Raw genomic sequence first — 114,529 nt, 5'->3', positions numbered from 1 at the left:
GAAAAAGAATGAAAGGAATTGAGGACAGTCTCAGAGACCTCTGGGACAACATTAAATGCACCAACATTCGAAGTATAGGGGTCCCAGAAGAAGAAGAGAAAAAGAAAGGGTCTGTGAAAATATTTGAAGAGATTATAGTAGAAAAATTCCCTAACATGGGAATGGAAATAATCAAGTCCAGGAAGCACAGAGAATACAATACAGGATAAACCCAAAGAGAAACACACAGAGACACATGTTAATCAAACTATCAAAAATTAAATACAAAGAAGAAATATTGAAAGCAGCAAGGGAAAAGCAACAAATAACATACAAGGGAATCCCCATAGGTTAACAGAAAAATTTTCAGCAGACTCTACAAGCCAGAAGGCAGTGGCAGGACATATTTAAAGTGGTGAAAGGGGAAAACCTACAACCAGGAATACTCTATCAGCAAGGATCTCATTCAGATTCGAAGGACAAATTAAAACCTTTACAGATAAGCAAAAGTTAAGAGAATTCAGCACCACCAAACCAGCTTTACAATAAATGCTAAAGGAACTCCTCTAGGCAAGAAACACAATAGAAGGAAAATACCTACAATAACAAACCCAAAACAATTAAGAAAATGGTAATAGGAATATACATATTGATGACTACCTTAAATGTAAATGGATTAAATGCTCCAACCAAAAGACACAGACTGGCTGAATGGATACAAAAACAAGACCCGTACATATGCTGTCTACAAGAGACACACCTCAGACCTAGGGACACATACAGACTGAAAGTGAAGTGATGCAAAAAGATATTCCATGCAAATGGAAATCAAAAGAAAGCTGGAGTAGCAATTCTCATATCAGACAAAATAGACTTTAAAATAAAGACTATTACAAGAGACAAAGAAGGACACTACGTGATGATCAAGGGTTCAATCCAAGAAGAAGATATAACAATTGTAAATATTTATGCACCCAACATAGGAGCACCTCAATACATCAGGCAAATGCTAACGGCCATAAAAGGGGAAATCGACAGTAACACAATCATAGTAGGGGACCCTAACACCCCACTTTCACCAATGGACAGATCATCCAAAATGAAAATAAATAAGGAAACACAAGCTTTAAATGACACATTAAACAAGATGGACTTAAGTGATATTTATAGGACATTCCATCCAAAAACAACAGAATACACTTTCTTCTCAAATGCTCATGGAACATTCTCTAGCATAGACCATATCTTGGGTCGCAAATCAAGCCTTGGTAAATTTAAGAAAATTGAAATTGTATCAAGCATCTTTTCCAACCACACGCTATGAGACTAGATATCAATTATAGGAAAAAAGCTGTAAAAAATACAAACACATGGAGGCTAAACAATATGCTACCACATAACCAAGAGGTCACTGAAGAAATCAAAGAGGAAATAAAAAAAATACCTAGAAACAAATAACAATGAAAACAAAATGACCCAAAACCTATGGGATGCAGCAAAAGCAGTTCTAAGAGGGAAGGTTATAGCAATACAATCCTACCTCAAGAATCAAGAAAAATCTCAAATAAACAACCTAACCTTACACCTAAAGCAATTAGAGAAAGAAGAACAAAAAACTCCCAAAGTAAAAAAAAAAAAAAAAAAAACTCCCAAAGTTAGCAGAAGGAAAGAAATAATAAGGATCAGATCAGAAATAAATAAAAAAGAAATGAAGGAAACAATAGCAAAGATCAATAAAACTAAAAGCTGGTTCTTTGAGAAGATAAACAACATTGATAAACCATTACCCAGACTCATCAAGAAAAAAGGACGAAGACTCAAATCCACAGAATTAGAAACGGAAAAGGAGAAGTAACAACTGATACTGCAGAAATACAAAGGATCATGAGAGATTACTACAAGCCACTATATGCCAATAAAATGGACAACCTGGAAGAAATGGACAAATTCTTAGAAAGGCACAACCATCTGCGACTGAACCAGGAAAAAAGAGAAAATATAAACAGACCAATTACAAGCACTGAAATTGAAACTGTGATTAAAGATCTTCCAAGAGGGGCTTCCCTGGTGGCACAGTGGTTGAGAGTCTGCCTGCCGATGCAGGGGACACAGGTTCGTGCCCTGGTCCAGGAAGATCCCACATGCCACGGAGCGGCTGGGCCCGTGAGCCATGGCCGCTGAGCCTGCGCGTCCGGAGCCTGTGCTCGGCAACAGGAGAGGCCACCACAGTGAGAGGCCCACGTACCACCAAAAAAAAAAAAAAAAAAAAATGTGCAAAGGACCTGAGAATATTTTGGCAGTTCCTCAAAAAGTTAAACATTGAGTTACCATATGACTCAGCAATTTCATTCCTAGGTATATACTCAAGGGAATTGAAAACATGTACAATTGACCCTTCAACATGTGTTTGAATTGCACAGGTCCACTTATATGTCAGTTTTTTCCAATAGTAACTTACTACAGTAGTACACAGTCCATGGTTGGTTGAACCCATGGATGCTGAGGAACTGAGGGTAGGGATGGCTGACTATAAGTTATACTTGGATTAACCCCCACTTTGTTCAAGGGGCAGCTGTAATCCTACAGAAACTTGTTCATGAATGTTCACAGCATCATTATTTGTAATAGCCCAAGTGTGGAAATAATCCAATGTCTGTCAATTGATGAATGGATAAACCATGATGGAATTTATTTTAGCCATGAAAAGGAAGTAGTGATACATGCTACAGTATGTGAACCTCAAGACATTATGTGAAAGAGCCAGTCACAAAGACCACATATTGCATTATGCCATTTACATTGGCAGCCTATGGATACAGAAAGTAGATTACTGGTTGCCCAGGGTTGAGGAGAGAGGGTGAAAAAAGGGGAGTGACTACTAATGGGTACAAGGTTTCTTTGGGGGAGGAAGAAAATGTTTTAAAATTAGATTATGGTGATGGTAGCACAACTCTGTACATACAATTAATAGCCATCTAACTGTATACCTTAAAAGGGTACACTTTATTATACATAAATTATAGCTCTAATAAAGCTATTTTCAAATATAAAGCCATTTTTTAAAAAAATATGTATACTTGTCATTTTACCATTCTTTGAACTTTTCTGGAGGTTTGAAATATTCTAAAGATAAAAGTTGGAAAACAAACCATAAAAGTATACTTTTATCCAAATATAGATCAAAAGATGTTAAGTAAAAGTACATGAGGAATGTGTACTCTTACTTCCTCATGAGGATGTAGTAAAATTGCTCTCTTATTTATGCTAATTGTATTCACTGTTTATGATTCCATTCTATCATACAGCTTTAAATACTATCCATACACCCATGCCTTTCATATTTTCTCTCCAGCCTGTACTCATTTGAAAAACCAGAAACATAAATCCAAACAGCTCATTAACTTTTATATTTGGATGTCTAACAATCACCTCAAACCTAGCATGTCCAAAACCAAACTCTTAATTTAACCTTATCTTTAAGTTAACTCAATTCTTCAACTAGTCAAGCCAGAAAACTTGGAGTCATTCTCAACTCTTTCTCTTACAACCAACAACCAAAGTATCAGCAAAATCAGCAAATTTCTGGCTCTACTATCCAACCACTTTTCATCACTTAAATTGTTAATACATTGCTCACCTGGACGCTGATTCTTTGGCCTCCCTGCTTCCACCTTGCACCTCTAATATTTTCATTACCTAGCAGGTAGGGTAATCCTTTTAAAGTATGAGTCAGTAATTAAGACCTTTTATATATGTCACATTTTAGTCACAGTAAGAACATCATCATGATTCAAAAGCCATTGCATAATCTGACCCATTCTAAAATCCACAGCTCTGATCACATTTCATATACTTTTTCCCTTCCCTCTCTGAGCCATACTGGCCGCCTTGCTGTTCCTCACACATAGTAATTCTGTTCCTGCTTCATGACGTTTGTACCTACTATGCCTTTTTTGCCTGAAATTCCCTCTTCCCAGATAACTACATGGCTTGCACTATGTAATACATGTTAGTTGAATGAAAGAACGCACCCGTCTGGTTCTCCTCCTTCACGCCAATCTCTCCCTGCCTACACATACCCTTTAACCCCAGTTCTCTATACAGAGGGGACTATAATCATCCCAATGCTGCAACCATTACACTTCTGTGGGCTACAATGGACTGAAATTTTGTGTCCCTCCAAAATATATATTTTGAAATTCTAACCCCTAAGGTGATAGTATTAGGAGGTGGGGCTTTCAGGAGGTGATCAGGTCATGAGGGCAGAGCCCTCATGAATGAGATTAGTGCCCTTATATAAAAGACCCCAGAGAGATTCCCCCTTCTTCCACGTGAGATTACAATGAGAATATGATAGAATATGAGGAAGTCTATCAGATACTGAACCTTCTGGTGCCTTGATCTTGAACTTCCCAGCCTCCAGAACTGAGAGAAATCAATTTTTGTTGTTTATAAGCCACCAAGTCTCTGGTATTTTGTTATAGCCGCCCGGATGGATTAAGACAGGGGCTTTCCACTCTTCCATCTTTAGCTCTTTCTTTTGGGTACCCTACTGAACTCCTCCTGTAGTTGATTCTACTTTAAAAAAAAAAATTTATGGACTTGTTCCTAGGTTCCCTAGTCTATAAATTTCTTTTTTTAATTTTAATTTTTTTATTTTTTGAGGATTTTCTTTTATAGTTGCTGTACAATATTATATAAGTTACAAGTGTACAATATGATGATTCATAATTTTTTAAAAATTTTATTTACTCTTGGCTGCATTGGGTCTTTGTTGCTGCATGCAGGCTTTCTCTAATTGCGGCGAGCAGGGGCTCTTTCTTGTTGTGATGCGTGGGCTTCTCATTGCAGTGGCTTCTCTTGTTGTGGAGCACAGGCTCTAGGCATGCGGGCTTCAGTAGTTGTGGCGCACAGGCTCAGTAGTTGTGGCTTACGGGCTTTGTTGCTCTGCGGCATGTGGGATCTTCCCAGACCAGGGCTCGAACCTGTGTCCCCTGCATTGGCAAGCGGATTCTTAACCACTGCACCACCAGGGAGGCCCCATAATTTTTAAAGGTTATACTCCATTTATATTTATTATAATATATTGGCTATATTCCCCATGCTGTACAATATATCCTTGTAGCTTATTTTATACCTACTAGTTATTCCATATAATTTTCTTTTTTTAATATAGATATATTTTATACCTACTAGTTTGCACCTCTTATTCCATATAAATTTATATATATATATATATTTATTTATTTATTTATTTATTTTGGGCTGCGTCAGGTCTTCGTTGCTGCTTGTGGACTTTCTCTAGTTGCGGTGAGCGGGGGCTGCTCTTCGTTGCAGTGCGTGGGCTTCTCATTGCAGTGGCTTCTCTTTGTTGTGGAGCGTGGGCTCTAGGCGCATGGGCTTCAGTAGTTGTGGTGCATGGGCTTAGTTACTCCACGGCATGTGGGATCTTCCCAGACAAGGGCTTGAACCCATGTCTCCTGCATTGGCAGGTGGATTCCTAACCACTGTACCAACAGCGAAGTCCTATAAATTTCTTAATAGCTTAAAAATCTTATAATCTTTTCATCACCTAGTAAATATCTTGTACCAATTATAAAATCAGTAATGGTTGGAAGAATAAATGAGTAAAATAATGAACAGGAAAACTGGTTCAGGGAAGAAACATCTCAGAAATTTTAAGAAAGTGACACACAAATCTAAATGCACAAGAAAAGTAACTGTGTAAGAATGGTCTTCACTGTAAAGGTAGAAATTTGTTACTGAAGAGGAACAAGGGTTGTACTTCCCACTTTGAAATGGGAAGGAAGCAAGAGAAGAGAAGTATGGACAGTGAGAGGTAGAGGTAGAGGTAAGGAAATTTGAGTTTGGTGTAGAGGTCTTACTTTTCTCTACAGGTTTTGACTATTAATGGAAACTTCCCAGAAAACATCTCAGGGTTGTTTCCTCCATAAGCAGCTAGGTTACATCCTTCAATGCCCTCTCCTTGCCTGACCATCCCTAACTTCCCTGGAAGCAAGTCCCTTGCCACCTCTCTGCCAACCATCCAGGGCTCTTCCCTGTGCTCCAATAAGGATACCACATCTGGCTTAGGAATGGAGAGTCCTCTCCCAAGAGAAATGGTACACAGTTTTCCTATGGGAGGCTTAGAATTCAAAATCAAAGAGAGGTCACTATTTAGAGAAGATGGAGCCTCAACCCCAACGGAGCTACACATTTTCAACTCTACAAAGCTCAAGCCTTTTCGTTGGGAACAGGGAAAAGAAATGTACAGGATATTTGAAAAGAGCAGAGAAATTCTCAATTGGAGAAGGAAATATTCCAGAGGGAAGACTGAATTTTTAGATAAAGGTATGCTTACCAACTGAGACCAGGTTGTTATAGTTTTCCAAAGTCACATTTCTGTACAAATCCCTCTGATCAGAATCCAGTCATTCCCACTCCTGAGAAAAGTCTACAGACACATCCTTGAATAACACCAACCCCTGAAACAATAGATCCATGTATGAAGGATATAATAAAAGCAAATGCTTTTAAGATGGGAGGAGAGAAGAAAAAGGTAAAATACAGGTGATAAAGAGAGTGTTTATAGGAAGTGACACATAGAACAAATAGGCTGGGTCTGGAGGCCTGGAAGTCAGTATGATTTAATTTATGTCCTCAAAAAAATCCCATTTCCTGAAGATAGATCAAACTATCTGTTCACAGTAGGATATTTCCAGTATCCAACCATGTTTGGGACGTACAAAGTCTAGCTAAGTGGAGTTTCTCTATTATGTGAAATAGTAAAGTTACCATCTAGTCTAGTAATGCCTGGTATATAATCAATTGTCAGTAAATGGTAGTTCCCTCCACCTACTCTTTACTCATTTAACCCTAAGGAGAAAAAGTGACCAACTCTACAAAATATCTAATAATAAAATTTGAGAATAAAAGTGATAAAGAGAAGATACTTAAAAAAAGTTAAGACAGAAAAAACAGGTCATATATAAAGTATCAGGAATCAGAAATGCAATGAACTTCTAAACATCACTGTTGGAATCAAGAAAACATAAAGATATGTCTAGAGGCGAGTTTCTCAACCTTGGCAATGTCGACATTTGGGGCTGGATAATTCTTTGTTGCAGGGTTGGGGCTGTTCTATGCATTGTTTGTTGATATACAGCACAAAATCTGACCTCTACTAGATGCCAGTGTTACTCCCCTCTCCCAGATATGACAACCAAAAATATCTCTAGACATTGCCAAATATCCACCCCTAGGCGGATGAGGTAGGGGCAAAATTGTCCCTGCTTGAGAACCAGTTTAGGGTCTAGACTAGCAAGGGCTCAAAATATTTACCTGCTATTTCTAGGCATCTTTGCTTAGAAGTAACTGGTTGTGCTTTATAAAAACTATAGAGTAAACCATGAAAGAGGTATATTAGGTATCCAGATATGGGTAAATAAGGGTCACAGGAGAAAGAGGACAGAAGGTTCCAATGTAGCTGTGAAAGAAAAGTACCAGGGTGACAGCTGTGTAGCAAGTCAGAACAACACGCAATTGAGACAGGAGCAGTCAAACAAAGGAAACCAGAAGAGGGTATTGAAGAAATAAATGACTGATGTTTATGACAATTTGGAAAATGTTATTGATAGTCATGTGATAGTGATGTTTGCACAGATTGTGGATTAGCAATACAAATGTGGAAAACTGAACAAAGAAGTTTATCAGATAACTAGTACAGGAAAAAATATAGTAGAAATAATAAGTCTGCTTAGTATACTATTTGGCTAGGCTATAATATTTACATATTAGTAACTATGTACACAATATAGAGTTAACTAAAAATCATAAACATTTTGGGGAAAGTGTTGGAAAACGCTGTTTCCATTCTAACACACGGGGAAGCCAAGGGATGACTACTAAACTTGATTATTCCACAAAGAGTAAAATAAGAATAACTGGAAACACTACAGGGATAAATACCAAAGGCAGTTAGCCAAGTCTTTGGACAGGAACTAGGTGATATGGCAAGACCATGCTACTTTAATTAGAAGCATATTTCTATTTGAATCATTAATACTTAAATTTTGCTATGAGTTCAAAAATCCCATTTTAAATAAATAGACTCTGCATATAAGTTAAGAATTTTTTCAAGATGCAGGTTCATTCTTATACCACGTGGTAACATAAAGGGATTTATTCTTTTTGTGAAAATTCTTTAATAAACACCATTTTTATTGGAAGCATTATTATCCAGCATACGGAATCAACTGACTTAATCTTTCTTCTCATTTCGATCTTTGGCATTAATAAGACCTTTAAGATCTGTCTGTCTGTATGGGCTCTAACAGTAAGGTTCTCAATAAACTTATGTTCTGGGATGATCCAACCTGTAGCCAGGCATCACTAAACTGTAATAAACGTTCCTGGTTCCTGAGTTGCTAAAATCTCCTGGAGGATGAAGATTCACAAAAAGACTTAGGTCAAATGAAGATTGGACTGTCAACACCACCCATTTTGCCTTACTAGGAAGCCCCAGTCTGTGGAGATGATCATGACCAGATGTGAGCTTCCACTCAAGTGCTCAGCTTGACCTCATCACATCACTGTCTGTGTAAAACAGGTCTATTTAGCAGAGAATGTCCACATTTTCCTCCCTGTGCACTTCTGCCCCACCAACATTCCTGACCCCAAAGGGAAAAAGGTAATGATTCACAGAAAAAATCGTGAATACGTGACAATCAGGGGCATCTAGGCAACAGAGCTGAATGGATGGAATGAAAGGAAATAGTTAGTAGGCCCTGGAAAAGATGCTCCTGCCCAGGAAAGGTCGGGATAAAGAAAGCAAATGCCCATGTGTTTCAGGAAGCAGAGAGGAAGCAGCACCTCACCTGGGTCGTGGCTTTCAGTCTTTCAGGAAATGCGCACACCTCAGGACTCCTCTTCTGAAAAAGGGCAGAGTCCTGGGAGACTGCAGGGCTGGCAGGGCCACGCCAGGCTCCCAGTTCTCAGAAAAACCCAGTTCAAAAGGCAGTCCTGGGCTTCCCTGGTGGCGCAGTGGTTGAGAGTCCGCCTGCCGATGCAGGGGACGCGGGTTCGTGCCCCGGTCCGGGAAGATCCCACATGCCGCTGAGCGGCTGGGCCCATGAGCCATGGCTGCTGAGCCTGCGCGTCCGGAGCCTGTGCTCCGCAACGGGAGAGGCCACAACAGTGAGAGGCCCACATACCGCAAAAAAAAAAAAAAAAAAAAGGCAGTCCTTTACCCTATTGTCCTACTGTCCACTCTCTCCACTTCACAGACATATTGATAGGAATGGGAGGGAGACTGGACATATCCTGCCCCTTCCCTAACCCGGAGGCTCCAGGCTTCAGCTGCAACAGAATAATCTCTGGACAGCTGGCCGTGTCTGGAGACACGAATGCAACGTCCTCTTCCCAGCGCCACCTTATTTCTGAGCAAACCAGTGTCTTCGCTACACCTGGGGAGCAGGACTCCGGCGTGACTAGACCTACAGCAGAAAGACTCGCCTCAGTCAAGACCCTGAGCCGGAGATGCGCCCAAATTCCGGCCCCAGATCAAAGTCTGGAGATGCGCCGCTGTCCTCAAGGAAGCCATCTCTCCTCGGAGCACAGGTGATCAGTCAGCTCTGGACGTCGCCACATGTAAATCACCCTCCAGATGTTAAAGGCGAGCCCCACTCGCTAAGGCCGCGGCGACAAATACACAGAAAGTTTACCGGGTATAAGGTCTCCCAGTCACAAGTCAGTGCTTACGCCCATTCGGGCTTGGCTGGAAGGCACTCCCGCACTGTGAGCCTTCCAGCCCTAAGAGAGCCGCTTCTCTGTGCGAAGTAGCCCTTGGAACCGGCCGACGCCTCAGGAAGCTATGCTAACTAGGCCATCTACAAAGGAGAGCCGACAAAATTGCGTCTGCGCCTGCGCACTTGAAGGTTTTTTGCGATGCAGGAACTACAATCCCCAGAATCCTTTGAGCCCATTCCTCACCAGCAGCACAGTCCTGTCTGTACCGCCTGTGCCGAAGTCACACTTGACCTCTTTAGTGGACCGGCACTGAGTGGTGGGCGGATATCCAGACTCCCCTGTTGCTACTCAACAGCTATTATTACTTAGTGCCTGTGTGGTAGAAGTCAGCCAATGCCCTTGGCTCACTCCATCCCATCTGGGAAGTCATTCCTCTATTCAAAAGACTTTGGAACCCAGGCTCAGAAAAGTTTAATGACAGCCAAAACTAGAAATGGATTACAACCCAAGACTGATTTTTTAATGATTTTAAATTTTTGTCCAGGGTATTGGTTGACTAATTTTTGCCTATGCTAAATAAAATAAAAAATGAAAAGCTATAGAAGGAGAAAAAATGAGCACCTTGCATCCTAGTCTCCAGACACTCAGTATTCTCCAAGCAACCAATGCATTCACCACTTTCTTACCACGACAATACGTGTGCGTCAGTTTGCTTATGTGCGTGTCAGTTTGTTTATATGCGTGTGCCTGAGATCATTTATACAGGTACATATGATACATTTTAAATATTAGATTGTTATACACACTTAAATATTAGAGTTTTCATATTAATATATAGATATCTCATTCATTTAATTTGCTATATATTTCCATTAAATAGATATATGATAAGTTAACCAATTTGTTACTGTAATTGACCGCCCCACTCCTCCAGTCTTTTGCTATTATATTGGTGCCATAAGTTATATTCTTGTGGATATGTCTAGTAACATCTGTTACACAAATTCCTCCACAAATTCTGGAGACATGGGTACCTGCGTTTCAAGTTTTGATAAGTATTTTGCTACTGCCCTTCTTTAGGTTATATCAATTCAGCTGTCCACCACCAACTTTATAGATTAGATATGTAATTTCCTTATTTTGTCAATCTGATGAGTGGAAATTGCATTTATAAATTTCACATATCTTATTGAGATAGGAGAAAAAATTTCCAAAGGAGTAAACATTTCTTTGCCGTTTCTCTGATATATTTTTTCATACTCACCCATTTTTTGTTAGGTCATTGTTTATATTTTCTCTTAATGATTTGTATAGCCTTTTTTTGTTATTAAGAATGTTTTCTGTTTAAAAAACTTCCAGTTTGGGATTTACATTTCGACTTTCAATAGTTTCAAATACTTTTTCATGTAAAAGTAAACAAATATATTTTTTCCTACAATGGCTTCATGGTTTTATGTTAATTTTACATTATTATTTTCTTCCATGTTTTTCTCTAAGATTTTATGGTTTAACCTTTAATCTTAACAATTCTTAATCTACATTTTTCATCCATTTGCATTTAATTTTGTTTTGAGTTTTGCATTAGGGATCCATTTTTTAAAATAAATTTATTTATATATTTATTTTTTTATGGCTGCATTGGGTCTTCGTTGTTGCACTCGGGCTTTCTCTAGTTGCGGCGAGCGGGGGCTACACTTCACTCTGGTGCATCGGCTTCTCATTGCGGTGGCTTCTCTTGAAGCAGAACACGGGCTCTTGGCACACGGGTCAGTAGTTGTGGCTGCTCACAAGCTCCAGAACGCAGTCTCAGTAGTTGTGGGGCAGGGGGTTAGTTGCTCTGGGGCATGTGGGATCTTCCCAGACCAGGGCCCGAACCTGCGTCTCCTGCATTGGCAGGCAGATTCTTAACCACTGCACCACCAGGGAAGTCCCCCTATTTGTTTTAAAATCTGTCCCATATGCCTGCCCAATTACATAAGGCCATTTAGTGAATGCTCTTTATTTTACAGACATGTTCATATTTTACACAGGTCCTATGAACTGATATTCTCTAATATAACCACAATAAATACTCAGGAAATTTAACAATCACACAATGTTATGATCTAATATATAGTACATATTCAAATTTATCCCAATTATCCCAACAGTTTTAAAGTTTCTTTTTTAATCCAAGTTACAAAGATCATGAACTATTTTAGTTGTTATATCTCATTAGTCTTCTTTGATTTAGAATAGTTCACAGCTTTCTTGTACTTCAGAATCATATTTTTGGTATCCAGACTGCTTTTCTCCCTCGAAATGTCCTTCTAAGAATTTTAAAAAATGTCCCCATGTCTAACTTCAGGCTAAATATTTTTGACCAGAATACTCCGTGGGTGATAGTGTCCTTAATGTGTCACATCAGGAGCCACATAATGTCACTTTCTCCTATTTCTTATGTTAATTTAGTTCCTTAAGCTTGTGGTCAACAGCGCTATCCACTGTAAAGCTATCTTTTCCCCTTTTTATTATTGCATAAACTATGGGGTGATGTTTTCAGACCTTTTGAATAAACCTGGATACAAATTTGTCTTATCTTTGTCATATGGCTACTTAAAACATTTGTTGAAAAATCTATATCTAACCTATGATATACATATGAAATAATACATCCAAATCCTCAAGATTTATAACAGTTCAAAAGGGTATTAAATGATCCAAAATGCCTCCATTATCACATACTACCTTTCCTATGTGTTTGGATCTATAGCTGGAGTTTTAGTTCTAGAAGAGCTACACTCTTAATTAGTGTAGAGTTGTAATATATCTTAATATCTGATAGTTCTAATTATCCAATTTTTATTATTATTTTTCTGAATTTTACTGGTTATTCTGGTCTATTTATTTTTCTATATAGACTTTAGAATTAGCTCATATGTTTAAGAAGAATTCTTGAGTGTTTTTAATTGAGTGCATCACTTTATAACCTAAGGATTTGTGAGATCTTAAGGATGTTAGTACTGCAATCATAGAACATGTTACACCCTTTCATTTTTTCATCTTCTGGTTGCTCTGGAAATTTTTAATTAATTTATTTTTCAGTAATGATCATAGGGCTTCCCTGGTGGCGCAGTGGTTAAGAATCCGCCTGCCAACGCAAGGAACACGGGTTCGATCCCTGGCTCAGGAAGATCCCACATGCCGCGGAGCAACTGAGCCTGTACGCCACAACTACTGAGCCTGCGTGCCTAGAGTCTGTACTCCACAAGAGAATCCAAGAGAAAGGACAATGAGAAGCCCATGCACCGCAACGAAGAGTAGCCCCTTTATACTCTGCTAAAGATGTTAAAAACAACCAAAAAGAATAGCCCCTGCTCGCGGCAACTAGAGAAAGCCCGCGCGCAGCAACGAAGACCCGATGTAGCCAAAAATAAAAAACAAAAAATATAATGATCATGGATTTTTTATTGAATTTTATTTCATGATAGCTCAAATTTTTCTTGTGACTACTAAAAAAGCTTTTTTTTTCTATTGGATCTTCTATTTCTTAAGAATATCTGTACATGAGTTAATTGATTTCTGTATGGTTTTTAAAATAAATTTATTTATTTTTGGCTGCGTTGGGTCTTTGCTGCTGCGCGCGGGCTTTTCTCTAATTGTGTTGAGTGGGAGCTACTCTTTGTTGCAGTGCACGGGCTTCTCATTGCAGTGGCTTCTCTTGTTGTGGGGCACAGGCTCTAGGCACGCTGGCTTCAGTAGTTGTGGCACGCGGGCTCAGTAGCTGTGGCTCTCAGGCTCTAGAGTGCAGGCTCCGTAGTTGTGGTGCACAGGCTTAGTTACTCTGCGGCATGTGGGATCTTCCCGGAGCAGGGTTCCAACCCGTGTCGCCTGCATTGGCAGGCGGATTCTTAACAATTGCGCGACCAGGGAAGTCCCAATTTCTGTATGTTAACTTTCTACCGAGGCAACTTCACACTGGTCTCATAATTTAAAAGGATAATAAAATATAACTTTTTTCTTTTAAGTGAAGCCACAAAGTAATGGTCTCATCTCTCCCTGATTTCCAAAATAAGTCTGTGAGTATCGGTGCAGGATATGTAACAGAGTCAAAGAAAACTAAGTTTTCTCTTATAATTCAATAACTCCAACAGATTGTTTACATTATAGGATTGTGGTGTAATTTTTTTGTTGGCTTCTTTGTAGTTCTTAAAAATTCAGAGAAAATTATTACAATAGAACCATTTTATTAAAAATATCAAAAAAAATATCAATTTATATATACAAATAAAGATGTAGTTTTACCAATATTAAAATATACATCTTAAAGTAATGATGTTTTTAATAAAATGGTACAGATGCAAAGATATGTAAAGGTAGAAGTGTACTTTAAAAAGATCAACTGAAGAGTCTCCAAATTGGATGTTGGGGTATAAAAAGGCTGTCATTAAATCCAAGCTTATAATAATAAGAATATAAAATGTCATCAAACTGCATATAAAAAGTATCAGGAAATAGTTACTCAATAAGTGGTATTGGTGAGAACAAAATAAATTTTAATATTTAATGCACAACTTAAAATGATATAGTATTTTAGCTATGCATAATTATATCATAATTATTACAATTCTATGCAATTGTAATTATATCTTATAATTTTACATAATTATAATAGCTATATTATAATGATAGCTAAATAAAAAATAAAGTGAATTTAAAGTATTTTAAAATAAGAAAAATGCAACAAAAAAGATTTTTCACTTTCTACACTAATGATTAGAAAGTTTTAGAAATTTAGACAGGAATGAATGGATAAAGGCCTTCCAATAATTATTCTTATGGTAGTACATTGTAAAACACATAAGACATTCTCATATTAATTATATATCTGTATTTTCTCACCAACGAAGTCCTTAGATTTCCCCTATTAATTATATTTCTAGGGTTTATCTCTCATGTCTGTTACCTGAAAGACATGCTTAAAAGTGTTACAGATCTACCTTTCATAATATGTTTTCATATTTATGAACTTTTTTTTTGACAATTTAGCTTAATTTTATTTATTTATTTATTTTTGCGGTACGTGGGCCTCTCAGTGTTGTGGCCTCTCCCGTTGCAGAGCACAGGCTCCGGACGCACAGGCTCAGCGGCCATGGCTCATGGGCCCAGCCGCTTCGCGGCATGTGGGATCTTCCCAGACCAGGGCACGAACCCGTGTCCCCTGCATCGGCAGGCAGATTCTCAACCACTGCGCCAACAGGGAAGCCCGCTTAATTTTAATAAAATGTTTCCCAAGCATTATTTTGACCAGGTACCCAGGTTTAAGTTATGAACATTGACAGTGTCCATTTATATAACCAACACTTGAAGTTGTTAAAGATTTAACCATTTTCTAATAATTAGCCTATTTTCTACACTGCTTATTCACGTATGTCCATTAACAAATGGAATGTTGTCTGTTACATTTATTGGTTTGTGAGTGTTTTCTGGAAAACTGCAGTGTCTGTGAAGACCGATTTTCATGCTGGCATTGCATGCATCCAAATATTAATGCACAGAGGCACTGAATTAGAGCAACGAGAGCATATTCAAACACTAGCACGCCCCACCCCACCTTTTATTGCTTGTTTTGCTTAGTACTTCTTTTTTTTTTTTTTTTTTTTTGTGGTACACGGGCCCTCCCACTGCTGCAGCCGCTCCCGTCGCGGAGCACAGACTCCGGACGCGCAGGCCCAGCGGCCATGGCTCACGGGACCAGCCGCTCCGCGGCATGTGGGATCTTCCCAGACCGGGGCACGAGCCTGCGTCCCCTGCATCGGCAGGCGGACCCTCAACCATTGCGCCACCAGGGAAGCCCTGCTTAAGTACTCCTTAAAACAAAAATAAGAATCTCAAATTTAACGTTCAACTACCGAAGAAATCATAACAGCAGGGCACATACTTAGGGCTTGAATGAAATTTTAAGCACTAGCTGGAGCAAAACAGTAGACATTGGTTTATATATATATATATAAAACCTTGTTATCTAAAACTCTTCTCAACCAGGGTCTTCCAAACAAATTGTAAACTCATACCAACATGATTTAGGTTCAAGCATACACATGGAAATAATAGTGTATTCTCTGGGATTTTAAGTGAATACAAACTCTGACTATCCGAATTTGAATTCCCGTCTTGAGGAAGTGAAAAGCTTGTTTGTACTAAGCAACTGTGCTACACTTCTACTGCAGTAATCACTTGGGATGATTATATCTAGACTGTCCTTGGTTTCATCCAGTAAAGTGCAGAGGGTACAAACAGGAAAGCATGCCAGCCAGTTAAGGGTTCAACAATGCATGATTTTTATTCTCTTGCTCTGAGAGCTTGTATCAAAAAATATATATTAAACCAAGGAAAATAACTGAAGATTTATGGGCCTCTTGTGCTTTAAAAAGGAAAAAAAAAGTAGCCACTAATTCACTCAGATAGAGCAGGCTTAGTGGTCCTGTATTTTGAAGATTTTAAGAATGTTTCTTGAGGTAAGAGGAAACAGAAAACATTCACCATCCCTTTCCAGAATTTAAACAGAGGGCACAAGACATTCTTTACACCCAAATAAAACTATGGCAGCAGTTCACATGTGACCAAGGTGAATGTAGAATGGAGATGTTCTAAACACAGCTAGGACTCTCAGCAAAGCTAATACACTAAAATCATATGATTACACTTTGAAAGGAAATGCACAAAAACCAAATAGGAATTTTGAGATTTTTCATTTGAAGTAAATCTTAATGCTATTAAATTCACAAATATGCTAATTTAAATACCCAATTCTATTATATAAAACACACATTGCAAACATACAAATAACTATTCTCTCCACATGTCAGAGCCCATTCATTTCATGGTTTGGAAATGGGGAGAATAGATCCCCTTAAACTGCAAGTCAGCAAGTGTTTCTTTACAGTTAACTTTAGCAAAATTCATACAGAATAGTAATTAACAATTATTTCTTTACTTGTTAACTCACAAGGAAACACCTTCAAAACTGCATTTTGTTAAAGTTTCTGTACTAAAATGTAGCAAAACTGAACTACACAAATATTGAAAAGTTTAAAATTCCTTAATTTTTTATTCCTGGTACCACTACCACAATTTACAGGGCAATATACCTGATGTAATGAAAAGAAAAAGAAAAAGAAAAAGCTACAACAGATAAAAGACCTCAGGAATGTACATCTAATTGACACTACATTGCATTAGTCAATAGCTGCACTTTTTGCAAACTGTGGTTATGACAGTCCTGAACAAGAAGGGTTTCCTGTTTAAGCTGCAGTATCTTTTCTGACTATGGATCATCGTTCCTTTGTGGCAGATTTTTACAGTTCCTCTAATGCATTTGGGACGACTGTCTCAAAGTAACCTGCAGCTTTCCTGACAATTCCTCGCTCTCTCTCCTGCTAAGAACTGTAGCCCTTTTCTTCTGAGTTTTTAGAACCTTCTGCTACCATCTCCACCACTTCCACCACCAGATCCATAACCACCACCATAGGGACTTCCCGAGCTTCTTCCACCAAAACTGCCCCCCTTCATGGGTCCATAATTTGATTGCTGTTGTCCACTATAATTTCCAAAATCATTATAGCTACCACCACCACCATAGTTACCTCCAAAATTTCCTCCTTCATTGTAACCATCATATCCTCCACCACCGCCACCATATCCACCACCTTGGTTTCCATATCCTGGTCCCCCATCACCATAGCCTCCTCTACTACTGTAACTAGGACCACCACCATAGTTACCACCGTCGCCTCCAAATCCATTATATCCACCATCACCTCCTCCATAACTACCTCTGCTGCCACCACCTCCACCACCATAGCCTCCTCTTCCACCAAAGTTTCCACCACGGCCAAAGTTACCTCCACCACCTCCAGAGTTTCCTCCACGACCCATAAAGTTGCCAGATCCACCTCCATGACCTCTTTGTGATCAGCAGATTGCACTTCTTAGAAAGGGCCTTTTTCACTTCACAATTATGCCCATTAATAGTGTGGTATTTCTGAACAATTTTATCAACTGTATCATGATCATCAAAAGTTACAAAAGCAAATCCTCTCTTTTTTCCACTCTGCCTGTCTTCCATAACTTCTATGGTTTCAATTTTGCCATACTTTTCAAAGTAGTCTTTCAAATTATATTCTTCTATATCTTCTTTAATACCACCAACAAAAATTTTCTTCACTGTTAGATGGGCACCAGGCTTTACAGAATCCTCTCTAGAAACAGCTGTCTTTGGTTCCACTACACGCCCATCAACCTTGTGTGGTCGAGCACACACTGCTGCATCCACCTCTTCAACACAGGAGTAAGTCACAAAACCAAAGCCCCTGGAACGTTTTGTTTGGGGGTCTCTCATCACCACACAATCTGTTAAGTGTGCCCCATCTCTCAAAATGTTATCTTAAGCTATCATCTGTAGTCTCAAAGCTCAGACCACCAATAAAGAGTTTTCTCAACTGTTCTGGTTCCTTTGGATCATGTCCCTCCTACCCCCGGCGGCGGCGGCGATGACGGCCGGAGTCGGGCTGGGGGCGACCGGGCGGCGGTATTACCTCCATTTTGAGACCGGACTCGCCTCTTCCAACTCGAGTTCAATATGGGACCGACCATTATGAACTTTTTGATGGCGATTAAGATTTGAACTTCTTTCAAAAGCCTTCCTACATTCCTTGCATTCATAAGGTTTCTCACCAGTATGAATTCTTTGATGCAGAATAAGGTCTGAAGAATGAAGAAAGGCTTTCCCACATTTGTTACAAGTATATGGTTTATCACCAGTATGAATTTACTGGTATATTACACAATTTAAAACTTTCCCACATTCATTACATTCCCAGCCCTTCTCACCAGTGTGAATTTTCTGATGTTGTGTAAGTATTGAATCTCTATGCAGGATTTTTCCACATTCCTTACATTCATACAATTTTTCATCAGCATGAATTAACTTATGTCGAGAAAGGTCTGATGAACAACGAAAGGCCCTTCCGCATTCCTTACATCTGTAGGGTTTCTCAGCAGTATGAATCCTCTGATGTTGAATAAGTTCTGAAGTCTGACATGAAGGCCTTCCCACATTCCCTACAAACATAGGGTTTCTCACCTGAATAAATTCTTTGATGTGCTGTAAGTATTGAGACAGTACTAAAGGCTCTTCCACATTCCTTACATTTGTTGGGTTTTTCACCAGTATAAATCCTCTGATGCCGAATAAAGGCAGAAACATTGCTAAAAGCCCTAACACAATACTTACATTCATAAGGTTTCTCACCAGTATGAATTCTTCGATGTTGACTAAGGTATGAGGAATGATGAAAGGCTTTTCCACATTCTTTACATTCATTGGGCTTCTCACCTGTGTGAATCCTTTGATGTACTCTAAATATTGAACTAGTACACTAAAGGCCTTTCCACATTCATTACATTCATAGGGTTTCTCAACAGTATGAGTTCTCTGATGACGAATAAGGGCTGTACCATTATTAAATTCTCTAACACAATAATTACCTTTAAAGGACTTCTCACTTGTATGAATGTTCTGATGTAGAAAAAAACGTGAGGCATTAGTAAAGACCTTCTGACTTTCCTTAAATTTATTATATTTCCCCCTAGTAAAAATTATCTGATGTTGTATAAAGTCTGGGCCACTATTCAAAGACTTTCTACGTTCCTCACATTCATAGGGTCTCATACAGATAGGCACTGTATAATATAAATTAAGTGCTGAAGTGCTACTAAGGGACTTCCTGTATTCTTTATAATCATAGAATTTTTTGTCAGTATGACTTTCTTGATTTGTAGTAAGTTGTGAGTCTTGTCCATAGGTATTTTTATGTTTTCTGTATTCATAAAATTTCTCTTTAGTATTAAATGTTTTATGTAGAGAAAGAGATGTATGCTGAAAGAAAGTGGCAATGTCTTCAGAGGTACATGACACTTGACTAAAATGTCTTTCCTGAGATTCCCGTTTAAGTCCATGCTTTGTAAACCCTTCCATTATAACCCGTTGGGATGAATCTATTTCATAGTTATCCTTTTTCAGAGATACTTTCTGGTTCTCAAACCTAGATTTATATTCTGAAAGAAAACACAAATAAAAACATTCACTTTTTTTTCTTGGAAGATACAAAACTTTGAATAAAGAAGGGAGATTTACAGTGACATTAATGTCTATAAATGTGAATAGAATGTGTAGTTTTGATATGGTGGTACAATTTGAAAAATAAAGAAAATGTAGAAATTGAAAAGTGATATAGGAAGGTAAGAGGGAAAGTGATTAGGAAAAGATAAATCGGTGATTGTCAAATTTTGGAACAAATTCAAATTATATTTTGGCAAAAAAAAAAGTTTGACAACATAGCCTTTCTCACACATTCAGTGTAGCAAATAAAAATGATACAATCAGCATACAGGGATATTTGCCAGTTTCTAGCAAAATTTCTCCTTTGACCCAGCAATCCCAGTTCTAGGAACCCAAACAGGTACTCTCGGGAAAAAATCTGAAAATATTTATGCAGAAGCATATCCACCTCAGAACTTGTTGTAAGAGCAAATGATTAGAACCAATCCAAATAGCCACTAGCTTGGTACTGCTCAAACTCATTATAGTATATGGACAAAATAGAGTTCTATGCGACTGCATAAAGAAATGAGAATCATATAGGTATTCCTATGGAGTGATCTCCATGATGTATCTTTTTAGAGTGAAATAGCAAGGTGGAATAAACTATCTAGTGTATGCTACCATTTGTATAAGAAAGGGAATGCATGAAGATATATACATATGTGTTCACATTAGAAAAAACAATGAAAGGATAAACCATAAAGTTTATAAAAGATTTCATAGGTTGGAGGGAATGAAAACAGTGGAAGGGGAGAAGAATGGAAGCTAGGCATCTATGAATTTATGCTGGTTTGTAGGTCTGACATTGGAAATGTAAATTTTAATAAATTTGTAAAACAAAATTAAATAATACAAAAATATAAAAACCAAAATTGAATAGATGAACCTTGTTAGGTTGTGCCATTGGGTTGTGCCAGAAGCAGAGACAGAAAGTAATTCTAATGGTGCTGAAATACAAGATTTGATTGTACATTACTAGTGGGTTACCAAACACTATTGAAAACATTGCATGGTAGTGATCTGAGTGTTCTTATTACTTAAAATGTACAGTATATTTTATGTACATTTCCCAAAAAGATATTGAAAAAAATAAGAGGAACAAAGGGGAATAGTCTCAATTCATCTGATGAGGCTGGGTATAAAATGAGACAAGAACAGTATTTGAAAAAAAATTATGATTCAATATAATTAATGGGTATAGATGGGTATAGATTCTAAACAAAATATTACCAAATTGGATCTAGTAATTTAATTAAAACCCCCAAATCATCATGACAAATTGAATTCATTCTAGGAGTATCAAGTTAAATCATAAGAAAATTTGTTAATGTAGGCATTAACAAAAAAATAAACAAAATTCAGCATCCGGTCATAAACTCTTATAAGTTACGAATACAATAGAATTTCTTTGTACTAATGAAGTGTATCCTCACAAAAATACAGCAAAAATACACATAACAATGAAAGTTTAAAATCAAGCCCCAATTCATCTTTGTGGTATTCTTTCCCAAAACCCCCAAATCCAATCTAATCATCAGAAAAATATCAGACCAATACAAATTGAGATATATTCTACAAAATACCTGACAAGCATTTTGTCATAACTGTCAAGGTCATAAAAAAACAAGAAAAAAACTAAAAAACTGTCATAGACCACGAGACATGACAGTAGAAAAAAGACATTAATGGAAAACGGTGAAATCTGAATACCTTCTACAGTTTAGTTAATAATAATGTACTGGACTCCCCTGGTGGCACAGTGGTTAAGAATCCACCTGCCAATGCAGGGGACACGGGTTTGATCCCTGGTCTGGGAAGATCCCACATGCTGTGGAGCAACTAAGCCCATGCGCCACAACTACTGAGCCTGCATTCTAGAGCCCACGAACCACAACTACTGAGCCCATGTGCCGCAACTACTGAAGCCCGCACACCTAGAGCCTGTGCTCTGCAACAAGAGAAGCCACTGCAATGAGAAGCACGCATACTGCAACAAAGCATAGCCCCCACTCGCCACAACTAGAGAAAGCCCGTGTGCAGCAATGAAGACCCAATGCAGCCAAAAATAAATAAATTCATTTAAAAAAAGAGAAGCCACTGCAATGAGAAGCCTGTGCACCATAACAAAGAGTGGACCCCGCTCGCCACAACTAGAGAAATCCTGCACACAGCAATGAAGACCCAACACAGCCATAAATAAATAAATAAATAAATAAATGTATAAATCTTGGGTTCTTAGTTTTGATTAGCTTTGACAAGTATACCACAACAATATAAGGGAAACTGATATTGGATGAGAGATATATAGGAACTCTTTACACTATTTTTGCAACTTTTTTGTAAATATAAAATTACTCCAAAATTTAAAACTTTTTTAAAAAGAAGAAAAATTATGACTATAAAAATCATGTAAAACGATGAAGACAGTAACACTTCTTTTTTTATATTAAACTTAAAAAAATTTTATTGGAATATAGTTGCTTTACAATATTGTTAGTTTCTACTGTACAGCAAAGTGAGTCAGCTATATGTATACTTATGTCGCCTCTTTTTTGGATTTCCTTCCCATTTAGGTCACCACAGAGTACTGAGTAGAGTTCCCCATGCTATATAGTAGGTTCTCATTAGTTATCTATTTTATACACAGTATGAATAGTGTATCTATGGCAATCCCAATCTCCCAATTCATCCCACTCCCCTTCCCCTCTTGGTATCCATACGTTTGTTCTCTACATCTGTGTCTCTATTTCTGCTTTGTAAATCAGATTGTCTATACCATTTTTTTCAGATTCCACATGTATGCATTAATATACAATATTTGTTTTTCTCTTTCTGACTTACTTCACTCTGTATGACAGTCTCTAGGTCCATCCACATCTCTACCAATGACCCAATTTCGTTCCTTTTTATGGCTGAGTAATATTCCATTGTATATATGTACTACATCTTCTTTATCCATTCCTCTGTTGATGGACATCTAGGTTGTTTCCATGTCCTGGCTATTGTAAATAGTGCTGCAATGAACATTGGGATGCTTGTGTCTTTTGGGATTATGGTTTTCTCTAGGTATATGCCCAGTCGTGGGATTGCTGGATCACATGGTAGTTCTATTTTTAGTTTTTTAAGGAACCTCCATACTGTTCTCCATAGTGGCTGTATCAATTTACATTCCCACCAAGAGTGCAAGAGCATTCCCTTTTCTCCACACCCTCTCCAGGATTTATTATTTGTAGATTTTGTGATGATGGCCATTCTGACCAGTGTGAGGTGATATCTCATTCCAGTTTTGGTTTGCTCTTCTCTAATAATCGATGCTGTTGAGCATGTTTTCATGTGTTTGTTGGGCATCTGTATGTCTTCTCTGGAGAAATGTCTATTTAGGTCTCCCACCCATTTTTTGATTGGGTTGTTTGGGGTTGTTTTGATATTGAGCTGCTTACATATTTTGGAGATTAATCCTTTGTTAGTTGCTTCGTTTGCAAATATTTTCTCCCATTCTGAGGGTTGTCTTTTCATCTTGTTTATGGTTTTCCTTGCTGTGCAAAAGATTTTGAGTTTAATTATGTTCCATTTGTTTATTTTTGTTTTTATTTTCATTAGTCTAGGAGGTGGGTCAAAAAAGACCTTGCTGCGATTTATGTCATAGAGTGTTCTGCCTATGTTTTCCTCTAAGAGTTTAATAGCGTCTGGCCTTACATTTAGGCCTTTAATCCATTTTGAGTTTATTTTTGTGTATGGTGTTTGGGAGTGTTCTAATTTCATTCTTTTACATGTAGCTGTCCAGTTTTACCAGCACCACTTATTGAAGAGGATGACTTTGCTGCATTGTATATTCTGGCCTCCTTTGTCATAGATTAGGTGACCATATGTGCGTGGGTTTATCTCTGGGCTTTCTATCCTGTTCCACTGATATATATTTGTTTTTGTGCCAGTACCATTATGCCTTGATTACTGTAGCCCTATAGTATAGTCTGAAGTCAGGGAGCCTGATTCCTCCAGCTCTGTTGTTTTTTGTTTTTTGTTTCCTCAAGATTGCTTTTGCTATTCGAGGTCTTTTGTGTTTCCATACGAATTGTAAAATTTGTTTATCTCGTTCTGTGAAAAATGCCATTGGTAATTTGATAGGGATTGCATTGAATCTGTAGATTGCTTTGGGTATATAGTCATTTTCACAATATTGATTATTCCAATCCAAGAACATGGTGTATCTCTCCGTTTGTGTTGTCTTTTATTTCTTTCATCAGTATCTTATAGTTTTCTGCATACAGGTCTTTTGTCTCCTTAGATAGGCTTATTCCTAGGTATTTTGTTCTTTTTGTTGCAGTGGTAAATGGGACTGTTTCCTTAATTTCTCTTTCTGACCTTTTGTGGTTAGTGTATAGGAATGCAAGATATTTCTGGGTAACACTATTTCTGTTGAACATTTCCTGGAAGGTGTTACCACTGCAGTAAGACTAGAAAGAAGTATCCAAGTTAGAAGCATAGGAAAACAAGAAAAGAACTGAAAATATTTGCAAATTTCACGATTAGTGAAAACTCTACTAATTATTATTCTACTAATTAATGAGTTATGGCAAAAATCAACACATATAATGCCAAGAAAGAAAAGTCAATTTTATACCTTTTTAAAAATTGCCACTGAATATATATGGAATGATTTCTACACATCTTATTATTAATAATAATAGTAAAAAGAAAACCAGCAGAGTAAAAAAGGATGCAGAAAGAATAATATCCCATGTAAAAGAGGAAAGAAGAATTGAGATATAAATGTGAGCGTGCTTTAACAAAATAAAACCGATAAATCTGACTAGACATACAACAAAAGGTTAACTAGAGTGGGGATGGCGATGGATGAAGCAGTTAAGTATTCAAGCATGACTCCTCTAAGTATAATTTTTATATAGTTTTGACTTTTTTTTATGGCCATAACAGCAGCATTTTCCTGTCAGGCCTGATTTTTTTATTTTTTATTTTTTTGGCTGCGTTGGGTCTTCGTTGTGGTGCATGGGCTTCTCATTGCAGTGGCTTCTCTTATTGCAGAGCACGGGCTTCAGTAGTTGTGGCACGCAGGCTGAGTAGTTGTGGCTCACGGGCTCTAGAGCACAGGCTCAGTTAGTTGTGGCGCACAGGCTTAGTTGCTCCATGGCATGTGGGATCTTCCCGGACCAGGGCTCAAACCTGTGTCCCCTGCATTGGCAGGCGGATTCTTAACCATTGTGCCACCGGGGCAGCCCTAGTTTTCACTTTTGAACCATATATATGTTTTATATATTCCAAATATAAACTAAAAAACATCTAAACTCAGCAATTAAACTGTATATTAAATTGAAAATGCAGAGAAAAGTATTAAAGTAATAAGTTTTCAAACTGTACTCTGGAAATCCTTAGTGTGTAACATATTCTAAGCAAGAAACAAAAGAAAAAAAAGAAAAAAAAAACAAAAGAGCAAGAAATCTTGAACGTGACTTAAATTTTTTGGTCAGTAGTTGTGTTGGTATTCTAATTCTGAAAGTATTCTGTGGCACTTAGGAGAGAAGATTTGAGCAAATATATTCATGTTGTGGGAAATAGGAGTTTTTCCCTGTTCAAGGGAAAGTTATAAAATTGAAATGCAGGAAAGTGAGACAGAACCTTGTCTTTTGGATCTGAATTAGAGTTATTAGAATGATTCAATGACAAAAATATCTTTCCTGATTCTTTCCACTGAATGGGTATAGAAGCAATGACAACTCAGTAGTAGTGATACTCAGATATTGGTTGATGAACACCATTCCCTATTAAAAGAAACTAAAGCTTCTTAATGAACTGGCTAATTCCAAGCACAGAGATTATTCAGTAGTGATAAGGGGGAAAATGTATCTTCCAATGCAAAGATCTGACAGTCATTTCCATAACTACTTGATCAAAATTACCACCAGTGCAATGAGAACACTTCACTTTGCCTCCTAATAAGATGAATTAAGAAGTACACAACCCTACCTGAGTATCAGATCAGACCCAAAATTTTTTAATGGGAATTTAATCATTGGTGGCAATTAGATAAATCCTGAATGCAAAACACTCTAAGACAGTTTGGCCTTCACTTTAAAATGTTCTTCTTTTGGGGACTTCACTGGTGGTCCAGTGGTTAAGACTCCATGCTCCCAATGCAGGGGGCCTGGGTTCAATCTGTGGTCAGGGAACTAGATCCTGCATGCCAAAACGAAGATCCCAAATGCAGCAGACAAAGATCCTGCGTGATGCAACTAAGAACCAGTACAGCCAAATAAATAAATATTAAAATAAAATGTTCTTATTTTGAAAAACATAGAATTGATTTATTTTTTTTAAGGTACACATTACAGAAGATGATGTAATAAAATTGAACACAGGCATTATATGCATTGCTGGGGAAAAGCTTTAGAAATTTCCTGCAAAAGGGAATTCCCTGGCAAGTCCAGTGGTTAGGACTCAGCGCTTTCACTTCCGGGGCCTGGGCTTGATCCCTAGTCTGGGAACTGAGATCCTACAAGCCGCACCGTGTGGCCAAAAAAAAAAAAAAAAGCGGGGGGGCTTCCCTGGTGGCGCAGTGGTTGAGAGTCTGCCTGCCAATGCAGGGGACACGGGTTCGTGCCCCGGTCCAGGAAGATTCCACATGCCGCAGAGCGGCTGGGTCCGTGAGCCATAGCCGCTGAGCCTGTGCTTCCGGAGCCTGTGCTCCGCAATGGGAGAGGCCACAACAGTGAGAGGCCTGCATGCCGCAAAAAAAAAAAAAAAAAGAAAAGAAATTATGGGGGAAAATCCATTTGCAACAAAAGGTATAGAAAAATGGCAATTTTAATTAGAAATTGAAATTGGAAGGCAACCTAATTATTCATAAATTGCTATATTATAATGTATCTATATTATAATACTGATATAATATATAAAAGTTTATTGGGATAGGAAGGCATATGATGTAGTATTTTAGAGGAAATTCATGATGCATTTATATACATCTAATGTGTATATATACATATATATATAGAGAGAGAGACACACACACACATACATAAATGCATGTAATATGTGTGCTATAGCTAGCTATTTCTTTATGGACTGTAAAAACTCATTTTCAAATTAATTTTTTAAAGTTACCTTCTATCTGTTCACCTGTAATTCAGATAAAAACATGTCCATTATGTCTACACCCTTTTGATTTGGAGAGGAAACATGGCTTAGGAGCTTGGATCACGTACAGCTTGGGTTCAGACCTTCTCTCCAAAACTTACTAGCTGTTGACCTTGGACAAGTTACTTCAAGTCCTTGTGCCTCAGTTTCCTCTTCTGTAAGTGGGGCAAAAAAGTATTAAAAAATAAAAATCATGTCATAGCTCTGCTTAAAATCTTCTATTTATGTCCCATTTTGCTCAGAAAAAGTTCAACCACAATTTACAAGGTCACCATAAACTGACTCTTTCCAACATACACCTCTCTGATCACATCTCATACTCCTTTCCTTGTTTACTCTGTCTTAGACAGATTGGCCCTTGGTGCTTCTCATACACAATGAGCCTGCCTGCCTCAGGACTTTTGTAGTTACTGTGCCCTCTGCCTTAAATCATCCTTCACTCCCACCCTATTATGTTGATTGCATGCATTAATGCGATTGCTTGATCATCGACTTTTACCTCAATCTTTTCTCGTCTGCAGTCTTTGCCTTCCCATTACAAGCACATAACCTTTACACCCAAAACTCTCTACCAAGGTGACTGCAATCACTCCCAAGGCTCCAACTATTATAGCTCTGTGAGGCTTTTCCACCTTTCAATCTTAGCCATTTCTTCTGGTTGCAATACGTGAACTCCTCTTACAATTAATTGTAATTTTTGAATGATTTGAAAAGATACTTTCCCAATCCTCAAGCTATACATTTCTTTTTTTTTTTTTTTTTTTTTTTTTTCGGTATATGGGCCTCTCACTGTTGTGGCCTCTCCCGTTGCGGAGCACAGGCTCCGGACGCGCAGGCTCAGCGGCCATGGCTCATGGGCCCAGCCGCTCCGCGGCATGTGGGATCTTCCCGGACCGGGGCACGAACCCGCGTCCCCTGCATCGGCAGGCGGACTCTCAACCACTGCGCCACCAGGGAAGCCCTATACATTTCTTAATAGTTCATATTATTTTATAACCTCTATGTCTCCTAGAAAAATATCCTCCACACATAGAATATGAGGGAGTGTTGGCTGAAAGAATGAATACATAAATAATGAATCAAAAAACTAAATGTACTAAATACCAAAACGTTCCAAGGGAGTGACACATATATAAACCAAAAGATAAAAGAGAGTGAACCAATAAGCAGGAGTAAGATCCCAAATAAAGGTAGAAGCTTGTCATCAGAATCACCTGCTATGAATAGGAGGGAAAAATGAGAGAAAAGGAGCAGAGATAGGGTTATCTTGGAGGTGGAGGTGTGGGCATTTGGAAGCTCATAGTGAGGTTTACTTTTCTATATAGTTGTGTACCTCTGAGGGGATATTTCCCAAAATATCTCAAAGACGTGGTCTCCTCATTGAACAACTCAGTTACATCCTGCACTCCTCTCCTCTTGCATGACCATCAGTCGCTTACCTAGATACAGGCCCCTTGTCAGCTCACTGTCAAAAACACCCCAAGGCTCCTTCCCTTGCTCCAATAAAGAGATCACTTCTGGCTTGGGAATGGAAAGTCCTACTCATGAGAGAAGAAAGATTTTTATGTTGTAGATGTTCCAGCACTCAAATCCTGTCCTGTGATCAGCAAATAAAGGAGGATGTCACTATTGCAAGGGCCACAAAAAGCACAGAAGATGGAACTTTGGCCTTAGGCCCAACGATGCTTCCCAGACTCTGCAAAGCTCAAGGCATTTCTTTAAGGAATAGGGAGAAGAAATGCATAGGATATATGAAAAGCATTGAAAAATTCTTCTTGGGGGAAGCACATAATCCAGAGGGCAAACTAAGACTTTTTGGAGATAGTTGTGCTTACCGAATGAGACCAGGTTGCTATAATTCTCCAACATTACATATCTGTACAAATTCCTTTGAGTTGAGTCAAGGCATTCTCACTCCTCCTGAGAGAAGTTTATGGACACATCCTTGAATATCACAAATTCCTGAAATGAAAACTTGTGTAATGAAAATAAATGATTTCAAGATGGAAGGAAAGACAAAAAAAAGATAAAAGTAGAGGAAGTACAGGAGAATTTTACAGGAAAGAAGAGAAATAGAGAGCAAACAGGTTGGGGTCAATGCCTGTGATGTGAGTGAAGAAGAGTTAGTGTTAATCAGTGAGCAGGTCTCACACAACCCAGTTCTTTCAGACAAAAACTCCTGTGCACAGTGAGGATTCTGAGATCTTTTCTAATTTAAAAGTATACTAAATTCATTTAAGACAAATATCGCAATTAAAAAGCCAACAGGCATATAGTATATTCTCAATAAAGAGGAGTACCCTCCTGCTTCCTCCTGTCCCCTGAAAACTCAAGTTATAAATAACTGGTAGCCCCTTGGCAGGGTATCAAAGGATAAAATTTTACAATAATAGGAATATAAAGAAGACCCAAACATTTTCAACAATCAGAAAACAGGTCACATGAAGGCACCAGGAAACAGACACACAATGGCCTGCTCAATAGTACCCTGAAATGAAAAAAACAAGCGAGCAAAAGAAAATAAACCAAAAAAATGTGATGAATTTTTCAATAATAAGAAAGAAATGAGTTCTTGACTAGTTATTTATCCAGCCAAAATTCACACTAATGCGAGGGTTGTATAGGACATTTCTAGATAAGCAATGGCTCAAATATGTATCTCCTATGAACACTTTTTCTTTCTTTTTCCTCTTTTATTGTTTTTCCTTTTATTTAAAACAATTTTTTCAGCTTTAATGAGATATAATTGACAAATAAATTGTATATTTAAAATATACAAAGTGATGATTTGACATACGTATACTTTGTGAAATGATTACCACAACAAGGTTATTTAACATATCCATTGCCTCAAATACTTACCTCTCTTTTTTTGGGGGTGGGGGGGGGTGAGAATACTTAAGGTCTACTCTCTTAGAAAATTTCAAGTACAGTATAGTCACCACAATGTACATTAGATTCCCAGAGCATCTTATAAATGAAGGCTTGTACCCTTTGACCAGCATATCCCTATCTCCTCCACCCTCTAGCCCCTAATAACCACACCATTCTATTCTGCTTCCATGAGTTGGACCTTTTCTTTTTTTTTTAGATATACACATAAATTAAACCATATAGTATTTGTCTTTGGCCAATTTCACTTGGCATAATGTACTCTAGATACATCCATGTTGTTGCAAATGGCAGAATTTCCTTCCTTCTCATAGCTGAATAATATTCCATTATATGTATGTATATCTAACTATCTATCAATAGAAAAAGAAAAAAAATTAACACAGCAGAGTGGCAAGAGAAGGTCCCAGTGAGTGACGAATATCTCATATCCATTTTATCTGTTCATCCATCATTGGACACTTACGTTGTTTCCATGTCTTTCTGTGAATAATGCTGCAATAAAAATGAACATGGGAGTGCAGATAACTTTTCAAGATACTGATTTTGTTTCCTTTGTATATATGCCCAGAAACGGGACTGTTGGATTATATAATAGTTCTATTTTTAATTTTTTGAGGAATCTCCATACTGTATTATAAAGGCTTTACCAATTTTCATTCCAAATAACAGTGTACAAAGATTTCCTTTTCTCCACATTCTCGCCAACACTTAACTTTTGTCTTTTTAAAAAATATTTATTTATTTATTTTTTTTTTTAGGCTGCCCTAGGTCTTAGTTGTGGCACATGGGCTTCTTAATTTGCGGCATGTGGACTCTTAGTTGTGATACACATGCGGGATCTAGGTCCCCAACCAAGGATCGAACCCTGGTCCCCTGCATTGGGAGTGCAGAGTCTTACCCACTGGACCACAAGGTAAGTCCCTGTTGCATTTTTTTAAGCTAACTTTTATTGGAGTAGAGTTGATTTACAATGTTGTGTTAGTTCTTGCTGTACAGCTAAGTGAATCAGTTATACATATATCCACATTTTTTAGATTCTTTTCCCATATAGGTGATTACAGAGTATTGAGTAGAGTTCCTTGTGCTATGTTGTCTTTTTGATAGAAGCCATCCTAACAGGTATGAGGTGATATCTCAATGTGGTTTTGATTTGCTTTTCCCTAATGATTGGTGATGTTGAGCTCTTTTATGTACCAGATGGCCATTAATATATCTTCTTTGGAAAAATGTCTAATCAGGTCCTTTCCCCATTTTTTAATGAGATTATTGACTTATTGTTTGTTTTTGCTGTTGAGTTGTATAAATCTTTATATATCATGAATATTAATAGCTTTATCAGACATCTGGTTTGCAAATATCTTCTCTCATTCTGTATGTTGCCTTTTCATTTTGATGACTATTTCCATTGCTGTGCAAAAGCTTTTTAGTTAAGTGTAGTCCCACTTGTTTATTTTTGTTTTTGTTGTCTGTGCTTTTGGTGTCATATCCAAAAAATCATTGCCCAGACCAGTGTCAAGAAGCTATTCCCTATGATTTTTTCTAATAGTTTCTTCTAATAGTTTTATGGTTTCAGACCTTATATTTTCTTCACTTTTTTTCATTCTTTTTTCTTTGTTCCCCTCTGAGTTATTTCAAATGACCTATCTATGACCTCACAGATTCATTCTTCTGCTGGATTAAGTCTGTTGTTGATGCTCCCTATTGCATTTTTCATTTCATTCATTGCTTTCTTCAGCTCGAAAATTTGTTTGGTTCTTTTCTTTGATTTCTATCTCTTTGTTAAACTTTTTGTACATTGTTTTTTTATTTCATTGAATTGTGTTTCTGTGTTTTCTTTTTTCTCACCAAACTTCCTAAATATTTTGAATTCTTTATCAGGCAAATTGCAGATCTCCATTTCTTTGGGGATGGTTACTGGAAGATTATTGTATTCCTTTGGTGGTATCATGTTTCCTTGATTTTTTTTTTTCCTTGATTTTTTGTGTGTGTTCCTTGAAGTCTTACATCATGTTCACATTTGCAGGAGTCTCTTCCTCCAGTCTTTACTGAATGGCTTTGGGAGGGAAATACTTTCTTTCAGCCTTTTCTGTGGACTTCTTTTTTCTAAGAGAGTAGTAGAGGTTGTGTTATATTAAGATCAAGTACTAAAAGAGCAAAGAGTTACACAAGGAATCAGGGGGAAAAAAGCAACATGGCAGAGGGGCAAGAGAAGGTCTCAGTGTAAATATAAACCAGGAAAATTAGGACAACAGCTAGGTAACAGAGATAAAGAAAAATCTGTCCAGATGGAAGCACTGGGCACATGGAAGACCATGAGAGACTCTCCAGGAAATAATGTTTGACTATGTGAAAATTGCTATTAATATATATTACATATTAATAATATATAACATAGGGACTTCCCTAGTGGTGCAGTGGTTAAGAATCTGCCTGCCAATGCAGGGGACACGGGTTCAAGCCCTGGTCCAGGAAGATCTCACATGCTGTGGAGCAACTAAGCCTGTGCACCACAACTACTGAGCCTTGCACTCTAGAGCCTGCAAGCCACAACTACTGACCTGCGTGCCACAGCTACTGAAGCCCATGTGCCTAGAGCCCATGCTCTGCGACAAGAGGAGCCACCACAATGAGAAGCCCACACACTGCAACAAAGAGTAGCCCCTGCTCACTGCAACTAGAGAAAGCCCGCGCGCAGCAACAAAGACCCAACGCAGCCAAAAAAAGAAAAAGAAACTAACACAACATTGTAAATCAGCTATACTTCAATTAAAAATTTTTTAAAAATAATAATATATAACACATAATATATATTAACATAAATATAAAATGCTATTAATATATTATATATAAATATTAATAATATATTATATTAGGAACATTGTTACATTTTGAACAATACTTACTAGAAAGCTAGGCAAGAAATAAAAATTAAAAAATACACCCAGAAAATTAACTTCAGAAAAAAATGAAAATTTATACAAACATCTCACAAAATGACTATTTAGTAATGACTTTTTACTTCAAAAGCTTCCAAAAGTTAAAGCACTTTTTCTACAATGATGCTTTTCTTCTTTCAAAATAGTGACTTTTACTCCAAAACACACTAAATAAATACATTATAAGAACTGATATGAGAACATTGTATGGTTTTAGGCAAAGTCAAACACCAATTTATTCTATACAACCATTTTCAGTTAGAGAACATCATATGGAACACATTTACAATGTTGTGACATTTGGATGAACTTCAACTATTCTGTTGCATACTTTGGCAGGTGAGAAGAGTGAAGAGAGAGTGTTGTCCAGCACTCTTTGGAATGTTATGCATATGTGCTGTTTCAACACACTGTCATGGTTACCCTGTATTTTGCCTTAAGGCAGTTTGTATGTGTGCTATTTATTTTAAAGCTTATAAGATAACAAGGAGCCCCAATAAGCTTGAAAAATTGGTGATGAAAATGGTGCAGAAAGAAAAATATATATTCAAATATATATTCAATTGCTTCATAAGTTACAACGCGAAAATAATTGGAAATATGGGAGTAAATGCCATTAGTGGAGGGTAAGTGCCTTTTGGGAATAGGGCTGAAACTACATGACAATACTTGAAGTTTAAAGTTTGGTGGAGACTTTAGAGTTTTCTACATACCCAAAGTATGTCATCTGCAAATAGTGACAGTTTTACCTCTTCCCTTCCAATGTGAATGCCTTTTATTTTTTTTCCTTGTCTGACTGCTATGACTGGGACATCCAATACTATGTTAAATAGAAGTGATGAGAATATGCATCCTTGTCTTGTTCCTGAATTTAGAGGGAAATCTTCCAGCCTTTCACTGTTGAGTATGATGTTAGCTGTGGGCTTGTGCTAAATGGCCTTTATTGAGATAGGTTCTCTCTATACCAACTTTAATGAGTGTTTTTATCATGAGTGAATGTGAATTTTGTCTAACAGTTTCTCTGCATCTACTGACACAATCCTTTTGTTAATGTGGTGTATCATATTGATTGATTTGTGAATACTGAACCAGCCTTGCATTTCTGGAATAAATCCCACTTGATCATGGTGTTATGATCCTTTTTATATACTGTTGGATTCAGTTTGCTAATATTTTATTGAGGATTTTTGCATCTATATTCATCAAAGATATTGGCCTGTAATTTTCTTTTTCTGTAGTGTCTTTGTTTGATTTCAGTGTCAGGGTAATGATGGCCTCATAGAATGAATTTGAGAGTGTTCCATCCTCTTCAATTTTTTTGAATAGTTTGAGGATAGGTATATTAGCTCTTCTTTACATGTTTTGTAGCATTCCCCTGTGAAATTGTCTGGTCCTAGACTTCTGTTTACTGGGAGTTTTATTATTACAAATTCAATTTCACTACAAGTGATCAATTTGATCAAATTGTCTGTTTCTTCTTGATTCAGCCTTGGCAGGTTTGTGTTTTTAGAAATTTGTTGCTTCTATGTTGTCCAGTTTGTTGGCATATAATTCTTTGTAGTATTCTCTTATGATTTTTTGTTTCTTTGTGAGGTATCAGTTGCTATTTTTCTTCTTTCATGTCTTATTTAGGTCCTCTCTCTTCTTGGTGAGCCTTGCTAAAGGTTTATCAATTTTGTTTAGCTTGCTAAAAAGCCACCTCTTGGTTTCATTGATCTTTTCTATTATTTTTTTGTTGTGTTGTTGTTTCTATTTTATCTATTTCCCCTCTGGTCTTTATTATTTCCTTCTTTCTGCTCACTTTGGGGTTTGTTCCTTTTCTAATTCCTTTAGATAGTTGGTTAGGTTGATTATTTGAGATTTTTCTTGTTTCTTGAGGAAGACCTGTATCACTATAAACATCCCTCTTAGAACTGCTTTTGCTGCATCCCATAGATTTTGGAGACTTGTGTTTCCATTTTCATTTGTCTTGAGGTATTATCTGAATTCCTCTTTGATTTCTTCATTGATCCATTGGTTTTATGGTAGCATGTTGTTTAGTCTCTACATATTTGTTCTTTTCCCATTTTTCTGTTGATTTCTAGTTTTATACTGTTGTGGTCAAAGAAAATGCTTGATATAATTTCTATCCTCTTAAATTTATTGAGACTTGTTTTGTGGCTCATCATGAGATCTATCTTGGAGAATGTTACATGTGCACTTGAAAAGAATGTGTATTCTGTGGATTTTGGATGTAATGTCCTGTAGATATCTATTAAGTCCAACTGGTCTATTGTGTCATTTAAGACCACTGCTTCCCTATTGATTTTCTGTCTGGATGATCTGCCCATTGATGTAAGTGGGGTGTTAAAGTCCACTACTATTATATTATTACCAGTTTCTCCCTTTCTGTCTGTTAGTGTTCGCTTTATATATTTAGGTGCTCCTGTATTGGGGACATATATGTTAACGAGTGTAATATGCTCTTCTGATTGATCCCTTTATCATTATATAATGCCCTTATTTGTCTTTTGGTATAGACTTTGTTTTAAAGTGTTTTTTGTGTTATGAGAGTTGCTGCTCCCACTTTTTTGTCATTTCCGTTTGCATGAAATATCTTTTCCCAACCCCTCACTTTCAGTCTGTGTGTGTGTGTGTTTAGCTCTGAAATGAGTCTCTTGTAGGCAGCATATAGATGGGTCTTGTGTTTTATCCAATCATCCACCCTGTCTTTTGATTGGCACATTTAGTTCATTGACATTTAAGGTAATTATTGATACGTATGTACCTATTGCCATTTTATTACTTGTTTTCTGGTTGTTTTTGTAGTTCTCTGTTCATTTCTTCATTTTGTTTCTTCTCTTGTGATTTGATGATTTTATTTAGTAGTATGCTTGTGTTACTTTCTTTTTAGTTTTTGTGTATGTTGTAGGTTTTTGATTTGTGCTTACCATAGGGTTCATATATGTTGACCTATAACTACATCTACTTGTTTTAAACTGAGTCATTTAAATTCAAACACATTCTAAAAGATCTACACTTTTTACTCCCCTACCCACATTTTGTATTTTTAAAAAATATATATATATATATTTATTTATTTGGTTGCATTGGGTCTTAGTTATGGCTTGCAGGTTCCTTAGTTGTGGCTCACCAGCTCCTCAGTTGCAGCAGGTGGGCTCCTTAGTTGCAGCAGGTGGGGGTCCTTACTGGCGGCTTGCCAGCTCCTTAGTTGTGGCACATGAGTTCCTTAGTTGTGGCATGCGAGCTCTTAGTTGCAGCATGCATGTGGGACCTTGTTCCCTGACCAGGGATTGAACCTGGGCCCCCTGCATTGGGAGTGCAGAGCCTTATACACTGAGCCACCAGAGAAGTCCCCAATTTGTATTCTTTTTTTTTTTTTTTTGCAATACATGGGCCTCTCACTGCTGTGGCCTCTCCCGTTGCGGAGCATAGGCTCCGGACGCGCAGGGTCAGTGGCCATGGCTCACGGGCCCAGCTGCTCCACGGCATGTGGGATCTTCCCGGACCAGGGCACGAACCCATGTCCCCTGCATCAGCAGGTGGACTCTCAACCACTGTGCCACCAGGAAAGCCCCCCATTTTGTATTTTTAATGTCATATTTAACATCCCCAGGTTTATCTCTTAACTGTTTATTGTAGTTATATTTGCTTTAACAACTTTTTGTCTTTTAATCTTCATTTTGGCTTAGTTAAGTAGTTGATCCTCAGTCCTTACTATATATTTGCTCTTCCTAGTGGGATTTCCCCTTTCCTATAGATTCTTACTTCTTCTCCACTTACAGAAGACCTTCTAACATTTCTTTTATGGTAGATTTAGTATTGATGAACTCTCACTTTTTGCTTTTCTGAGAAGTTCTTTATCTCTCCTTCGATTCTAAATGATAATCTTGCTGGGTAGAGTATACTAGGTTGCAGGTTTTTCCCTTTCAGCACTTTGAATATGTTATGCCTCTCCCTTTAGATCTGCAAAGCTTCTGCAGAAAAATTGGCTGCTAGCCTTATGTGGATTCCCTTATACATGACCCTTGTTTTTCTCTTGCTCCCTTCAGAATCCTCTTTATCCTTTGTTTGTTTGTTTTTGGCCATGACCCAAGGCATTGTGGGATCTTAGTTCCCTGATCAGTGATCGAACCCATGCCCCCTGCAGTGGAAGCGCAGGGTCTTAACCACTGTATTGCCAGGGAAGTCCCTCTGTCTTTAACTTTTATCATTTTAATTTTATGCCTTTATGTGGGCCTGTTTGGGTTCATCTTGAGACCCTCTGTGTTTCCTTTACTTGGATATGTTTCTTCAAGTTTGGGAAATTTTCAGCCATAATTTCCTCAAATATATTTTCTTTCTTTTTAAAAAATTTTTATTTATTTTTTAAAAAGTTTATTTATTTTATTTATTTATTTTCAGCTGTGTTGGGTCTTTGTTGCCACATGTGGGCTTTCTCTAGCTGCAGCGAGCAGCGGCTACTCTTCATTGTGGTGCACGGGCTTCTCATTGCGGTGGCTTCTCTTGCTGCAGAGCACAGGCTCTAGACATGCGGGCTTCAGTACTTGTGGCACGTGGGCTCAGTAGTTGTGGCTCACGGGCTCTAGAGCACAGGCTCAGTAGTTGTGGTGCATGGGCCTAGCTGCTCTGTGGCATGTGGCATCTTCCTGGACAAGGGCTCAAACCCATGTCCCCTGCATTGGCAGGCAGATTCTTAACAACTGCGTGACCAGGGAAGCCCCTTAAATACATGTTCAATCCCCATCTCTCTCCCTTCTTCTGGGCCCTGTATAATTCAAATGTTGGTATGCTTAATGTTATCCCAAAAATCACATAAATGGGGACTTCCCTAGTGGCGTGGTGGTTAAGAATTCACCTGCCAATGCAGGGGACACAGGTTCGAGCCCTGGTCCGGGAAGATCCCACATGCCACGGAGCAACTAAGCCCGTGCACCACAACTACTGAGCCTGCGCTCTAGAGCCTGCGTGCCACAACTACTGAGTCCATGTGCCACAACTACTGAAGCCTGCACGCCACAACTACTGAAGCCTGCGTGCCTAGAGCCTGTGCTCCACAAGAGAAGCCACTGCGATGAGAAGCCTGCACACCATAGTAAAGAGTAGCCCCCTCTTGCTGCAACTAGAGAAGGCCTGTGCGCAGCAACAAAGACACAGTGCAGCCATAAATAAATATATATATATATTTTAAAAAGATCACATAAAGTTATCATTTTTTAATTTTTCTTTTTCTTTTGCTGTGTGTGTGTTTTTTTAAGCCTACAGCACCCAGTATTTCCAGGCAGTCTCTCATCCAAGTACTAACCAGGTTTGACCCTGCTTAGCTTCTGAGATCAGGCACATTCAGGGTGGTATGGCTGTAGACACTTTTGCTGTTCTGATTGGGTGATTTTCATTAGTCTATCTTCCAGATCCCTTATGCATTCTTCTTTGTCATTTAGTCGCTGTTTCTTCCTTCTAGTGTGTTTATTTCAGCTACTTAATTCTTCAATTCTGTTTTTTTAAAATATCTTCAGTTCCTTGTTAAAATTCTCACTGTGTTCATCTATTCTTTTCCCTAATTCAGTTAACATTCTTATTTCCAGTGCTTTGAATTCTTTATCTGGTTAATTATTTGTTTCATTATTTTTTCAGGAGCTTTCTTTTGCTCTTTCAGTTGAGACCAATCCCTCTGACTTTTTCTCTCTCTTTTTTTTTTTTGGCTGCGCCACATGGCATGTGGGATCTTAGTTCCCTGACCAGGGATCTAACCCATAACTCCTGCAGTGGAAGCATAGAGTCTTAACCACTGGACTGCCAGGGAAGTCCCTTTGACTTTTCATTTTGCTTAACTTTCTCTGCCTCTGTAAATTTAAATGAAAGTTATCTATTGCAGTCCTAAAGTGATGTTCTTATGTGGGAGTGTCCCTATACAGACTGCAGGTGCCCAGTGCCTTTGGTGGGAGAGCTGGATTTGTTGTGGACACAATCACATCTTTCCTCAGAGTGTGCTGGCAGCTATCACTTTGGTGGGAGGTGGGGCTGGAGATGGAGTGGCTAGAGCTGGAGCTAGAGTGAGGTGGGACTTCTCTGCTCAGTAGCTGTCACTGCCCTATTGGGGGCAGGGTCTGATTCCAAGTTGTTGGAGTGAAGTCCTGAGGGTCAGGCCCAAGCTGGCTCTGTTTTCTTTAGGTGTGTGCTTTCCCCTCTCCCAGCACCAGGCCCCTTGCCCCAGGTCGGGGGCGCTGAAGCAAGAGGGGTGGGGCCTGCATGGGCACTCAGCCCATGTCAGCTATAGACAGAGGTCTGAGCTGTCTCCAATGTGCTGCCCAGGCAGACACCAGCAGTTGCTTCCCTTGCTCTGTTCAGATGCAGCCCTGAGTGCTGGCAAAGTTCATCTTACTCTTTCCAATGCATTCAAACTTTCTTTTTACTGCTTCAGCAGAGTGCTGGAATCTCTCCTCAGGAAACCTGGACTTCTAAAAGGCTCTCTCATCTGTGCGTGTCTGCTCAAATCAGCAGTCTCCAGGTTTACCTTAATTGCAGCCAAGAGGGACTAGGGCTGGTTCACAGACTCCTGCTTGTTCAACAGCCCATACCAAGGACTGTCCCCTATTACTTGATACACAAGTGGTTGAGACTCCTCCCAGGTCCATTGGTATACAGTGTTGGATCCCACAACGCCCACAGAGGCAAGTTGTGGATGTATGCCAAGTTTTAGTTGTTAAAAGGGGATGTGTGTGCAAAATTGATGGTCATCTTATGCCACCATGAGGCTAATGTTATTCTTCAGTGTTCAGATTTTTATGAAGGATCTATTCTATTTTTTAAGTTTTAGAAGCATTAAGTTTCATGAGGTATTTTTCCTTCTTACAGTTTACAGTCTTTATTTTTCTTTAAGATGAATTATTTCTTGTTCAATAAGGAATAAATGTTAATCAAACTTTTCCTATATTCACTTGCATAGATGTCTTTTTTCCATGATAATGTCTTTGATGTTGAATCAGGTATAGATCACAGTTAAATGTTTTTCCATAAATAACAAAGACTGAGAAGATAACAATGGTGATGGCTAAACTAACCAAGTATTTATTATGTGATGGGCACAACTGTAGAATCCCCATAACCAACCTCTGAAGTACACTAATTAGGCCCACATTTCCATAAACACATCATATATGCATACAAAAGGATCTGGAAGAATAAGTAAGTTGGTTATGTTGGGGAAATAACTAAGGTCGGGATGTTAGTCAAAGGGAAGTACAATTTTACCTATAATGTATAAATCAGTAAAAGCAGAAGAGAGCCACATATTATCTCTAAAATGGACAACAAATAAATAAAGCAGACACATTCAAAAGGGGCCAACAAGGTAACTCTTTATAATGGCAAAAATTTCAGTATTTGACAAAATGGGGGTTTGATAAAAACAGGTAAATACTTTTAAGCCAATGGAATAGTAACAATATATTCACAGACAAAGAATATTAAAGGCTGGTTATAGCATAATCACACTTTCTCTCAAAAGCAATGCCAGATGTAATCTTACAGGATTTGCTCCAAAAATTTGACAGTGATTGTCTATGGTAAGATTACAGATAACTGTAGCTATTTTTTTTTTACTCATATCTACATTTTTATGGAGGAAAATTGTTCTGCAAAAAGAATAGTATACGTTTCTAAAAGGAAAATAAAACAATCTTCCAAAAGGTACATATCCATAAGATACTAAAGGATGTGTAAAAGTAACAGTAACTTAACACAAACAGAGTGACACACAGATACATAGACAGATATGCAAATTTTAAAAACAAAGACTGACCTGATATCGAAGCTTTACATGTATAAAAATAAACTTACCATCAAACATGCAATAAAAATATATAAAAATAGATATGGTTATTAAATAAATGGTGTTAGTATGAGAAATGGGGGAGGGGGAAAAAGGGTAAATTAGACCCTCAATAATTTAAAATAATTTTAAAATGCATCAGTAATTCTGTATACTTCACAAAAAATTAAGAACATTAAAAAGAAAGTAGCAGGGTTAGCCCCCAAATAAATTTCGATGCTTAAAATAAATGCAATATACAATAAAAAGGTTTTTCAACTTATAATATTCACAAGTATGAATTTTCTGAAAGTAATGAATTTAGATAAAAATATTCAAATATTTTATTCAGAGTGTTTATTTTCTGTATGAATTTTCTCAGACTGACTAACTGGTAAAGTATAAGTATATGTACCTTAATTACATTTGTAGGGACTCTCACTAGTATGAATTCTCTTTATTGTACAGTTCCTTAGTTATGTAGTTCCAATTTATAGAGTTTCTCATTCACAGAGCTTCTTACCAGCATGACTTTTCTTATGTTGCTGAATTTCTGAACCCCTCTCCAAAGCCTTCCCACAGCCCTTACATTCATAAAGTTTCTCACCAGTATGTATGCTCTGATGTTGAGTACGGCTCAAGCCAGTACCAAAAGTCTTCCCACATTCCTTACATTCATAAGGTTTCTGACCAGTGTGTATCCTCTGGTGCCGATTAAGGGCTGAACCAGTACTAAAGGACTTTCTACATTCTTTACATTCATAGGGTTTTTCACCTGTGTGAATTAGCTGGTGTTGAATAAGTTTTGAGCCACTAGCAAAAGCCTTCCCACATTCCTTACATTCATAGGGTTTCTCACCAGTATGAATTCTCTGATGTTGAGTGAGGTCTGAACCACTACTAAAGGCCTTCCCACAGTCCTTACACTCATAGGGTTTCTCACCAGTGTGCATTCTTTGATGTTGAATAAGTTTTGAACCACTTCTAAAGGCTTTCTCACATTCCTTACACTCATAGGGTTTCTCACCAGTGTGAATTCTCTGATGTTGAGTGAGATCCGAGCCACTATTGAAAGCCTTCCCACATTCCTTACACACATAAGGTTTCTCACCAGTATGAATTCTTTGATGTCGAGTAAGGGCTGATCCAAAACTAAAAGCCTTCCCACATTTGTTACATATATATGGTTTCTCACCAGTATGAATTCTTTGATGCCGCGTAAGAGCTGAACCACTACTAAAGGCCATTCCACATGCTTTACATTCATAAGGTTTCTCACCAGTATGAATTCTTCGATGCTGAGTAAGGTTTGAACCACTGCCAAAGGCTTTCCCACAATCCTTACATTCATAAGGTTTCTCACCTGTGTGAATTCTGTGATGCCGAGTAAGGGCTGATTCAAAACTAAAGGACTTCCCACATTCCTTACACTCATAAGGCTTTTCACCACTGTGAATTATCTGATGTCGAATAAGGCCTGATCCAAAACTAAAGGCTTTCCCGCATTCCTTACATTCATATGGTTTCTCACCAGTATGAATTCGCTGATGGTGAGTAAGGTTTGAGCCACTACCAAAGGCCTTCCCACATTCATTACATTCATAAGGTTTCTCACCCGTATGAATTCTTTGATGGTAAGCAAGGTTTGCACCACTACCAAAGGCCTTGCCGCATTCTTTACATTCATAAGGTTTCTCACCAGTATGAATTCGCTGATGTCGAATAAGGACTGATACAAAACTAAAATCCTTCCCACATTCCTTACATTCAAGGAGTTTCTCATCAGTATGAATTCTCTGATGCTGGATATTGAAAGTGGGTATGTCTTCAGGAGTAAATATCATTTGACTGAAATGTCCTTCCTGAGATTCCTGTTTTCTCTCAAACTGGCTTTTACATTCCCAATCACCTCTGAAACTTGAACACTCAATGCTGTTTTTTATAAGTCTTTCCATTATCTCCCATCAGGATGATTCTATTCCATAAATATCCTTTTTCAGAAATAATTCTTGGTCTCAACCTTGATTCACAGTCTGAAAGAAAATATAAAAACATTCACTTTTTTTTGTGTTCTGGGAGAAATGAAACTTTTATAATAGATAGGAAAAGACTTAACTGAAACTCATTTTCATATAGAGTGGCTTATACAGTTCTCATATATGATTGGGCATTTTGACAAACAGATAAGGAAACAGAATGAGAAGAAACACTAGAAGGTGAAGGAGTTATTTAGGAAAATAGATTAAGTCAATTGTTCCTAAATAGTGATTTAGATAAAAATACCCTAAAGACATGGGGAGCTCAATAAATATAAAGATGTCCAGGCCCCAACTCAATTTTGTTAACTAGTGTCATATACATTTAAATATGAGTATAATTATCATTTAACCCATTTCTTAGGGTTGCTTGGAGCTTTAAGTAACTACACCTGGAAGGAAACATCTAGGCTAGATGGTCATAAATTGCATATAATCTGATGGAGATAGAAGAGAAAGTTACTTCAGATGTAGCAGTATCTTGATGAAATATTAATGAGGGGCTTCCCTGGTGGCACAGTGGTTGAGAGTCCACCTGCCAATGCAGGGGACACAGGTTCGTGCCCCAGTCTGGGAAGATCCCACATGCTGCAGAGTGGCTAGGCCCATAAGCCATGGCCGCTGAGCCTGCGCGTCCGGAGCCTGTGCTCCACAACGGGAGAGGCCACAAGCGTGAGAGGCCCATATATATTATATATATATATATAAATGAACTGAGTAAGTCTGGAATGAGCAATAGAGAGTGAAGATTCTGTTGTGGTTAGAATATAGTTTGTTTATGCCATTTGGTAAAATCCAAAGTTTTGAGGCTAACCTTGGGAGAACCTTGGGAGAACAAAAAAGGGGACTTAGCAAAGGCCAAAAGCAGAGTAATTGAGAATGTAGTTTTAAAATCAGAGAAAAGGGACAAGAAGATAGGAGGTAATGTGATACTTCTGGAAAATTACAAGGAGGATGCAGATAGATGAGTACTCTGAACCCCAGCTCTGATGATTATTGAAATAATTCTGAAATCACATTAATGTATTGATATTTACACCATTGTATAAAGTAACGCCACAGTGTTTGGTAGCTAATATTTTGGAAGACTTATATGCCATAAAAGTGACCAGGAAAATAAAAGGATTCAGAGACATCAATTCAGACCCTGAACAAATAAATAACTCAAGTCACAAAAGGTGAAAACATTTCAGCTCTATTCTCTTCCTACAATACTCAAACAGCAAGCTTGTTTAGGCTCGGCCTAAAAATGTCTTGAAATTGTTCTTTCCATTCCCACTGTCAGTAGATAATTCTAGTCAAAATTATCTTTTACTTGGATATGAAAGCAGTATTTTATCTAGCTGCTTGCATTTCCAGTTTTGCACCCTTAACAGCCAGAGTGATATTCAGTCTGGCACTGTTCTGCTCAGAATGCTTCAATGGTTTCCCACTGTCCCTCGGATAAGACCCACACTCCTTAACTTGGTCTTTAAAATTCCTCAGAGACCTGCCTACTGCCTGCCTCTTCAAGATGATACCTCTCTCCTATCAGCAATAAGCCATAGTTACACTGGCCTTACTTCGCTCTTCAAATGCACTAAACTGTAACATGCCCCTCCCCCAACAATTTAATCTGCTTGAAATATTCTTCCATACCTCCCTTCCCACTGCCCCCACTCTTCACCTGCAAGTTCCTGGTCATTGTTCAGATCTCTGCTAACTAGCATACCCTAATAAAGATCTTTTCTGAATACTCAGTCTTAATTTTGCACATCTCGCCATTATTTCTCAAAGCACTTTTTTAACTTTTCTTCCTTTCTTTGTGTTTAGTGTTTGGTAATGAATGATTACACATTTATCCCCTACAATTGAAAATTTCCTATATTTTTTAAAGCCTTTATTGAATTTGTTACAATATTGCTTCTGTTTTAGTTTTGGTTTTTTGTCCCCAAGGCACGTGGGATCTTAACTCCCCGACCAGGGATCAAACCGCAACCCCTGCATGGGAAGGTGAAGTCTTAACCACTGGACCGCCATGAAGTCCCCAGCAAATTTCATATTTTTTTGAATGTTTGCTTAATGTCTGTCTGCTACCACAGAGCCAAGATTGAGGAAGTCAAGGGTAATGTCTGTTACTTTAGTCAGCTTGAATCCTGGCACACACAAAAAGATCAAAATACATTTACTGAATGGCTAATATAATAAATTAGTCTCAAAATTCATTACTCTTAAAAATAAACTAAAAACAATATTTCTCTAGAAAAGGATATACTTTCTCTCAAACAGTGAAAGTGAATCACATGTGGTTATTCCTGTCTTTTAAAAAAATCTCATTAAAAGGAATGAACTGGCTTTTTAACAAAAGGAACCCACAAAGTCAAAGAAAATTGAAGAGGAAATAGCAACAAAACTTTTGAAGCTGGAAAGCATGAAGAGAAATGACGAACAACTTAACAAAGAAAGATGAAACCTAACCCAAAAGTAAGGAAAACCCAGAAGGAGATGATTTATGCTGCAAACCCCAGAAAGGCTTAAGAAATGGGAGCATTATGTACTTAAGAAGGTCTACTAACTGGCATACAAAAAGTTAAATCAGCTTCTCAGTGTCCACTCTATAATACTGGTACTCTATAATACTGATACAAATATCATCATTTGAGGAAATCCTGTAACATAAAAGAGATTAAACAAGCCCAAAGGAACTTAGAAGAGAAACCACATAGGAAAACAAAATTCCAGAAGCCACCACTAATATCTTCAGAGGGATATGAGAAGCCATTTCACATGATAGAAGCATAGGATAACATAAAAGGAATGAGGCAAAAAAGAATACTTAGAAAATGAAAATATAAAGTGGGAATAAAAACATATCATTAGAAGAGTTAAAGGATAAATGAAAAATCTCTTTAAAAAGTACAAAAATATGGAAGTAGAAAATAGGAAATGTATAACACAGGGAACTATATTCCTATATAACCTATAATGGAAAATAATCTGAAATATGTACATATGTGTATATATATGTGTGTGTATATATATATATATATATATATATATATATAACTGAATCACTTTGCTGTACACCTGAAACTATCACAATATTGTAAATCAACTATACTTCAATTAAAAAAAATAACAGAAAATAGGAAAGACATTGGAAGGTCATGCAAGCCAGGTCAACATCTAATGGGAGATCATTCTTGAAAGTGTGCTAAGCATCTGCCAAGTATCAGGCAGGATGTTAGAAGGAATGAAGGAATCTGAAAATTGACATTTTGAAATCACCAATCTAATAATTGATTCAGGCAAGGATTCTCAATGGATTCTAAAATCAGAAAGTGAATGGTCAAGATAACGGATATTCACTTAGTCTCTTAGCATCAATCCACATATGATTTACTAATTAAAAAGGGAAACATGTACCTTTATACTGGAAAGGTTTGGTACACAGTACCATCATTTAACCTTAAATGATGAAACTTGGTATCATCAACAATGGAACAACCTGACACTCTGCCTTCTGATGTAATGCAATAGAATACACCGTACCACCTTTGTCAAAATAGGTAAGCTGAATCTAAGCCTCCTATTTCCACAAGAAAACCATCAGACAAATGGAGGTTGTGAGACATTCTATAAGGCAACTGTCTTGAATTCAGTGTCATATAAAACAAACAAAAATGAGAGGCTGTTCTATATTAAAAGAGACCAATGAAGCCCAACAACCAAAATAATACATGAATCCTGATTGGATCTGAGATCAAGCAAACAAACAACCAAGTAAATAAACAAAAACATACCATCAGCTAAAAAAAGATATTTGGGGGAACCACTGGAGAGATTTGAACACGAAATGTTTGAGGTGGTACTAGTGAGTTTATATTAATTTTCATAGATTTGATATGTCATTGTTATTGTTTGGAAAATGTCCTTATACTTAGGAGATGCACGCTAAAAGTATTAAGGGTAAAATGTCAGGATGTCCCCAACTTATTTTCAAATGATTCAGGGGAAAAGGACATGCATGCACACACACGCGTGTGTGTGTATTTAGAAAAATAAAGCAAATGTGGTAAGATGTTAACAATTGGTGATTTTAGCTGATGGCTATATGGGGCAAAGAACTGAATATTATTTCTAATTTTCTGTATGTTGGAAAACTTTCAAAGAAAACAGAAACCGGAAACAGATTGTTTTTAAAAGTAGCATTTAAGAAGATTTTCCAGAACTGAAGGACACAAATCTCCACATTAAATGGGCTCGCTTGGTACCTAGTATAAAGAATAAAAATTATTCACACTAAGATATAATTTCATTAGGTTCCAGGACAGTAGGAACAAAGAAAATACCCTAAAAGAATTCAAACAGTAAAAACACAGTGCATAAATAAAAGACCAGGAATGAAATTAGCTTTGGAGTTCCCAAAAATATTCTAAGCCAGAAGTCCTAAGTTCAAATTTCTGAGAGAAAATAATAATTAGAATCCCATGCCCTGCCAAAGAACCAATGCACTGGTTGAAACAGCCCTTTCAGATATGCTAGAACTCACAACAAATTTAACACATTTATCTCTTCTTACGTGCCATCTACATTGAAAACCCATTTTGATATCTGGAGTTTTCTTGGAGTAAACCAAGAAACAGGAAGGAAATAAATAGGAATTCATAGTCTTGCCATGATTTCCATGTGAAAGGTAGAGACTTGATTGGGAAAGAATGATATCCTTAAATATGGAACTGGGACATCTGGTTGGGACCCAGATGAAACTGACAATCTTGAACCCCCAACTTGCTTTGGGCCTCTCTTACCAGTGGAGGAAGCTTGCAATCCAGTGTCCGGGAGACTAGCTTTCCTCTGACTGAAAACCCTATAATAACATCACCTGGAGCAGTACCTGAAAAGGCATGCTAATTCTCCTCATGACCCACCAGAACCATTCTGTTGCCACTAGACCTGTAACAAGGGTCCAACCTCAGCATGTTCCAGAGGAACAAGTAGATACTATGAGCCAGGAGGAAATAACTAACTATTAGTTTGCAAGGGCTGCCAAACCAAAATACCACAGACTGGATGATATAAACAACAGAAACTTATTTGCTTACAGTTCTGGAGATTAGAAGTCCAAGATCAAGGTGTCAGCAGGTTTGTTTCCTTTTGAGGCCTCTCTCCTTGGCTTGCAGATGGTTACTTTCTCACTGTGTTCTCACATGGTCTTTCCTCTGTGTGAGCATCCCTGGTGTCTCTTTGTGTGTCTAAATTTCCTCTCATATAAGGATACCAGTCAGATTGGTTTAGGATCCACCCTAACAGCCTCGTTTTAATCATCTCTTTTAAAACCCTGTCTCCAAATATAGTCATATTGTAAAGTACTGGGGGGTTAGAGCTTCAACTTATGAATTTGGTGGGGGGACACAATTCAGTGCACAATATTCACTAAAACGAAGGTTATGGGAGCACAGTGACACTAACTGTATCTTTTTGTATAGTTTTAATGTTTGGAACCATGTTCATACAATCAAATAAACAAGAATGGATTAATATTGATTAAAAAATCAAACAGAATACAAAGGGAATAAATGAACCTAAAAGTATTTGAAATGAATAACGTAACCACAATAAGGAGCAGATTAAAAAATGAATCCAAGGGGCTTCCCTGGTGGTGCAGTGGTTAAGAATCCACCTGTCAATGCAGGGGATACGGGTTTGAGCCCTCGTCCCGGAAGATCCCACATGCTGCGGTGCAATTAAGCCCAAGTGCCACAACTACTGAGCCTGCAGCAACGAAGACCCAAGGTAGCCAAAAATAAATAAAATTAAATCTTTAAAAAAAAAAAGACTAAAAAGAGACATGATAACTAAATTCAGTGTGTGATCCTAGACTGTATCCTGGATAGCAAGTCAGGGAGAGAGGGTGTGGTGTAAGTAGGATGAATTGCTACAAAGAATATTATTGAGACTAGCAAAAAATTTTGTATATGGACTGTTACATAACAGTATTGCACTGTTGTTTAAATTTCTTATTTTAGTGACTGTACTGTGGTTATGTAAGAGAATACTCTTGTTCTTAGGAAATAACACACTGAAGTGTTTAAGGGTAAAGAGGCAAATGTCTGCAACTTATTCTTAAATGGTTCAGATAAAATGTGTGTATTGTGTATGTGTGTATGTCCTCACATGCATATATAGATACGCAGAACAATTTCAAATGCACACAGGAATGATAATACAAATGGGGCAAAATGTAAACAATTGGTGAATCTGAGCAAAGAGTACCCAAGAATACTTGGTACTATTCTTGTAACTTTCCTGCAAGTTTGAAACTTAATCAAAATTTAAAAGTTACCCAAAACAAGACATATTCCTAAGTAATTCTCATGTTAAATATGAAACTAAATAGAAATATAAAATACCTAGAAATGAAGTGAAAAGGAGATCAATACATGTAAAAAACCTGGACATAGGAAAGAAAATTACCCCCCCAAAAAGAAAATTTAATAACATTAAACTCCTTTTAAAAAATAAAACTGATTTGAATTCAATACTGCAACAAAAGAATCTCAAAAAAAAGAAAAAAATTAATGAAGATTTAAAATATGTAAGATTCACAAAAGTCAAACCTTGCTTTTGAAAAAAAATGAAGACTGCTGATTAAACATGTATGTATACCATCTCCTTTAGGTTTTATCCCAAAACACCACTAAAATGACCAAACGGTGATATTTTCCTATTGTTAATTGCTGATAAGGGCACAGGTATGACAGATACTACTGACTGCCCCCCTCAAAATCATCCCTCCTCTACTTCCTTGCTACAAGAATTTTTTTCCATAGCTTTTTTTCATCAGCTCCAGAAAATGAATCATGATTTGCCTAGGCCAGTGGTTCTGAATTGATTGCTATTAGAATCAATTAGGTAGCTTTTTAAAAAATTCTAAAGCTTGAACCCCACTCCAGACCAATTAACTCTTAATGTTTTTCTTGTCATCTTGTATGACTTTAAGTCATTAATTCTCAACTGTGGCAGCACACTAGAATTACCTGGTGATCTTTTAAAAATGATGATGTCCAGGTTATATCCCAGACCAATTAAATCAGAATCGCTGGGAGTGGGACCCAGACATCAGTAACCAAGGTTAAGAATAACCAGCTTAAATTAAATGAAATAATTAACTCTCTGTTCTATTTGTTGCAGTTGTGTTTTTCTGCCTTATGCAGCCAAAAGTAACCTAATGGCAGTGGAAACACAGGTTCTAGCAGAGAGAGCTGGGTGTACTGGAAGTGTTTACTGAAGTTTAGAATATGTGTACTCTATTATCTCCATGATTTCATATTATAAAATATGGCCTTACATGAAGCAATTAAAATGAGCTCTATACTTAAGTGAACAATTCTCCACACAGAATAAAAAGCACAAACAGTAACAATAACTAACTGACACTAAGTAAATGGGCAGGTCCTCTTTTAAGTGTTTTATGTGAACCAACTCAATCCTTGGACCCACTCTATAATTCATTTACTTTCCACATTTTGCAGGATACACTTATAATCCTTTTTATATAGAAATATTTTTAAGTGACAAAACAGTACCACATACACATTTACATGTGTATGCATGTAAAAGGATATTTAAAAAGGATAAATAATTAACTGATAACAGTGGCTACCTTTGGGTACTTTGAGTAGATACCTTGGATTGGGGATTGTAGTTACATCAGACCTGAACCCCTTCATAACATACAAATTATTTTTATAACAAAATTATGATTATTAACTAAATATAATTTAACTAAAAATAAAATTTAAAAAGGAAAGCACTAGCATTTGGTCTAAGGAGATGCTCATTGTTTATAATGGCAATAATTTGTAAGCAAACCATGTTCAAAAAAGGGGGCTTGGTAAAATGGTAACATGATAAGGCCATTACAACTCATGGTAAAGATAAATGTGTAAAGACATGGACAGTTGTTCACAATGTATTGATATTTTGGCATGATAAAGGCAGGTTACAGGTCAGTAGCCATAGTATGATCACATTTAGAAACAAATTCTCAGTATTGACAGCAGTTGTCTTTAACTGACAGGATTATAGATAACTTTTGTTACTTATTTGTGCTTCTCTGTGTTTTACAAATTTGTTGTAATAAATAATTTTTTTGTAATGAAAGAAATAAAGTATACAGCTATCTTCAGAAAAGTGACATATTTGACCAAGTATTCAAAGATTTTAAAAAAGAAATGATCTAAACATGGCACAGGTACAAGCACAGAGACATAAAATTTAAAAATTCAAATACATAATACAAACTATTCAAATAATATAACAACAGGTAGGCAATGCACAATGGAATACTAGTCAGCCATGAAAAATAATGAAATCTTGCCATTTGCAACCGTGTGGATGGACCATGAGGGTATTATGCTAAGTGAAGTAAGACAGACAAAGAAAAATACCCTATGATCTCACTTATATGTGGAATTTAAACAAATAAGCAAACAAAAACCAAGCTCATAGATACAGAGAACAGATTGTTGGTTGCCAGAGACAGGGGGTGAGGGGGTGGGGTTGGGTGAAATGGGTAAAGGGGGTCAAAAGGTACAAACTTCTGGTTATAAAATAAGTAAAGCTTGGGGATATAATGTACAGCATGGTGTAGACTTAATAATACTGTATTGCATTTGAAAGTTATGAAGAGAGTAAATCTTAAAATTCATAAGAAAAAAAATTGTAACTATGTATGGTGATGGATGTTAACTAGACTTACTGTGGTGATCATTTTGCAATACAGTTGACCCTTGAACAACATGGGTTTGAACTGAGTAGTTTTACTTATAAGCAGATTTATTTCAGTAGTAAATACTATAGTACTACAGGATCTGTGGTTGGTTAAATCCGAGAATGCAGATACAGAGGAACTATGGATATGGAGGACCGACTGTAAGTGATATGAAGATTTTTGATTGTGTAGTCAGCGCTCCTAACCTCCACATTAACGGTCAACTGTATGTACAAATATTGAATCATTACGTTGTACACCTGAAACAAATATAATGTTATATGTCGATTATACCTCAGCAATTAAAAAAAAAAAGATCTTTTGGGACCCACCAAAAGACTTTGGGACCCACCAAAAGACTTTTAGGCAACCACTTTATACCATAATTGATTTAGAGGTCCCAAGAATGGGAAATAAAGGAGAGGGGAGCTAACATTTATTGAATTTCTGATGTGTACCAAGTGTTCTACATATCTTATTTCATTCTCAACAACATTGAGAATGAGAACCTCTTGTTTACAGGTTAAACAGCTCGTAGGTGGTGTAGCTGAGATCAGATGTCACATTTGATACTAGAATCCCTAATTTTTATACCATGTTACAGAGACTAGTAGTGTAGGTAAAATAACCCGGGGGATGATTTGTTTCTTTTTTTTCTGAGGGAGCCAATATTTAAACTAAAGTGTTAGTGAGAATAGATGGCAAAGAGGTAGAGGCAGACACTGCCTGATGGAGGATAGTGTGGGGGAGGGGGTTGAGGGGGCTGGGGAAGAGAAGTGGAAAGAGTAGTTAAAAAAGAAATATAATATAGGGAGAACAGCAAAAGGTACCACACAAATCTGACTTGATTAGACAAGAATGTTATTAAAATAAAAATATTAGACAATAAATATCTACATCTGTATCTAAGTCTATATCTCGTTTTTATATCCCCCGCTTCCAAAAATGTATTTGAGGAGGCTAAGATTAAAGAAAAAATTTTAATCATACACAAAGGTCATACATCATAGGTATTCAATGTCAAAAACCCAGGCTAAGATTATTACTACAATTGATCATTTCTGAAGTGCTCAAATTCCTGGCAGTCAACGCAAAAGGGAAATACTATATACGATGGATTAAATTATTCCTATTTGCCAAGGACTATTTTTTTTTTTCTGGCAGCGCCTTGCGGTATGTGGGATCTTACTTCCCTGACCAGGGATCGAACCTGTGCCCCCTGCATCAGGAGCTCGGAGTCTTAACCACTGGACCGCCAGGGAAGTCCCTGCCAAAGACTATTTACAGGAGATAATCAAGACTTTGATGAGAAACATGCAGAAAATATAATATCAATTGAGAGATTCATGTTATTAGAAGATTCCCCAAATTTCTACTCACATAATTATAGACACAATGCAATTCGATCAAAATCCCAACAGATGTTTGAGTGGAACCAAACTATTTCAAAAATGTATATGGAATATGCAAAGAAACACAAACAGCCAAGACATTCTTGAGGAACAAGAAGGTAAGAGGACTTGTTCCAAATATTATAAAGTCACAGTGAATAAGATAGCAGAGTATTGCTGCAAGGGGAGACAAACAGAGCGATGGAACAAAACATAAAGTCCAGAAACAGATGTGGCCATAATGGTCACTTGATTTTTGGCTACAATGGCACTGCAGCTCAGTGTAGAAAAGATGAACTTTTCAATAAATGATACTGGAGCAACTGGATACTCACATGGGGGATAAAATGAAATTGAATCCCTACCCTACACAAATCAATTCCAGGTAGTGTAAAAACATACATGTTAAAGCTAAAAACGAGGAAGCTTTTAGAAGAGAACACAAAAAAATCTTCATTACCTTGAGGTAGCAGAAAATTTCTTAAACAAGCACTATTGAAAAAGATTTCATCACATTGAAATCCAAAACCTCCATTCACCCGAAGACACCAGAGTGAAAAACCAAGTCAGAGTAGAAGATAATATTTGTCACATGTGCAACTGACAGTAAACTAAAATATAGAAGATACATATTATGTATATATACAACTGCTATAAATCAGAGAAAAACAACCCAGTTAAAAATTGGCAAAATATTTGAACAAGCATTTCACAAAAGAGGATATCCAGGCGGGCAAGAATTAGTGTTCAATTTCATTGATAATACAGGCATATCAATTAAATGTGATAACACTAGGTATCTACCAAATTGGCAAAAATTTTAAAGTGTGACAACGCCAAGAGCTGGCATGACTGTGAAACAAAAGGAGCCTTTTTAAACTGCTGATTCAAGTAAAAACCTTGCATAGTATATTTAGAGAACAGTCTGGCACTGTCTAGTAAAATTGAAGATGCGCAAACCCAATCCCTCAACAATTTAATTACAATTTTAGTATATATATTAAAGAAATACAAGCACATGTGTACCAAAATATGTGCACAAAACATTTGTAGTCACATTGCTTATAGCAGCCAAAAACTAGAAGCAAGTCAAATGTCCATGAAGAGTAGAATAGATAAGTAGTAAACTGATACTATTATACAAGATAGTATATAGAGAGCAATGGAAAAAAATGAACTGTAGTTATAGGAAATATGAATGAAGCTCACAAACGTTTTTCATGAAAAAAGACACAAAAGAATGTCTATTCATACAAAGATAGAAAACAGACAAAAACTAAATCTATGTGGTTTTGGAATTCATATCAAAGCTCTAATGAAAGACAAAGAAATGATCACAGTGGTTATCACCAGAAGAGCATAATTGTTTGTGATTGTGGAGGGGTACATCAGAGGCTGCTTTAGAGATGGCTGTATTCTTTTTCTTGACCTGGGTATTCCTTACATCGGTCTTTATAATTATTTGCACAAATGGGTGTTAAATGCCATTTCTGTATCTAATTTGAAAGAAAAAAAAAGACAGACATTCAAATAATATGCACCTCTAAAAATGTTTCCAATATTAAATTATGTGGGGAAATACTTAAATATAATTTTGTGTGAAAGTGTAGGCTATAAAATGGTAAATGCTGAATAAAGTCAAATTTTAAATATCACATTTTATATATGTACATAAAACATACTGGGAAGAAATTATCAAAAAGTTAGCATTGGTTTTAACTGGGAATTAAAATTTTCTTCATTGGGAATTGTACTTTTGAAATTATTTAAGATAATTTCATTTTATAATAAAAAAGAAATATATTTTTTTAAGAGAGCATAAAGAAAAATTAAACCATTTGTCAAATTAGGAAGAGAAAGTCACGTGTGTGGGTTGGGTTTTGGAGCAAATCACATTTCTCGAAAAATTCCATAGATCAGGTCACCTGACAGGCAAGAATTTTCAAGAGAAGGAAACCAAGTCATATCCTGACATAGAAAAGAGGATTTCAGGAAACAAGGGGAAACGACAAGCTACCTTGCAGGTGCCTTGTGGATGTTCAACAGCCATTCTTTACTCCACTCTGGAAGACTCTGCAAGCAGAGAAGAGTTGGAGAGAGAGAAAGGAGTCAGGAAAAACCAGGCTCTCTGGGAGCCCAAGTCAACCTACCTACCACCCACCACCTACAGATATTAGGTCAGACAAGTCTTGGGCGTCCTGCTCAATACCAGCATTACAGACAAGCACGGTCATTTGCAGTTCTGGGCAGAATGTGTCCCTGAGCTCAGAGGTCTCCTGGTAAAAGAGCGCTGGAGTCACAAAGGCACAGACAAAGGCGCCCCACACCTACAGTGCTATATGGATACATAATCATAGGAACTCACACCACGGGCACACAGGCACCCCAAACCTCAAGAAAATGGGCTGCAGACGGCCACGCAATCATACACAGCCCGGGGACAGTCAGTCACAATCGCAGTCATAGGCACCCCCACGTACTCACATTCTCAGTGACATACATCATGGGGACACAATGACAAATTCACACGCACCCTACCACCAACAATATCACACACACACACACACACACACATCCCAAGGAGAAACAGACACAAATCTCACAGTTAAGCCATCCCACACCCACGGCTCAGCAAATGATCATAAATACACACACACACATCCCAAGTATATACACAGTTTTACAACCGCGGTCAAGGAACCTCACACTCGCAAACAGTGCCACACCCGGTCACACAGTTAAACCCCCAACACACCTGCACAATCAAATCCACAATCAAGCCCGTCTCCCGCCCTCACAGTTTGGTACAAGGTCACACAGACACAGAGACACAACCACAATCAGACACACACTCCTCACGATCGCCCCTTCCCAGCTGGCTCCCGTAGACGCCGGAGGTTCCAGACACTCCCGGCTCCAACCCCGGGCTCCAGGCCATCTCACCTACGACTCCTCCGGTCTGGTCAGCACCGCTCCACTCTACTTGAAACAAATAGAGTCCAGCACCTCGCACAGCACCCTGAGGCCGTTTGCCCCAACCCGTCAGAAAATCCCGTCCACTCCTCAGGAGAAGGTCTAGTTCTCGCGGGAAGGAGCACTAGGCCTAGAGGCCTCTGGGAGATGTAGTCCGGAAAGCGACAGGCTACCAAAAGCTATCTCCTCTTCATCCTGATTCCCCCTGGCCGCGGAAGCCTGGATCCGGCAGCGCACCTGAGGCTTCCGCGAGTCTCAGCTGACAAGAACTCCCTTGACCAAACTTTAGTCAAGTCGACCGCACTGACTCCATCACCCTGCCCAGTGGCTATAAATCCCCAGCTACTGTTACATACCCAGTTGAGTTCAATCTCTCTTCCCTATTGCGATAGTCTTTATAATAAGCCTTCCTTATCTGTTTACCTTGTCTGGTGCAACTTCTTTGACACATCCCAGCCTCAAGTTGCGGTTCTTTCAGGTTTTGGCGATCACCCTGCAACATCCTGGGCCTCACGGCCTGCTGGGAAATGTAGTCCAGGACTTTGCCAGCGGCGGAGTGGACCCGGCCAAGATAGACTGCGTTCCCTAGGCGCTGAGGCGGGACTTGGCCTCAGTTAAATGCCCAGGAGGCTGGTAGGAATTACGCTTTGCCCTGGGAGCGCGCAGATGCCTAGAGGCAAGCTGCTGCGGAAAGTGTCGGGGAGCCAGAAGAGCGAACCCAAATGCAGGACGTGAGTGTCTGGGACCAAAGCAGCCTAGGGAGTTTGAAGGGGAGAAATCCACAAGCCCAGTCACGTATGCGAGAGTGGGTGAAGGAGGGCCCGAGTGTGAGACCGTGATGAGATTGCGTGCGTGACTACATTTAGGGGTTAGTTGAATGGAAGAGAGACTGCATGCAGGTAAAATTGATGAGTGTGAGAGAGAGGTGGGATCAAGATTATAAGTGGCTTTGTGAGGATGGAGGGTCATATTGTGGGCTTGTGTGGTTGGGAGTAATTGTGTGTGTGTGCACGTGGTAGGGCAAGATTGTGTGTGTATGAAAATATGTGTGTCATCACGTGATTGTGGGCCACTGCATGGGTGGCTGAGATAGTGGAGGAATCTGAATCCTCTCAGCCTCATTTCCTCTTCAAACTGAGATAATAGGATATGTCTTCCTGTAGATTCAATTTTAAGGAGAAAAAGCTCCCTGTTGTTATAATAAATAACTTATACCATTTTAATATAAACACTTAAGATTCCAAACATTTTGTTCTGGAATAGAATACTGGATCAGTATGGCTTTTTAAACAGGGTGTATTTTATTATGGGGGTGCCTGTTTTGGGTTATGTCCACAAACTTATCCCCAGACGTTTTTCTCTTCTCTGTTCCTTGGGAGACATTGATGAGGTAAATATTCAGAGATGTGATTGTTCAGTTCAACCAGGCGCTCAGCCACAATTAAAAGATGTTTAGAGGAAGTTGTATAGGTATATGATGCTGGAGAACTAGAGCAACATAGCCACATTATGTATGGATAACTTCTCGGTATAATCCAACTTTTGAAAGTAAAGTGACATCTCTGATATATTTAGAATCTTTACATGGCATAATGGGTTCAGCTTTGAGATGTAGGCTTCAGATATTCTCAAGCCCTCTGTGACATGATTGTATATGCTCAACCTTTAAGGCAAAAGGTTATTTACTTCGTTCCTCTTTATATGGTAATTTCCTTAAAGGCCCAAGGTCAGTCTGAGTTTGGAGATGGTGCTTGAATTCAAGCCTTTTGTGATTTTCCTATATACAGGCTCTCACATCACCAAACTGCATGAAATCTTCAAGTTAGGACAAGAAAATAGGCCATAGGTGGTGAGTAGAAGAAATGAAAAGGAGTGGGAGCCTTTTCTGTATAAGTGAATGAGTGGGAACCAGGCAGATGTGCCTGGGACAAGGGAGAGCACAGATAGATGTTCAGTGAGGCAATTTACACCATAAAATGTTTTCCAGGTTTTGCTATATAGACCCTACTCTTCTTGAGTTTTAACTGATGTGAATCCTTCACTCATCATTCTTCCTCTATCAGTGCCCTCTTTATTTAAGCAGATCCTAGAGGACCATATTCTCTTCATTTTCATAGCCTACATATGCAGTCAGTCCTTCATACATCTGTAGTCTTTTAAAACTCTTATGTTTCATGCTGCTGTTTCTTCTTATTACATTCCATTTTCTATCTTTCCATTGCTAAAAGCTTCAGGGTTATAATTTACCATTGTCATTGACTTCCCACAGTCATATTTCAGCAATCTCCTTTACCACGAGAAGCTGCTAGCTTAGAAATCATTGCTACTTTCCTCTTAGCTCCCCTCTCTGCCAAGTGTTTTTACTTCATAATTGTTTTGAAAGGAATCATCTCATCGATTTTAAAAATTTAAATAAGGTTATAGTGAAAAAAGAAGTCTCCCTTTCAGTATTTCTCTTCTCCACATGTATCTACAGTGACTAGTTTCTTATGTTAACTACTTTGAGTTATTCTATGATTATACCAACATATCTGTATATATAACATCTTTATTTTTCACAAATGTTAGTATAGTATAAAGCACCTTGTTTTTTACTCACTATTATTTCTTAGAAGACATTCCATATTAATATATATTCCTTTTTCTTATGGTGGTATAATGCTTTATGGTTGGGGAAATGTCATACTTTAACTAATACTATGTTAGTGAATTTTTAGGATGTTTTCAGGTTTATGCAATTTTGGAATGAAATCCTTATATATTCAGCTTTGCACAGATGTGCATGTGCATCTTTCGATTTCTTCTAAGTGCTGGGTCAGAGGTTATGTATAAGTATTTGCAGTCCACAAAAGATGAATCACTTTCCATTTCCACCAAAAAATTTATGAAAGTGCCTATTTCCTGTTGCTGTCAAAATGTATTTCTTCATTCAGCAGATATTTATAGAGCCCTTTATCTGTGCCAGGTGCTGTTCTAAGCCCTAGGAAAGCATCAGTGAACAAAACGGTCCAAATTTCCTGTCCTCAAGGAGTTTACATTCTAGTCTGGGAAAGTGACCAGTGAACGTGTAAATGAAGTATATAGTGTTCCAGATAAAGGTAAGATCTGTAGAGAAAAATGAAGGTTGAAAATAAGATAGTGAGTGACAAAGGAGTTGTGATTTTAAATAGAATGGTTAGGAAAAGCCTTCCTAAGAAGAAAATATTTGATCAAAAACAAAAGGAAGAAGCAGTGACATTTGAAGATATTTGGATAAAGAGCATTATAAGCAGAGAAAACAGCTAAACATAAATGCCATAAGTTAGATACAAGCCTGGTGTATCCAAGGAGCAGTAAATAGGCCAGCATGACAAAGTAGAGAGTAGTAGATGAGGTGAAAGAGCTAATGAGAGGACAAATTATGTAAGGCCTTGGAGAATATTTTAAGAAGTTTGGTTAGTCTTAGCAAGATGTAAAAGCAATAGTGGGTTTTGAACAGAAGAGTGACATGATCTTATATTTAAAAGACATCATTTGGGGTGCTGAGTAGAGAGTAGGGTGTAGGGGGACAAAAAAGGAAGCAGGGAAACTAGCCAATGGGCTGTTGGAATAATCCAGGTAAGAGATAATGGTGACTCAGTCTAGGGTGACAGCAGTGGTAGTTAGGAGAAATAGTTGGATTCTAGATATATTTTGAAGATAGAGCTAAATGGATCTGGTAATAGATTTGATGTGGGATATGAGAGAAAGAGAGGAACCTAGGCCAACCCAAATATTGCAGCCCAAGAAACTAGAAGACCAGAATTGTCATTTACTAAGATAAAACTATAGAATGAGCAAGTTTTGGTGCGTAGATCAAGAGTTTGGTCTTTGCTCTGCTAAACCACTGAGATCAGTGACATAAGAGGAGAATTCTAAGGAAATCTATTAGGATAAAACTAAATATAGTAACAGGTTGTTTTGGGTTTAATGGTGACACCCCAGAGATATGTCCACATCCTAACCCCCAGGACCTGTGAATGTGACCTTATTTGGAAAAAAGGGTCTTTACAGATGTAATTAAGTTAAGGATCGCTAGCTGAGATTATCCCAATTATCTGGTTGTGACCTAAATCCACTTACAATAGACAGAAGATAGAAGAAGGCTGTGTGAGGGCAGAGGCAGAGACTGAAGTTATGCAGCAACAAGCTAAGAACACCTGAGTCTAGTTCTGATTGTTGCTTTGTGTTTTGGGAGTGTCTTGATTTTTCTTGCCTTTTCATATGCCTTGAAATTTGTTGTTGTTGTTGAAAGCCAGACATTTTGTTTAGGACAGTAGTGTGCAGAAAAGGATTAACGTAGCAGACCTGAGACTTCTTATCCTTAGAAAGACCTGCTTGAAGTTTGGCCCTTGGCTTGCAACTAGAACTTGGATTTTGAGAAGATTCCCATTATCCTCACTGATAAGAATGGCTTACTGTGCCTAAAGTGTTTGTGCAAACAATATAATTTATGCTAAATACCTGCTTTCCTTCTGAGAGTCTGAAATTCTGGTATGTGCCAGGCAGAGACTGCCTATGTGACCAGGCTCCAATAAAAACCCTAGGTACTGAATTTCTAATGAGCTTCCCTGGTTGGTGCTATTTCACATGTATTAATGGCCTGGGTAACTCTACTGGGAAAGGATCCTTGGAAGCATGTGGCTGGTTTTTCCTGGACTTTGCCCAATGCACCTTTTCTTTTATGCTGATTTTGCTTTGTATGTTTTGCTATGAGTTCTCCCAGTGAATCACTGAACCTCGGAGGGAGGGTTGATCTTGGGGTCCTGCAACACCATAGTAACTGAGGAAAATAGTTTTTATCCCTGAATGGGGGCATACATTTACTTCTGCAAAGCCTTTAGTGTGGAGTTTTGAGTTAATCCAGTTAGGAGTTTTAACAACTCAGCAAGGTAAGAGAGTCATACAATTTGATTGCATTTATGTAAATTTCAAAGATAGATAAGTGACAAACAAGATATTATTACATTAACAATCAGGATAGTGGTCAGCTGGGGTCTGAGGGGTCAGAAATGATCATATAGGGTGGGCGTTTCTTCTTGAGGTACCCACAGTTGTCATGGTACGAACGTGGGTTGGAAAAGAATTTCCAGACACAAGGCAGAATGAAAAGAAGATAGAATTTATTAGAGGGAAGGGTCGCTGCCAGAACAGCGGGCCGACTTCCTGATAGCCAGGGGGACCCTGAGCAAGGGTTACTGGTCTGTTTTTATAGCCAGGGAACAAAGGAACCTGCGAGTCATCTGCTGATTGGGCAAGGTATGTATACTTCCAGTGTGCAGAGCGTGAGAAGAACGGGACAAATATCTTTCCTTATATGGGACGGGAAAGGGACAGGGCATGCTGCTTGGGAGGGCTCTGGGACATTGTAATGGTCGCAATGTGACAGAGTGATAAGAGTCCTGTAACTCTTTGTTACGGCAACGTTGGCCCTTTGAGTTTATATTGTTCTTTGTCCTTGGAGCACCACAACAATGTACTGTTTCTTCAGTTGTATGGCGTTACACTGAACTTACACATTCTATGCAGTATTCTTCAGGTGTTTTCTATTTCACAATAAAAAAAATTAAAGAAAAAATATTTAAAGGTTACCTGATAATTTTGAAAATACTGAAAAACTTACTCCTCCATCAGAAAGTTTAGATATACATCTAAATGACAAGCACATGGGAAAGGACGCAAATGAGAAAAGCTGGCAAGTATTAACTTCAGCAAAAAGAATGGCTCAGACATGAATACCATTTACACAATACGAATGTAACCATGAACATTAATTTAAACCACTTTAAGGGGAATTGGAATAAGGTATTTGTCCGCTGATGTGAAGGATATTATACCTGGGTTCAAGGAGGAGCTCCAGTGGCTTCACAGACAGGGGACACCCCTCTCCCTCTCCCGAGGGGTGCCCCATAGATCCTCCCCTTTATCCTACCCTCAAGCCGGGGCTTGTGGGATAAGAGGTTTCCACCCGGCCAGGCCGAGGCGCAAGACCTTTCTGCCACATCATATGTGTCACATGCCCAGGCGGCGAGCTTGCAAAGAAAAGAATTACACGCTCCTTCCAGAGGTAGTTTCCACGGCTCTGGACTACATTTCCCAGGGGCCATCGCGTTCACGGCTACTTCCCGTCGAAAGACCGAGTTGGCTTATGGTCCAAGTTCTCAGAGAGGGCCATTTGTTTGCGGAGGAACAGCAGCGTGAACTCAGCAGTTGAGACTTGCGTTCTAAACGCGGCCTGGAATTCGTTGACGCTTGCCAAAGATAGAGAGGTGTGAGGACAATGGTCTTTGCCGAGCGAAGTGATAGGGTCCAATACCGAGGCCTGTGAATGGAGACCACTAGGCTCTGGGCTCTTAAAGGTTGTCCCGGCTCCAGTCATTTCCCAGTGTCCGCAGTATCCGAGGCAAAGTTCTGTCCGCACACCGGCCCTTTCAGGACCATAGCAGGGGTCGTGCGCGAGTCCCTGAGGAACATCCACAGCTTGAGGGAACCGCAAAGTCGAGTGAGTCTAAGACCCGGAAGCGGAATGACCCCTGAGAGGCCGAGGCCGCCGCTGTGGGGGAGGGCAGTGAGGGGCTAACATTTTCGGAGACTGAGGCTTTACCAGCCAGCGGGTGTGAGAAGGAAGACGGTGGGGAGTTGAGTATGTGTGTCCGCGCGCGCTAGCGATCGCGACAGGGAACCTTGGATGCTTGTGTGAAATTGATACAGAAGCAAGGTGTGGGAGTGATCGCACGGGAACCGTAGAGGTGTGTGTGTGTGTGTGTGTGTGTGTGTGTGGACGGTGCGCTGGTGACCGTAGGTGATTGTAATTTAGGTGTGACTGTGCATGTATATGATTGTGACTGCGTCACCCTGTGCGTGACCGTATGTAAATATGGTAGCCTCAACTATGGGGCCAGAGACAAAGAATTGAGCGTTGCGTTTAGTAACATTCACAGTCATTCGTGAATGTGTGGAGAGCAGTTTCTGTGGGGCTATTAGTTGGATTGGAGTAGGGTAACGTAGAATGAGGGGAGAGGAATGGGAGACAGTGTAGACCACATATTCGAAGAGTTTTTCTGTAAATATGAAAATGGAACAGCAGCTGGTGTGGGAGAAGTAACCTATCGGTATGCTGGTGGGAATGAGCCATGAGAGAAGGAAAAGAAGTACAGGTAAGTGTGAGTAAGCCAGACTCATCTGTGTGGTGTGTACTGAAATTGCAAGAATAAAAGAAGGGTAGTAGCCTTGCAGCGAGTGAGCCAGGAGCTCAAGTTTTGAAAAAACAAGGGGAAGGAAATATACAGTGTTTGGTAGATGTCAGCAACAGTGAGGTGGTGGTGAGTTATATATGATCTCTTGGCATGAAATTCAAAGGTAGAGCTTTTGTGGAGGACAAAGGGAGAAGGGTCTGAGAGTAATAAGAGCAAGGGGGACACCTGCCCCACTTCCAGACCCAGTGGCAAGAGGCTGTAGGGAGGAAAAACAAAAACGTAGAGAGGGCTGCGAGAGTCCTCTGGAGAGAGCCAGGTTTCTGTTAGATCCAAAGGTGAAGGGAGTGTTCAGGGAGGTGGTTGAGGATAAAAGAGGGGTCTATGACTGAATTCCAGAGGGCATATTGTAAAGTGTCAGGAGTTGAGGAGGGGTGAGAAAATGGGACATCCAACAGATGGGGAGTAGAGTGTCTGAAAAGAGAGATGATCAAGGAGCCTAGGGCTTTTTATGATGCACATAAACATGGATGCAGGGGATACTGATGCTTATTCTGGTTGGATTCACGGCAGTGTTGGAGAGGTAGTGCTGGGCTAGAAAGGGGGACTTTTTTTACATCTTTACTGGAGTATAATTGCTTTACAATGGTGTCTTAGTTTCTGCTTTATAACAAAGTGAATCAGTTATACATATGTTGCCATATCGCCTCCCTCTTGCATTTCCCTCCCTGCCACCCTCCCTATCCCACCCATCAAGGTGGTCACAAAGCACCAAGCTGATCTCCCTTTGTTATGCGGCTGCTTCCCACTAGCTATCTACCTTACATTTGGTAGTGTATATATGTCCATGCCACTCTCTCGCTCTGTCACAGCTTACCCTTCCCCGTCTGCATATCCTCAAGTCCATTCTCTAGTAGGTCTGTGTCTTTATTCCCGTCTTACCCCTAGGTTCTTCATGACATTTTTTTTTCTTAGATTCCATATATACGTGTTAGCATACGGTATTTGTCTTTCTCTTTCTGACTTACTTCACTCTGTATGACAGACTGTAGGTCCATCCACCTCACTACAAATAACTCATTTTCGTTTCTTTTTATGGCTGAGTAATATTCCATTGTATATATGTGCTACATCTTCTTTATCCATTCATCCGATGATGGATACTTAGGTTGTTTCCATCTCCTGGCTATTGTAAATAGAGCTGCAATGAACATTTTGGTACATGACTCTTTTTTTTTAATAGATCTTTATTGGAGTATAATTGCTTTACAATACTGTGTTGGTTTCTGTTGTACACGAAAGTGAATCAGCCATATGCTTACATATGTCCCCATATCCCCTCTCTCTTGAGCCTCCCTCCCATCCTCCCTAACCCACCCCTCTAGGTCATCGCAAAGCACCGAGCTGATCTCCCTGTGCTATGCGGCTGCTTCCCACTAGCTATTTATTTTACATTTGGTAGTGTATATATGTCCATGCCACTCCCTCACTTCGTCCCAGCTTACCCTTCCCCCACCCCGTGTCCTCAAATCCATTCTCTATGTCTATGTCTTTATTCCTGCCCTGCAACTAGGTTCATCAGTACCATTTTTTTTAGGTTCCATATATATGTGTCAACATACAGTATTCGTTTTCTCTTTCTGACTTACTTTACTCTGTATGACAGACTCTAGGTCCATCCACCTCACTACAAATAACTCAATTTCATTTCTTTTTATGGCTGAGTAATATTGCATTGTATATATGTGCCACATCTTCTTTATCCATTCATCTGTTGATGGACATTTATGTTGGTTCCATGTCCTGGCTATTGTAAATAGTGCTGCAAGGAACATTGTGGTACGTGACTCTTTTTGAATTATGGTTTTCTCAGGGTATATGCCCAGTAGTGAGATTGCTGGGTCGTATGGTAGTTCTATTTTTAGTTTCTTAAGGAACCTCCATACTGTTTTCCATAGTTGCTGTGTCAGTTTACATTCCTACCAACAGTACAGGAGGGTTCCCTTTTCACCACACCCTTTCCAGCATTTATTGTTTCTAGATTTTTTCATAATGGCCGTGCCAACCAGCATGAGGTGATACCTCATTGTAGTTTTGATTTGCATTTCTCTAATAATTAGTGATGTTGGGCATCTTTCATGTGCCTCTTAGCCATCTGTATGTCTTCCTTGGTGAAATGTCTATTTAGGTCTTCCGCCCTTTTTTTTTTTGCGGTACGCAGGCCTCTCACTGTTGTGGCCTCTCCCATTGCGGAGCACAGGCTCAGGACGCGCATCCACGGCATGTGGGATCTTCCCAGACCAGGGCACGAACCTGTGTCCCCTGTATCCGCAGGGGGACTCAACCGCTACGCCACCAGGGAAGCCCCTGCCCATTTTTTAATTGGACTGTTTGTCTTTTGATGTTGAGCTCCGTGAGCTGTTTGTATATTTTGGAGATTAATCCTTTGTCCTTTGTTTCATTTGCAAATATTTCCTCCCATTCTGAGGGTTGTCTTAAGTCTTGTTTATGGTTTCCTTTGTGGTGCAAAAGCTTTTAAGTTTAATTAACTGCCATTTGTTTGCTTTTATTTCCATTACTCTAGGAGGTGGGTTAAAAAAGATCTTGCTGTGGTCTATGTCAGAGTGTTTTTCCTTTGTTTTCCTCTAAGAGTTTTATACTGTGTGGTCTTAACCAGATTCTTAACCACTGTGCCACCAGGGAAGTCCTATGTGATCTTTATCATGCAATGATAGTGATACCATGTGGTAAAATAAATTAGACTGTAGCAATAATCAATACATTGGCACCTCCTCGGTGGAAAGTACAAATAGAAGGAAATGAAAATTTGCTTAATAATTTACTTGCTTTCAATTTCTATTTTAAATGACTGTCTCCGTATCATTATTCCTAATACCGGGAGCTCTTTCTTTTCTTTCAGCATTGCACCTAATTCCTATTAAAATATGTTTTTCTTTGCCCTTTAAGAAGGCAGTTGTTAACAATAAATATTCTATTAGCTACGTGCTGCACATTCTTCTAAGAGTAATTAATCACTTCAATAATCCATGAGGTACAAAGTGTTAGTATCCCCATTTTTTTTCAAGAGTTTTGCTTGTTGCATTATTTGTCTTTTTTTTAATCTTTATTGGAGTATAATTGCTTTACAATGGTGTGTTGGTTTCTGCTTTATAACAAAGTGAATCAGTTATACATATACATATGTTCCTATATCTCTTCCCTCTTGCGTCTCCCTCCCTCCCACCCTCCCTATCCCACCCCTCCAGGCGGTCACAAAGCACCTAGCTGATCTCCCTGTGCTATGCGGCTGCTTCCCACTAGCTATCTACCTTACGTTTGGTAGTGGATATATGTCCATGCCTCTCCCTCGCTTTGTCACAGCTTACCCTTCCCCCTTCCCATATCCTCAAGTCCATTCTCTAGTAGGTCTGTGTCTTTATTCCTGTCTTACCCCAAGGTTCTTCATGACATTTTTTTATTCTTAGATTCCATATATATGTGTTAGCATACGGTATTTGTCTTTCTCTTTCTGACTTACTTCACTCTGTGTGACAGACTCTAGGTCTATCCACCTCATTACAAATAGCTCAATTTCGTTTCTTTTTATGGCTGAGTAATATTCCACTGTATATATGTGCCACATCTTCTTTATCCATTCATCCGATCATGGGCACTTAGGTTGTCTCCATCTCCGGGCTATTGTAAATAGAGCTGCAATGAACATTTTGGTACATGACTCTTTTTGAATTATGGTTTTCTCAGGGTATATGCCCAGTAGTGGGATTGCTGGGTCATATGGTAGTTCTATTTGTAGTTTTTTAAGGAACCTCCATACTGTTCTCCATAGTGGCTATACCAATTCACATTCCCACCAGCAGTGCAGGAGTGTTCCCTTTTCTCCACACCCTCTCCAGCATTTATTGTTTCTAGATTTTTTGATGATGGCCATTCTGACTGGTGTGAGATGATATCTCATTGTAGTTTTGATTTGCATTTCTGTAATGATTAATGATTTTGAGCATTCTTTCATGTATTGGCAGTCTGTATTTCTTCTTTGGTGTAATGTCTATTTAGGTCTTCTGTCCATTTTTGGATTGGGTTGTTTGTTTTTTTGTTATTGAGCTGCATGAGCTGCTTGTAAGTTTTAGAGATTAATCCTTTGTCAGTTGTTTCATTTGCAAATATTTTCTCCGATTCTGAGGGTTGTCTTTTGGTCTTGTTTATGGTTTCCTTTGCTGTGCAAAAGCTTTGAAGTTTCATTAGGTCTCATTTGTTTATTTGTTTTTATTTCCATTTCTCTAGGAGGTGGGTCAAAAAGGATCTTGCTGTGATTTATGTCATACAGTGTTCTGCCTATGTTTTCCTCTGAGAGTTTGACAGTGTCTGGCCTTACATTTAGGTCTTTAATCCATTTTGAGCTTATTTTTGTGTATGGTGTTAGGGAGTGTTCTAATCTCATACTTTTACATGTACCTGTCCAGTTTTCCCAGCACCACTTATTGAAGAGGCTGTCCTTTCTCCACTGTACATTCCTGGCTCCTTTATCAAAGATAAGGTGGCCATATGTGCATGGATTTATCTCTGGGCTTTCTATCCTGTTCCATTGATCTATCTTTCTGTTTTTATGCCAGTACCATACTATCTCGATTACTGTAGCTTTGTAATATAGTCTGAAGTCAGGGAGCCTGATTCCTCCAGCTCCATTTTTCATTCTCAAGATTGCTTTGGCTATTCAGGGTCTTTTGTGTTTCCATACAAATTGTGAAATTTTTTGTTCTAGTTCTGTGAAAAATGCCAGTGGTAGTTTGATAGGGATTGCATTGAATCTGTAGATTGCTTTGGGTAGTAGAGTCATTTTCACAATGTTGATTCTTCCAATCCAACAACATGGTATATCTCTCCATCTATTTGTATCATCTTTAATTTTTTTCATCAGTGTCTTATAATTTTCTGCATACAGGTCTTTTGTCTCCTTAGGTAGGTTTATTCCTAGATATTTTATTCTTTTTGTTGCAATGGTAAATGGGAGTGTTTTCTTGATTTCACTTTCAGATTTTTCATCATTAGTATATAGGAATGCCAGAGATTTCTGTGCATTAATTTTGCATCCTGCTACTTTACCAAATTCATTGATTAGCTCTAGTAGTTTTCTGGTAGCATCTTTAGGATTCTCTATGTATAGTATCATGTCATCTGCAAACAGTGACAGCTTTATTTCTTCTTTTCCGATTTGGATTCCTTTTATTTCCTTTTCTTCTCTGATTGCCATGGCTAAAACTTCCAAAACTATGTTTAATAAGAGTGGTGAGAGTGGGCAACCTTGTTTTGTTCCTGATCTTCGTGGAAATGCTTTCAGTTTTTCACCATTGAGGACAATGTTGGCTGTGGGTTTGTCATATATGGCCTTTATTATGTTGAGGAAAGTTCCCTCTATGCCTACTCTCTGCAGGGTTTTTATCATAAATGGGTGTTGATTTTGTTGAAAGCTTTCTCTGCATCTGTTGAGATGATCATATGGTTTTTCTCCTTCAGTTTGTTAATATGGTTTATCACATTGATTGATTTGCGTATATTGAAGAATCCTTGCATTTCTGGAATAAACCCCACTTAATCATGGTGTATGATCCTTTTAATGTGCTGTTGGATTCTGTTTGCTAGTATTTTGTTGAGGATTTTTGCATCTATGTTCATCAGTGATATTGGCGTGTACTTTTCTTTCTTTGTGACATCCTTGTCTGGTTTTGGTACCAAGGTGATGGTGGTCTTGTAGAATGAGTTTAGGAGTGTTCCTCCCTCTGCTATATTTTGGAGGAGTGTGAGAAGGATAAGTGTTAGCGCTTCTCTAAATGTTTGATAGAATTCACCTGTGAAGCCATCTGGTCCTGGGCTTTTGTTTGTTGGAAGATTTTTAATCACAGTTTCAATTTCAGTGCTTGTGATTGGTCTGTTCATATTTTCTATTTCTTCGTGATTCAGTCTTGGCAGGTTTGCATTTCTAAGAATTTGTTCATTTCTGCCAGGTTGTCCATTTTATTGGCATAGTTGCTTGTAGTAATCTCTCATGATCTTTTGTATTTTTGAAATGTCAGTTGTTACTTCTCCTTTTTCATTTCTAATTCTGTTGATTTGAGTCTTCTCCCTCTTTTTCTTGATGAGTCTGGCTAATGGTTTTTCAATTTTGTTCATCTTCTCAAAGAACCGGCTTTTAGTTTTATTGATCTTTGTTATCGTTCCCTTCATTTCTTTTTCATTTATTTCTGATCTGATCTTTATGATTTCTTTCCTTCTGCTAACTTTGGGGGTTTTTTTTTGTTCTTCTTTCTCTAGTTGCTTTAGGTGCAAGGTTAGGTTGTTTATTCGAGATGTTTCCTGTTTCTTTAGGTAGGATTGTATTGCTGTAAACTTCCCTCTTAGAACTGCTTTTGCTGCATCCCATAGGTTTTGGGTCATCGTGTCTCCATTGTCATTTGTTTCTGGGAATTTTTTGATTTCCTCTTTGATTTCTTCAGTTTTCACTTCGTTATTAAGTAGTGTATTGTTTAGCCTCCATGTGTTTGTATTTTTTACAGATCTTTTCCTGTAATTGATATCTAGTCTCATAGCATTGTGGTCAGAAAAGATACTTAATACAATTTCAATTTTCTTAAATTTACCAAGGACTGATTTGTGACCCAAGATATGATCTATCCTGGAGAATGTTCCATGAGCACTTGAGAAAAATGTGTATTCTATTGTTTTTGGATGGAATGTCCTATAAATATCAATTAAGTCCATCTTGTTTAATGTATCATTTAAAGCTTGTGTTTCCTTATTTATTTTCATTTTGGATGACGTGTCCATTGGTGAAAGTGGGGTGTTAAAGTCCCCTACTATGAATGTGTTACTGTCGATTTCCCCTTTTATGGCTTGTAGTATTTGCCTTATGTAGTGAGGTGCTCCTATGTTGGGTGCATAAATATTTACAATTGTTATATCTTCTTCTTGGGTTGATCCCTTGATCATTATGTAGTGTCCTTCTTTGTCTCTTCTAATAGTCTTTATTTTAAAGTCTATTTTGTCTGATATGAGAATTGCTACTCCAGCTTTCTTGTGTTTTCCATTTGCATGGAATATCTTTTTCCATCCCCTTACTTTCAGTCTGTATGTGTCTCTAGGTCTCAAGTGGGTCTCTTGTAGACAGCGTATATATGTGTCTTGTTTTTGTATCCATTCAACCAATCTGTGTCTTTTGGTGGGAGCATTTAGTCCATTTACTTTAAAGGTAATTATCGATATGTATATTTCTACTCCCATTTTCTTAATTGTCTTGGGTTCATTATTATAGGTCTTTTCCCTCTCTTGTGTTTCTTGCCTAGAGAAGTTCCTTTAGCATTTGTTGTAAAAGCTGGTTTGGTGGTGCTGAACTCTCTCAGCTTTTGCTTGTCTGTAAAGGTTTTAATTTCTCCATCAAATCTGAATGAGATCCTTGTTGGGTAGAGTAATCTTGGTTGCAGGTTTTTCTCCTTCATCACTTTAAATATGTCCTGCCACTCCCTTCTGGCTTGCAGAGTTTCTGCTGAAAGATCAGCTGTTAAGCTTATGGGGATTCCTTTGTGTGTTATTTGTTGTTTTTCTCTTGCTGCTTTTAATATGTTTTCTTTGTATTTAATTTTTGACAGTTTGATTAATATGTGTCTTGGCATATTTATCCTGGGATTTATCCTGTATGGGACTCTCTATGCTTCCTGGACTTAACTATTTCCTTTCCTATATTAGGGAAGTTTTCAACTATAATCTCTTCAAATATTTTCTCAGTCCCTTTCTTTTTCTCTTCTTCTTCTGGATCCCCTATAATTTGAATGTTGGTGCATTTAATGTTGTCCCAGAGGTCTCTGAGACTGTCCTCAGTTCTTTTCATTCTTTTTTCTTTATTCCGCTCTGCAGTCGTTATTTCCACTATTTTATCTTCCAGGTCACTTATCCGTTCTTCTGCCTCAGTTATTCTGCTACTGATCCCATCTAGAGTATTTTTCATTTCATTTATTGTGTTGTTCATCATTGTTTGTTTCATCTTTAGTTCTTCTAGGTCCTTGTTAAATGTGTCTTGCATTTTGTCTATTCTATTTCCAAGATTTTGGATCATCTTTACTATCATTATTCTGAATTCTTTTTCAGGTAGACTGCCTATTTCCTTTTCATTTATTAGGTCTGGTGGGTTTTTATCTTGCTCCTTCATCTGCTGTATGTTTTTCTGTCTTCTCATTTTGCTTCTTACTATGTTTGGGGTCTCCTTTTTGCAGGCTGCAGGTTCGTAGTTCCTGTTGTTTTTGGTGTCTGTCCCCAGTGGCTAAAGCTGGTTCAGTGGGTTGTGTAGGCTTCCTGGTGGAGGGGACTAGTGCCTGTGTTCTGGTGGGTGAGGCTGGATCTTGTCTTTCTGGTGGGCAAGTCCACGTTTGGTGGTGTGTTTTGGGGTGTCTGTGGACTTACTATGATTTTAGGTAGCCTCTCTGCTAATGGGTGTGGTTGTGTTCCTGTCTTGCTAGTTGTTTGGCATAGGGTGTCCAGCACTGTAGCTTGCTGGTCATTGAGTGAAGCTGGGTGCTAGTGTTGAGATGGAGATCTCTGGGAGATTTTCGCCATTTGATATTACGTGGAGCTAGGTGTTCTCTTGTGGACCAGTGTCCTGAAGTTGGCTCTCCCACCTCAGAGGCTCAGAACTGACTCCTGGCTGCAGCACCAAGAACCTTTCATTCACATGGCTCAGAATAAAAGGGAGAAAAAGTAGAAAGAAAGAAAAAAAGAAAGAAGGTAAAATAAAATAAAGTTATTAAAATAAAAAATAATTATTAAGAAAAAAAATTTTTTTAAGTAAAAAAAAAAAAAAGGACAGATAGAACCTTAGGACAAATGGTGAAAGCAAAGCTATAGAGACAAAATCTCACACAGAAGCATACACATACACACTCACAAAAAGAGGAAAAGGGGAAAAAATCATAAATCTTTCTCTCAAAGTCCACCTCCTCAATTTGGGATGATTCGTTGTCTATTCATGTATTGCACAGATGCAGGGTACATCAAGTTGATTGTGGAGATTTAATCCGCTGCTTCTGAGGCTGCTGGGAGAGATTTCCCTTTCTCTTCTTTGTTCTCACAGCTCCCGGGGCTCAGCTTTGGATTTGGCCCCGCCTCTGCGTGTAGGTCGCCTGAGGGCGTCTGTTCTTTGCTCAGACAGGACGGGGTTAAAGGAGCAGCTGATTCGGGGGCTCTGGCACACTCAGGCCTGGGGGAGGGAGGGGTACAGATGTGGGGTGAGCCTGTGGCGTCAGAGGCCGGCGTTACGTTGCACCAGCCTGAGGCACGCCATGCGTTCTCCCGGGGAAGTTGTCCCTGGATCCCGGGACCTGGCAGTGGCGGGCTGCACAGGCTCCCCGGAAGCGGGGTGTGGATAGTGACCTGTGCTCGCACACAGGCTTCTTGGTGGCGGCAGCAGCAGCAGCCTTAGCGTCTTATGCCCATCTCTGGGGTCGGCGCTTTTAGCCGCGGCTCATGTCCGTCTCTGGAGCTCCTTTAAGCAGCACTCTTAATCCCCTCTCCACGCGCACCAGGAAACAAAGAGGGAAGAAAAAGTCTCTTGCCTCATCGGCACGTCCAGACTTTTCCCCGGACTCCCTCCCGGCTAGCCGTGGTGCACTAACCCCCTGCAGGCTGTGTTCACACCGCCAACCCCAGTCCTCTCCCTGCACTCCAACCAAAGCCCGAGCCTCAGCTCCCAGCCCCGCCCACCTCGGCGGGTGAGCAGACAAGCCTCTCGGGCTGGTGAGTGCCGGTCGGCACCAAACTTCTGTGCGGGAATCTCTCCGCTTTGCCCTCCGCACCCCTGCTTCTGCGCTCTCCTCCGCGGCTCCGAAGCTCCCCCCTCCGCCACCCGCAGTCTCCGCCAGCGATGGGGCTTCCTAGTGTGTGGAAACCTTTCCTCCTTCATGGCTCCCTCCCACTCGTGCAGGTCCTGTCCCTATTCTTTTGTCTCTGTTTATTCTTTTTTCTTTTGCCCTACCCAGGTACGTGGGGGAGTTTCTTGCCTTTGGGGAGGTCTTAGGTCTTCTGCCAGCGTTCAGTAGGTGTTCTGTAGGAGTTGTTACATGTGTATATGTATTTCTGGTGTATATGTGGGGAGGAAGGTGATCTCCGCGTCTTACTCTTCCACCATCTTCCCAGGAGTCTCGAAAGGTGGACTTTTGATAATTCCCTCTGAAAGAAGGAAGCTGAGGATGGAACATTTAAGAGTGGTTGGGGTAGGCAGAATAATGCCCCTGCAAGGATGTCTGGACACCTGTGAATGTGTTACCTTACAAGGCAAAAGGAACTTTGCAAATGGGATTAAGTTAAGGACCTCGAAGTGAGATTATCCTAGATTATCCAGTTGGGCCCAAACTAATCACCTGGGTCCTTAAAGTCAGTAAATCTTTTCCAGCTGAGTTTAGAGTCAGAGAGAGATGTGATCACAGAACAGTGGTCAGAGAGGTGCAAATTTGCTGGTTAGATAAAGGAAGGTAGCCTTGAGCCAAGGAGTGTTGGTGGCCTCTAGGAACTGGATAATGTAAGGAAATTAATTCTCCCCTAGAGCAGAAAGGAACACAGCCTTGCCGACACCTTGCTCTTAGCCCAGTGAGAACCATGTCAGAATTTTTCCTAACAGTAAGATAATAAAGTTGTATTGTTTTAAGCCACTGCATTTATAACTTGTTACTCAGTAGTAGGAAACTAATATAGTGGTATAGTTTTTTAGCCTCAGTTCTGTGGAAGGGTTTTGAACCGTGTGACATGAGGGGAACTCAATCCCTATTGATAAAATTTAGAACTTTAGGTAAAGCTCGTAGGCTCCCTCTTGTAATTTACAGTTTTACTGCATTGTGATATTTTTTTAACATTGGAATTTAATGAATTTTTCTTCATGATCTAACATATGGTCAGCCTATAGTTATTTGTTTTGCACTTAGTTTATCTTGGATTGAGAGAAATGTGTTAAAATTCTCTATTATTAATGAAATTTTATCTTGTACAACCTGTAACTTCTGCTTCATGAAACTTCTTGCTGTTAGTTGATATATAGATATTCATAATTGTTATATGTTTACTGAGAATGGTAGACTTTAGTATTTTAGCATTCTCAAGATCACGGCCCTTGCTTATTTGTTTGTTTGCATTTTGTCTTGTATATATTTCTCCATAATTTGTAAAATAACCCTTTTTTGAAGTTTATCATATATACAGACAAGTGTATACATGATGATACAAACAACCAATACAATCAAAATTGTACACCTTGAGTTACCACAAAGGGAACACCCATGTAATAAGCACCCAGATCAAGAAATAAACCATTGTCTGCATTCCAGAAGTCCCTCTTGTGCTCCTGTTCAGTCAGTAGCTTCCCCAAAGTAACCACCATACATCAGTTTCATCTGTGTTTGAACTTATGTGTAAGTGGAGTCATATAGTATATAACCTTTTGGCTTCTTTTGTGCAACATTGTGTTTATGAGATTCATCCGTATTGTATGTAAATATAGCTTACTGTTTGCATTGTTAAATGCACTAGTATTCCAGTGCATGAATATACCAACTATATTTGTCCATTCAACAGTTGTCATACAGTTGATAGACATTTAGAACTCTTTATGTCCCTTGTACCAGAAGGACAGCTTGGCTGCATGTCAGATCTTTGACTCTCTCATTTGTTTTTCCACAAGTATATTGTAGGAGCTACCTCACTATTTGGGGCACTGAATTTAGCAGTCTAATGACAACTGAATTTCCTTTTTCTTATAGGTGACTTGATATTTTTATCTTGATTCCCCATGGATTTTAGTCTAATAATTTTATTAGGAAATGTTTTGCTACAGACAATTTGAGTCATTTTCTCCAGCAGTATAGTGTGTATTTTCATTATGCATATTCATGCATTATTTCAGAAAATTATTCTTGAATGTTAAAAATGTAGTTTTTAATATTCTCTTCTTGATCTGGATTTCATCTCTAGAGGCTCTGCTTAGTTGCAAGTTGGATCACTTTTTTTAAAATTAATTTTGTTGAAGTATAGTTGATTTACAATGTTGTGTTAATTTCTGCTGTACAGCAAAATGACTCAGTTATAATATATATATATACTTTTTCATATTCTTTTCCATTATGGTTTATCACAAGATATTTTTTAACACCTTTATTGGAGTATAATTGCTTTACAATGTTGTGTTAGTTTCTGCTGTATAACAAAGTGAATTCACTATATGTATACATATATCCACATATCCCCTCCCTCTTGCGTCTCCCTCCCACCCTCCCTATCCCACCCCTCTAGGTGGTCACAAAGCACTGAGCTGATCTCCCTGTGCGATGCAGCTGCTTCCCACTAGCTATCTATTTTACATTTGGTAGTATCATGGGATATTGAATGTAGTTCCCTGTGCAATGCAGTAGGTCCTTGTTTATCCACCCGATATACAGTAGTTTGCATCTGCTAATCTCAAACTCCCAATTCTATCTTCTCTCACCCCCGCCCCATTGGCAACCACAAGTCTGTTCTCTATGTCTGTGAGTCTGTTTCTGTTTTGTAGATATGTTCATTTGTGTCATATTTTAGATCCCACATATAAGTGATATCATGTGGTATTTGTCTTTCTCTTTCTGACTTACTTCACTTGGTGTGATAATCTCTAGGTCCATCCATGTTGCTGCAAATGGCATTATTTCATTTTTTTTAATGGCTGAGTAGTATTCCATTGTATATATTTACCACATCTTCTTTATCCATTCATCTGTTGATGGACATTTAGGTTGTTTTCATGTCTTGGCTATTGTAAATAGTGTTGCTGTGAACATAGGGGTGCATGTATCTTTTCAAATTATAGTTTTGTCTGGGCATATGCCCAGGAGTGGGGGTTGCAGGATCATATGGCAACTCTATTTTTAGTTTTTTGAGGAACCTCCATTCTACTTTCCATAGTGCCTGCACCAAGTTACGTTCCCACCAACAGTGTAAGAGGGTTCCTTTTTCTCCACACCCTCTCCAGCATTTATGATTTGTGGATTTTAATGATGGCCATTCTGACTGGTGTGAGGTGATACCTCATTGTAGTTTTGATTTGCATTTCTATAATAATTAGCGATGATGAGCATCTTTTCATGTGCCTGTTAGCCATCTGTATGTCTTCTCTGGAGAAATGTCTATTTAGGTCTTCTGCCCATTTTTTGATTGGGTTGGTTTGTTGTTGTTATTGAATTGTATGAGCAGTTTGTATATTTTGGAAATTAAGCCCTTGTTGGTCGCGTCATTTGCAAATATTTTCTCCCAATCTGTAGGTTGTCTTTTCGTTTTGAGTATGGTTTCCTTTGCTGTGCAAAAGCTGATACGTTTGATTGGGTCCCGTATGTTTATTTTTGCTTTTATTTCTACTGACTTGGGAGACTGACCTAAGAAAACATTGATATGATTTATGTCAGAGAATGTTTTTCCTATGTTCTCTTCTAGGAGTTTTATGGTGTCTTGTCTTATATTTAAGTCTTTAAGCCATTTTGGATTTACTTTTGTGTATGATGTGAAGGTGTGTTTTAACTTCATTGATTTACATGTGGCTGTCCAGCAAGTTGGACCACTTCTGACTTTCATTTTTTTCTTATAATAATTATCATCTCTTTGTTTCATTTTGTTCCATTTGCTAACTTTTAAATTTTTAAAAATTTATTTTATTTATTTATTTTTGGCTGCATTGGGTCTTCGTTGCTGTGCGCAGGCTTTCCCTAGTTGCGGAGAGCAGGGCTACTCTTTGTTGCAGTGCATGGGCTTCTCATTGCGGTGGCTTCTCTTGTTGCAGAGCACGGGCTCTAGAGTGCAGACATAGTAATTGTGGCACATGGACTCAGTAGTCGTGGTTTACGGGCTCTAGAGCACAGGCTCAGTAGTTGTGGCACAGGGGCTTAGTTGCTCCACGGCACGTGGGATCTTCCCGGACCAGGGCTCGAATCCGTGTCCCCTGCATTAGAAGGTGGATTCTTAACCACTGAGCCACCAGGGAAGCCCCATTTTCTAACTTTTGTATTTTTTGTTCCATGCTGTACTTTCTGTAGTATTTGTCATATGTTGTGCTCTTTGTAATTATTCTTCATTTCTAAAGTGGTTTTGCCTATGAAGTGGTTCTCTTTCATTCTTGAATTGGACTAGCTTTCATATGTGGTCTGCCTATCACTTCCTCCCCTTTCCTGAGATCATTGTATGATTTGTGCATGTAGTCTTGCTTCTGAGCTATGATTGTATCATAACTTTTAAAAATCATAACTTTTAAAAATTCATATTGGAATGTTGGGTAATAATTTTAATCTTCTCTTAAATTTTTAGTGAGTTTTCTTTATACATGGGGAATTTGGACACTCTTTTCAAACTTTTATCTAACATTATCTTTGGACATGTTGTTTCTAATTGTGTTTTTGGAGTGTGATTTTTTTTTTTTTTTCGGTATACCTGTCACTGGCACTTTCCTATGAAAAGGTGAACAGGGCAAAGGTAGTTTTTTAGGTTCTTATGCTCAAGAGTTCCTTCCTCTGTTACTACAATAGAAGACAGTTTCTTTTAAAGATAACCTCTCTGAATATCCAGGCCTTCTTTGTTGTTCAGAACCTAACCTGGTTCAGGAAGACCCCTACTATCAGCTCTGAGAGCCACAGTATCTTCTTTTCTGCAATTAAAGAATACAGTCAAGCTCCCAATTCATTCAATGAGGCTAGTATTACCCTGATACCAAAACCAAACAAAGCTTATCTCATAAAAATATGATACAAAAATCAACAGGGCTTCCCTGATGGAGCAGTGGTTGAGAGTCTGCCTGCCGATGCAGGGGACACTGGTTCGTGCCCTGGTCCGGGAAGATCCCACATGCCATGGAGCGGCTGGGCCCATGAGCCATGGCCGCTGAGCCTGCACGTCCAGAGGCTGTGCTCCGCAATGGGAGAGGCCGCAACAGTGAGAAGCCCGCGTACCGCAAAAAAAAAAAAAAAAAAAAAAAAAAACCTCAACAAAATCCAGCAACATATGAAATGAATTATGCAACCTGTCCAAGTGGAGTGTGTCCCAGGAATGCAAGGTTATCTGAACGTCCAAAAATCAATTAATGTAATGCATTATATCAATAGAATAAAAAACATAAATTACATGATCATTTTAATAGACACCGAAAAAGCATTTGACAAAAGCCAGTACCCTTTCATTATAAAAACACTATAAACTAGGAATAAAAGGGAATTTCCTCAATCTCATATAGGTTATCTATAAAAATCCTACAACTATTAATGGTGAATGTCTGAATGCTTTTGCCCTAAGATCAGTAATAAGACAAGAATGTCTGCCTTTGCCACTTTTATTCAATATTGTACTGGAAGTTTTAGCCAGGGCAATTAGACAAGAAAAAGAAAAAGCATCTGGGTTGGAAAACAAGTAAAACCATCTCTATCTGCAGGTAACATGCTCTTTTATATAGAAAATCCTAAGGAATACATACCCCAAAACACTGTTAGAACTAATAAATAAGTTTAACAAAGTTTCAGGATAAAAGATCAATAAATAAAATCAATTGTATATTATACACTTGGAGTGAACAATCCAAAAATGAAATTAAGAAAGCAGTTCCATTCACAGTAGCACCAAAACAAATAAAATGTTTAGGAATAAATTTAACAACTGAAGGTGAAACTCATACTCTGAAAATGACAAAACAGGTATTAAGCAAACACTTGTACATAAATAATCATAGCAGCGTTATTTATAATAGCCAAAAGGTGGAAACAATCCAAATGTCCATTAACAGATGAAAGGGTAAACAAAATGTTGTCTGTCCATACAGTGGAATATTATTCAGCCAGTATTTCAGGAGTGAAATACTGATACATGCTACAATTTGGATGAACCTTGAAAACTTTATACTAAATGTTTTCACAATTTTGACAACCAGTCACAATAAGTTCACATACTATATTATTCCATTCCTATGAAAATCCAGAACAGGAAATCTGTAGAGACAGAAAGTAGATTAGTGGTTACTTAGGGTTGAGAGAGAGGTGGAGGGAGAGTGTAGGGGGTTGAGGGGACAAGGAGTAATAGCTAAAGGATACAGGATTTCCTTTTGAGGTGATGAAAATATTCTAAAATTAAGTTGTGGTGGTTGCACATGTTAATTTGCTAAAAAAAATTGCTCACTTTAAATGCATTAATGTAGAGTATATGAACTATGTATCAGTAAAACTGCTTAAAAAATAAAAGAATACGGCCTATGTGTTTTGCCACCTTAAATCTCCCTGACATCTCTATGCCTCCTTTTACCACCTCCACCATCAACCACCTTTTCATAGCATTCCTGCTCACATACGCTCATTGAGGGTGTAGTCTACTCCTCATAGGAATGAATGTTTCTTATGTCTTCTTTGGAGAAGTGTCTATTTAGAGCTGCTGCCCATTTTTTGATTGGGTTGTTTGTTCTTTTGATATTGAGCTGTATGAGTTGTTCGTGTATTTTGGGGATTAATCTCTTTTTGGTTGCATTGTTTGCAAATATTTTTCCCATTCTGTAGGTTATCTTTTCATTTTGTTTATGGTTGCCCTTAGTTTTGTGGTATGAGTGCTTTAGATAAAAATGAGTCAGTAAGTATTATACACTTTGTGGGACATAGAGGAGATAGATAAAAGGCCACTGTCGTACAGGGAAGTACACAGGAGGGCCCTGGGCAAATGCACTGGGCTCCCAGATTGGAGAGTTTCCCTGGGGATGTCTAACTTTGGGTCCTTATTGTTAAAGGGGTTATTCAGAGCAAGTCAGAATGGCCTTATCTCATATCCCGAATATCCTGATCCGTGTCATGATTTAGCGTTACTGATTGGACTGAAACTTCATCCTGCTGTTTGAGTCTCTTGGGTTTTGGATAGGGCCAGAATTTCTGCAGATTCCCTCTGACCTTCCTTCAAGGAATAAAATGGTATTCTTACTCCATTTGAAAGATCTGAGGAAAGCCTGACCTCTCATTATTCCTTCCCTCTAGCTCTGCTTTCTCAAGACTGCTTCACCGGGAGAGGAATCTAGAAGACTGAACGACTCTTGGAATTTTAAGTTATGGCCCGTGTGAGTTGGAATTTCTTCTCTCCAAAAGTATAACCATTTATATCACATCATGTCAATATTTTTATTCCTTATCCTTAAACTGCTTACCTGAGTCACTATTCAACGTGGTAAGTGATAGTTGTGAAACAGTCCAGTGCCTTCCCTAGATGTCCCTCTTCTCTCCAACATGGCATTCAATACTTCCTGTGACCTAATACTTTGACAGAGTACTGAAGGAAAAGATATTGTTTAAAGGAAATAGTAGAGACTTTTAAAAATCAAAACTGTGGCTCAACAAGGTGGAATTGTGTGACTAAAAGGGACCCACTACGTGAAAGCTTTTATTTACTCTATATAATGGGGTGTTTCAATTAAGAAAGATGGGAGTTGGTGTTAGCTGGTATTCATTTTAGTAGTGGCACTTTGTCATGCTTTTAGATAGAGAATATAAGAGGAGGTTGAGTTCAGAGAGATCTGGGATTTTGCCAGGAAATCAATGAGAGAATAATATCATTAACAAGACATGTGCTGATAATCAGCTGACAGCCTAGAGATTTTATACATTCTCCACAGAAAATGGTATTCAGTTAGAGAGTGTATCTCTTAAGAATCCTTTCAACTTCAACTAATAGAAAATTCAAGTAAAAGAAGCTGAAAGAAAACTATTCTCACATAGTAAATCTGGAGTTGATTATTCCAGGCTGTTATAGCCTCTTGGTGGTATCAAGAAAGAACTCATATGATGTCTGTTATTCTGGGCTGCCATCCTGTTGTTTTGATGTTTGTTACAGGAAGGCCATAACAATGTTGTGACTGAGCAACAGGAGATTTTTTTTTTTTTTTTTTTTTTCGGTATGCCGGCCTCTCACTGTTGTGGCCTCTCCCGTTGCGGATCACAGGCTCCGGACACGCAGGCTCAGCAGCCATGGCTCACGGGCACAGCTGCTCCGCAGCATGTGGGATCTTCCCGGACCAGGGCATGAACCTGTGTCCCCTGCATCGGCAGGCGGACTCTCAACCACTGCGCCACCAGGGAAGCCCAACAGGAGATTTTAAGAGCATATAGGCACTTGGCTTCAGGGACACTAAATTCCATATCATTTCCCCCCACGCTACAGGCAGCCAACTCCAGTTTTTTGCTGAATGTATGGACCTCTTCCTGCAGTTCCCTTTTCCATCTTTTCCCTATCCATCTAAAAGATTTCTTTTAACTTCACTGTTGATGTTTGGGTTTGTCATTTCAGCAGTTGATGATGTTCAGGGATGTAGCTGTAGACTTCTCTCAGGAGGAGTGGGAGTGCCTGAACTTGGAACAGAGAGCTTTGTACAGAGACGTGATGTTGGAGAACTACAGCAACATGGTCTCACTGGGTAAGATTCAGAATTTGACCCGAGAAATTCCTGATTCCTACATTGTGAACTTTTGGATTGCCTTTCAAGTGTCTAGGGGGATTTCTGACCTACTTCTGGGAAAATGGTTTGTGTTTTATAAATTTGGCAATAGTCATCATCATTGGGAAACTCCATCTTCCCCATCCTTTATGCATTTTTCTTGCCCTTTCTAATAACTAAGGGACTTACGGAACCCTTACCATGTGGTAATTTCCTATTTCTTATTTTCTGATCAGGACTTTGCCTTTATCAGCCAGATGTGTTCTCTTTACTGGAGAAGGGGAAAGAGCCCTGGATGGTTTTGAAGGATGAGACAGGAGGACCTTGCCCAGGTGAGTGAGGGCTGAGCAGGCGCAAGGAGGCCATCATTGCAGATAACACCCAGCTGTTTAGTAAGTCAGTAACATCTCTATAGTACTGGTCTAGAATTTCCTCCTCAGAGGCCAAAAGCCTGTGGATAAAGGCCTGAGACCTAGAAATAAAAGTAACGTTTTCAACATGAATTTCCAACTGAACCTTCTCTTCAACTCCAAATACCACTCCATTTCAGTGCTCTCATTTTTCCTTCATGTTACAAAAATGTAAATGCCATTCTTTTTCTCCAGTGGTCAGTTTATCTATGGTTTGGATTAAGTTTCTTCCCATTTCTTTTTTTCCATTTCTATATTTGTAAATTTCATCACTCTAAAAAATTTTTGACCCTGTTTTTCATTTTACCTGCTATCTCTTGAATTTTTCTTATTTTGCCTAGTTTCTCCTTGCTTCTGCATTTTCTTCATTAATTAACTCTTTCTTTTAAGGAACATTTATTGATTTTATAATTTCATTTTAGGTTAAGAAGGGTTAACAAAGAGTCTGTAATCAATTAAGAAACTTGGTATTCTTTCCTATGACTGGAACATTTTCATAAATTTCTGCAGAGTAGGCTTTACATTAAGAGAAGGCCTAATAGGCTACTTTTTTATGGTTTCTTGCTACAGTGAAGAGGAAATGGCAGGAGAGAGGTTAGGGCTATTGGAAGACAATGAGGAGCGAGTACAGTGTCATAAAAGACAAGTCCTGGCTGTCAAAAGGAAGCGAGGGGTATATTTGGCAACTAGATGGTAATTGATGGATTTTCTGTTATGGGCAGGAGTCAGTTTGAAATAACTTACTCTTGGAGCTTCTTTTTTATTGGAAATATCAAGGAAAGAAAATAAATTTTATTTCCTTATTGGAATCATGTTTCTAAATTCCAGAACCTATATTGATGTTTTAAAATTGTTCTTTTTCCAAGCTATTGATACATGGAAAAACTTGAATGAATCTCAAGGATGTTATGCTGAATGAAAAATGCCAATCTCAAAAGTGTAATTGACCTATAACATTCACATACTATATGAATTCATTTATACAAAATTCTGGAAATCACAGAGTTAGAGATTGAGAACATGTTAGTGGTTGCCAGGGATTAGGAATGGGCAGGGAGCAGCGGTGGTGGTGGTTATGACTATAAAGAGATAGCATGAGAGAGAACATCTCTGTGGTGATGGACTATTTCTGTATCTTGATTCTTGTGGTGATTACAGGAATCCACATATGTGATGAAATGACATAAAACTGTACACATATATTGTGCCAATATTTATTTCATGATTTTTATATTGTAGTATAATTATGTAAGATGTATTCATTGGGCAAAACTGGGCAGAGGGTACACAAGACTCTCTGGAGTATCTTTGCAAATTCTTGTGAATCTATAATTATTTCAAAATAAATGCTTTTAAAACTTACTTTGTTCTATAAGGTATATACAGTTTTCTCTTATATTTTTATTCCCTAAACACTACCACATATGTTTTTAATTTTAGTTTATTTTCACATATTATGATTATACTATTATATATTAAGGTTGTTCTGCATTTCTTGTTACTGAAGTTACCACTCTTGGTACACGTCAGTTATTCCTGGGATTTTTCTGCATTAGATGATACTTATATTTCAGGTATGAGATTCCTTAGCCAAAGGGTTCAAAGTTAGAAAATCATGTGCCCAACTAATTTAAGATACTTCATTGAAAAAAGTTATTTTAAATCATACAAAATTAAATGAATACTGTAAATAACCTCTGCTATTTATTTATAACCCATAACTGTTTCATCCATGTTTCAGTAGAGGACCATGACATGTTCTCCCTAATTGCAGCTCTGCCTGTTCTTTCTTATATCAACCATTCCAATAATTCATTCTCCTATTTCTTGGTTCTGTTTTGTTAAAAGGGAGTAGGAATTTAGGCAGTCTAACTGTAGATGCTTTATTTTTCCCAATCTTTAAAAAAATTTTTTTATTGAGCTGTAATTGACATACAACGTTATATTGGTTTCAGGTATACAACATAATGATTTGATATTTGTATACACTGTGAAATGACCACTACAATAAGTCTAGAGATCCTCTATCCCCATACAAAGTTACAAAATATGCCATATAATATTATTGACTATAACCACCATGCTTTGCATTATATCCTCATGACTACTTTATGTTATGATTGCTGGTTTGTACTACTTGACCCTCTTCACCCATTTCGCCCAACCCCCCACCCCTTTGGCAACCACCATTCTGTTCTCTGTCTATGAGATTTATTTTGCTGGTAGGTTTTTGATTACTGATTCAATTTCCTTACTACTAGTAATCAGTCTATTCTGATTTGTATTTCTTCATGGTTCAGTCTTGGAAGATTATATGTTTCTAAGAATTTATCCATTTCTTCTAGGTTGTCCCAATTTGTTGGTGAATATTTGTTCATAATAGTCCCTTATGGTCATCTGTATTTCTTTGTTACCAGTTTTAACTTCTCTTTCATTTGATTTATTTGAGCCCTATCTCCTTTTTTCTTAGTGAATCTAGCTAAAGGTTTGTCAATTTTATTTTTTTAAAGAACCAACTCTCAATTTCATTGATCTTTTCTAGTATCTTTTTTTTTTTTTTGGCTGCACTACATGGCTTGCAGGATCTCAGTTCCCCAACCAGGATTTGAACCTGGACCACAGCAGTGAAAGCCCAGAATCCTAACCACTAGGCCACCAAGGAACTCCCTCTAATATCTCTTTAGTCTCTATTAGTGAGTCTAGTCTCACTATTAGTCTCTTAATCTCTATTAGTAATTAGTCTCTATTAGTCTCTTTAGTGATCTTTTATTTCCTTCTACTACCTTTGGGCTTAGTTTGTTGTTCTTCTTTTTCTAGTTCCTTTAGGTGTAAGGTCAGATCGTTCATTTGAGATATTTTTGTTTCTTGAGGTAGGCCTGTATCACTATGAACTTCCTTCTTAGAACTGCTTTTGCTGCAAGACATCGATTTTGGTATGTTTTCATTTGTCTCAAGGTATCTTTTGTTTTCTTCTTTGATTTCTTCATTGACCTATTGGTTGTTCAGGAGCATGTTATTTAATCTCCAAATATTTGTGATTTTTCCAGTTTTCTTTTTGGGATTTGTTTCCCATTTTATACTGTTGTGGTCAGAAAAGATGGCTGATACGATTTCAGTCTTCTTAAATTTACTGAGACTTGTGGCATACTATATGATCTATCCTGGAGAATGTTCCATGTACACTTGAAAAAAATGGATACTCTGCTGCTTTTGGAAGGAATGTTCTATATATATCTATTAAGTTAATATGGTCTAATGTGTCGTTTAAGGTGCATGTTTCCATATTGATTTTCTGTCTGGATGATTTATCCATTGATGTGAGTGGGATATTATAGTCCCCTACTATTATTGTATTGCTGTCAATTTCTCCCTTTAGGTCTGATAATATTTGATTTATATATTTTGGTGCTCCAGTGTTTGTTGCATAGATATCTACAAGTGTTATATCTTCTTGTTGTATTGACCTCTTTATCATTATGCAATGCCCATGTTTGTGTTGTTGTTGTTTCCTTTTGCATGAACACTCTTTCCATCCCCTCACTTTTAGTGTGTGTGTATCCTTACACCTGAAGTGAGTCTTTCGTAGGCAGCAGATAGATGGGTCTTCTTTTTTATCCATTCAGCCACTATATGTCTTTTGAATGAAGAATTTAATTCATTTATATTTAAAATAATTATAGATAGGATATACTTACTGCCATTTTGTTAGTTATTTTCTGGCTGTTTTGTGGTTCCTCTTCTCTTGCTCTCTTTCCTTGTGATTTGATGAATTTCTTTAGTGTTTTTTTTTCCAGATTCCATTCTCATCTTTTCTATATTATAGAATTTTGCTTTGTAGTTGCCATGAGGCTCACACATATCAGCATATATGTGTGTGCATGTGTGTATGTGTGTGTATGTATATGTACACTCTACTTTAAGTTGATAGCAAGTTAACTTGAATGCATCCTAAGACTCTACATTTTTACTCCTCTCCTCCCACATTTTGTTTCTGATTTCATATTTTACATCTTTTCATTTTGTGTATCCCTTTACTAATTATTGTAGTTATAGTTATTTTTATTACTTTTGTCTTTTAACTTTTATGTTAGCTTTATAAGTGATTAGTCCACTACCTTTACTAGATATTACCTTCACCACTGAGGTTTTTTTTCATATGTTATAGTGTCCTAACTAGTGCCCTTTTCCCAGCTTAAAAAAGTCCTTTTAATATTTCTCGTAAGGCTGGTGTAGTTGTAGTGATCTCCTTTAGCCTTTGCTTGTCTGGTAAACTCTTTATCTCTCCTTCAATTCTGAATAATAACATTGCCAGGTAGAGTATTCTTGACTGTAAGTTTTTTGCTTTTAGCACTTTGAATATCTCATGCCACTCCCTTCTGGCCTGCAAAGTTTCTGCTGAAAAATCTGCTCATTGTCTTATGGGGTTCCCTCGTGTGTAACAAGTTGTTTTCTCTTGCTGCTTTTAAAGTTCTCTCATTATCTTTAATTTTTGACATTTCAATTATATTGCGTCTTGGTGTGGATGTCTTTTGCTTTATCTTGTTTGGAACTCTCTGGGGTTCCTGGATCTAGATGTCTGTTTCCTTCCCCAGGTTATGGAAGTTTTCAACCTTATTTTTCAGAATAAGTTTTCTTTCTCTCTCTCTTCTCCTGGGACTCCTGTAATGTGAATGTTGTTCTGCTTGATGTTGTCCCATAGGTCTGTCAAGCTATCTTCAGTTTTAAAAACTTTTTTTTTTTGCTCTCTGTTTTGGTGAGTTTCACTACCCTGTCTTCTAATCACCAGTCCTTTCTTCTGTTTTATCAAGTCTGCTGTTGAACACCTCTAGTGTATTTTTCAGTTCAGTATTCTTCAACTCTGTTACTTCTGTTTGGTACTTTTTTATATTTCCATCTTTGTTAAAGTTCTCTCAGTGTTCATTCTTCTCCCAAGGTCAGATGCTCCTCAGCATTTTTATGACCATTACTTTGAACTCTTTATCAGATAAATTACTTATCTTCATTTCATTAAGATATTTTTCCTGGGATTTTATTTTGCTTTTTCATTTGGAACATATTTCTTTTTCCCTCATTTTGCTTGACTCTTTATTTTTGCTTCTATGTATTAGGTGAAACAGCTACCTCTCCCAGTCTTGAAGAGTGGTTATAGGAAGACTGGGACTGTGTTTCAGTCTGCTGTCTTTGCAGTACCCTGGGGGTAATAGCCTGCCAAGAACTCTCTGATTTTTTTCAGTCCCATGGAACCCAGAAACACAACCCCCCCCGGCCCTCAGAGCCAGGTATTCAAGGGATGTTCCCTTGGATGTGGGCTTGGGTATGTGGACGTCCCCCATGTTGACTCGACTTGTGTTGGATTGGGCTGCAGAGAGCACCAGGCTGGGGCAAGACTGCCCAATGGGTTGGGTATGGCTGTGGGGACACACAAGTCTGGGGCAATCCCAGTCACCAGCTTGGGTGGGACTGTGGGGAGCACATGCCACTGGTGCTTGCAAAGTAGAGGGAGAGTGTAAAGTGGCACCCGCCAGCACCTCCATCGTTGGAGACAGTTACAGCAGGTCCCAGCAGATACTTTAATATTAGCAAAAGGATCTCCATATATGGTCTAGGCACTTTGCAACTTCTGCTTTTTCCCTGGGTCTTGGGGTGAGTAAATCTGTGCACAAGCCCTTTAAGAGCAGAATCCCCATTTCCTATAACCCTTTGGTTTTCTTGGACATAAGCCCCTTTGGTTTTCAAAGCCAAGCATTTTGAAGGTTCATCTCTCTAGTGTAGGTCCCAAGGTTTGGGGTGTCTAATGTGGGGCTTGAACCCTTTGCTCCTCCTAGGGAACTCTGTATTTGTGAGATCCCCCCAACTGTGAGTTGCCACACCAGGGGTGGGGTTTTTGGAAAGACTACTTCTCTACCTCTCCTGCCTGTCTCAGTGTGGCCCTTTGATCTTTTGCTCTGCAAGAGCTTTTCAGTTAAGTGTCAGGTCTTTTTCAAAAGGTATCTGTATTTAACTAGATTTGATGTGTCTTTGGGAGGAGGTTGAGTTCAGGATCTTCCCATGTTTTCATTTTGAGCTGCCCTCCTATTTTTTTCCAGTCTTTATGATTGAGTCTCTAAACTACTAACATAAAATTTGTAGCCTTCTTGAATGAGTTTTTGTAGAGCATTCAGCTTAGTTTTCATAAAAACAGACAACCTTTCTCTCATATTTCTTTACATAATGTTATTTAAAATATATAAGTAAAATATCAGGAACAGTTGGTATAAACAGGTTTGGAAGCAAACAGCTGATTCATGGTAAGCACATGGGCATCCTAGAGGTAGCTACTACTTGAATGCTTTTGTATATTGTGGACATTAATCCTTGTGTTTTCTTAAGGATTGGAGGGCGTTGGTTCATATGGAGGTCAGGAACAAAATAAGTTTCAGTGTAGCCTCACTAAAAATGGGTCATTTTTAATTAAAACCTTCTAATAATTTAATAGGATAAAGGCTATTGATTTCTAGTGAGGACAAATATTTCCCCTGAGTTGTTTACTGATTTGCTACTCATATTTATTCAATAACTGTCTGCTCTGTGCTTGATTTATCCGTATCACTTGTTGGCTTAATACTTTTAATTTTTAGTGTGATTGGGCATTAACATAAAGAAAACACTAATACACTAGTGCCTAGTTAGAGTGACTAAAATTATATTTGTTTTCTTTAGGATTTTAGTTTTCTTTTGGTCCTAAAATTTTTATTTTACAACTTAATCGAAGTATAATTGGGGAATAATAAACTCCACATATTTGAAGTTACAATTTGATCTGTTTTGACATGTGTGTGTATCCATGAAATTATCACTATAATCAAGACAACAAACACTTCAGTCATTGCCAAATTTCCTTGTGTCCCTTTGTTATCCATCCCTTCTTCCACCTCCATCCCAAAGAAATCACTAACTTGCTCTCTGCAACTCTAGATTAGTTTATATGTTCTAGAATTTTATATAAATTGACTTATACAGTGTATACTTTTTTGGCCTTGTTTCTTTTGCTAGCATAATTTTCAGATTCATCTATGTTGTTGTGTTTATCAATAGTTTATTTTTTGTTTCTCTGTAGTATTCCATTCATGGGTATGCTGTAATTTATTTATTCATACACCTGTTCATGGACATTGTTTTTAAGATTCTCAGCCATTATCTTTTCAAATATTGCTGCTTCTTCCATTCTTCTCTGTGTAAGTTTCCATTTACACTTGTGTTTAATCTCCTAACTGAATCTTCTATGTCATAATGCTTCTCTTATGACTTTTCCAGTCTTTTTCTCATAGAATTTTTCTTTTGACCTATATTGGTTTCTTGTTCTCTGATAAAATGATTAATTTTATGTTTTAGCTACTTGAGCATAGTTATTTTTAAACTCTGTCTCATAACTCCAATATCTAGAATCCTTATAGATGTATTTCTGCTTATCTATTGTTTCTATAGTTTCTATATTCATGTTGTCTGGTTATTTCTTTAATTTTGTGCCAGAGACTGTTTGCAAAATGTGAAACTAATCACTAGGATATCTTCCTTTATAGAGAATTTCTGTTCGCTTTTACCAAGTTCTGAAGCATTTTTGTTGTTATCTCAATCCGTTGCCCTCCTTGGTCACTGGGATAAATTGAAACTGAGCTGTAGTTCCTGTGTAGGTCTACCTCTGTTTTACCCACATTCCTAGGTTATGGTCCTTCAGTTATAACTCAACATGAGAGATGTTTAGGACACCCCCTGTAGACAGACCCTAGATACCAATCTCTGTTACTTTAGTCTTGAGAACATGTCATATGTTCTGTCAGTCTCTAAGCCAAATGCTAATACCAGTACAAATTCTTTTTTTCTTTTATTGGCGTATAATTGCTTTACAATGTTCTGTTTCTGCTGTAGAACAAAATGAATCAGCTATGTGTATACGTATATCCCCTCCCTCTTGAGCCTCCCTCCCAACCCCCCCAGTACAATTTCAATAGTAGAAATTGGATAAGCCCTTCAGCATATTCAAGTAGTAGCAGTTGTAGTATTTTCTTTTTTGTTCTTGTAAAATATTTTACCAATAAATGTGATATCCCATGGAGATTTGGTAAAGGTCACTTGAGAAAGGGCTTGAAAGCATAAAATCGAATGGATGAGCAATACTATAAACTCAAGAAATAAAACAAAAACACCTTGGTTGGAATCATCTGACAAAATATGACTTGACTAATAGGCACAGTGGAGAAAATGAGCAGGGCAAAGTATTTAAATGTGCATAGGCAAATGGAAGAATGAGTAAGTACGTATGATTCCATTTCTCTGAGCTAGCATGGATATGCTTTTGTTTCCTCTTATCTGTACAGAAAGTAATGTAGAATTATGTGTACTCATTTCAGTAGAGATGAAAGGGATTAGACAATGAGGTGTATTACATTGCTATCACATGATGCCAATTGTGCTTCCTGATCCCTGATTTTTTTAATATTATCCTTTACTCCCTCCTATAACTGCCCCCCCTTTGCTTTTTTTTTTTGACAAGTAGTGTATTGTTTTTTTTACAGAATTTTTTTTAATACCTAACATGTGCTAAGTGTTGATTTACCATACTGGGTAAAACAGTCTTAAGTCTTTAAATTGATATCCCATGATTAGGGTAGTACCTGCACTTATTTTTTTGTTGTTGTTGAACTCCTCAGATGAAATTGACCTGAACAAAACTTTATATATATATATATTTTTAATTTATTTATTATTTACTTTTGGCTGTGTTGGGTCTTCGTTGCTGCACGTGGGCTTTCTCTAGTTGTGGCGAGCAGGGGCTACCCTTTGTTGTGGTGCGTGGGCTTCTCATTGCAGTGGTTTCTCTTGTGGAGCACGGGCTCTAGCCTCATGAGCTTCAGTAGTTGTGGCATGTGGGCTTAGTAGTTGTGGCACATGGGCTTAATTGCACCACAGCATGTGGGATCTTCCCGGAACAGGGCTCAAACCCATTTCCCCTGCATTGGCAGGTGGATTCTTAACCACTGCACCACCAGGGAAGTCCCTGAGCAAAACTTTATATATTTAATCACCTGCCTCAGCTTTTTTAGTTCGTTAAAATTTCTGTTTATTTCTTGCCCTTTTTTCATATTGCCCAGAATTTGTTAAGCCATTCACATTTCGTATGCTCTATTTATTTTATTTTATTTATGTTTTGTGGCTGCATTGGGGCTTTGTTGCCGCGCATGGGCTTTCTGTAGTTGTGGCGAGTGGGGGCTGCTCTTTGTTGTGGTGCACGGCTTCTTATTGTGGTGGCTTCTCTTGTTGCAGAGCATGGGCTTTAGGCTCATGGGCTTCAGTAGTTGCAGCACTTGGGCTCAGTAGTTGCAGCATGCGGGCCCTAGAGCGCATGGGCTTCAGTAGTTATGGCACGTGGGCTCAGTAGTTTTGGCTCGTGGGCTCTAGAGCACAGGCTGAGTAGTTGTGGTACATGGGCTTAGTTGCTCCTCGGCATGTGGGATCTTCCCCAACCAGGGATCAAACTCATGTCCCCTGCATTGGCAGGTGTATTCTTAACCACTGTGCCACCAGGGAAGTCCCTGGTCTATTTATTTTAGGATTTATTTCTTATATCTACCTTGGAAATTTTAGTTCTTTTTGAACAGTAAAACAGTATGAATTTGTTTTCTTATTTTTCAGACATGCAATCCAGGTGTAAGACCAAGACATCACCAAAAAATGACATTTTTGACAGAGGATTGCCTCAGTGGGAAATAATGGAAATTTGTAAAAAACATAGCCTTGAATGTTTATGTTTTAAAGGTGATTGGGAAAGCAAAGGTCGGTTTGAAACACAACAGGAAAACCAGGAAGAATGTTTTAAGCAGATTATACTCACCTGTGAAAAAATGCCCACATTTAACCAGCACACAACTTTTAATCTACTTCAGAGACTTAATACAGTAAAGAAACTGAATGAATTTAAAGGGTGTAGGAAAGCATTTTGTTCTGACGCAGACTGTATTCAACATCAGTTAATTCACACTGGTGGAAAATTTTGTGACGATAAGGAATGTGAGAAGACCTTTTTTCCTGATTCAGAACTTACTCAATATCAGACAGTTTACACTGCTAAGAAAACATATGAATGTAAAGAATGTGGGAAGGCTTTTAGTTTGCGTTCAAGTCTTACTGGTCATAGGAGAATTCATACTGGTGAAAAACCTTTTAAATGTAAGGAATGTGGGAAGGCCTTTAGATTTCATTCACAACTTAGTGTCCATAAGCGTATTCATACTGGTGAGAAATCTTACGAATGTAAGGAATGTGGCAAGGCTTTTAGTTGTGGCTCAGACCTTACTCGACATCAGAGAATTCATACTGGTGAAAAACCCTATGAATGTAATGACTGTAGGAAGGCCTTTAGTCAGCGATCACATCTTACTAAACATCAGAGAATTCACACTGGTGAAAAACCTTATGAATGTAAGGAGTGTGGGAAAACTTTTACTCGTGGCTCACACCTAACTCAGCATCAGAGAATTCATACTGGTGAGAAATCTCATGAATGTAAAGAATGTGGAAAAGCCTTTATTCGTGGTTCAAATCTTGCTCGACATCAGAACGTTCATGTTGGTAAGAAACCCTATGAATGTGAGAAATGTGGGAAAGCCTATGTCTGGAGTTCACACCTTGCTCGACATCAGCGAATTCATACTGGTAAGAAACCTTTTGAATGTAAGCAATGTGGGAAGACTTTTATATGGGCCTCATACCTTGCTCAACATGAGAAAATTCATAATGAGAGAAAACCGTATGAATGTAAGGAATGTGGAAAGACTTTTATTCATGGTTCAGAGTTTAATCGACATCAGAAAATTCATACTGGTGAGAGAAACTATGAATGTAAGGAATGTGGAAAGACCTTTTTTCGTGGTTCAGAACTTAATCGACATCAGAAAATCCATACTGGAAAGAGATCATATGAATGTGAAGAGTGTGGAAAAGCCTTTCTCTGGGGTTCACAACTTACACGACATCAGAGAATACACACTGGTGAGGAACCTTACGTATGTAAAGAATGTGGGAAATCTTTTATCTGGGGTTCACAACTAACACGACATAGGAAAATTCATACTGATGCAGAACCCTATAAATGTAAGGAAAGTGGCCAGATCTTTAGTCACCATTCTTATTTTGCTGAACAGAAAATTCACAGTGGTGAGAATCTTTATCAATGGAAATATTATGGGAACACCATTAGTCATGACTCATACTTTGCTCAACACCAGAGTATTTACACTTTTGAGAAATCCTATGAACGTAAAGATTTTGAGAGGGCATTTTCTCCAGGCTCTCACTTTATTTCACTCTTGTGAAATCTTGTGATACAAAAATGTAGGAAAAGTCTTTATTCATGACTTATTAATTGATCTCAGTTAATTCCTTCTTTTGAGAAAGCCCGTAGTGTAAATAATATTGGAAGACCTTTTGACAGAGCACGAAACACACTCAACAGCAAAGAATTCCTAATGCAATCTATATTAATGGAGGAAAGCTTTACTGATTGGTTATCAATTATAGAATATTGGGTAAAGTCCTACAAGTAAGATGATAGTGTGAATCCCTTCTGAATCATTCTGAAAAGATTCTCCACGTCATTAATATTGTGCTGCATAGAAGTGAAGTCTAACTCATCTAGGGAAACTTTCCATCATTACTTAAGTCTTGTTGCACTTCCACAAAATCACACCAAAGGTGAATTTGTGTTTTGTAATTAATCTGGAAAAGCCTTAAGCTGTGTCATACAATTTATTTGGTATGTCTTAGTTTCAGTACCTCTTACCTCCTAATTTTTTGGAAAGTAACTTAATTCTGTGTTTGCTTACTTATCAGATTGTAAGGGTTAAATGAGTTTGAGGATTTAAATGATTTAATGACCATCATTAATAATAGTATTAGACCATTTCTATGAGAGGAAGACCTTAAGAGATTATAGACAAATATGCCATCTGTATGTATGTCTTACTGAACAGCAGAATGTTAATTCTGAAGGAAAACTGGTAAAATTGAATGAAGCAAAGAAAGCTTTGATTCAGTATTAATTTCATTAGCTACATAAAAAACTCATACTATAAAGAAAGGCTTATGGTTTTCATGAAAGTGGGGTTGTTGAGTGCTCAGCATTTTTTAAGGCATTTGGAAGGGATTTGTTTCTAACAAATTTCTAAAGCCAAATGGCATAATCCATTTTATCACCACAATTAAATTTTGGAAATTAGAAAATAGCCAAATGAATTCTGATCTCTTGGAAGCTTAGTGCTACATATATAAACAATTCTCAGATTAATGAGTAAATCAAAAGTGAAATTACAGGCAATTTGGATGTGAATGGTAATGAGACTCCTATAAATCAGATCCTATGAATGTGGCCATAGCACTTCTCAATGGAAATTGCTCTGTGTATAAAACCAAGAAGATTGAAGGCAGTTTGTTTCTTGTCACCACTGTATCTCCAGCTTTTAGAACACTGCCTGTCATATTATGGGGTCCACATATTTATCAAGTTAAATAATGATAAACAGGCTAGAATAAGAGCAAATGCCTCCAAGTGAACTGATGGAAAGGTTTAATGAAAATAATGCAAAAATCATGGAATAAAGAACAATACTGAAGGATTTTTATTTTAAATCAAAATGTTTCTTTGAAGAAAACTATTATTTACTAGACTTTGACAATGCCTCCACATTATAAGAAAGGAGAAATGTGATACAACCATATGTTTAGATGAATTTTTTTTTTTTTTTTTTTTTGCGGTACGCGGGCCTCTCACCGCTGTGGCCTCTCCCGTTGCGGAGCACAGGCTCCGGACACGCAGGCTCAGCGGCCATGGCTCACGGGCCCAGCTGCTCCGCGGCATGTGGGATCTTCCCGGACCGGGGCACGAACCCATGTCCCCTGCATCGGCAGGCGGACCCTCAACCACTGCGCCACCAGGGAAGCCCTAGATGAATTTTTAAAGGTCGTGTAAATATATATAAACTATTAGATACAAATTTTTAAATATAGAAAGTAAAGTTCATTTTCTAGGAGAACATTATCTTAAATGATTAAAATTTGAGAGTAAATAAAAAGGGCTAATTGGAAGAAAACTTTTTTTAAAAAAAACAGAGGATCAGATAATTGTATAGGGTACCCCCTGAAGGAACAGAAAATCCTATGGAAAAATTGTTCACTCATGCTAAAAGACTAAATAACATAATTCTGATAATAAAATTAAATGTAGCCCTTGAACAACATATTCCAGAATAATTTCATTCATGAACATACATGAAAAAAAAATATGAGAGTCAAATGATACTTACTCAGAATGTTTAACCTCTGATCTGGGTGGGTGGTAATTCTACAGTTTAAACAACAGCAAAATATGATGAAAATGTAATCTTCTCAGTTGAGTACTTAATAAGTTTATTCTATGTGCATTTTCTTCATACCTTTTAGTATTACATGAATTGAGGAATAGTGAATATATGTACGTATATTTAGCATGTTTATAATTCAGTTATTTAACAGTAGTTAAACAGTATTAGGGGGGCTTCCCTGGTGGTGCAGTGGTTAAGAATCCGCCTGCCAATGCAGGGGGCACAGGTTCGAGCCCTGGTCCAGGAAGATCCCACATGCCACAAAGCACCTAAGCCCATGCACTGCAACTACTGAGCCTGCGCTCTAGAGCCCGCAAGCCACAACTACTGAAGCCTGCAAGCCTCGAGCCCATGCTCTGCAACAAGAGAAGCCACCGCAGTGAGAAGTCCACACACTGGAATGAAGAGCAGCCCCCGCTCGATGCAACTAGAGGAAGCCCGTGCACAGCAACGAAGACCCAACACAGCCAAAAATAAATAAATAAATTTATTTTAGAAAAGAAACAGTATTAGGGAACAGTACTTCCATCCGAATTATTGTCTTCTATGGAATTTCACAACTCATGGGGAAAATGAAAAAATTTTTATATTGCTTTATTATTAATAAACAAGCTATTTCATTCATGCTGACTAAACTTTTTTTAAGGTGACCAGTACACTGAGAAAAATAACATTTAGAACTTTCTGGACATCCATATAAAGATAAGTATGAGACATTCTGTTTTCCTTTGGCCCGGACTGCCTTGTTGAGTGTATTATCTACTGCTCCTGTCTCCTTCATGGTGAATTTCTCGATCTCCTTGAATGCCTGAGGTACATGCTACTTGAGCTCCACTCCACTAATATGTTTGTGAACATTGATAATGTCTTCTCTAGCCTATCTTACAGATGAAAGAAAGCCCTTAGTTTTTCCCTAACCACCTTTCTTCTCAGGAGCCATTTTACTACAACCATGTTGGAAAAGAACTTGTTATAATTAATCTTAGTGCATCTGGATAAAATGTAGGGGATAGAAGTAGATTAATTCCTGGCAGTATAAAGCAGGGTAAATTCCCAGCAAATCAAGAGATCTAAATATCAAAAAGGGGGGAGAAAAGAGAAACTTACAAGTACTATGAGAAAACATGAGTGGATTCCTTTATAACCTTGGAATTGAGATATCAATAACTATGAATCAAAAATCCAGTAGAAATGAGGAAGAAGTCAGTTTTCTGTAGGACTAAAGCAGTATTCACAAAGATACAGGAAAATTACAAACTGGAGATATTTGCAACTATATCACAAACTAATAACCATAAAGAGCCTAAAAGTTGAGATGAGAATATAAGTAACACTACATTGAGATACCACTTCATACCAATCAGATGGACAGATATCCAACAAGGTATTAAAATATTCTATTGGCAAGACTGGAAAAACAAGGACTCTCACATTGCTGCTGAAAATGTAAAACAGTACAACTCTTATATGAGGGAATTGAGCATTGCCGTGTGTAATCTCTGCATATCCCATAAGACCCAGACCCTTGCTTCTATCCTAAAGATACATTGGTAAAATTATAAAGTGTGGTATGCACAAAAAATTTTAAAATACTATATATAAGTGCAGCAGACTGGAAACAATCCAGATGCCCAGCATAAACTGGTTTAATTAGTGTATTTATGTAACAGTGGAATATCGTGCAGCTGTATACTTCTATAGAGTGATCTTCATGATAGGTTAAATGAAAAAATAGGTAAGTGGAAAATAATATGTATATTATGCTAACATTTGTGAAAGGAATAGAGGAATACTATATATACCTATACTTTCAAAAAGAAATAAAGTGAAACAACAGTTGGGAGAGAGCAAGGATGGAAGGTAGTTATCTTTGGTTGAACCTTGTTTTATATTTTTACTTTGGATCCATGGAGATACTTTACGTATTGACTTTTATTTTTAAAAAGAAGGCAAAGGGGAAATAGCAATCCTAATATCAAAACCAGTGAATTTGATTCACCATCAGCTTATTACATAACAATGTAAAGAAGAATAATTTCAAATGATGTTAAAATATTTTGACATAGTAGTAGGAGAGCTATATCTCAAGGACAAAGAAATACAATGAAATCTGTGCTTGCTTTACTAGCCTTTTGTTAAAGGTAATATTGATATTATTGTAGGTGAGTCCAAAATTAAGTACATAACTTAATTTCATGAGGATTCAATTTTTGCAAAATAAAAAATAAAGAAGTAAAATGCCTATAGTCTTTCATGTGAATTTGAAGTGTGCATTTCCTACCTCTCCAATGAAGGAGTCTAAAAACATTAGTGACATGGAAGCAGTGAGCACCATGTTTTCATGTATACAATCTGTGGTTCCTAAATTCTGTTTTCTATAAAAGGAAGCAAGGGCTCCTTGGAGAAATGGCATATGAACAGGTCAAGGGTAGGAGATGTATATATGATTATTCTGACATATCTTTTATGCCTAAAAGCAAGAAAGCTGTCAAAGACTGTAGAATCTTGTCAACCTGAAGGAACTGGCCAAAGGTAGGATAATCTGAACACGTAAAAGCTATTGCAGTGGACTGAAACAGTGATTGTAGGTAAAGCTTCAAAATTCAAAATGAAAAAATTTTTGATAGAACCTTTTATGGAGCTTGCCAGAGTACCGGCTTATTCTGAAAATTTGATAAGTAAAGGAATAAAAATAAGCATTTATCATTTTTACACACGCACACACGTACACACTACAAATCAGTGAAGAAAATATAGAGCTACTATAGTTCTCCTTTTTCAAGTCTTGAGACTATAATCGATATTTAATATTTCCTTCAGATACTTATTTCATGTTCCCTTTGTTAACAGCATCGCAGATTATGTCCCCTCCATCCCTTTTTTTGTCCATGATTTTATTATAAAATTTTCAAACATACAGAAAAGCTGAAAGAATATTACAGTAGACAGCATATGCCCACTGCCTGGACTCTACCATTAACATTGTACTTTCAGCTGGGAGTTATTGTTGGGTTGACAACTTTGTTCCTGAAGGTCTGAGCTATTCATCCTCTCTCTTTGGAGTTGCTATTGTAATCCATTAATTTTTACCAGTGAACATGGAAGTACTAGAAACACCACAGAGTTTTTCTCTGGGTTCCAAACATACTTTTTCCTGCCTCCTTTTTGATAATCAGGATGATTTTCTGTGGATGTCATTCTTTGACATCTTTCCCTTGCTTTTTTGTCACTGTTATAAGAGCCTCAAATGGCAAAATGGCAGATTCAGTTATAAGGTCATTGGAGTCATTCTGCCCCCTAGCAGAAGGTTCTTTTGGAACTAAGAATTCAGAAATAGCAAAGCCCAAAATAGGAATGGAAAGCAAAAATATTAGTGGTTGGGTATGAACACTAGTTACTGGGCCTGCTGAGATGTAATAATGAAAGGACCTGCTCCATTCTTTGTTTCCTAGACCTATCTATTCTGTTTTTTTGAGAAACAGCAACATCCTGAACAGTACTCCAACCTAAACAAGGGTTTTTTCCTGCCAGATGGCACAATAATTACGTTTACAATTATTCTGCCATTCTATTACGACAGACTACTTTGGGTTGATGGGATCCATGGTAAGACAGGTAAATCTCATTGTTATGTCACCACTACCTTATTTATTTTGCTTTAAAATTATGTATTCATTTAGAACCACTGTTACATGGGATTATGATGGTGAATAATACATTCAGTAAGTCCCTCAATGGTGGATAGTAATAGAAAATCCTTAATTAATCACCTGTTTCTCCCCCATCCCCTATGGCTATCATGTCCCCCTCCATTATGAAAGTGTTCCAGTGTAGTCAGTATATCACCAAAAGGGTGACTGCCCTTTTCTAGAGAAAAGTGACATCAGGCTTCTGTTTAAACTTTTGCAGGTTGGGCACTCAGCAGTGGCAATATCCAGATTAGTCTTGTTGAAAGGAAGTCAATGTTCCTATGTATAACCTCCATCCCTGCCATTCATTACAACTGAGAGAATGGTAGTGGAGCTGGGTAAAGAGGTTGACTGACATTCTGTCTACTTCTCTGGAGTCTTCTCTAAAATGGATGCACTTTGGTGAGCATTCACATAGCACACAGATATCTTCATACTCTGCTCATGGAGAAATATAAAGCTGCAGAAGTCTATGGCTCGGCCAATGTAACATGCTTAAGTTTTCTTCCTTAGTCAACGGATCATGTTGCCCATGGGGCTATAGATGTTATCTGTGGGAGAAGTAGCAATGAGAATAGATGCCATATGGGAGTCTGGGCCAATTACTTGTGAAACTGTATCTTCAAAAATTAATGATGGACCTCTGCACGCATCCCAGACGTCTTGAAAGAACAAATAATACCAACTTCGTGGTGAAAAATTCGACACGTATGGTCATGTATTGTCCTCTGGTTAGACAAGCAGTATCTCTTAGGGTAAAATTAGGCATCTGGAAGAGGTCTGTGTTTGCTTCAAAATTCTAGGGTTCTTTTCTTGGTTCTCCTATTAAGGAAAGAAAGAAAATTAAAAATTTAAAGTACACATTTGCAATAGCATTAAAAATAATTGGGGCTTCCCTGGTGGCGCAGTGGTTGAGAGTCCGCCTGCCGATGCAAGGGACACGGGTTTGTGCTCCGGTCTGGGAAGATCCCACATGCCGCGGAGCGGCTGGGGCCGTGAGCCATGACCGCTGAGCCTGCGCATCTGGAGCCTGTGCTCCGCAACGGGAGAGGCCACAACAGTGAGAGGCCTGCATACCGCAAAACAAACAAAAAATAACTGATAGGAATAAGTATAACAAAAGACCTCTACAGAAAACAATGAAAGCATATTAAGAGAACATTTCAAAGACTTGGATAAAATGAGCTCTTTACCCCAGTAATATGTTAAAGAATCAATGTTGTAAAGTTGCCTGTTCTCAAAATTGACCTAGAGATTTAAGCAAATCCAACTTAAAAAATGACAACAGGAATTTTTCAAAACTTAACCAGTTGATTTTAAAATTTATATGGGAATGCAAAGGGTCATGAATAAGAAAGACACTATTAAAGAATAAGAACAACAGGGAAGGACATTCTATCATATATTAAGAAATAAATGTATAGATAGTAATACAGTATGGTATCATGCATATGGATATATAGACCAATGGAACCAAACAAGGATGTCAGAAATAGATCCATTCTTATAGGACCACTTAATTAGTTATAAAGGTGGCAATACAGAGCTCTGGGGAATGAACACCTCTTCAATAACTTGTTCTAGAACAATTGAGTATCCATATAAGAATGCAATCAAGCAGTCATGGAATAATACATGGAAATGAATTCCAGATGGACTGATGATTTAAAAGCAAAAGACAAAACTTTTAGAACACAACATCTGAGAATGTTTCATAACAACAGAGTACAGTATATTTCCTAAACAAAACATTTTAAATTTAACCAGAAAGGAAAAGTCTGACGTGTTCACATTAATTTTATTAATCCTGTTAATCAACAGTCACCATTAAAAGACTGAACAGTTGACTGCTTCTGACCAAGATGGAAAAATTGGCCAGATTTACTTGAACAGCTGAAATAACTAAAAGGGTGCACAAGATAGGTGAAACAATAGTTTTCAAGACATTGAACATTTTTAAATATTCAATTCCAATGAAGGATGATGATCCCTGAGAGAAGAAATGAGATGACCCCTATGATTGCACAGTTTATTGCTGGGAGGGGTAACCAAGGTGGAGCCCAGTGATCTCTCAGTGTTGAAATGGGATGAGAAGTCCAAAGAAGCCAATGTCGTTGGAATTTACAGGGCAGAACATCAAAAAGGTGAGAATTACACAAAGATTTCCAGAGATCTGCAGAGAATTTCCCTTAAGTACTCATCAATACACTTATGTGAAAAAACTACCTTAAGCCAGGGAAAAATCACCACCTGAAAGAATTGGAGGGAACTTACATAGAGCTCATAGAGGTGTAGGAATAATTCCTGCTCTCAAAAGCCAAAGTGGAAAATCTGAGACTTCACATAGCATCAAGTAGAGTACTCAGAGGATTTTACTTCAATTTTGGGGAAATTTTGCCATAGACTAAGCCCTACTCTGAGACCACCTGAGAAAGCTTAAAAGTATACCTCAAAAGGATCAAACTTTCCAAATAATGGCATCTCAAACAAAGATAAAAAGTATTTATACGTATACAAAAATATGCAGCACCTAACAGGGCAAAATTTTTGTCTGGTATCCAGTAAAAAAGTATTAGGCATCCAACATCCATTAATGAGAAGAACTCAGCTAAGAGGAAAAGAAGGAATTTCCTTGAGCAATAAAGAGTATCTGAAAAGCCAACAGCTAACATCATACTTAATGGTGAAAGACCTACTACCAGGAACAACAGAAAGATGTCTGGTCTCAACACTTATACTAAGCATTGTATTAGAGGCTCTGGCCAATGCAGGGGGAGGGGGGAAGTATCCAGATTGAAAGGGAAGAAATAAAACTACATTAACATGTGAATGTCTATATGAAAAAAATCTGATGGCATCTACAAAAAAAGCTACTAGAACTAATAAGTGAGTTTAGTGAGGTTGCAGGATAAGGATTAGTATACATAAATTATTTTCTATGTACTAGCAGTGAACACTCTGAAGCTTGAATTTTTAAAATGGCACTTAGAACACCTTCAAGAGACTTAGATACTTAGTGACAACTCTAGAAAAAGTGCAAGGTATATACCATGAAAATTAAAGAACACTGCTGAGAGAACTTAAAGAAGACCTAAATAAGCGGGGGGAGAGAGAGACTATGTTCAGAAATTGGAAGACTTCATACTATTAAGTTGTCAGTTCTTTCCAAATTGACTTGTAGATGAAATGGAATTCCAACCAGAATATCAGGAAGCTTTCAGCTTTGTGTGTGTGTGTGTGTGTGTGTGTGTGTGTAAACTGATTCTAAAATACACGTGAACATGCAAAGGACATGAAACAGGCAAAACAACTTTGAAAAATAATAACAAAGTTGAAGGACATGGGCTACCTGACTTTGAGACTTATTATAAAGCTAAACTAATTCAACATTGTGTGTTATTGTAATCAAGATAGACAAATAGGTCAATGGAACAGAAAAGAGTTCAGAAATAAACTCAAACATGTATATGGACAACTGATTTGTGGCAAAGGTGCAAAGGTGGCTTAATGGATAAAGGTCTTTTCAACAAATAGTGCTAGAAGAAATGAATATGCATAGGCAAAAAAAGGGCTTTGGTTTATACCTCACACCATATTAAACATAACTAAAATTTATCATAGATATAAAATGTAAAACCTAAAACCATAAAACTTATAGAACTTTGGGTTAGGCAAAAATTTCTTGGGCATTATACTGAAATTTAAAGAACAATATGATAATAATTCATGAAGATTGAAAATTTATGTTCTTCAACAGACACTGTTAAGAAAATGAAAAGGTTAGCCACCAACTAGGAAAAATATTTTCCAGTCATACTTGATAAAGGATTTTAATATGAAAAGAATTTTCAAAACCCAATAATATACTCCAATTTAAAAATGAGCAAAAGATTTGAACAAATATATAACCAAAGAACATATACGGATGTCAAATAAATGCATCTAAAGATATTCAACGTCATTAGTCATTAGAGAAATGCAAATTAAAACAGATAAGTAAATATTATGCCACCTATCAGAATAGTTAGCATTTAAAAAGCTGAATATACCACATGTTGCAAAGGATGAGGAAAAACTGAATCTCATACATTGCTAATGGGAATTTAAACAATACAAACACTTTGGAAAACATTTTGACAGTTTTAATTAAAAAGTCAAACACACAAAAATAGGAACCAGAGTCTCATAACTTAATACTTCAAATGTCAAGGAAACAATTTTTTAAAATCTTATACTGAGAACCAGAAAAATCTAAATGTGAATGGGAACAAACGACAGATGTAGTTGTCTGATCATGAGTTAAAGCTGTTGTCGTAAAAATGCAACAAGCATTTGAAAACACTCTTGAATCAAATGAGAGAGAAAGATTGAGAGGGAATATCAGGAAAGAAAGAAAAGATACAAGAAAGAACCAAATATAAATATTAGAACTGAAAAATACAATAACTAAATTTTTAAAATCACTGGGATGGGCACAGTAGCAGAATGGAGATGACAAAGAAAGTAATCAATTAACTTGAAGATACATCAAAAGAAATTATCCATTCTGAACAACAGAGAGAAAATAGATTGAAAAAAAAAAAGTGGAAGCTCTTAGACCTTAGGGACAACAATGAAAGATCTAACATTTGTATCAGAATCCCAGAAGGAGAGGAGAATAAGCGGAGCTGAAAATATATTTGAAGAAAGAGGGTTTAAAAACTTCTCAAGTTTGGGACTTCCCTGGTGGCACAGTGGTTAAGAATCAACCTGCCAATGCAGGGGACACGGGTTCGAGCCCTGGTCTGGGAAGATCCCACATGCTGCGGAGCAACAAAGCCCGTGCACGACAATTACTGAGCCTGTGCTTTAGAGCCCATGAGCCACAACTACTGAGCCCATGTGCCACAACTTCTGAAGCCCGTGCACCTAGAGCCTGTGCTTCACAACAGGAGAAGCCACCGCAATGAGAAGCCTGTGCACCACAACGAAGAGTATCCCCTGCTCACCACAACTAGAGAAAGCCCGTGTGCAGCAACAAAGATGCAACATAGCCAAAAATAAATTAAAATAAATAAATTTAAAATACTTAAAAAAAAACTTCTCAAATTTGACAAAAGACATAAACCTACAGATTCAAGAAGATGAGTAAATATTATATAGGCTAAATCCAATGAAATTCACATCTAGATACACCATATTCAAATTTCTGAAAGCTAAAGACAAAAAAAAAAAATCCTGAAAGCACCCAGAGAGAAATGAAACCTATATAACAAGGTTTCTCAACTCTGTCAAATAATTATTATTGTGGGGGGCTACAATATTATTATTGTAGGCTATTTTGCAACATCCCTAGCCTCCATCCACTAGAAACCAGTAGCAACTCTTAGTTGTGACAGCCCAAAATGTCTCCAGGCATTGCCAAATATTCCCTTGGGTGCGAAACTGTTCTCAGTTGAGAACCATTGCTGTAGAACAACAATCATTCAAATGCCAGTGCGTTTCTCATCAGAAATCATGAAGGCCAGGGAAGTAGCCCATATTTTTTGATCTAAAAGAAAAATGATAAAAGAAAGGAAATTTCAACCCAATATTCTACAACCAGTAAAAATATCCTTCAGGAAGGAAAGTAATATATCTGACATACTCAGATGAAGGAAAATCAGACTATATCACCAGGAGATCTGCTCTAAAAAATGCATAAATAAATTTATTTATCCAAAAAGAAAATTATAACAAGAAAACTTGGAACATTAACAATGAAGAAAGAGCAAGAAAATCGTAAATATATGTGCACACATAATAGACTATCCTCTTTTAACATTTTTAAATCATGTTTTTCTGAAAATATTGTCTCATATGGTTCTTGAAATATGTAAAGGTGATTTTTAAGACAACTGTATTATAAAGGGGAGAGTATAAAGTAACCTAACAGTAATGTTTCTACAGTCCACTTGAACTGGTAAAAGTTGATATTAGTAGTACAATATTACTAATAATATAATATCCTATATATATATATAATTAGAAATCACATGAAGGGATATACTCAAAAGATACAAGTCTAAAGAAAATGTTTAAGTAATCCATAGGCAAACAACACAAGGAAACCAAGGCACAAAAAAAAAGGGTACAAACAGAAAACAAATGATAAAATGTCAGACTTTAAATCCTAACATGTAATTAGTTACATTAAATATAAATGACCTGGGCTACCCTGGTGGTGCTGTGGTTAAGAACCCGCCTGCCAATGCAGGGGACACTGGTTCGAGCCCTGGTCTGGGAAGATCCCACATGCCACAGAACAACTAAGCCTGTGCACCACAACTACTGAGCCTGCGCTCTAGAGCCTGTTGTGCTCTACAACAAGAGAAGCCACCACAATGAGAAGCCCACACACCACGACAAAGAGTAGGCCCTGCTAGCCGCAACTAGAGGAAGCCTGTGCACAGCAACAAAGATGCAACGCAGCCCAAAAAATAATAATAAAATATATTTTTAAAAAGTGTTCTTCGTTGAAAACATTTCCTAAATTAATTAATTAACTAATTAATTTAAAAATGGCCTAACCATCACTTATAATTTCACTCAGAAGTGAAATTGCTGGCTCTTTTCGTGCCTAGTGTAGCCGTGGCTCATGGTCCCAAGAAGCACCTGAAGCGCATATCAGCTCCAAAGCATTGGATGCTGGGTAAACTGGTGTGTTTGCTCCTCATCCATCTACCAGTCCCCACAAGCTGAGGGAATGTCTCCCCCTAATCATTTTCCTAAGGAACAGACTTAAGTATGCCCTAACGGGAGATGAAGTAAAGAAGATATGCACACATCGTTTTATTAAGATTGATGGCAAGGTCCGCACTGATATAACCTACCCCACTGATTTTATGGATGTCATCAGCATTGACAAGACTGGAGAGAATTTTCATCTGATCTATGACACCAAGGGTCACTTTGCTATTCATCATATTACACCGAAGGAGGCCAAGTATAAGTTGTGCAAAGTGAGAAAGATCTTTGTGGGGACAAAAGGAATCCTCATCTGGTTCCCCATGATACTCACACCATCTGCTACACTGATCCCCTCATCAAGGTGAATGGCACCATTCAAATTGATTTGGAGACTGGCAAGATTACTGACTTTATCAAATTTGACACTGGTAACCTGTGCATGGTGACTGGAGGTGCTAACCTGGGAAGAATTGGTGTGATCACTAACCAAGAGAGACATCCTGGTTCTTTTTTTTTTTTGGTTTTTTGGGGTTTTTTTTGTGTTTTTTTTTGCGGTACATGGGCCTCTCACTCTTGTGGCCTCTCCCGTTGTGGAGCACAGACTCCGGACACGCAGGCTCAGCGGCCATGGCTCATGGGCCTAGCCGCTCCGCGGCATGCGGGATCTTCCCGGACCGGGGCACGAACCTGTGTCCCCTGCATCGGCAGGCGGACTCTCAACCACTGCGCCACCAGGGAAGCCCTCCTGGTTCTTTTGATGTAATTCATAAGAAAGACGCCAAAGGCAACACCTTTGCCACCCGGCTCTGCAAAGTTTTCGTTATTGGCAAAGACAACAAACCATGGATCTCTCTTCCCCATGGAAAGGGTATCCACTTTATCACTGCTGAGGAGAGCGACAAGAGACTGGCGGCCAAACAGAGCAGTGGATAAAATGATCTGTAGGTGACATGATTGGAAAAGTCTTTGTACTTAATTAAAGATAATACTACATTTTTTTAAAAAGTGAAATTTCTGGATCATATGGTTTTTATTCTTTTTTTACACGAGCATTTACCAGCTGTAAGTTTCCTTCTTTATGGTGCTTTAGCTGCTTCCCAGTTTTGTTGTGTTGGATTTACATTTTCATTTATTTCAAAGTATTTTCTCATTTTTCTTGTGATTTCTTCTTTGACCCATTGGTTTAAGACTATTGTTTAATTTCCACATATTTGTCAATTCCCCACATTTCCTTCTATTATTCATTTCTAATTATGACTGGAGAACATTCTTTGTATGATTTAGATCCTTTTAAATTTATTGAGACTTGTTTTCTAGCCTAAAATATGGTTTATCCTAGCAAAAATTGCATATATACTTGAGGAAAATGTGTATTTTGCTCTTGTTGGTTGGAGTTTCTATACATGTCTGTTAAGTCTAGGTGGTTATGTTGTTTAAATCCTCTGTTTCCTTGATGGTCTTCTGCTCAGTTGTTTTATCCCTTATTGAAAGTGAACTGTTGATATCCCCAAGTATTATTGTTGAATTATCTATTTCTCCCTTTAATTTTGCTTCATATATTTTGACATTTTGTCTTTAAGTTTATCCATATTGTTGCAGGTGTCAGAATTTCCTTCTTTTTAAAGTCAGAATAATATTACATTCTATGTATCTGCCACATTTTGTTTATTCATTCATCTAGTGCTGGACACTTGGGTTGCTGGGTTATGTGCATATATGTTTTTTTTGTTTTGTTTTGTTTTGTTTTTGGCTATGTCAGGTCTTAGTTGCAGCATGCAGGATCTTCGTTGAGGCATGGGGGCTCTTTGTTGTGGCACGTGGGCTTCTTTCTAGTTGTGGAGCACAGGCTCCAAGGCACGTGGGCTCTGTAGCTATGGCACGTGGGTTCCAGAGCCCATGGGCTCTGTAGTTTGCGGCACGCAGCCTCTCTAGTTGAGGTGCGTGAGCTTAGTAGTTGTGGCGCGTGGGCTTAGTTGCCCCGTTGCCCTGTGACGTGTGGGATCTTAGTTTCCTGACCAGGGATCGAACCCACGTCCCCTGCATTGGAAGGTGGATTCTTTACCATTGGACTACCAGGGAAGTCCCTGCATATATGCTTCTAATTGTATGTTTTCTTGATTGGATTGACGCTTTTTAATTATAGAATGTACCTCTTTGTCTCTGATCATTTTGTTTTAACGTATGTTTTATCTGGTAGTAGTATAGCCCCTCCAGTTTTGTTTTTCTGCTGTTTGCATGGTATATCTTTTTTTCTGTCCTTCAGTTCTGAAATTTTTTCTTTGAATCTTAAATGTCTCTTGTATTCAGCATATAGTTGAATCATATTTTTAAATTCTCTGCTAACCTCTACCTTTAATTGGAGTGCTTAATCTATTTACTTTTACTATACTCATGAGAAAGAACTTCCATTTTGTTACTTGTTTTCTATGTCTTACATCTTTTTTTCCCTCTATTCCTCCATTACAGCCTTCCTTTGTGTTAGACATTTTTCTATCTTGTCATTATAATTCCATTGTCATTTTTTAGTACTTTTTATTCAGCTATTTTTTGTGGGGATTGCAATAAATATCTTTATTTATAATGGTCTGTTTCAAATTAATGGCAATTTAATTAAAATTGTATCTAAAAACTTGCTTCTCTACAGTTCCATTTTCTTCTTTCTCTCGTGCTGTTATTGTCAAATTACATCTTTATACATAGCACGCTGATCAAAAATGTATTTGTAACTCTTGCTTTATGCAGTTGTCTTCTACATGAAATGGGAGAAAAAAAGAGTTACAAACAAACTGTACATTTATATTGTCTTTTATATTTGCCTATGTAGTTACCTTTCACTGGATATAGAATTCTTGGTTGGCACTATTTTTCCTTCAGTGCTTTTAATATATCATCACACTGCCTTCTGGTAGTTATTGTTTGTGATAAGAAAACAGCTGTTAGTCTTGCTGAGGATCCCTCGTACATGTTGAATTTCTTCTTCCTTGCTGCTTTCATGATTCTCTTTTTATGTCTTAGCTTTTGACAGTTTATGGTGTCTCTGAATCTGGATCTCTTTAATGAATGTGTAGATTTGTTTTTCACTGAATTTGGGAATTTTCAAACATTATTTCTTGAAATACTCTTTCTGCCCTGTTCTCTCTCCTCATCTTCTTTTTAAAAATTATTATATGTTTCAGGTATACATTATAATTCAACATCTCCATACACTAAAAAGTGGTCACTTCCAAAAATGTAGCTGCAATCCATCACCGTACAATTGACTGCCTTCACCCGTCGGCCCACCCTCCAGAGCACTTCTCCTCTGGTAATCACCAATCTATTCTCTGTATCTGTGACTTTGTTTTTATTTTGTTTTGTTCATTTTTTGTTTTGCTTTTTGTTTTTGAGTTTCCACATATGAGTAACAATTATATGGCATTTGTCTTTTTCCTTCTGACTTATTTCACTTAGCACAATAGCCTCCGAGGTCTATCCATGTTGTCAGAAATGGCAAAATTTCATTCTTTTTTATGACTGAGTAGTATTCCTATAAATATATATACCCCATATCTTCTTTATTCATTCATCCATCAACGGAGACAGGTAATTTCTATATCTTGACTTGTATATAATGCTGCAGTAAACATAGCATGCACATATATTTTCAAGTTAATGCTTTTGTATCCTTCAGATAAATATGCAGAAGTGGAATAGCTGTATCATACGACGGTTCTATTCTTAATATTTTGAGGAACCTCTATACTGTTTCCCATAGCAGCTGCACCAATTTACAATCCCACCAGCAGTGTGCAAGAGTTCCGTTTTCTTCACATCCTTTCCAACACGTTACTTTTTGTGTTTTTGATAATAACCATTATAACAGGTGCAAGGTAAACTTTCATTATGGTTTTGATTTGCATTTCCCTAATAATTAATGATGTTGAACCTCTTTTCATGTGCCTGTGGCCATTTTTATGTCTCCTTTGGAAAAGAAGACCCCTAACAATCAGCCTGTCCAGATATTCTGGGGGAGGCTCTCCACACTCTTTCCCTCCCAAGGAAGAAGTAGACAACTGTGATTTTTGCCCACTCACTCTTCTTGAGCTGAGGATGGGGAGTTATGGTGTCTACCAAAACAAACCATTGTCTGTTTTCCCCCAGTTGGATAGATTGTGTCATACCTGTCAGACTTCTAAGACTGTTATGTAAGATGCCAGCTCTTTGGGTAGCCCCAGCAAAATTGGAGTATTGAACACATGGATCAACTCTTTCCTTCCCCACAGTGAAGTTGAGGGCTGGGATTTCTCATCTGCTCACTTTGCTGAACAGAGGCAAGGATCTATGGTGTCTACCAGCCAAAGCCACCATCTCCATTTTCCACTGGGTGACTAGACTTTGCTGGATCTGTCGGAGCTCCATGACTGGCGAGACAGTAGCCAGTATTTTGGGGAGCTCCCTAGAGTGCAGGATGTATGAACTATCTGCTTTCTTCCCCTGTGTGAGGCTGGTAGCTAGGGGGTTTCTCACTGATCATTTGGTATTGCACCAGGGACTGAGGCTTTGGCGGGAGGGTGTCCCATACCTCCCTACAAGTTTTGGTCAGTCGGGTTTTGCATTTTCTTGGTGTGCAGAAGCCTGTCAATTAGTTTCTAGATTTCTCACAAAGAGAATTTTCCCATGAATTGCAGAATCAGTGGGTTTGTTGGGGAAAAGAGGGTCCAGGACATCCTGTTGCACCATATTCCTGACATTCCATTTATATGTATCTTTTTTTCTTTTTCTTTTCTTTTTTTTTTTTGTGGTATGCAGGCCTCTCATTGTTGTGGCCTCTCCCGTTGCGGAGCACAGGCTCCGGACGCACAGGCTCAGCAGCCATGGCTCACGGGCCCAGCCGCTACACGGCATGTGGGATCTTCCCGGACCGGGGCACGAACCCATGTCCCCTGCATCGGCAGGCAGACTCTCAGCCACTGCGCCACTAGGGAAGCCCCATTTATATGTATCTTAAACTTCTTTATATTTTCCCAAAGGTCACTGGGGATCTCTTCTTTCAGTCTTTTTCTCTCTGTGCTTCATTTTTCCTGGAATGTTTTTAAGTTCACTGATTAAGTTCACTGATTATTATCTATTGTGTTTAATCTCGCAATAAAATTTTCTTCTTGGATAGTTTTCTTTTCTAGAAGTTCCCTCTTGTTCTCTTATATATCTTCCATTTCTGTTCTCATTATGTTTATGGTTTAAAAAGTCTTCAGTATATCGAGTATAACAGCTTCTTTAATAATGTTATACTAATACCATTTTCCCTGCCATTTCAGTATGGGCCAACTGGCTGATTTTTCCTGGTCTTCTGTCACATTTTTCTACTTCATTGTATAGATACTGGACATTGTGGAATTTACATTGTTAAATGGTGGTTATTGTTATTCTTTTAAAGTGTTGAGCTTTGCTCTGCAGGCAGTTACATTACTTGCAAGTTGGCTTGATTCTTTTGAAGCTTTTAAAAAGCAGTTTAGGATAGGTCTGAAGTGTTTGCTTTACAGATAGTTTAGCTCTACTCCTAATACAAAACTCTTCTGGGCTACCTAATAAATAGTATGGGTGACCATCCCATCAGGGTCAGAATTAGAACATATCTTTGCTCTGTATCAGCTCTGGGCATTTTCCAACTAGCAGCTCCTTAATTACTCTTTGCCTGGTCTTGTAGGATCACACCCTACTTCTTTTAGGAAAGATTAAAATGTACTCTTTTGTACATTTCTGAAACTCTTCTCTGTATCGCTCCCTCCTCAACATAACTACCCTGCAGCTTGCAGGCACGTCAGTCTCATGATCCTCATCTTCTCAACACAGTAACAGCAGGATGCTCTGTCTATTTGGGGCCACCTTTCTCATTATCCAGAATGTGTCTCTAGGTGGAAAGTTGGTGTGATCATGTTGCTCACTTCATTTGTTTCTCTCTGTCAGGGATCAGGTCCGGTCCAAACCTGTTATTCCATCATGACTCCAAAGGAATCCCATATTTTTTGCCCCTGCTGATGTTATGGGGAATGAATACTCTCATACATTAATGATGAGAATGTAAATTTACTTTTTCAAAATTTGGCATAATCTGTTAATATGAAAAAGTACACATAATTTGATTTAGCAGTCTAATCTGTAGAAATATAGTCTATGGAAATAAAAAAACAACATGCAAAAATAAGCATATAAGGATATTTATTGCACTGGTTTGTAGCAACAAAGAAATTACCTGAAAGGAATGGATAAAGAAGATGTGGTACATATATACAGTGGAATATTACTCAGCCATAAAAAACAAAATTGTGTCATTTGCAGAGATGGGAACGGACCTAGAGACTGTAATACTGAGTGAAGTTAAGTCAGAAAAACAAATATGGTATATTAATGCATATAAGTGGAATCTAGAAAGATGGTAAAGATGATCTTATTTGCAAAGCAGAAATAGAGACACAGACGTAGAGAACAAATGTATGGATACCAAGGGGGAAGTGCAGGTGGGATGAATTAGGAGATTGGGATTGATATATATACACTACTATGTATAAAATAGATAACTAATGAGAACCTATTGTATAGCACAGGGAATACTACTCGGTGCTCTGTGGTAAACTAGAAATGGGAAGGAAATCCAAAAAAGAGGGCATGTATGTATATGCATGGCTGATTCACTTTGCTGTATAGCAGAAACTGACACAGCAGTGTAAAGCAACTATACTCCAATAAACACACACACACACACACACACACATACCATAAAACAAACAAAAAACCCCACAAATGACCATGAATTTAAAAATCTCCTGGTTTTACACTGCAAACAAACAAACAAAAAAGAAAAAGAAAGAAATTACCCGAATACCCAGCTTGGGGGGAATGGGTAGGATATATCATGGCATTGCTGTTACAATGTTCCTGTTTTACTGTAGGCATTTTTAATAAGAAAAGCAAGGTGCACAAGAGACATACCAACCAAATGCAATGCGCAGACCTCAGTTAAATCCTACTCAGATAAACCAACTATAATTAATAAAATTTGTAAAATAAGTCAGCTGTTCAAGATACACACTGAAATATGTAGAGGGCAAATGACATAATATACTGGCTTGACTTTAAAATATCTTAGCCAAAAATATTTGGAAGATGAAACAAGAAAGGCAAAAAATGAGTGATTATTAAAAATATGTGGTAAGTTCACGGCTGTTCATTTTACTATTCTATTTTTGTATACATTTGAAATTTTCTACAATAAAAAGTTAAAAGAGGGACTTCCCTGGTGGTGCAGTGGATAAGACTCTGCGCTCCTAATGCAGGGGTCCGGGCTCAATCTCTGGTCTGGGAACTAGATCCCCCATGCATGCTACAACTAAGAGTTTGCATGCCGCAACTAAGGAGCCCATGTGCCACAACTAAGGAGCCAGTGAGCCGCAACTAAGGAGCCCGCCTGCTGCAACTAAGGCCTGGTGCAACTAACTATATATACATATTTTTTAAAGTTTACACAAAATAAAGCAAGTTACAGATAAATGGTACTTATTCCGTTAAAACATACTCTTATTACATTCAGATGTGGGCCATATTTGAGAAAAGAAGGAAACAACCAAAAATAAAAACCAAAGTTTTAACAGTAGATGGTTGGGAGATAGTGAAGGTGATTTATTTTTTAATTTTTTGCACTATTTCTCTGGTATGGCATAAACTTTAATATGGAATGTTGTAAGAGGAATGTGATGACTTTTGAAATAATTATATGCATGTAAGGGAAATAAAGCTTAATTTTGAACAGTTATGATGGTATCAATATATCTTAAAGTAGCAACTAAACCAGTATTGCAGCCATGGCTTCCATTTGTCTTTAATAATCCTTTGATTAGTGTACATTCCTATCCCCTCCCACTACCTTAAAAGGTAAACCCTAAGTTTTAAAATTTGATTTATGAAATAAACATAACAGTGCTGAGATAATTAGCATTCATTCAAGTTTCTCCTGTTAAACAATCTTGTAACAAAAGCATCAAGAATAAAAACCTTACTAAATTGATCTAGATGACAGAGTAGGGAAACGATTGTGAAAATTTAAGCTAGAAGGATTGTCCCTGTATAGTTTAGTGACTGATTGTAGAACAGAAAAGCATTATGCCACCCACTAAATTTAAATAACTGCAATTATGCCTTAAATTTCCTCTTATAAGTATTCCTTTTGGTCAAGAATAGATTTCTTGAAGTGTGTTCACAACACAAAATATTAAGTATTATGGAATAGAAGGGATTCATGGTCAGGACTGGGAAACAATGGGTTAAACAAAGGTAATATTTTCTTTATTGTGGGACTTCTTACAATTTTTTAATTTGGCTTGTTCAAAGTGGAATTCATTAAGCCAATAAGAAAATTTGGTCATGCATGGCCTTATATGCAATGAGGCAGAACACTTCTCCAAAGGTATTTTGGAGATTTCTTTTTTTTTTTTTGCGGTACGTGGGCCTCTCACTGTTGTGGCCTCTCCCGTTGCAGAGCACAGGCTCCAGATGCGCAGGCTCCGCGGCTATGGCTCACGGGCCCAGCCGCTCCACGGCATGTGGGATCTTCCCGGACCAGGGCATGAACCCGTGTCCCCTGCATCAGCAGGCGGACGCTCAACCACTGCACCCCCAGGGAAGCCCCGATTATTATTTCTTGAATATATCTTAGGAAAATCTGGTTCTGGGTATTTTCTGCAAAAGGCTGCTAACATGCATATATATTACTTGTCAGAGGTATTATCAATAACCTATTATCATTGTAGTACATAACATTCTA

The 114,529-nt window shown here is 38.0% G+C and overlaps 2 protein-coding genes and 2 pseudogenes across 8 annotated transcripts; 2 read left to right on the top strand and 2 right to left on the bottom strand.

The window, feature by feature from the left end:
• Positions 1 to 16,739: 16,739 nt before the first annotated feature.
• Positions 16,740 to 18,308, bottom strand: LOC116744606 (annotated as a pseudogene).
• Positions 18,309 to 40,189: 21,881 nt separating this feature from the next.
• On the bottom strand, positions 40,190 to 55,901 carry LOC116744593 (zinc finger protein 345). 2 transcript variants are annotated; one of them, XM_032614589.1, is made up of 4 exons: positions 55,789 to 55,901; positions 54,863 to 54,918; positions 53,306 to 54,341; positions 40,190 to 42,696 (listed from the first exon to the last, which is right to left on the bottom strand). In XM_032614589.1, exon 4 carries the CDS (start codon positions 42,616 to 42,618, stop codon positions 41,167 to 41,169), a length of 1,452 nt encoding a protein of 483 aa, XP_032470480.1. In that variant the 5' UTR covers positions 42,619 to 42,696; positions 53,306 to 54,341; positions 54,863 to 54,918; positions 55,789 to 55,901; the 3' UTR covers positions 40,190 to 41,166. The 2 variants fall into 2 exon arrangements, with proteins under 2 accessions (XP_032470480.1, XP_032470481.1); XM_032614590.1 differs by lacking the exon at positions 53,306 to 54,341.
• Positions 55,902 to 56,451: 550 nt separating this feature from the next.
• On the top strand, positions 56,452 to 94,728 carry LOC116744574 (zinc finger protein 790). 6 transcript variants are annotated; one of them, XM_032614518.1, is made up of 6 exons: positions 56,474 to 56,549; positions 58,784 to 58,916; positions 80,087 to 80,166; positions 81,390 to 81,516; positions 81,774 to 81,869; positions 91,617 to 94,728. In XM_032614518.1, exons 3-6 carry the CDS (start codon positions 80,158 to 80,160, stop codon positions 93,293 to 93,295), a joined length of 1,911 nt encoding a protein of 636 aa, XP_032470409.1. In that variant the 5' UTR covers positions 56,474 to 56,549; positions 58,784 to 58,916; positions 80,087 to 80,157; the 3' UTR covers positions 93,296 to 94,728. The 6 variants fall into 6 exon arrangements, with proteins under 6 accessions (XP_032470411.1, XP_032470409.1, XP_032470410.1 ...); XM_032614520.1 differs by lacking the exon at positions 58,784 to 58,916 and having other exon boundaries at positions 56,452 to 56,549; XM_032614519.1 differs by lacking the exons at positions 56,474 to 56,549; positions 58,784 to 58,916 and adding an exon at positions 62,019 to 62,105.
• A 9,683-nt stretch (positions 94,729 to 104,411) lies between these two features.
• Positions 104,412 to 106,668, top strand: LOC116744713 (annotated as a pseudogene).
• The last annotated feature ends 7,861 nt before the right edge of the window (positions 106,669 to 114,529 follow it).

This window comes from Phocoena sinus, chromosome 19 (genome assembly GCF_008692025.1).
Source record: "Phocoena sinus isolate mPhoSin1 chromosome 19, mPhoSin1.pri, whole genome shotgun sequence".
In the NCBI taxonomy this organism is placed as follows: domain Eukaryota; kingdom Metazoa; phylum Chordata; class Mammalia; order Artiodactyla; family Phocoenidae; genus Phocoena; species Phocoena sinus.
This window is presented reverse-complemented; position numbering and strand designations above follow the sequence as displayed.

Excerpts from the sequence above, each read along its gene's own strand:
- LOC116744593 (XM_032614589.1), bottom strand. The coding sequence starts at position 42,618 with ATGGAAAGACTTATAAAAAACAGCATTGAGTGTTCAAGTTTCAGAGGT.
- LOC116744574 (XM_032614520.1), top strand. Across the intron at positions 81,517-81,773 it reads CAGCAACATGGTCTCACTGG|GACTTTGCCTTTATCAGCCA; the intron begins GTAAGATTCAGA and ends TTTTCTGATCAG. Across the intron at positions 81,870-91,616 it reads GACAGGAGGACCTTGCCCAG|ACATGCAATCCAGGTGTAAG; the intron begins GTGAGTGAGGGC and ends CTTATTTTTCAG.